Here is a 124660-nt window from a genome sequence, read left to right on the forward strand (position 1 = left end):
TCTGAAAACCTACCTGCTAACTTGCAAGAAAGTTTCGTGAGTCCTTCTTTGGGGCCTGCTACTAACTTTTCCCAGTCTTTCATGTCCTGTTATTTATGTACAAAATAAAATTCAAACTAGTTTCTCCACAAGGAGTGAGGTCAAGTGAAAAGACCTCTCTCCACAGAGGTATGCTAGGTTTCTAAAAATCATTCCTCTTGGCATCTACATTCCCACGATCACCTCCTCAAATTGGAATAGGAAATTAAAAAAAAAAAATAAGTTTTAAGTAAAATCATCAAATAGTTTCAAATTATACACACTGTATTAAAATTAAAAAAAAAAAAACAGACACAGATCACTTTCATCTTTCTATAAACTCCTCCTCTATGTAGTATTTTAAATAGAGGGAAAGGGGCACCTGGGTGGCTCAGTCAGTTAAGCATCAGAGTCTCGGTTTTGGCTCAGGTCATGATCTCATGGTTCATGGGTTCGAGCCCCACATCGGGCTCCACGCTGGCAGCATAGAGCCTGCTTGGGGTTCTCTGTCTCCCTCTCTGTCCCTCCCCTGCTTGAGCTTTCTCTCACTCTCTCAAAATAAATAAATAAACATTTTTTAAACAAATAAATAAGTAAATAAGTAAACAAAGGGAAAGCCCTCCCTGCCTGATGCTTTGGGTTTGTGTTTTCCTCCTTTAAATTCCAACCCAGCCACTTACTTGTCCCTTGGCATTTTATGTTCACAAACTCATACAAGATTCCCCAGAATGTCTTTCTCCTGCTAGGATTGTGGAAAAGTAGTGCTCACTCACTACCACCTCCCAGCATACTTTAATAATCAACATTTGAAAGTAAGAATTTTTTTTCCCTCCTGTAATTCTGTCATTGATGGCTTCATTTGGTTCAATGTAATTTCTGATTTCCCTTGATTTCCTTTTTGACTCAAGGATAATTAAAGTGTTTTTTTCTTAATGTTTTCTGTGTTTCTTAATGTTTTCTGTTATTTTTCTATTATTGATTTGTGTCTCATTCTATGTGATCAGGGAATATATCCTCTTTTTATGAGGTTTGTTTTATGCCAGGATATGGTTGATCTTGGTATATATTCCATAGGCGCTTGAAAAAAAAACCCATATTTTTTTTTTTGTATTTTGCTGTTATGAGGTGGCATGTCCTATACATATTAATTGGATCTTGTTGTTGGATAGTGTTGTTGAATTCTTCTATACTTGCTGATTTTCTGTTTCGTTGTTGACTTAGGCTTTTTTTATTTGTTTTTGTTGTCCTATCAATTTTTGAGACAGAGGGAGTTGAAGTCCTCAACTATAATTGTGGATGTGTCTATTTCTCCTTTCAGTTCTATCAGTTTTACTCAACATATTTTGCAGTACTGTTGTTTTGTGAATACACATTTAGGAATGTTATATCTTCTTAGTATATTGACCAATTCACCTTCATGTGTTTTCTCTTTCTGTCTCTGGTAAGTTATTTTGTTGTTGTTCTGAAGCATATTTAATACAGCTGATCCTGCTTCCTCTTAATTACTTTGCAGAGTATATCTTTTTCCCTAAGTTTATTCCAACCTACCTATATTTCTATAATTGAAGTGAGTCTCTTGTAGGTAGCATATAGCTGGGTCATTTTTTTTTTTTTTTAACCCGTTCTACCAATCTCAATCCTTTGGTATCTATAGATCATTTACATCTAATTTTTATATTTTTTAAGACTTAAGTTTGCCATTTTATTTTTTAATATTCTGTTTGTTCTGTTTCCCCCTCTATTTTGCTTTTCTGCCTTTTTGTAGGATACTTGAACACTTTTTATAATTTCATCTTAATTTATCTATGGTGCTTTGAGTATACCTTCTTTATAGCTTTATTAATAGTTATTCTAAATATTACATTATATATATGTATGTGTATATATGTATAATGTAATGCATGAGATGTATTTGGGTTTATGTGTGTGTGTGTTTGTGTGTGTGCACGCGTGTGTGTGTATGTACAGTTTGTCACTGTTTACAGGTGTCAACACTTTACCAATTCTAGTGAGGTGTAGAAAGCTTACCTCTCTTTGCATTCCTTTATCCTCCTCTATTAACGATGTTTTTTTTTTTTTTTTTTTACCCATTGCCTCTACATACATTGAGATCCACATTTGACAGTGTCACAGTTTTGCTTCAATCATCAAATGTAATTCATAAAACTCTCAAGGATAAAGAAAGTCTTTTGTATTTACCCATAAGTTTGCTTACATATTCTTTCTTACTTGCTGATGTTCCAAGATTTCTTATTTTATTATATTTTTTCTGCTTAGAGAACTTCCTGTAGTCATTCGTTTAGGGGTCGTTTAGGGTGACAAATTGTCGTTTTTCCTTCATCTGCTAGTCTTGATTTCTCTTTCATTTGTGGAGAATATTTTCCCCTGGAGATAGCTATAGGAGTCATAAGTTCATTATTTTTTAGCACTTGAAAATGATATGCAACTTCTTTCTGGCCTCCAAGGTTTATAATAAAAATTCTGCTATTATTTGACTAGTCTCCCCCGCCCCCCCCCATAAGTAATACATCACTTCTTTTTTTTTTCAACGTTTATTTTATTTTTGGGACAGAGAGAGACAGAGCATGAACGGGGGAGGGGCAGAGAGAGAAGGAGACACAGAATCGGAAACAGGCTCCAGGCTCTGAGCCATCAGCCCAGAGCCTGACGCGGGGCTCGAACTCACGGACTGCGAGATCGTGACCTGGCTGAAGTCGGATGCTTAACCGACTGCGCCACCCAGGCGCCCCAATACATCACTTCTCTACAACAGCTTTCAAGACTTTTTTCTTCATCTTTAGCTTTCTGAAGTTTAACTCGTGTCTTGGCATGGATTTATTTGTATTTATCCTGTTTGGAGTTAACTCTTCTTCTTGATCCTGTAGGTCTGTCTTTTTCCAAATTTGGGAAACTTTCAATCATTATTTCTTTTGAATATTTTTTCTGTACCACCCTCTTTATCCTCTCCTTATGGAATTCTAAAGACCCAAATGTTAGTTAGATCTTTTATTTTAGTCTGACATGTTCCTGAAGGTGTGTTCATTTTTTTTTCAGTGAATTTTTTTCTGTGTTTTTCAGAATTGGTCATTTCTATTGTTCTCTTCTCAAGTTCAATGACTCTTTCCCTTGTCTTCTCCATTCTGCTATTGAGCCCATTTGTTGCTTTTTAATTTTTTTCATTTGCTATATCTTATTTTTGAAATTCCCATTTAATTTTTCTTTATATCACCTTTTTGTTTTTCTGCAACTTTTTATTTGTTTGCCCAGAGTTCATATTTTTTTCATTAGTCTTAATTGTACTTATAACCACTCACTGAAGTATTTTTATAATGGTTATGTTAAATTCTATTCGGGTAATACTAAAATTTGTGTCGTGTTGGATTTGGCAACTGTTTATTGTCTAAGTTTGAATCCATCTTGAGTCTTGGAGCACAATGGATTTTTTTTTTAAATATAATTTATTGTCAAATTGGTTTCCATACAACACCCAGTGCTCATCCCAACAGGTCCCCTCCTCATTGCCCATCACCTACTTTCCCCTCTTCCCCACCCCCATCAACCCTCAGTTTGTTCTCAGTATCCAAGAGTCTTTTATAGTTTGCCTCCCTTCCTCTCCGTAACTTTTTTTCCCCTTCCCCTCCCCATGGTCTTCTTTTAAGTTTCTCAGGATCCACATATGAGTGAAAACAGATGGTATCTTTCTCTGACTGACTTATTTCACTTAGCATAATACCCTCCACGTTGCTGCAAATGGCCAGATTTCATTCTTTCTTGTTGCCAAGTATTATTCCATTGTGTACATAAACGACATCTTCTTTATCCATTTGTCAGTTGATAGACATTTAAGCTCTTTCCATAATTTGGCTATTGTTGAAAGTGCTGCTACAAACATTGGGGTACATGTGCCCCTATGCATCAGCACTCCTGTATCCCTTGGGTAAATTCCTAGCAGTGCTATTGCTGGGTCATAGGGTAGTTCTATTTTTAATTTTTTGAGGCACCTTCACACTGTTTTCCAGGGCAGCTGCACCAGTTTGCATTCCCACCAACAGTGCAAGAGGGTTCTTTTTTCTCCACATCCTCGCCAGCATCTATAGTCTCCTGATTTGTTCATTTTAACCACTCTGACCAGCATGAGGTGGTTGCTCAGTGTGGTTTTGATTTGTCACAATGGATAATTTTTAACTGACAACTGAACATTGTGAATATTATAAGACTAGACCATATTTAAATCCCATGTTTTAGCAGGCCTTCGCTAATACTGCTCTAGCAAAAGTGAGGATACTATCTTGTTACTGGCAGGGTAGAATGGAAGCTCAAGTTCTATACTCAGTCTTCATTAACACAGAGCTAGGGAAAATTGTCTTTTTATAGAGTGAAGGCAAAGTAAAGACAATATGACAACAAGCCACAGACTGCAAGAAAGTATTTGTAAAACACATACTTTGGCATAGTTCATTCAGGCTGTTAAAATTAAATACTACAGGGGCGCCTGGGTGGCGCAGTAGGTTAAGCGTCTGACTTCAGCCAGGTCACGATCTCGCGGTCCGTGAGTTCGAGCCCCGCGTCGGGCTCTGGGCTGATGGCTCAGAGCCTGGAGCCTGTTTCCGATTCTGTGTCTCCCTCTCTCTCTGCCCCTCCCCTGTTCATGCTCTGTCTCTCTCTGTCCCAAAAATAAATAAACTTTGAAAAAAAAATTTAAAAAAACAAACAAACAAACACAATTCATCAAGAATTAGAAGTAAACAGGTTTTAATACTGTCAAGGAAGAAGAATTCTCTCTCTGCCCTCCAAGGCCCTTCTAGCTGGAAAAAAATCAAATTGACATGAGACAGATTAAGGAGAAAATCAAACCTAATTTCATATGCATAAGGAATCCATGCAGACATAGACATTCAAAGACAGGCAAAACGAGATATCCTGTCATCTTGAACTAAGGAGAGGGGGGTAGTGGGACTTCACAGTGTAGGAATGCCAGCACCTGGGTAGTTCAGTCGGTTAAGTACGCCTGACTTTGGCCCAGGTCATGATCTCAGGGCTTGTGAGTTCGAGCCCCTCCCCCCCCCTCATCGGTCTCTATGCTGACAGCTCAGAGCCTGGAGCCTGCTTCAGATTCTGTATCTCCCTCTCTAATCTAGCAATCTGCCTCCTCTTACTTCAAAATCTCTACCACCCTGTTTTATCCAAGAAACCCACTTCTTCCAGAATTCTAGGAAAGCAGTGTCCATCGGCTCTTTGCCAGAAATCCATTGTTCCAAAGCATTACATTAATATAGCAATAAAATCCTTGGGGTTCCTTTTCACCTTTATTTATCTATTTATTATTATTTTAAAATAATCTTGACCTTAAAACTTCAAAGTTTGCCTTGGTAGTGCAGGGGAAGGGAAATGGTGCCGAGGAGCATCGGCTAGTGCAGGTCATCAGCCAATCAGGTCAGGAGCTATGACCTTGAAGCCAATGGGTGCAGACCAGGGGCGGGGCTTGGAACAAGTTAACTGCCACCGAGGTTGCGGTTGATTGTGGCTGTTCTGGAGTGAACGGAATATAGCTCGTCTCCACTTCTCATTTATCCCTCTGGGATACTCTTCCTGAGGCTCGGCACGGTGAGCTTCCCCTAATTTCCCTTTCTGGAAGCTGCCCTTTCCCTCTGGCCTTTCCCGCCTCAGCCTTACCTTAGGAGGGGAGCCAATGCTCCCGCGGTATTCCAGCTACCGGTTTCAGCCAGCCATTCCCTCCTCAAGTTTCCACCTTTCCCGTTTTCCCACGGCAGCGAAATCAAGGCCAACAAGCTTCTCAGTTGGAATGGTTGCCCCTTGGCCCCTGCCCATATCATCCTCCATTGCCCATCACTCCTCCCGTATCATCCCTCCAGACTATTTACCTGGCTTGTGCTCGTTCCCTTTGCCTTGCTGGGGCACTGAGCGGAAAGCACCCTGATGCCGTCCGCGGTCGCTCTCGGGTGCGTGGAGCTAAGCTGAGAGGGAGGAAGGACTCCCTGGGAGTGGGGAGGCATTAGGAGGGCGACAGAATGCCACCCCCCCCCCGAGTCCGTGAGTAAGAGGGCTGCTGTGTGGTGTGGCAGGACAGTTTACTGGAGCCAACCCCAGCGGTGCATCGCCTCTGTCGTGAACCATGGGGCCCGAGCTTGGCAGGTGTGAAGATAACTGGGATGCCACAGCGCCCTCTTCAGGATGCTCTTGTCAGCCAAGTCCTGGAAAGGGCGACTAAGAAGGAAGAAAGACTTCCCATTTTTGGGGGGGGGGGGGGGGGGAGTCTGACTTACACTTTTCCATGACAAAGGGAATCTCTTAAGGCTGACTGTTGAGGACAAAGCTACAGGCCAGTTTTGAGAGAGCCTTCGTTAATGACCTCCACACACAAAGGTTTTTGTCGAATCCGTTGAAAAATTAATGTAGGAGACCTAGCTGGTAATTTCAAGACAAACCAGTATTTCTTCCGTGATGAGACACGGACTCATAAACTTCTCCAAAGCTGTCAAAAGTCGGTTTCATTAAGCTGAAGAAGAGTTTTAATTACATGCAAAATCTGTCTAGTCTCACTGCTACTTCTTTACCGGTGTCTTTTAAAATATTAAAAACTACAGGCATATTAACATTTACATGTTAACATAAAATGAGATCTCCCCTTCGGTGAGAGGTTTGTTAGGAAAATTTGGAGTATAGGTTGAAAAATCCCAACTGAGTATTCACCACATATTTACAGCCAGATAGTGAAATTATGTTGAACTCGATCCCTGAATTTCAAGGATAATTAAGATTTGGAGTAATTTTATTCTTTCCTGAAAGGAATTGATTAAGGTTAAATGTGTAAGCGCTTACTAAAGTTTTCAAATAAACAATTTTAAAAATAAGAAAAATGCTTATGGGAACATGTATCCCTACTTTTAGTTTGAAAAATAGACTTCTTAACTGTTTTAAATTCTGCAAGCATGTAAGAATGTTTATGTTGCGAAAAATACTTTTCCTTTTTTGGTGAAGTTTGTTTGCTCCAAGATGTTTGGTTCTGGAGTAACAGTGGGCAAGTTAGTGGGTGACATTGATAACATTTCCTAAACAGTTTGATGTTAACTAAGAGCAAATATGATCCATCTATCACAGTGTTGTTCCCTAATGGCACGGACTTCTCCTAGGACAGTGCTTCTGAATAATGGCCACTCGTCAGAATCACTGGAAAGATTTTAAAGTTGCTAATACCTAGGCAAGACCTCATACCGATTAGATTAACCTCTGGGGGTGCCACCCATGCATCTGTATTTTTTTTTTTTTTTTTTAGAGAATTTATTCTTAAGTAATCTCTACACCCAATGTGGGACTCAAATTTATAACCCTGAGATCGAAAGTCTCATGCCTTACCAACTGAGCCAGCCGGGGACCCCTGCATCTGTATTTATAAAACTCTCTAAGTGATTCCAATGTGGAGCCAGGGTTAAGAATCTTTGTCTTAGAGGAACGGCTAACCTTGCTCTGCTCTAGCACTTATATGGTTATCAATATCCCCTGGTCTAAACTTCAGCTCTTGACATGTTAATGTAATGTTAGGGAATTTAGAAATTCTTTGAAGAAAAGCAAAAAATAGACAAATAAACAAAAAAGAAGTCCCTGACATCAGGGAACTAGTCTGATTTCAAAGCTAAGTGTCACTCAGTGTTACTACAAGCTGGCCTGTTGCTTTTACCCAGTCCATATTATTTGCCTGTTGGACACAAACAATCTCACAGAACATTAACATGATATGAGGTCATTCGAAACCATAATAAAGTGAAACAAAAAGTCACTGGGCAACCCATAGAATACCAAACATCCCCTCCCTTGGCTAAAATGAGTGCTGCTTCTTTACTTGTGACAGCTTTATCCTCATTCTATTCTGCCCTCCTCATAGAGATTTGTTAAGATACCCAGTCACAGAATTATCCTTGCTTTCTGACCCAATCAACCCCAAATCTATATAACACCCAATCCATAGTAAACTCTCACTTGCCTCCAGAATTACTCAACCACAGCCTAGATCCACAGTAATTTTAACATCCTTTTATTGAAACACCCCACATTTCCCCAGGCTGAATGTTATCCCAATTTGTCAATAATGAACCCAATTTGTCAATCCCACATGTGTTTCTGGTGGTCTTTGCCTGAAGGGCATTGATATTCTTTCTCACAAAACCCGACTCAAGAATATTAAAAAGAGAAGAGAGAGGAGGCCTAGATGGTGGGATAGCATGGAAATTCTCTGCTTTTTTCATCCCTGAAATTCAGCTAGATCAGCACCAAGCCATTTTTCACACCTAGAAAATTGATCTGAGGACTAACACGACAATCTGCATAACTTGAGTCACAGAACTTGGCTGGTACGTGGTGCAGAGAGGTGAACTGTAGGAGAGAGAAGCCATGGAGGGTATGGAGTTGGGTTTTTTTTGCAGAGAGAAGACAGATACAGCGGGAGAATACAGGAAAAGCACTATCCCAAAAGCATCTGCAGAGAAAGACAAAGGGTGGAAACACCCACAAGAAACTGAACAAGAAAGGGAGAAAGGAGAAGGGAGAGGGTTTCAATACCATTAGGACGCTAGAAACAGGGGAGCACAGAGTCAGAAACTCTGTAGTTCAATATGTAGTGGTGCTGTGATGGGAAAGGTGAATCCCCAAAAGCAGACAGCAAGGTCCAAGGGGTCCAAGAGCCACACAGGGAGAGAGAGTTCCCCTGCCAGGAGGACATTTGGTAGAAGCCGTGCAGCCTCCCCACAGGCAAAGAAGATCCCAGCAGAACCTGGATTACAGCCACATTTGCAGTGTTGGAACAAGGACACTAGGGTGCAGTGAAGCCTGGCACCAGATGTGTGTTATGATTTACCATAGTCCTAGAACTGTTACTGCTACACAATCACGAAAATTTTTTCTGGGGCAGGCTGGAACCCGGCCACAGTCTCTGAGTCTCTGCAGCAGTGAAGTCGCATGAGCATTTGGGGGGCAGGCCAGCATCCAGCCATTGCTCGGTGAGACCCTCCCCTGGAGGTCAAAGTGGGTTCAAGCCACCGGGCTGTCATATGTGAGATATAACATAAAGTGAGATAAAATTTGGGAGGGAGGTGCCACTTGGCAGGCTGATGTCTTGGTCATGAACAGTGTAGAAGCAGGGACTGGACAGAAGCTGGGGACAAAGGAGGGATGCTTGATTGCTGGTTGGCAAAAGCACAGAGTTCTGATGCTGCAGACTGGGAAGCTGGGTGATGCCATTTTCACCTGTCCTGCACATACACATATACATGTACACATGCCATACTGATCCACCCCAATAAGCTAAGCAGCACCACCTAGTGAAGAATGGAGCTGTTACACCAAGCCCCATCCAACTGAGCTGACCCAGCCCCAGAGGATGACCACAAGTCTCTCCCCCTGGTTAGTGTATGGATTATAAAGTGCTTCATAGTTTGACTTCTAGGGGAAACTGGATGTAATTTCATCTGGAACTCATTCTGTTCGCTGGTCCAACTATTCATTTTTTTTTCTTATTTTTGGATACAGAAACATAATGGCAATAAGTTCATATCTTTCAGTACTCAGTCTAAATATCAATGGACTAAATTCTCCAATCAAAAGACACAGAGTAACAGAATGGATAAGAAAACAAGATCCATCTATATGCTATTTACAGGAGACCCATTTTAGACTGAAAGACACCTTCAGATGGAAAGGGGATGGAGAACCATCTGTCATGTTAATGGTTGCCAAAAGAAAGCCTGAGTAGCCATACTATATCAGACAATCTATATTTTAAAATAAGGACTATAACAAGAGATGATGAAGGGCATTATAGCATATATAAGGAGCCTATCCACAAAGATCTAACAATTTTAAACACTTATGCCCCCAACATGGGGAACCCAAGTATATAAATCAATAATCACAAACATAAACTCATTAATAATAATATCATAATAGTAGGTGATTTCAACACCCCACTTATATCAATGGACAGACAATCTAAACAGAAAATCAACAAGGAAACAATGGCTTTGAATGACTCACTGGACCAGATGGAATTAACAGATATATTCAGAACATTTCATCCTAAAGCAGTGGAGTATACATTCTTCTCCAGTGCACATGGAATTTTCTCTAGAATAGCTCACATACTGGGTCACAAATCAGCCCTCAACAAGTACAAAAAAATCAAGATCATGCCATGCATATTTTCATACCACAACACTATGAAATTCTAAATCAATCATAAGGAAAAAAATTGGAAAGACAACAAATACTTGGAAACTAAAGAACATCCTACTAAAGAATCAATGGGTTAACCAAGAAGTTAAAGAGGAAATTAAGAAGTACGTGGAAGCCAATGAAAATGATAACACCACAGCGCAAAAACTCTGGGATCCAGAAAAGGGGGTCATAAGAGGGAAGTATATAGCAATCCAAGCCTTCCTACAGAAGGAAGAGAGGTCTCAGATACACAACCTAATCTTAAACCTTACAGGCTGAAAAAGAAAGGGAAATAAAATGCAAAACCAACAGAAGACAGGAAATAATAAAGATTAGAGCAGAAATCAATGCTATTGAAATGAAAAAAACAGTAAAACAGATCAATGAAACTAAGAGCTGGTTCTTTGAAAGAATTAATAAAATTGATAACCCCTAGCCAGTTTGATCAAAAAGAAAAAGGAAAAGGACCCAAATAATTAGAATCAAGAATGAAAAAGCAGAGATCACAATCAACCCTGAAGAAATACAAACAATAATAAGAGAATATTATGAGCAATTATATGCCAATAAAAAGGGCAATCTGGATGAAATGGACAAATTCCTACAAACATATAAACTACCAAAACTGAAACAGAAAATTTGAACAGGCCCATAACCAGTAAAGAGATTGGATCAGTAATCAAAAGTCTCCCAAGAAACAAAAGTCTAGGGCCAGATGACTTTCCAGGGGAATTCTATGAAACATTTAAAGAAGACTTAACACCTATTCTTTTGAAGCTATTCCAAAAAATAGAAGTGGAAGGAAAACATCTAAACTCATTCTACAAGGTTAGCATTACCTTGATTCCAAAACCAGACAAAGACCCCACTAAAAAGGAGAACTACAGACCAGTTTTCCTGATAAACGTGGATGCAAAAATTCTCAAAAAGAATGGAACCAGAAAAGACCTCAAATAGCCAAAGCAATCCTGAAACAGAAAACCAAAGCTAAAGGCATCACAATCCCGGAGTTCAAGCTATATTACAAAGCTGTAATCATGAAGACAGTATGGTACCGGCACAAAAACAGACACTCAGACCAATGGAACAGAATAGAGAACCCAGAAATGGACCCACAAACGTATGGCCAACCAATCTTTGACAAAGCAGGAAAGAATATCCAATGGAATAAAGACAGTCTCTTCAGCAAGTGGTGCTGGGAAAACTGGACATGCAGAAGAATGAACTTGGACCACTTTCTTACACCATACACAAAAATAAATTGAAAATGGATGAAAGACCTACATGTGAGTCAGGAAGCCATCAAAATCCTAGAGGAGAAAGCAGGGAAAAACCTCTTCGAACTTGGCCACAGCAACTTCTTACTCAACATGTCTCCAAAGGCAAGGGAAATAAAAGCAAAAATGAACTATTGGGACCTCATCAAGATAAAAAGCTTCTGCACAGTGAAGGAAACAGTCAGCCAAACTAAAGGCAACCATCAGAATGGGAGAAGATATTTGCAAATGACATATCAGATAAAGGGTTAGTATCCAAAATCTATAAAGACCTTATCAAACTCAACACTCAAAAAACAAATAATCCAGAGAAGCAATGGGCAAAAGACATGAATAGACACTTTTCCAAAGAAGATATCCAGATGGCTAACAGACTCGTGAAAAAATGCTCAACATCACTCATCATCAGGGAAATACAAATCAAAACCATGAAAAACCACCTCACCCAAGTCAGAATGGCTAACATTAACAACTCAGGCAAAAACAGATGTTGGTGAGGATGCAGAGAAAGGGGAAGAGTCTTGCACTGCTGGTGAGAATGCAAACTAGTGCAGCTACTCTGGAAAACAGTATGGAGATTCCTCAAAAGGTTAAAAGTAGAACTACCCGATGACGCAGCAATTATACTACTAGGTATTTATCCAAAGGATACCAAAATGCTCATTCAAAGAGACACATACACCAATGTTTATAGCAGCACTATCAACAATAGCCAAATTACAGACAGAGCCCAAATGTCCATCGACAGACGAATAGATAAAGAAGATGTGGTATATACACAATGGAGTGCCACTTGGCAATCAAAAAGAATAAATCTTGCCATTTGCAACAACATGGATGGAACTGGAGGCTGTTATTCTAAGCAAAATTAGTCAGAGAAAGACAAATATCATATGACTTCACTCATGTAAAATTTAAGATACAAAACAAATGGACATAAAAGAAGAGAAGCAAAAATAATATAAAAAAAGGAAGGGGACAAAACATAAGAGGCTTTTAAATATAGAGAACAAACTGAGGGTTGCTGGAGAGGTTCTGGGTGGGGGGATGGCTAAATGGGCAAGGGGCATGAAGGAAGATACTTGTTGGGATGAACACTGGGTGTTATACGTAGGGGATGAATCACTGGATTCTACACCTGAAATCATTATTGCACTATATGCTAACTAACTTGATGTAAATTTATATATATATATATATATATATATATATATATATAATATGCACACACTTTGATAATAAAAAATGAAAAGGAAAAAGAACTTCAAATGAAAGAAAAGAATATTAAAAAGAAACTGGCTTTGAGAAAAAAAGTTGAGAAATGTTGCCTTTGAATTGGGTGAATCACAGTGGTTGCTAACCTTCACCACACATTAAAATGGAAGAACCCAGGCTGCAATTTAGACTGACTTAAATAGAAATCTCTGAGGAGAGTATCCAAGCCCCGGTATCATTATAACTCTGCAGGTGATGTCACATAAAAATAATAAATACGGAGAGTAGTTACACAGACTAGGGACCTATACGGATTGGAAAACTGAGGCCAACAGCGTTGAAGTAAGCTGCCGCGTCTTTCACCCTACCAGCTGCAGCCCATCAGGCCTTTGCTCGCGGGCAGTCTGACTACAGCCAGAACTTTTACATTGGTGCTAATACGATATAACCTTTGAGAATGATGTTTACAAGGCTCTTTGATGCTAGTGATACAATACCAAGTGGAAAACAGCATAATAAATAAGAATGAACCCAACTGTGTAAATAAAACATACAAGAATCACTGGATCGCATGACTGTGGTTGATTTTTTGCTGATTTCTGAAATGTTTGTTTCCATATTTATTTCAAAAGCATTCATGATAAGCATGTATTCATTTATTTAGTTCCCCCCCCCCAAATATTGTTTTTAGAATCATAAAAGGGGATATAATAAAAATCAGAAAAGGGCGTATAATAAACATAACATAAAAATAAGAAAAGGGCAATTCTATTACAAGATAGAATTGGAAGAATTCCCTGCATGAACTTTAAGATGCCCACCTAAAACTTTCCTTAGCATGGGAAGCAGATGAGATTAGCAGACCTGTAGCTATTATCTATTTCTTCAAAACAACACACATTTCAAGACACATCCTGGCCCTTATGGGTCCTCTTCCATGAAGTAACAATGAGATAGAACATGTAACAACTTCCCTGTTTTAAATCCTTTTGGTTTCAACATTTTTCTTATGTACTTGTTGCTATATAAATATATAAAAGCAAGAGAAACCTGGCTTATCACTCCCAAATGAGTTAAAAGAAGGCTATAATGGAATATTATATGGTCTATTAATTTCTGTCTTGCTAGAACAACAAAAGAGATCAGAATATTCTATTTTTAAAAGTTATTTTTTTTTAATGTTTATTTATTTTTGAGACTGAGGGAGACAGATTGTGAGTGGGGAGGGGCAGAGAGAGAGGGAGACACAGAATCTGAAGCAAGCTCCAGGCTCTGAGCTGTCAGCACAGAGCCCGATGCGAGGCTCTAGCCCAGGAACCGTGAGATAATGACCTGAGCCGAAGTTGGACTCTTAACTGACTGAGCTACCCAGGCGCCCCTAAAAGTTATTTATTTAAACTCAAGTTAGTTAACATACAGTGTAGTGGAGACTCTGGATCTAGAGTTCTTTCTTGTTTAGCAAGAAAGCGGGACACAGGAATAAAATGCAAGAGATTGCTAATGTCCGGAAGAAGACAAGAGCCCCAGTTAAAGGTCCTTGCTCCATTTTTATTAGGGTCAGAAAGCTTACAAACATGGTGATGGACATACACAAAGAGACAATGAATCTGTGAACATTAACTCATGGATGTGAGGAAAAGGGGGGTTTGAAGATATTCAGTGTTAGGGGTTTGGGTCAATATAAAACAAAATCCTGGCGCAGGGCAGATGGTTGTTAACAGATGTGAGGCACCATATCTGTTTATCTTACCCAGACTAGGGGATAAGACAGAGCATGTAACCTCAAGGTCAACAAGGCACCATTCTTTTGTTAATTAGCTCCTCTCTGGGCAACTTCACCCTGCAGCGGCCTATAGCCCTATTTACCTGCTTATGTAATCCGTTCCTTCCTTCCGGTGAAAGCAGCTTTCTGCTATAATACTAAATTGGGGGGCGATTTCCACCCTGAATACCTAATCTTGTTTACTTCATATACCTTTGTTCTATATTGGGTATATTGGGGCCTTTGCCCCACCCTTTTTATACCTATTTACCTAATCTTGTTTACCCAAACTTGGGTGTGAGCATCCTGTGGCTTTGTAATTTTTTATGCCTTGTTAACCCATCAGTGTAGGCCCAGGGAATTCCTAAACTTATTCCCCACAGTGTAGTACTGGGTTCAAGAGTAGAATCCAGTGATACATCCCTTATATATAACACACAGTGCTCATCCCAACACGTGCCCTCAATGCCCATCTCCCAGTTAGCTCATCCCCCTGCCAACCTCCCATCTAGCAAACCTCAGCTTCTCAGTATTTAAGAGTCTCTTATGGTTTGCCTCCCTCTCTGTTTTTATCTTAGTTTTCCTTCCCTTCCCCCATGTTCATCTCATTTGTTTCTTAAATTCCACATATGAGTGAAGTCATATGATATTTGTCTTTCTCTGACTGACTTATTTCACTTAGCATAACACCCTCTGGTTCCATCCACATAGTTGCAAATGGCAAGATTTCATTCCCTTTGATTGCCAAGTAGTATTCTATTGTGCATATATACCACATCTTCTTTATCCATTCATCCATCGATGGACATTTGGGGTCTTTCCGTACTTTGGCTATGGTTGATAGTGCTGCTATAAACATGGGGGTGCATGTGTCTTTTCGAAATAGCATACCTGTATCCCTTGGATAAATACCTAATAGTGCAATTGCTGGGTTGTAGAGTAGCTCTATTTTTAACTTTTTGAGGAAACTTCATACTGTTTTCCAGAGTGGCTGCACCAGTTTGCATTCCCACCAACAGTGCAAAAGTGTTCCTCTTTCTCCACATCCTTGCCAACATCTTTGTTTCCTGTGTTGTTAATTTTATCCATTCAGACTGGTGTGAGGTGGTATCTTGTGGTTTTGATTTGTATTTCCCTGATGATGAGTGATGTTGAACATGTTTTCATCTGTATGTTAGCCATTTGGATGTCTTCTTTTGAAAAATGTCTATTCATGTCTTCTACACATTTCACTTGATTTTTATTTTGGGGTGTTGAGCTTGATAAGTTCTTTATAGATTTTGGGTACTAACCCTTTATCTGATACGTCATTTGCAAATATCTTCTCCCATTCTGCTGGTTGCCTTTTAGTTTTGCTGACTGTTTCCTTCACTGTGCAGAAGCTTTTTATCTTGATGAGGTCCCAAAAGTTTATTTTTGCTTTTATTTCCTTTGCCTCCAGAGTCATGTCTAGTAAAAAGTTGCTGCAGCTAAGGTCAAAGAGGTTGCTGCCTGTTTTCTTCTGTAGGATTTTGATTGTGTTTTGTCTCACATTTAGGTCTTTCATCTGTTTTGAATTTATTTTTGTGTATGGTGTATGAAAGTGGTCCCAGTTCATTCTTCTACATGTCACTGTCCAGTTTTCCCAATGCAATTTGCTAAAGAGACTATCTTTTTTCCATTGGATACTGTATCCTGCTTTGTCAAAGATTAGTTGGCTATATAATTGTGGGTCTATCTCTGCATTCTCAGTTCTGTTGCATTGATCTGAGTGTTTTTGTGCCAGTATCATACTGTCTTGATGATTACAGCTTTGTAAAAGAGCTTGAAGTCTGGAATTGTGATGCCTCTAGCTTTGGTTTTCTTTTTCAAGATTGCTTTGCCTATTTGGGGTCTTTCCTGCTTCCATACAAATTTTAGAATTGTTTGCTCTAGCTCTGTAAAGAATGCTGGTGTTATTTTGATAGGAATTGTATTGAATATGTAGATTGCTTTGGATAGTATTGATATTTTAACAATATTTGTTCTTCCAATCCATGAGCATGGAATGTTTTTCCATTTGTGTGTGTGTCCTCTTCAATTTCTTTCATGCATGTTCTATAGTTTTCAGTGTACAGATATTTTACCTCTTTGGTTAGGTTTATTCCTTGATATCTTACGGTTTTTGGTGTAATTGTAAATGAGATTGATTCCTTGATTTCTCTTTCTGATTCTTCATTGTTGGTGTATAGAAATGCAATTGGTTTCTGTACATTGATTTTATATCCTGTGATTTTGCCAAATTCACATATCAGTTGTAGCCATTTTTTGATGGAGTCTTTTGGGTTTTCCAAGTATAGTATCATGTCATCTGTGAGGAGTGAAAGTTTGACTTCTCCATTGCTAATTTGGATGTTTTATTTCTTTTTGTCTGATCACTGAAGCTAGGACTTCTAGTACTATGTTGAACAACAGTGGTGAGAGTGAACATCCCTGTCGTGCTCCTGACCTTAGTAGGAAAGCTCTCAGGTTTTCCTCATTGAGGATGAGATTAGCTGTGGGTATTTCATACATGGCCTTTATGATGTTGAGGTATGTTCCTTCTATCCCTACTTTCTTTAAGGTTTTTATAAAGAAAGGATGCTGTATTTTGTCAAATGCTCCTTTCTTTTATTAATGTGGTGTATCATGTTCATTGGTTTGTATATACTGAACAAGCCCTGCAGCCCAGGAATAAATCCCACTTGATCATGGTGAATAATTATTTTAGTGTACTATTGAATTCGATTTGCTAGTATCTTGTTGAGAATTTTTGCATCCAGGTTCATCAGGGATATTGACCTGTAATTCTTCTTTTTAGTGGGGTCTCTGTCTGGTTTTGAAATCTAGGTATTGCTGGCTTCATAAAACGTGTTTGGAAGCTTTCCTTACATTTCTACCTTTTGGAACAGTTTGAGAAGAATAGGTATTAATTCTTCTTTAAGTGTCTGGTAGAATTCCCCCATGGAAACCATCTGGCCCAGGACTCTTATTTGTTGGGAGATTTTTTGATAACTGATTCAATTTCTTTGTTGATTATGGGTCTGTTCAAATTTTGTATTTCTTCCTGTTTCAGTTTTGGTAGTGTGTGAGTTTCTAGGAATTTGTCTATTTCTTGCAGATTATCCAGTTTGTTGGCATATAATTTTTCATAGTACAGTAAAACCTTGGATTGCAAGTAACTTGTTCTGTGAGTGTTCCACAAGATGAGCAAATATTTCTAATAAATTTTAACTTGTTAAAAAAGCAATGTCGGGGCGCCTGGGTGGCGCAGTCGGTTAAGCGTCCGACTTCAGCCAGGTCACGATCTCGCGGTCCGTGAGTTCGAGCCCCGCGTCAGGCTCTGGGCTGATGGCTCAGAGCCTGGAGCCTGTTTCCGATTCTGTGTCTCCCTCTCTCTCTGCCCCTCCCCCATTCATGCTCTGTCTCTCTCTGTCCCAAAAATAAATAAAAACATTGAAGAAAAAAAAGAAAAAAAAAAAAAAAAGCAATGTCTTGCAATATGACTAGTATGTGATGCTGAACATCACATGATCACAGCTGAACCAATGTTTCTTTTCTCTCTTTCTCTGCGGGATTATGGATCGTCTCCTATGCTCAGAGGTTTGGTATCAGGCCGTGGTGTTTGGCAGCAGTCGGTGTTTTTTCAGAATATTGGAAGGTGCCCACAACTGGCACTGGTGTATTTTTTGTTACTTCAAAGCACCTATGGACAGTCCTTTGCTTTTTCTGTACAAGTTAAGCTTAGGAATGCATTGCTTCATTTTAGGTCAGGTTGCCCACAGATATATACCTTTTTGTCTGCTGCCTTATTGCCAACTACATTAAATACAGTATATGACAAGAATTTGTTAATACTGTACTGTAGTCAACATTTGTGCGAGCATATACAATGGCCCCCATGCAGAAAAATGTTGACAAGAAAGGCAGTAAGAAGAAGGAGATGATTACAGTGGAAGTTAAGGAGGGAATTGTTGAGAAGTATGAATGAGGTATGCAAGTGGCCATAATTGCAAGATTTTATAAGAAGTCTACGTCTGCATCTTGCCTACAGAGGAGAAGGAGAAAAAGGCAGAGGAATCCCCTCACTTCAAATGAGATTAGGAAGATATATAAAATATGGGAAACAGTGCAAAATTTTGCAGAAAAGCATCACCCAAATAAGGCTGTAGCAGTGTGAGCAATGAATCTGTTTAACAACAATGCAGTATCACATTTCCACGAAATTGTTAAAAGAAGGCAAAAGCAAGTGTTATTGGATAGGTTTCTTGTTAAAGTTGCACAAAAATAAAAAGATTCCATTGAGCCAATAGATAGCAGTGATTCCTTTAGTGATAGTGAAAGTCGTCCTACACACCATCCCTCCTCTCTCTTGTCTCTCACACCAGCCACGAAGGTTTTCAAAGGTAAGTGCAGGTTAATTTATTTGTCTTTCTATTTTTATTTTTTTATTATTTTGTATTACAGTATTTTAACCATTTTTATATGAATATTTTTGGATTGTGGAATGAAATCTGAGTTTCCATAATTTATTATGGGGAAATTCGCTTTGATATACAAGTGCTTTGGATTACAAACATGTTTCCAGAATGAATTCTGCTCGCAAACCAAGGTTTTACAATATTCTGTTATAATTGTATTTCTGTGGTGTTGGTTGTGATTTCTCCTCTTTCATTCGTGATTTTATCTATTTGAGTCCTCTCTCTCTCTCTCTCTCTTTTTTTTTTTGAGAAGTCTGGCTAGGGGGTTATCGATTTTGTTTATTCTTTCAATAAACAGTTCTTAGTTTCATTGATCTATTCTACTGTTTTTTTTAATTATTATTCTATATCGTTTATTTCTGCTCTAATCTTTATTATTTCCCTTCTGCTGGTTTTGGGCTTTATTTGTTGTTCATTTTCTAGCTCCTTTAGGTATAAGATTAGGTTGTGTATTTGGGACCTTTCTATCTTTCTTGCTCTTGAGATAGGCCTGAATTGCAATGTATTTTCCTCTCAAGACTGCTTTTTCTGCCTCCCAAAGGGTTCAGATTGTCGTGTTTTCATTTCATTTGCTTCCATGTATTTTTAAATTTCTTCTACAGTTTCCTGGTTAACCTATTCATTCTTTAGTAGGATGTTCTTTAATCTCCATGTATTGGAGGGTTTTCCACATTTTTTCTCCTGGTTCATTTCAAGTTTCATAGCATTGTGATCTGAAAATATACATGGTATGATCATGATTTTTTTGTACTTGTTTGGGGATGATTTGTGAACCAGTATGTGATCTATTCTGGAGAATGTTCCATGTGTACTCGAGAAGAATGTGTATTCCACTGCTTTAGGATGAAATGTTCTTTTTTTTTTTTTTTCCAACGTTTATTTATTTTTGGGACAGAGAGAGACAGAGCATGAACGGGTGAGGGGCAGAGAGAGAGGGAGACACAGAATCGGAAACAGGCTCCAGGCTCCGAGTCATCAGCCCAGAGCCCGACGCAGGGCTCGAACTCACGGACCGCGAGATCGTGACCTGGCTGAAGTCGGACGCTTAACCGACTGCGCCACCCAGGCGCCCCTAGGATGAAATGTTCTGAATAGATATGTTAAGTCCATCTGGTCCAGTGTGTCATTCAAAGCCATTGTTTCCTTGTTGACTTTCTGCTTACATGATCTTTCCATTGCTGTAAGTGGAGCATTTAAATCTCCTACCAGAGGCACCTGGTGGCTCAGTCAGTTGTGTCCAATTCGTGGTTTCAGCTCAGGTCATGATCTCACAGTTTATGACTTTGAGCCCGGTGTTGGGCTCCAAGCTGACAGTGCAGAGCCTGCTTGAGATTCTCTCTGTCTCCCTCTCTCCCTGCCCCTGCTTGTGCTCTCTCTCTCTCTCTCTCAAAATAAATCAATAAACTTTTTAAAAAAGTAAAATAAAGTCTCTTACTATTATGGTATTATTACCACTGAGTTTCTTTATGTTTGTTATTAATTAATTGATTCATATATTTGGGTTCTTCAAGTTAGGGCCATAAATATTTACAATTGTTAGATCTTTTTAATGGATAGGCTCTCTAATTATGACATAATGCCCTTCCTCATCTCTTATTAAAGTCTTTCTTTTAAAATCTAGTTTGTCTGATATGTATATGGCTACTCCAGCTTTCTTTTGACCTCCAAGAGCATGATAGTTTGCCCTCCATCCCCTCATTTTCAACCTACAGTTGTCTTTAGGTCTAAAATGAGTCTCTTGTAGACAGAACATAAATAGATCTTGTTTTTTTATCCACTCTGATACCCTATGTCTTTTGATTGGAGCATTTAATTCATTTACATTCAGAGTGGTTATTGAACAATATGAATTTATTGCCATTGTGTTACCTGTAGAGTTGATGTTTCTGGTGATGTTGTCTGATCCTTTGTAGTTTTTGTTGCCTTGGTCTTTGTTTTTTGGGTTTTTTTTTTTTTCCTTTACACTCAGAATCTCCCAGAAAATTTCTTATTTTAGTGGTTTAGTGGTCATGAACTCCTCCAGTTTTTGTTTGTCTGGGAAACTCTTTATTTCTCCTTCTATTCTGAATGACTGCATTGCTAGATAAAGAATTTTTGGCTGCATATTTTTCCCATTCAACACATTGAAAATTTCCTGCCACTCCTCTCTGGTCTGCCAAGTTTCAGTGGACAGGTTTGCTGCTAACCCTATGTGTCTACCCTTGTAAGGTTAAGAACGTTTTGTCCCTAGCAGCTTTCAGAATTCTCTTTATCTTTGTATTTTGCAAGTTTCACTATGATATGTTATGGTATTGAGCTGTTTTTGTTGGTTTTGGGGAGAGTTCTCTGTGCTTCTTGGACTTGTATGTATGTTTCCTTCCCCAGATTAGGGAAGTTCTCAGCTATAATTGGTTCAAATAAACCTTCTGCTCCTTTTTCTTGTTCTTCTTCTTCTGGGACTCCTATGATACAGATATTGTTTTATTTCATGGAATCACTTAGTTCTCTGATATAATAATTTCCTTTCCTTCTTTTTTTTCAGCTTAATATTTTCCATAATTTTATCTTCTCTTTTACCTATTCTCTCCTCTGCTTTTTCAATCCTTGTTGCCCCGTATCCAGTTTGTTTTGCATCTCAGTAATAGTATTTTTTATTTCATCTTGATGAGTTTGTAAGTCTTTGATCTCTGCAATAAGTGTTTCTCTGGTGTCTTCTATGCTTTTTTCAAGTCCAGCTAGTAGTCTTATGAATGTTGTTCTAAATTATTTTCAGATAAATTGCTTATATCTGTTTTGATCAAGTCCCTGTCTGTGATTTCTTCTTGACCTTTCTTTCTTTTTTATTTTTACTTTTTGCAGAGAGAGACAGAGACAGAGAGAGAGAGTGAACACTAGTGGGGGAGGAGCAGAGAAAGAGGGAGACAGATAATCCCAAGCAGGCTCTATGCTGTCATCAGGGTAGATCCCAATGCAGGGCTCCAAGTCATAAACCATGAGATCATGACCTGAGCCAAAATCAAGAGTCAGACACCCAACTGGCTGAGTCACACAGGCACCCCACTTCTTGACCTTTCTTTTGGGGAGAATTCTTCTGTCTTATCATTTTGGCTAAGTTTCTGTCTTTTCCATGTTTTAAAAGCTCATTGTGTCCTACACCTGAGAATACTGCTATATTAAAAAGGGCTTATACACTGTGCAAGGCCTGACACTTCAGGAAGTGTTTCTGGTGTATGCTGTGTGCATTGTGCTATTGTGTTTTGGCTGTTTTTTCCCTCTTGTCAGTCCTCTGCAGAACTCCTCCTTGCTTGAAATGGTTGTGTGTTTGGACCTTTAATTAGGTGTGCTTTGATTTGTTTGTTGAAGTAACCCTGGAAAAAGTGGAGGGGAGGGGAACCTGATCCAAAAAAAAAAAAGAGTAAAGAAAAGGAAACAAAAACCAAACAGAGAATAAAAAGACTATAAGGCTGTTTCCAAAGAAAAACAAAGGAGGGAAAAAATAAGAAAATAAAAAAATAAGGAAAAAGAAAAGAAAAAAAAAAAAGCCTGATCCAAAAAAAGAGAAAAGGAAATGAAACAAAACAAAACAAACAGAAAGGAACTATGAGCCTGATTCCAAAAGAAAAAAGAAGAAGAAAGAAATAAAAAAAGCCTGTAGGTGTCATTTTGATGCCCTGGATTTCCAGTGCACTTGGTGCATTGGGGATGTTGGCTGTGCTGGTCTTCTGGAGGAGAGGTCCACTACTTTGGCTTAGAGTCAGTCTTGCCCCAGTAAATAAGCAGTTGCCAGGAACGTAGGGTAGGGTTTGGTGTCAGCGGTCCTGCCTCCACTGGACACTGCTGTTGCTCTCTGAAGTCCCATTGTGTTGGTGTTGGGGGAGGAATGGTGCCACCCCAATCTCTCAGCCCCAGACCAGGAAGCTCACACACCCACCATTCAGACAGCTCTCACAGAATAATGAGGACAGTCAACTTGCCCTGCACCACAGCTCTCCTGAGTTTTATCTTTGGTGCGTGGCTGGGATTCAAAACCCAAGGTCCTAAAGGACCTGGTGCCACGTGGATCTGCTCCTCTCCTCCAGAGTAGAGCCTCTCCACACTAAGTGAAGTCCTCTGTCCCTGAGAAACAGTCCCACGCCTGCAGTGTATGGCATCTATGGTGTAGCACCACTAAAAGCAGCAAAGGCTATATTCCCTCTGGGTGCACCTCTGTCCCCCAGCAATGAAAGGCCTTTTGCTGGCACCTGTAGGGCCTTTTGTCCTTAGGTGGCAATAAATCCTCTTCCAAAAGTATTCCCAGTGTGCCCCATAGATCACTGCACCATAGTATGCACCCCGGGGCCAGCTCCCTCCTCCCCAGGAGTGAGAGCCACAGCTCCAGTCTGGAGAAAGTTGCACAACTCCAAAATCTTAGAGTTTGAGCTCCAAACATTGTTTGCAAAAAAAAAACAACAAAAAACAAACAAAAACAAAAACTGGGACAGTCAGTACTTCTCACTCCCCCAGTCCATGGTCCAGAGAGGTTTTCATTCTGTATGAACTCAGTGCAGCACTTTCTTAACCCCTCTCTCTTTCTCTCCCTTTTTTCTTTCCATAGAAAGGGTTTCATTCCCTCCAAGGCACCATCGTTTTTCTCTCCCCCAATTCACTTTCATGCACCTCACACCTGCCAAGCTGTCTCCCTCTCAACTGTGGACATCCTTCTGTCACTCTGAAGATCTATTTCCTTGGTTTTCAAAGTGATCTGATCTCAATACAGCTGTGTTTGAGAAAAAAGGAAAGCCTGGGGTCCCCCCTACTTCTCTGCCATCTTAACTTCTCCAGAGATCAGAATATTCTGACCCCATCCCACTTCCCACTTTGGAATAGCTGCCAGGACATGCTTCCAGAGGCTCAGATAAGTTGAGGGTAAACCCCTCAGTTGTCCATCCCCAGAACTAAGTAACCTGCACCATTTGGTAGTCCCATTGACTGATTAGATGAAAACTGCTTTTAGTCAGTTGGGTAGATTCAGGGTGAATAACAGCTGAATAGTGCTTTGCATTTGGAGTGAACACAGGATGACACTGGCTAGTCTCTATCACTTGGAGTTGTACCTTTTCTATCATCTTTAAAATGAAAGCATCATAGAAAGGGAAAGCTTTCTTAAATTTGGTGGACCCTAAGATATCACTAGAAATAATTAAGGAGAAATCTGAGCTTCTTTCTTCTTCTTCTTCCTCTTTTTTTTTCCTAAGAAAAACCAAGAAGGCCAATTGTACAATCCTATGATCCTGTGAAGGCTTTGCCAAGTCATAAGAGCTGAAATCAGATGGTTTGTGAGAAACAACAAAATGGATTTGTATTCCAATGTGTCTAATATCACTTTTCTTACCAAAACGGTTTCCAGCACATGGGTGGGTTTTCTCAGAATTACATTTATGACTAGTTCTGAAGATCTCCCTGAAATCATTCTAATACTGTCTTTGATCTGCACAGTTGGAGGTAGGTGTAACTATTTCTTTGAGTTTGTTCTATGGATATATCTTATAAATGTCGCCATATAGAATTGAGGACAGTAGCAGTAATAGAATATTAGAATTTTGTTCCTAAATTTATACTTTTAACCCAAGATTACCAACCAAATGAATCCAATGATAATCTGTCCCTGAGAAGAGACATGCAGAGTCTGATTCATTGTCTTCATCCTCTTTGGGTTCAAAGTATTCATGTCTTTTTACTTGGTAGGTCATGGTTAGATTTAAATGATTGAAAGAATTGAAGCAGATAATCAAAAACTCAAGGGTTGGTGTATTTTTCTTGTTATCTGCTTTATCATAAACTATTCACATATTAAAGCTAGTCGTGTACTGCTTTGTTCACTTGAACAAAGAATTTTTGGGTCTTCTGAATGTGTCAGTTACTTTTTAAGCACTTGGTAGGGTGTCCCATAGGTTTTGTTCAAATGATAAATTATGTTTAGCCTTTATGAGAAGAAAAGAATACTATAGAAATCAAAAGATTTCTTTTTTTTTTTGCATTCTTTGACTGATTAGAAATTATATTACAAAAAAGTGGAAAAAAGAAAACATTAAACTGAAGGAAATGCGAAGATATTGCTTATTGTACTTTGGTAGAAATTCATTATAGGCTGCCTAATGCATAGTAGATAACCAGTAATAGGAAGCTAGTTTTTCTCATTGGGCAAATTATTATACCTAGTTCCTCATTGTTATTTTGAAAATCATCCAGGAGATTTCATTAAACTTTAATTATTTATTAACCTCTTGCTGCAGGATTGCTGAAGAAACTAATATCTGATTTATAACATGTAAAAAAATTCTTATAAGTGTTTAGTAATAACCCAAGAGCCAGTGATTGCTAGCAATATTTACTAAAGATTCTAAGGAAATGAGATATTTCATACAAGAGGAAAATACAGAATCCAGCAGATTAGCAATTACACTGATTCAGTGTGCTTAAGTATGAGAGAGGCTTTTAATTACTGGAATTAAATAAGTAAAAAGTGGAACAGTATTTCATTGCCCTCAGCATTAAGAAATTATATCAAATTAAAGTTCTGTGTCATATTTCATTGCCTTTCAGTAAAAATGTATTTTTCTGCAGCATTTTTGAACCTGCACTTAAAAGACTTTCCAATTCCTCTCCCTGTGATACTATTTTTAATTGGATGCAGTTTTGAAATATTAAGTTTTACATCTGACAAGGTGTGTATAGTAAATATTTTGTGTTATGCCTCAAATTCATACAAATTCAAAGATGGAATTTTAAGGAAATTTGTAAAAAAATACTTGCCAATTCACTGTTCTGCCAGTTGATAGATGCTTGTGATATGGATACTATCAGATCAGATATGTGAAAAAAGGAACCAGGCATGGAAGAGCTGAGATCCAGCTAAACACAGTCAAAACAGAGCCACTGTCTGGAAGGGGGTGGGCAACTCAGAGAATGAGTACACATACAGCTACTGAGAGTGTGAGCAGCTAAGGAGAGTTTAAGCAGAATTCAAAAGTTTAGACAAGAATTGGTACATAAGATAGAAGCACAGAGAGAGGGGGTGCCTGGGTGGCTCAGTTGGTTAAGTGTCCGACTTTGGCTCAGGCTACAAATCTTGTGGCTTGTGGGTTCCAGCTCTGTGTTGGGCTCTGTGCTGACAGCTCAGAGCCTGGAGCCTGCTTTCGATTCTGTCTCCCTCTCTCTCTGCCCCTCCCCTGCTCATGCCCTGTCTCTGTCTCTGTCTCTCTCTCTCTCAAAAATAAATAAAAACATTAAAATTTTTTTTTAAAAAAGAAGAAGAAGAGGAAGAAGGAGAAGAAGAAGTCCAGAGAGATTAAGCTGCTAGTACAGGTCTCTTGTAGCAAGATAATTCTGACATTGAACCAATCTATTGCTTCAGTTAGGAATATTTTACAAGATTCCTATTACAATAGAGGCTAGTCTTTAAGTGTGTATGGCTTACAAGATTTCAAGAAACAGATGTTGGACCACTTACCTGGAGTTGGAAGTAAGGAGGAAGGCAAACTGTAGATATAGTCATGGCAGCTGCAGTGTTACAAAAAGTTGAGAACAACTGGAATCAGGTAGAGGAGAAAGACTATCTTACAATAAGGGACGTAGAATGCATTATTGACACATTAAATAGTTCTCTAGCCTCGGGGTTGGCAGCAAACTTTTTCTATAGAAGACCGTCTAGTAAATATTTTAGATTATACAGGCCATATGAGCTCTGTCACAATTACTCAACTCTGCCATTACAATTCGAAAGCAACCATAGACAATATGTAAGGAGTGGCATGGCTGTGCTCCAGTAAGACTTTACAAAAACAGGCATTGAGTCAGATTTGGCCCAGGGCCATAATTTTCCATCACCTGCTCTAGTCAATCAGAACATGAATGAGAACAAACAAACAGGAGATGTGATATTAACAAACATTATGGAAAACATGTATTCGTATAAGAGCCAGAAGTATTCTTACTTCATTTGTTATGAGCACATTATTGCTATGAACATGTTATGTAACCGTACGATTTTTGACTTATATGCAATATTAAGTACTTCTATAAACTTTTATATTTGTCAGTAACCTTTTAGAAGAAGAGAACATAAGAACTGTGAAGGGCCTAAGATTTTACTCTGCCTGCAAGTAATAAGTTAGCCTGTCACAGTTTCATGGTCCTGGCAAAAGACAAGGGACTTCTGGGCCCGAGACAAAGGACTTTAGTACTGACAGTAATAGCAGAAACCAGACTATCAGCATCTTCTTGTGCCTGTTCCATGAGCCCCGGGAGCCGCAGGGAGAAGCCAAGAGGGTCCATGAAACCCACATACACAATGGATTGCATTATAAGAGAAGAAACCTTAGTTTAAAGAACTTGAATATTTTGTGATGGGCAGTAAGCTCATCCCACCTCTTGCCCTAGAGAGAGACACTATCTTTATTGCACTGTACAGTATAGTAAACCAATTCTTTTCTCTAGAAGGAGACACTTGGCTCTCTCTTCCAAAGCTGTTAGCCATACAAATATTTTTGAAAGATAGTCTGGAAGAAAAGCAATCAATGCCTCCACTCATAAGATATGGGGAAACAAGAGAGACCCAAGCAGAATCATCTCCTAAAGGCAAAGATATCACCTCACACAGCAAGTAACCAGTGTTTCCTTAATAAACAAATGTTGAGTGGATGCCCATAAGAGGATTTATCAACTAAATATTTTATGACAAACTCCATTAATTAATCATTTCATTAACAGCATAACTTCTGAGTTTTTATTCCTACTATTCTTCCATGCACATTTTCCATATAAGCCATGGTTAATTATTTGTAGTTTCTGAAATGCGATATGATTGTTTATTCATTTGTACACATCGTGCATGATAATCCATCTACGTGAAACCTGTCTTCCTCTTGTATGCCTGAAAATCTCCTACACATTCTTTTGTACCCATATCAATGTACTTTCTATAGCCGCTATTTAAAAAATAAAATGGGCATGGAGATGTGCATTAACGTTCCTCTGTTACTGGTAATAATCTGATGGAAAATTATGAAAATGCAGTAGAGTTAAGACTTTAGCACCTATTACATTGTGATATATCTTTTTCTCTTTTGCTAGAGAGAGGGGTGTCTGGCATGTGTTGTATGCTAATAGGAGGATGGATAAGTGAGAAATGATGTACTTTTATATTATTAGGTGCAAAGATACACAGATGCCATACAATGGATGAGTCCAAAATTATTTTTTAATATATTTACACCAATAATTATCTTTAACGTTGCATTCGACATGGATGTTTACATGCTCCAAAAGTTATTTTGGCAGGTAAGAAGTAATCTTTTCCAATAATATCATTCACTCATAAACTACTATATGTTATCTATGCTCCGAATTTTTAAAATTTTGCTCTAAATTATAAAACAAAGAAGACAAGGGAAAAGCACGAAGTGTGGGAGAAGTAAATTTAGCTTTATATTTTAGTGAATAAACCATATCTTAGCGACTGACCAGCATATTGAGGGCTCAGGAAAAAAAAAATTACAGAGGAAAAAAAAGTAATTCTGAGAATCTGATTTGCAGGGCTTAATGCCAGTTATAATTTTAACTCTGAGATGCTATTAGAGAGCTATTAAGAAAACATTTGGTCCAGTTTTTTAAATTATTTTTAATAAAAGTCTTTTTTAAAATACCCACCTTCTAAAACTTCTCTTACTCACATCAACAAAAACAGAGAATACTCATAGAAACAGCTATAACTTTAAATCACAAACCATTATGTTATCCTAATCATGTGATATTTGAACCCCATCAAGGAAAGAGCTTGAAGAAAAAATACTCCAAATCTTAAGCAGGGTATACATTTCTTATAAAGTAATTAAAACAGCTTTGTAAATATAAGGCCATTACCTAAATTACATTAGAAGCAAAACTATTAAAATAAGCTGCACTTTCTATACATATACATATATATTGCTTTTTTCTTTTTTTTTTTCTTTTTTTTTATTTTTAAAAAAAATTTTTTTTCAACGTTTATTTATTTTTGGGACAGAGAGAGACAGAGCATGAACGGGGGAGGGGCAGAGAGAGAGGGAGACACAGAATCTGAAACAGGCTCCAGGCTCCGAGCCATCAGCCCAGAGCCTGACGCGGGGCTCGAACTCACGGACCGCGAGATCGTGACCTGGCTGAAGTCGGACGCTTAACCGACTGCGCCACCCAGGCGCCCCGCTTTTTTTCTTTAATATTGGTAGTAAGAGCATTTTTCCACATCATTACAAAATTTTTATAATTTTAAAAAATTTTTTAGTTGAGATATAATTGACATACAACATAATATTAGTTTCAGGTATACAACGTAATGATTTGATACTTGTTGTATTTTGAAATCATCACCGGGGTGCCTGGGTGGCTCAGTCAGTTAAGCGTCTGACTTCGGCTTAGGTCATGATCTCACGGTTCTTGAGTTCAGGCCCCACATCGGGCTCTGTGCTGATAGCCTGGAGCCTGGAGCCTGCTTCAGATTCTGTGTCTCCCTCTCTCTCTGGCCCTTCCCCTCTTGAGCTCTGTCTCTCTCTCTGTCTCTCAAAAATAAATAAACATTAAAAAAAATTTGAAATGATCACCAAAATAAATCTAGTTAACATCCATCACCACAGTATTATAAAAATTTTTTATCATAATTTTAAGATTTACTTTCTTAACAACTTTCAAATATACAGTACAGTATTATTCACTACAGTCACCATGCTGTACATTGAATCCCATGACTTATTTATTTTACAATTGGAAGATTGTACCTTTTGACCCCCTTCATCTCTTTTCCCAACCTCCTGAGTCCTCACTTCTGGCTATTGACAATCTGTTCTTTGTATCAATGAGCTCAGGGTTTGTTGTTGTTGTTGTTGTTGTTGTTGTTGTTGTTGTTGTTTTAAGATTCCACATATAAGTTAGGTCATATGACATTTGTCTTTTTCTATCTGACTTATCTCATGTAGCATAATGCCTTCAGGTTTCATCTATGCTGTCCCAAATAACAAGATTTCCTTCTATTTTATGGTTAAGTAATATTCCATTGCATATATAATACATTTTCTTTATCCACTCATCTATAGATAGACACTTAGGTTGCTTCCATGTCTTATTACTGTAAATAAGTATTGTAAATAGTGTAAATTCACATTATTGTAAATAATGTTACAATGAACACAGAGGTGCAGTTCTGAATTCTTATAGGTAGCTTCAGGCACAGTCACATTTCTCCAAGACCATCTGGCAATGAAATCTTACTACATAGCTGCCACTGATAGAATAAAAGAAAGTAGAAGGCAATGGTGGGAAGGCAGAAGGCCAGGTTCCAGTTCTAGAATAATAGAATTTTTCTTCCCATCTTTTCTATAGTCCTCTGCCAATTCTCTACATTCTTTCTATTTTATTTTCTCCTCCTTTTCCTCTTTTGTAACTTCTTTGTAAACTTGTGTTCTTTTTCTCTCTGTTAATAGGCTAGGTTTCAGTTTTATGCATAGTTAAATGTGTATATATAAGTGTGAGTATATATGGTGTGTATGCATACACCTTTACACATACATATTTATATACAATGACCTTATCAAGAAATTTAAAAGTTCCCTTTTAATTATATGCTATTTCTTACAAGTGCTGTGTCATAGGTCCTAAGAATCTCATTGCAATATTTGCCTCTTATTTCCAGACTTGCAAGCACATATTTGTTAAATAAGATAATTTAAAATTTCCCTTTGATGGATTCAGTGTGATTCTGTATCTCTAATAATCCTGATAATCTGCTTTTCAAAATAGGATAAAAAGGCAATCTGATTTTTCTATACATAAAATTTCTTTGCAGATAATTTTAATTACAATTCCTGGCTTTTTTATGAATTATACATTAATTCTTTGGTATCTGGCATCTGTGAACAAATTACTTTTGAAAACCACTCCATGGTTATTATTTGCAACTATCCTCATGAGTTCAGATCCCATGCTGACTGCAGCTGCTATAAGAGACCTTGGTAGGTATATGTTTTCCTCTTTTTCTACACTTAAAATATCATATTCTGCATTTAATGTGTCTAGTGTTAAGATTTTTTGCTCACTGTAGCTTCTCACTATATGAAATGAGGTTCTGGGCATTGGGAATTAAGCATAGAGATTCAGGTTGCTGATGCTTAGAACAAAATGAAATGCTAATGATGGGCTTACCTAGTATATATATTTTTAAAATCTTTCATCCCCTTGTGGAATAAGACAGGGGATTATTTGGAATCCTTGACTTTACACATGCTTCTACCTTAAACCAAAAGTTCTGAGGGTGAACAATTTGCATATACATTGTGATGACATTTCTATTGTCAAATACTGCTTTTCCTTTGAAAATACTTTAATTAGGATAATGCCATCTGTAAAAAAACAAAAAAATTTGGAGTCATCACCATTAAGACCAAAAAATGCAGAAAGTCAAAAACAGTAAAGTCACTAATCTTACAGTGTTTTCAGAGTGTAGTATTTTAGGAGAAATAAATCTATATTTAAAATTAAGTACCAAGTCAGGGTGCCTGGGTGGCTCAGCCGGTTAATCCTCCGACTGTGGCTTCAGTCATGATCTCGCTGTTCCCAAGTTCCAGCCCCATGTCAGGCTCTGTGCTGACAGCTCAGAGCCTGGAACCCTGTATCTCAGACTCTTTATCTACCTTTTTGCCCGTCCCCCACTCACACTCTGTCTCTCTCTCTCAAAAATAAATAAACATTAAAAATTTTTTAAACAAATAAAGTACCAAGTTGATGTAACACACACACACGCACACACACACACACACACACTTCTCATTTTATGACCATTATAGGGGGAGAAGCTACTAGAGGGAAGTAGAAATAGAATAGAGGAAACACATCAATCTACCTAAATGAATAAAGGAAAGCCAATTCTCAAATCAAAGAGATTAAGATTGTGAGGTAAGAGTTTTGGTGCCTGGGTGGCTTAGTCGGTTAAGCGTCAGACTTCGGCTCAGGTCATAATCTCAAAGTTGGCCAGGCTCTGTGCTGACAGTTCAGAGCCTGGAGCCTGCCTCGGATTCTGTGTCTCCCTCTTTTTCTCCCCCTCCCCCACTCATGCTCTGTTTCTGTCTCTCTCTCAAGAATAAACATTAAACAAAATGGTTTAATTAAAAAAGAAAAACAGAAAGGAGAGGAGGCCCCAGCGTCTATCCCCCAGCCCTGCCTCTATGGGACTCTGTCAGTGCCCGCCCCTTTTCCACTCACAGGACTTAGTGAAGTTTTGTGCTACCTGACAGCATTACATACTTCTTTCAACTTTATAATCTTATAATCTGGTTAGTAATCCAGTGATTGCCTGGCCTATCATTGTTGAATGTAAATTATTGGGTTATCTTCCAAAGTTATGCTCATACGTTTTGGCCATCTTGCCGTGACTTTTGGAATATTGTTTTTCTCCTCACTTTGTAGTTTTTAAAAAAATAAAAATAAAGTACTTTTCTCTTGGCAACATTTTTGCCTGAGTTGACAAAGCAAGATTTTTATATTTGTTTTCTTTTACTCCCACACACCTACAAAATCTGCCTATGCTTATGAGTGCATGAGTACCTTCACACCGTCTTGAGCTTTCGATGGTCTGTTGACTCTTATGCCCCCATGTCAGTTGTGTATTTTCACATATTTACAATTTGTTATAATTCTATTTTCCAAGTTGGAATAATTATATAACAGTACCAGTTAGTTTTTTCTCAGTTAAGAACAACTCTGAGTTTCAACAACTGAGTAAGAAAAAACACAGTGGCTTCAAACAACAGTTATTTATTCTTTTTCGTGAGTCTGGCAGTTGTGATGATACGGCCTGGGCTCACTAATGAATCTACAGTCAGATGGAAGATCATCCAGGGGCTAAGTGATCTAGGATGGACCCTTGGAGAAATCTACCTTTCTTCCACATATTTTCACAATCCTCCAGTAGCACAGCCAGGGGACATTATAGTGGTGGTGGCAGAGGTACCCGAGATAGGAAGCAAAAATGCTTCCCAAGCCTCTGCTTGCATCAAGTCTCATAACAGAACAGACTGGATCTCTTAGAGGAGAGAAACTGTAGTTTTACAGGAAAGGGCATGGATGCATAATGAGGTGAAGAATTAGACCATCAGTGCACTTCCCCTCCACAAGAACACACTGCCTTGACTTGACTTGTCTTGCAACAGCATACTTAGTGTGTTAGGTTGTGATCATAGAATGGTTGGGTCATGAAATAACATTTCCTTCCTACAGACATCTAGAAAGTCATTAAAGATGCTCAAAGTTACAGTTTTGCCGCTACAGGCATATTTAATAGAGAAAAATGATCATTGATCGCTAAACTTAGAGTATCACCACAAGTGGAGGGAAATTAGGATGGGAGTACATAATATGAGGGTGCTTTCCATTTCATAGAGCTTAATCTCTAAAACCTTTGACAGGAATGTATGGAAAAGTCAGAGAATTTCTAATCATAGTGAGATTATCTTGACAATTGCATGAATACTTTGCTTAGGCACCATGTTGTAAAGCTTGGCTTATGAATTTCCTTTATCCCTCTGTCATTGTTCCTTATCTTGCCTTAAATATATAATGTGTATTTATATTGACTAAATCACCAAATTAAAAAAATAATGAACTTCATGTTTTCATCTGGGCTTTAAAACAAGCAATAACAGCTCTAGCTTATTATTTTAGTTAAATAAACCATACTCAAACACAATAAATTTGGTTCCTAATTATGGAAGTCTAGACTTAACTTAAAGTTGATATATAATTAAATTTCCTTTAAGGGAGTTTTCAAATATGACCAAAGTCTATTTAAGTATATGGGAAAAGTATGTGATATAAATCTATAGATAAGAATATACTTCTACTTGCTAATAAAAGTTTAATCTTTAATATTGATGATTTTCTTTAGTGAAACAAAATATTTTCTTTTCCATAGGTCTTTCTAGAAGCCTCACCAATTTAATTAATGGAGAAAGTCTGATGACCTCTATAATGTCTTTGATTATGTTTAATAGTATTGAAGATATTAATGGCAACCTACAAAAGGGGAACAATTCATTAGGTAAGGACCTATTTTTTCCCTAAATTTCTTAAAATTAGAATCTTATATTTTCTAAAAGCTGATATGGATATTGTAATCTTTTACCATACTTTATGCTTGTACAAATATAATTGTGAGCATTAGTATAATGATTTACCCTTTACAAAGCACTACCACATATCTCTTATTTAATATTTGTTGTGGTTTTATTGTGAGACTTGGTTGAGACTTTTCATGAGGACTCTTATAGGGGAAGCATTCTACAGACCTAGGCTGAGTCCAAATGCTCAACAACAAGAACATGAGAGATGTTGTTTTCTATGAGTTGAAGATGAACTCGGAAGACAAGCTAGGCAGTGCACCTGCTGGTGGTGAGAGGCATACAGCCGTTGCCCTTGGCTTCACTGGGGCAACATGGAAAGCTGTCAGCTTAAAGAGCAAGTATGAGTGACATGGCCATCTTCAGGGCCTGAGAACAGGGCTTTAAGCAGAGAGATTGCAAGGCCTTCATGAGTTCATTTACCACATTCAGAAAACCCTGAACCTAAGTATCGTTGATTACTTTATCATATGTTTGTGTATTTTATATATATAATGAATGATACATGCACACTATGATGAATGATTATAAAATATATAGATGTGTAATTATCACTCAGGACAAGAAATATAGTGTCACCAGCAATCCCAGAACCATCTTATATGCCCCTCCCTGATCAAAACCCCATACCCTCTTCCTGCAACAGTGGTTCTCAGAGGATAGTCACTACCTTGGGCAGGGCGGCGGGAGAGGGTGTCCACAGGACCCTTTAAGGATGTCTATGAAGTCAAATATTTTCAAAGTAATATTAAGAAGTTATTTACTTTTTTTAGTGTGCTGCCATTTGCACCGATTTTGGAAAAGTGATGATTAGAGGCTCCTGGAGAAAATTCTTGACGTATACTATTCCACTCACTGGATGTCTTTTGTGCCCTAAGGCCTTCTGTGGCATTATCTCATTTCACCCTTCTATCGTCCTGAAAAAAGAGCATTTAAGGGGTGCTTCCAGACTACATTCTAGTGCATCAAAGGGGTCTTTAAGATGACAAATAATACGTTATATTGGAGCCAGATCCTTCTACTACCCCCTTTCCCCAGCAATTAAGTATATCTCAAATTACTTTTCTAATCACTCAGGAAGAGGAAGTTTTAGCTATATGTAGTGGCTTTCATGGTCCCTGGAAACTACCTCGCTGTTGGGCAGCCAATGTTCCTGTTTACCTCTCTTCTGACCCATCTTTGCCTTATATCTCTATAATCAATGCCTAAAACTAAGAATTAAAGATTATTTTTTCTGAAGAACACACATTCTAGGGATCATCACCCCTCTCATGTCTTCCTCAAGGGAGCTCATCCACATGGTGGACAGTTACCCTACTTGGGCATCAGGAGAACCCACCTTTAGCCTTGCTCTACATCCAGTTAGCTTACCTAGGCCATGGCAACTTGGAACATCTGTGGTGAACCTGGAAACCCAATTTAGCACAGGAAGGTATATCTTCTTTAAGTGCTTCATATATTCCATCTGTGGTATGTGAGAAAGTCTAACCACCATAGACATTCAACCTCTTCCAAAATCCAGACCACACAAGCAAGTGATATAATATGTCACTCAGAGAGTTTTTACCATAAGACCTCCTGCAGATAGGGCTTTCCTGAAGAAGACCAGGGTGAGCAACACAGAGAGGTCTATGTTCAGAAATATCTTAAAAACTCAAGGGCCACTCTTGGGGGAAACTGAAAAATGCAGAGAGGTATCATCATACACGCTGGTTGGAAGGATCCATGCCCAGGCCCAAACTTGGTCCAATATTCTACTAAGCTCCATTTAAGATAGTAAATATTGACCACAGAATGTCAGAGAACCTTATCAGAGTTGACATCTACAGTCTAATCGAGAGAACATTTTTTATATTCACTGGCAAGTCAAAAGAATATAGGGGGGTACTGATATGGAAATTCATTCATTAACCCATTCATTCATTCATTAATACAACAATTATTTATTGATATGTACTATGTGACAGTTACTATTCTAGGCCTTAGTGCTTCAACCATGAACATAATAGTCCCTGCTTTCACAGAGTTTGCTTCATAATTTTGATAATAATTAATGGAATAGAATTTTGTGTTTAGGTTTCAGAGGAGTAAATACTATAAGTAGTCACTCTACAATAATAAAAACTCTGCTGAAGGAGGAAGAGAACAGTGAACTTATCCCCTCAGCCCTTAGGAGTTTCTCTGAATTTTTTTTTTTTTTAATTTTTTTTTCTTTTTTTTTCAACGTTTATTTATTTTTGCGACAGAGAGAGACAGAGCATGAACGGGGGAGGGGCAGAGAGAGAGGGAGACACAGAATCGGAAACAGGCTCCAGGCTCTGAGCCATCAGGCTCTGAGCCATCAGCCCAGAGCCCGACGCGGGGCTCGAACTCACGGACCACGAGATCGTGACCTGGCTGAAGTCGGACGCTTAACCGACTGCGCCACCCAGGCGCCCCAGGAGTTTCTCTGAATTTTTAACAGCTTTGAAAGAAAACTTTCCTTTAAGAAAAAAGATGTATGACAAGATTTGCTGATATTTCATTTATACCAATTGACACAATAGTGAATCAATAATTTTTGGATAACTCAGATAATAATTATTACCTTTAAAAACTCATGCAATTATTTAAACAGTGTTGCTCTGTCTTTTGAAGTTAGCGCATATTTCATAAAGAGAAAAATTAAGAAGAGTTACTGTACTTAGAGGTCTGTCTTTTCCAATTTGCATGTTAGGAGTTTAAAAAAGTTGTAAGAAATATTGGATTTGCTTTGAGGTTTTTCCCAGTCTAATAATTCCATTCAGTAAATAGTTTCCTGATTAGAAACTACTTTCCTTTCTTAAAAAAGAAACTGGGGTGCTTGGGTGGCTCAGTCAGTTAGTCATCTGACTTCAATTCAGGTCATGATCTCACAGGTAGGTTCCTGAGTTCAAGCCATGCTTCAGGCTCTGTGCTGACAGCTCAGAGCCTAGAGCCTGCTTCAGATTCTGTGTCTCCATCTCTCTCTTCCCCTCCCCCACTCACACTCTGTCTGTCTCTCTTTCTCTCTCTCAGAAATAAACATTAAAAAGAGAAGAAGAAAGCAACTTTCTTCTTTTTTGTTTATTTATTTTATTTTGAGAGAGAGTGCGAGCATGTACCTGCATGCCTGTGGGTGCAAGTGGGGGAGGGGCAGAGAGAGAGGGAAACAAATAATCCCAAGCAGGATCCAAGCTGTCAGCGCAGAACCTGACATGGGGCTCGAACTCTTGAACCATGAGATCATGACCTGAGCCCAAATCAAAAGTCGGACACTTAACTGACCGAATCACCCAGGCACCTCAAAAAAGAAAGCAACCTTCAAATTGGGTCTTCTAACTCCCATTCCCTGCATCCTTCTGAAACCAGAGTCAACCTCCATTCTTTGTTTCAGTTGCAGGAGGTACTAGACTCCCCAGATTGCCATTACGGGTAACCCCATGCCTTGAACAGGTATGACCTAGAAGGCCACTCCTGAAACTCCCCTTCCATGTTCATACTATCCCTACAGATGCTACATCTTTCCACTTAGCAGACCTAGAAACATGGGCACAGGACTAGGTAAGAAGGAATCTAAATTGTCTCAGCACTCTGAGCAGTGTCCTCTCCCACAGTGGACGTTTATAAATGGGACTCATAAAAGATTTTTTTCTCTTTCATTTTGCCACCTCAGAACACAGTTCAAGATTTACTTATTCTCAAATTTAGTCTCACTTTTTGTTGTGGTTGCTCTGACTATTTTCTGTTGGCCATTCTTTGTTTTCATTTCGTTCTTGCTCTCCACCTATTCTGTTGCAGTTGACCCTTCTGCTTTCCTGACCCCAGAACCTGCTTTTATCTGTGATTCAAATTCTATTCCTCTGTTCCTCACCCTGTAAAAGTGGGGGGATTTCCTCACCCACTGGCATGCCTGATTCCAGCAACCAAGGCCATCAAGGGCTTAGGCTTCCTGTTTTCCTGGGAAGGACATCATAACGATTGTGGAAAGAAATTTGGCAAAATATGACAATATCAGTAAAGGAGCAACTATTCTTTAGTGCAAATTCCACTTCTGGAGCCTAAGGAAGTAATCAGAGAAGTACAAAAAACCATGTGCAGAAATATACACAATATACAATGCAGCATTTTATCAGGGAAAAAACTGGAAGCAAATGAAATACTCAACAATAAGGAACCAATCAGTTGCTTTGACAAGCCACAACAATACAGGAGATTCACTAAGCTGGGACCCAGAGGCATTCCTTTTCTGTATTTCCTGTGTGTATCATGTTAGATATAGAATATAAGTTCCAAAAGTTTGGGGACTTTCTACTTCTTATTCATTACTGTATCTCCAAAATTTATTACACTGTTTGGCACTGAATAAAAATGTATATTTCTTACCGGGGATCGGAAGAAGCTCTTTAATGAAACTGACTGAATTTTGCCAACTTGTATGGCTCTCAGCGTTTGAATAGAAACTCTTTCAATGTAGGAATAAGAAAATGCCATACATCTACCCCAATGGCTAGTTTTAAAGATAGGAACAAAAAGAAAAGTTGACCCAGATTATCACTTAAAATTAAGATCAAGTAAGCTCTATTAACTATTTTCTGTTTGTTCCCCTTTCTTTCAGTTTTTGACATCCTATTTGAACTTTGGTCTTATTTTCTAGCAAGTTTCTTGTTTGGAATTCTGAGTTCAAAACTGATCCAATTGTGGATGGCTACTGTTTTTGGTGATGATGTCAATCACATAAGTCTCAGCTTGTCAATTCTGTACCTCATCTTTTTTATTTGTAAGTCTGGGGCCTATGCCTAAAATTAAATGACACAAAAAAACTCAATACAAAGATATGGGAAGATACATACCAGGCAAAGTTGGTAAAATAAACCATTCAATTTATCTGGAGGAATGTTTTTTTAAAATAACCTATCAGAAGAGATAAAAATATTTGTATCTATACAACAGAAATCAATGTGTCAAGATATATAAAGTAAATGCCATTATAAAAGACAAAGGAATTTGACAAAATCACAATTTCAATGAGATACTTTATCATGCCTTTCCCAGATAATTTCATAACCAATTGAACAAAAAATAATTATGGCTATAAAAAGATATAAATAAACACTTAAGTGTTTGGTTTATAAGATATACAGTCTTATCTCCCCAAACCAAATACATACCCTTTACATATATACCTGTAGACCATTTAAGGAAATGAACTAGACTCAAAGAGCATTTTAATAAAATCCCAAATATTGTTCAATCACAATGCAATTATAATTTACTAATTACAAAAGGAGGGTCTTTAAAAATAGTCATTCTAACAGCCTGAAATTAAATATACTTTTCTGGACAGCTTTTAGATCAAAAAGGAAATCAAAATAGAAGTTTCATATCAAGTAAGTCTAAATATTAGAAAATCTATCAATATTATTAATCCCTTTGCCACCATTTCTTCCTCACAGGAGTATGGTAGTTATTAATCATTCATCATATTATTGTTTTCTGATGCAGCCTCAGAATCTCATTCAACCCTGCTCTTCAAGACAGCCCTGCAAAGGACTTGGAGTTAGCATGTGCAGTAAATATAGTAAAACCTTGGTTTGTGAACATAATTCTTTCCAGAAACGTGCTTGTAATCCACAGCACTTTGTTTATCAAAGTGAATTTCAAGAACCATTCGCCCAGTTGTGATCACATGGTGTTTGGTGTCACATACTACTTGTATGGAAAGACATCACTTGTTTATCAAGTTAAAATTTCTTAGAAATGTTTGCTCATTTTGTGGAACACTCACAGAACAAGTTATTCGCAATCCAAGGTTTTACTCTAATACCTAGTTATCTAGTTACCAACTTATACTGTGCACTTTCATTTACATTTAGGAGTAAAACAGTTGCCTATTCTCATATTGATGATTTAAAGTAGCTCTGGAAGCTTTAGCTAATGCAATAAGAAAAAAAAAAAAAGAAAGACATTTATCCATAATTTTAAAAGAGAAAATGATTTCATTAGTGACAACATTTTAAATTACATAGAAAACTCAAAAGAATTAATTAGTAAACTAAGCCCAAAAGGCTTTTTAATAGCTTGATATAAGATAAATATACAAAAAAATCGTGTTCTTATAAGCCAGCAGTAGTTAGTTAGAAAATATAATGAAAATTTGATACTCGTTACATTGGCAAAAAGTTATAAAATATAAAGGAATAAACTTAAGAAGTTTGAGTCTAAACATGGAAAATTATAAGAGTTTACTGAGAAATATAAAATTGGAATAAACTGAAACAGAGAAAATCTTTTTAGATTTGCTAGACTAACAAGAGTCATTATTTTCATGTCTGAGGAAGGAAAGGTAGAATATAGGATCTTGAGGCTTCCTAACTAATCAGGAGATTAAAGCCAATTATAACCAAGTGAGTTTATAGAATCAAGTTAATGAATTAATAGACATCTAGGGAACAGCCAGTACAGATACATTCATCATGTACTACTTTAATTGTGGATACCTAAATTTCTACAAAAATATATTCCAGAAAATATAATTTTTCTCTAACATTAATTAGTAAGTGAGCATAGCCTCAAGGTTAAGGGTTATACCCCCCAAAATAATTATAAACTTTTAGAGTTAAAATGTCTCTATAAATATTTTAGAAAGAAAACTTCTAGGACAGAATTTCCTGAAAACAAGGTACAGAGGAAATATAAATCTAATGTAAAAGGACTTTCACTCCGACCTGGCTTAATGTTCATATTATTAGTATCTTCAAGATATTCCCTATAAATATTTTTCAGGTGTCACTGTTACTTAATAAATTACAATGACTAGTCCAGGACTTGATCTCCTCAAAGTGCCTATGTCCACATTTTCCTCTTCTTTTATAATTCAAAACTGACTAACCAAAGTGTTAGTTCCTGGCTTAAGGTACCATTTCTAGCCAGGACTAAACTAAAGAATATAAAACTTGTAATTTTCCATCTCTGGAAGGGAAAGACTCGGTAGTGTGATAATGATACCAATTTCATAAAATTAAAATGTATTACAGTCCGAATTAAATAATAGAAATTTGAGGGAGGGGGTTGAAATTTTACAAAACAATTTGAAATATCATCTGGAAATACTAAATGTGAGAATAGACAAGATAGCTTAAAAAAAAAGTGGAGAACTTTCTCTACTAGGTAGGTATTAAATATTTAACAAGGCACCAGTAAATAAAATACAACTGTTGTAACAAAGCAATGTAAAGTAAGCCAAAGAGATGGAAGGGAAAATAACTGATCCAAATACACCTGGCAATTGACAAGTAATGACAATATGATAAAGGTAGAATATCCACAATACTCTTTACTATTAAAACAAATTTTTATTTTTATTTTTATTTTTATTTTTATTTATTAACTAGAACAGAGTCTGCTAAACAGTAAGTGGAAAAAAGAAACTAGTTACAGAACTCTACTACTGTACAATCTCATTATAGCTTTTTTTACTGTGTGACTTTGTGTGCATGTATGCTTGATGTATGCCATGGTGAGTGTTCACTGGGAACTCACTCCCCTGCTCTCAAAGATCTTGATCCAATTATCTTAAATTCCCAGTTCTTTAGCCTCTGAGCACCCAAAGATCTATCTCCTCATGATTTCTGAAAAATTTTGTAGGTTAGCTCCTCACGATCTCTGCTACCTCCTTTTAAATATATAGATGTTTTTGGTTCTTAGTAAATTTTACTGAAGATGGGGACAAGGAAGCTCATAAGGGAAGTTACATTATGTAATTCATGATTTCATAAAACCTGATAGCTACCTTTAATCTCACTTTTCCATGTTTCCTGCTTAATTTTTTACCACTTGTGTCCAGTATTGTAATTCAGCAAGTATCCTTTAATACTTGAAGCTCCTTTTTGGGTCTCATTCTCTATTCTCAACTAGCTTATCAAATTATTTCTTCTGAGAAAATGTAGTCCTCTCCATTATAGAAATTCCAATAAATTTTTTGTTAAAATTATACCTATCCTGCTTGACTTAGAGTGGGCCTATGTGTTAATAAACCCATCGTAAGTTGAAAATTTCTTAAGTCAAAAATGCACTTAGTATATCTAACCTACTGAACATCATAGCTTAGCCCAGTCTACCTTAAACCTGCTCAGAACATTTACATTAGTCTACAGTTGGGCAAATCATCTCACACAAAGTCTATTTTATGATAAAGTAGATCTCATGTAATTTATTGAGTGCTGACTCAAAGAGAAAACCAGAATGGTTGTAAGTGTATTGGTTGTTCACCTTCATGATCACCTGGCTGATTGGGAGCTGCGGCTCACTGCCACTGCCCAGCATCACAAGAGGTTATGTTCCCGCATATTGCTAGACTGAGAAAAAAAAAATCAACATTCAAAATTTGAAGTACCATTTCTACTGGATGCATACTGCTTTCACACCATTGTAAAGTCAAAAAACTAGAAGTCAAACTTGCATAAGTTGGGGATGATCTGGACCTGAAGCCTGGGTCGTTGAATTATGGGTCCTCTTTAAAAAAATAAAAATTAAAAAATTTATACACACACACACACACACACATATATATATATATAAAATCTCTATACTGTACCATATTATTTGGATTTTTTACATTGATAATATGCTACTTTCATATTGCAAGAGGGAATATAACTCTACTACAGCTACTTTTAAGAATATTCCAGTTTTTCATGCTTTTCGTTCTCACACAGTAAATGCACCCAAACAAAATTAAACTGGGGAAGTATATCCTTATTGGGTTTCTACCAGTTTGACTCCCTTAGTCCTGCCACAAAGTCAAACCATTTCTATCTCCTACTGTCTCCCAAGAAAGAAAGCATATGAAGTGGGCTAGTCCAAAGAACTCATTTGCTCACTTCCATTTTATCCCTCCAGAGCCCCTCTAAAAACATGACTCCTGTAGAGGGTGCTTTGGCTGCACGAGAACACAGTAAAAGAGTTTTATGAGCTTCAAATTGTTGGCAATGATCTGAAGCCAAAACTGTGCAAGAATGTTAGACGCCACCATACAGTTGGGTGTGAATCTGAGGAGGAAGAAGGACAATAGGTGGTGGTAATAACCTGCAATATAATCCAGTTGAAACCAAGTAGGGTAGCCTCTCTATAAAGTTACTATACTATCAAGATATCTGATATTTTCATCTTGAGCAAAATTTGTACCACTGTTGATCTTAAATTAATACTTTATATTTATTTCTTTTTAAAATAGGTGAACTAGTTGGAATGTCTGGAATATTTACCCTGGCCATTATGGGACTTTTTTTAAATTCTACCAGTTTTAAACCAGGAGTTGAAGCACTTCTTCTAGAGTGAGTAGCTAGCATATTTTCATATTTTTTCATGCATTGGCCGCTATAATATTGTAATAATAGCTATATCTACATATCTATCAAAGTAAGATATTGACTTGAAAACTACTCAATAAAAACCTTTCCTAGAAACTCTATTGCTTGTGTCTTCTAATCCTCTAATTTTAAGCAAAATTTGTAACCTCACCTGAGTTCATGTTGGCTCTATTTTCCCCCTAATTCTCTCAAGTCTCTGACCATCTACTCGGTAATTCCCAGTGTAATCCCACTAGACAAGGCGAGGACTAAGGTAAGGCAAGCGAGACACTCATCACAAGCACAAAATTTAAGAAGGTGCCAAAAGACTCAGTAATCAAGATAAATAATCTTTTAATGCAATACTTTTTGGGGGCGCCTGGGTGGCTCAGTCAGTTAAGCGTCTTTCTTCGGCTCAAGTCATGATCTCAAAGTTCATGGGTCCGAGCCCTGCGTCTGATCTGTGCTGACAGCTCAGAGCCTGGAGCCTGCTTCAGATTCTGTGTCCCCCTCTCTCTCTGCCCCTCCCCTGCTCACAATCTGTCTCTCTTTCTCAAAAATAAATAAACATTTTTTTTAAATTTTAATTAAATTTTAATGCATTATTTTTGAAAAAAAAAAAAGAAATTAATGCAAAAAACCCCTGGTGAAAATGTAAACATTTTAAAGAAATATTAGAACAAGACTACTGATAGTTCCTTTTGCTTCAAGCTCCAATATGGCTCAGCCTGGCGCTGCTGCTAGAAGACCAATATTTTAAGGACAATGAAGAGATGGCATGCAAAGCAAATTAAAAGATAAAGCTAGGGCATTTGAAGAGGATTGGCAGTGTTATAAAAGAAAATATGGCCATTTGTACAAATTTACAAATTGTGCCCTGCTCAAGGGCATCCAGCTTAGGGGAGAGTGGAATTTGTGCCAGCCTGCTAGAAGGGTGCTTTCTGTAATGATACAACACACAGGCTGAGAACTTGACTTAACTTGCACAATGACAACATAGAGTAACAGAGGCCCTGAACATAATCAATGATTTTTGGAGTTTTGCAGAAGGTTATAGAAGATAGAATAAACTCAGAAGTCAGAAATTTGAAAGTATAGAATCTTAATAGAATTTTGGAACTCTTTACTAAAATTTCATGTCAATTACAAAGGAAGCCAATTGTACCAACACCTAGGCAGAATTACTTGGGCCACAATTAATTATTGTAGGAAGAAATAAAAATGTTACATGTTTTAAATCTGATTTTGGGAAGTGATTCTGAAGTCTCCCTTCACCTTTTTGCTCTAACTAAATGCTGGATCTCCCCTGAAGGCATTTACTCCCTTGCTTTCTTTAGAAGTTGTTTTTCTCACCCACATCCTGGGTACTACTGAGCCTAGAGTTGAGGCTGGTGATCTTTCTATACCTTAAAGTCATTTCTAGATCATACTTTCTCATTCTTCCCGAGAAGAACCCAGTTTTGAAGCTCATGCCATCAGATTTTACTATCTGCCACTCTCTTGACTGTAGTTATGTCTAGATCCCTGAATCACACTCTCCATTTCGTGAAGATATTGACCATCCTCTCACTGTGACTCTCCAGCACCATTGCCCTATCACCATTCTCAGTGATTTCGGTTCATACCCACACAGTTGATCCTTCTATTCCACCTTTCAGTTCCTGGACCTCCTCTCTTCCTATGAACCTGTTCAGCCCCCCTACTTCAGCCACCCATGTACATGGTCATATAAATGAGCACATCATAATCTCAATGTTAAGAATGTTACTGTCAAAAATATGACATGTGTCAGGTCCTACTCTCCAAGACAGTAAAAACCTAAGATGACAATAGCAAATCCTCCTAGATTCTACAACAATCTGCTGCAGGGCCTTGCGACTCTCCAAGACAAGAGGATCATCATCTCCCATGTTTTCAGCTTACAGCCTCTAGGACCCAGATTTGAACAGTTCTGCAAATATGCTGACACTACACTGTGTCAATCTTATGACCTTTTACTGATCTTCATCCACCTCACTTCCTTCTTACCCAAATCATTTCTTTTGTTTAAAACCACCCAATAACTTCTCATCTTTTTTTTGGTAACAGGTAAAATCTTTTTAAAAATATTTTTATTTGTTTTTTTTACCTTTTTTAAATTAATTTTCAAAATTTAAATCCCAGTTAGTTAACATGTAGTGTAATAATGGTTTCAGGAGTAGAATTTAGTGATTCATCACTTACATATAACACCCAGTGCTCATCCCAACAAGTGCCCTTCTTAGTATCCATCACCCATTTAGCCCATTCCCCTACCCAACACTTGAGAGCAACCCTCAGTTTGTTCTCTGTACTTAAGAGTCTTTAATGCTTTGTCTCTCTCTCTGTTTTAATCTTATTTTTGCTTTTCTTCCCCTATGTTCATCTATTTTGTTTCTTAAATTCCCCATATGAATAAAATCATATTTTTATTTGTCTTTCTCTGACTGACTTCTTTCACTTAACATTATACACTCTAGTTCCATCCACATTGTTGCAAATGGCAAGATTTCATTATTTTTGATGGCTGAGTGATATTCCATTGTACATATATACCACTATTTCTTTGTCCGTTCATCAGTAGATGGACATTTGGGCTCTTTCTACAATTTGACTATTGTTGATAGTACTTCTGTAAACATTGGGGTGCATGTGCCCCTTTGAATAAGCATTTTTATATCCTTTGGATAAATACCTAGTAGTACAATTGTTGGTTTGTTGGATAGTTCTACTTTTAATTTTTGAGGAATCTCCATACTGTTTTCCAGGGTGGCTACACCAGTTTGCATTCCTGAACAGTGGTAGAATAGGTGGATAAAGGTGTCCTCTTTATCTGCATCCTTGCCAACATCTGTTGCTGCCTGAGTTAATTTTAGCCATTCTGACAGGTGTGAGGTAGTATCTCATCGTGGTTTTGATTTCTATTTGTCTGGTGATGAAGGATGAGCATTTTTTCATGTGTCTGTTAGCCATCTGGATGTCTTCTTTGGAAAAGTGTCTATTCATATCTTATGCCCATTTCTTCACTGGGTTATTTGGCTTTTTGGGTGTTGAGTTTGATAAGTTCTTTATAGATTTTGGATACTAACCCTTTATCTGATATGTCATTTGAAAATATCTTCTCTCATTCTCTTGGTTGCCTCTTAGTTTTGCTGATTGTTTCCTTCACTGTGCAAAAGCTTTTTATCTTGATGAGGTTCCAATAGTTCATTTTTGCTTTTGTTTCCCTTGCCTCCAGAGACACGTCAAGTAAGAAGTTGCTGCAGCTAAGGTCAAAAAGGTTCTTATCTGCTTTCTCCTCTAAGATTTTGATGGCTTCTTGTCCTATGTTTAGGTCTTTCATCCATTTTGAGTTTATTTTTGTGTCTGGTGTAAGAGAGTACTCCAGGTTCATTCTTCTGCATGGAGCTGTCCAGTTTTCACAACACTTTTTGCTGAAGAGATTGTCTTTTATCCATTGGATATTATTTCCAGCTTTGTCAAAGATTAGTTGGCAATACATCGGTGGGTCTATTTCTGGGTCCTCTATTCTGTTCCATTGATCTGAGTGTCTGTTTTTTAGCCAGTGCCATACTGTCTTGATGATTACAGTTTTGTAATACAGCTTGAGTCCAGAATTGTGATGCCTCCAGCTTTGGCTTTCTTTTTCAACATTACTTTGGCTATCTGGGGTCTTTTCTGGTTCCATACAAATTTTAGAATTGTTTGTTCTAGCTCTGTGAAGAATGCTGGTATTATTTTGATAGGGATTGCTTTGAATACATAAGTTGCTTTGGATAGTATTGATATTTTAACAATATTTGTTCTTCCAATCCATGAGCATTGAATATTTTTCCATTTCTTTGTGTCTTCTTCAATTTCTTTCATAAGCTTTCTATAGTTTCAGTGTATAGATTTTTTACCTCTTTGGTTGGATTTATTCCTAGGTATTTTATGGCTTTTGGTGCAATTGTAAATGGGATTGATCCCTGATTTCTCTTTCTGCTGTTTCATTAATTGGTGTATTGAAATGCAACCGATTTCTGTATGTTAATTTTATATCCTGTGACTTTGCTGAATTCAGGTATCAGTTCTAGCAGTTTCTTGATGGAGTCTTTTGGGTTTTCCACGTAAAGTATCATGTCATCTGCAAAGAGTGAAAATTTGACTTCCTCCTTGGTGATTTGGATGCTGGTCACAGCCTAGAGTAATTAGCCTAAATTCAGTCATAAAGAAAGTATTTTGAATGTTTTGACTTAACATTTCCTAATATAGGATGTTTTATATTGAATTTTTCTCTAATAATGCCTAGGTATTTGTGGTTCTTAAATATAGTTCAAAACTGAAAATTCTTATTTTTTTTAAGTTTATTTATTTATTTTGAGAGAGAAAGAGAGTAGAAGGGGCAGAGAGAGGGGGGGAGAGAGAGAGAAAATCCCAAGCAGGTTTTGCACCATCAGTGCAAAGCCCCACCAGTGTGGGGCTTGAATTCACAAACCGTGAGATCATGATCTGAGCTGAAGTCAGACGCTTAACTGACTGAGCCACCCAGGCACCCCTGAAAATTCTTATTAATGTAACAGGGAAAGATTTAATTTTTATACTGAATTTGTTTTTTGGCCAATCAGGAGTCCTGGAGAAAAAATAATCATTATCTTTAAAGGGTAGCATATGGTTAAACCAAGCTACCTTCATCTCATAAAATGGTATTCATGTACCCTTCTAATCTTTTCAATTTATTTTTTTATGAATATAATATTGTGACATTGAATACATAAAATTCATAGAATGTACACATGCTCACAAATCCCCAGTGGAAAATCTACAAAGAGCACTCATTAGAATAAAGGATTAATTTACATCTTCTAAGGACTAGCTAGATTTTAGGACAAGCCTTCATCCTATCATTGTGTAAAGCAGACTGGCAGTTTAGTATTCCTTTTAAAGATAAATGATTTTAGCTCTTTCCAATGATACAAGGAGTTCACAATCAGTATTCTCAAGCTACATGAACCATAATGCCCGAATAAATTCTGTCAAATAGTACAACTACAACCAAAACATGTTTTCAAAATCAATCCAAAAGAAAGACACTAATTTACCTGTAGTGTAAACTGATTAAAGTTGCTTTAGAATTATTTATTTACTTGTCTGAGTGCTCCTCTCTTCCCAGTTAAATTATAAGCCCCTTGAGTGTGTAGGTAAATGTGTTAATTACCTTTATTTTCTTCTTCTTTTTCTTCTTCTTCTTCTTCTTCTTCTTCTTCTTCTTATTATTATTATTATTATTTTAATGTTTCATTTATTTTTGAGGGGGTGCAGACAGAGGGGAGGGAGGATCTGAATCGGGCTCTGCACTGACAGCAGTGAGCCCAATAGAGGGCTCAAGCTCACAAGTCATGAGATCATGACTTGAACCAAAATTGGACGTTCAACTGACTGAGCCACCCAGGTGCCCTATCTTTATTTTTTTGACTAGACCTAGCACAATGCCTCACATAGATAAGCCTTATGATAAATGTGTTAGATTAGTTAACTATAATTAACTACATTTTTTTTTTCTGAAAATGCAGATTCTGGAATTGTCTATCATTTGTTGCTTTTCTTATGGTGTTTACCTTCACTGGACTTCTAATTCCTGCACATACATATTTATATATAACATTTTCTGATATATATTATTCATTAAATATCTATTTCACACTTATTGTTTTAAGGTAAGAATTTCATTTGAATTTTTCTATTTATAAGGCATTGACTAAACCCAAAGAGATTTTTTAAGTAGAAATGTTTCAGGGCGCCTGGGTGGTGCAGTCGGTTAAGCGTCCGACTTCAGCCAGGTCACGGATCTCACGGTCCGTGAGTTCGAGCCCCGCGTCGGGCTCTGGGCTGATGGCTCGGAGCCTGGAGCCTGTTTCCGATTCTGTGTCTCCCTCTCTCTCTGCCCCACCCCTGTTCATGCTCTGTCTCTCTCTGTCCCAAAAATAAATAAACGTTGAAAAAAAATGTAAATAAATAAATAAATAAATAAATAAATAAATAAATAGAAATGTTTCATTCCTTAGCATGAATATGAAGAATTGCCTTTTAAACTTGCCAAGGAATCACTAGCAAATTAGTGTTTTAGTGTTTTTTGTAACTGTATTAATTCCAGTTTTAACTGAATTTCAAAGCAATCTAAGCACTTTATAAAATTTTTGATAATTAGAAGGAAAAAAACCTTTCATAATTTTACTACCTAGAGACAACTGCTATTAACATTTGGTATATTTCATCCAATGTTATCTTTCCGATGAGGTTTCATAAAGTTCAACACTGATCTTAAATAAAAATTCTATGTTGCTTTAGTTTGCCTAATATTATATAACAAATAATTTCCTGTTGTGATTAAATTATAGTTAGAAATAGCTTTTTAACAATCATAAGAATATCTTCTTTGTAAATGTCCTTTTTGCCTAAATAATTTTTGTAGCTCTCTTTCAATGATAAGAGGTGGGAAAGAGTCTGCCCTTGCCCTTGTAAGGGAAGAGGAGGTGACACAGAGGAGGAACAACCACCATCACTGCAGTCTCAGGATTCTTCAATCTCCATCACTAGTGTTGTTAACATGCTGCTTCCATCTAGGAAAATTAATAGGGAGTTGACATCAGTTGGCTAGTGCCAAATAAATAGAAATGAGTCCGAAATTATGAGATACAACTAGTGTAAAATGTAGGAGATGTGTGATTAAAAGAAAAAAATAAAAATGAATTGGCCAATATTAGATAAATTCAGCAAGATTAAAATCTACAAAGGAAAAAAAAAGGAGGGAACTTTTTCCCTTCACTTCTCACTCATTAGATTTGCTTTTATTTCTTTTTGGGATCCAGAATAAAATATATCAACAAAGCATCTCTAACTTTTTCTTTCTACCTCAAGAAACGCCACTCAAGGGTGATGTGGAATTAACCTTCTACAAACCTAACAGAAATAAATGAAGAGAATAATGCCATACTCTTGTATCTCTCCATGAAATGCCCTTCTGCCTTTTTTTTTTTTTTTTTTTTTTTTTTTGGTGCCATGCTAACAGTGTGTGAAATATGGCTCATTTGTTTGAGAGTTGGTATTCCACAGGGAATATATTGGAGTAGAATAGAATGAAATGGGGGTAGTGGTGAAAATATCTATGGCAACGATAACTTTTAAAAATCTCTTTTGTCTTCTAGACTTCTGGTTTTTCTATTAATGAGCCCTCTTTTGTCTCGACTTGGTCATGGGTTCAACTGGCGTTGGGCGTTCATAATGATCTGGAGTGAAATGAAAGGAACACCTAATATAAACATGGCTCTTCTCCTTGCCTACTCTGACCTTTCTCTTGGAACTGAGAGGGAAAAATCTCAAGTAAAGATAAATGATTTGGTTTTTTTGAACATATTATGAATACTGTTGCTGTGTACTTAAAATATATTTTAGTAGTGAGGTAGCTCATGCCACTTGGACTGTGGGAGTGATTTAGCCATGATGCCAAGATTGGATAGAGGAAGAACACCTGGCAACATTCCTCTTCCTGGGGAACATTCTGGCTTAGGAATTCCTAAATCCTTTCATTACATTCTTAAAATAGGTTTATTACAAAGGTTAAAGGAATTAAAACTTATAAATAATTTAAGGAACACCTGGGGACTCAGTTGATAAAGCATCTAACACTTAATTTTGGTTCAGGTCATGATCTCATGGTCATGGGATCGAGCCCTGTGTACGGCTCTGTACTCACAGCATGGAGCTTGCTTGGGATTCTCTCTTCCTCTCTCTCTGCCCCTTCCCCATGTGCACAAGCACACGCGCTCTCTCTCGGTGTCTCTCCAATAAATAAATGAACCTAAAAAATACTTATAAATAATTTAAAATAGTACCTGAAACAGAGTATGTACCTAATAAGTGTTTTTATTTTTACTTACTCCTAATACCCATTTGAGAAAAGCAGAAACCTTCTTATTATTGGCTCTATTGCTTTCTGTAACTTTGTGAAGCCACATTTAGTAATGCTAGGAATCAGAACATTTTAATTGTCAAGTGAAGTTACCTTTTCACTTACAGTTACCCCAAACTCTACCTAACAGAACATAATGGGCTTGACTCTCCCTCTACCTTATTTCAAGGTAAGATCATTACAAGGAGCTCTGTAAGAAATTTCCTGTGCGGATATCACAAGCATCTAATACTTCCATTGTCGTGTATTTTGTTTTTGTTTTCTTTTACGCATAAATTCCAAATATAAAGGAAAGAGCATCCAGGGAATATTTGTGTGTCTAATTAGATAATAGTCCAAACATTAAAAAATTAAGCATTCAAACACTTCTTTTAATTTTTTTTTTTTAACGTTTATTTATTTTTGAGACAGAGAGAGACAGAGCATGAATGGGGGAGGGTCAGAGAGAGAGGGAGACACAGAATCTGAAACAGGCTCTAGGCTCTGAGCTGTCAGCCCAGAGCCCGACGCGGGGCTCGAACTCACGGACCGCGAGATCGTGACCTGAGCCGAAGTCGGCTGCCCAACCGACTGAGCCACCCAGGCGCCCCAAACACTTCTTTTAAAACCGAAACTATCTATTATCCCATGACCTTCTCTTCCTTTTTAACCTATATACACATGCCTAAAGAATCAAGGTCAGTTCCTTACCATACATATTGACCAGTTCAATGGTAGACATCACACACAGATCTGGGTTCTGAAATTTCTAGTTGACTGCTATTTGCTGTGTCACCATCACCAAGTTATTTAATTCCTACCTCATTGCACATGTCCGTTTCATCATTCTAAAAGGGACTTAATACCAATGGTTGAGGCACGTGGGTGGCTCAGTCAGTTGGGTGTCCAACTTCGGCTCAGGTCACGATCTCACAGCTTTGTGAGTTCAAGCCCCGTGTCAGGCTCTGTGCTGACAGCTCAGAGCCTGGAGCCTGCTTCGGATTCGATGTCCCTCTGTCACACTGCCCCCACCCCCCTCAAGAATAAATAAACATTAAAAAAATTAAAAGATAATAATATCAATGGTTGTTTTAGCAAATGTTTACAAATAACTTTTGTAGGGGTTAGAGGGAGTCCTAATTTGTAGTATTTGCCAATTTCCATTGTGTAATCACTCTCACTAAGAGAACATCAATCAGCTCAATAACTTCCTGAAAATTTAATGATCAGCTCTCATGAACTGGGAAAAACCAGCTCTAGCACACCACTATCTCAAAGGGTTAGTATGAGAAATAGAAAATGTACATAAAATGCTTAATACATTGTTTAGCATATAGTAAATGTACAATAAATATGAGCTATGTTGATGATTATAATGCTTTGAGATAAAACCTTAGTAAATAAATCATTTAGTGAGATGCCCTCACTAGAGTAGTAACTAGTTGAAAAGAAAGTAACACTTCATTTAATTTGGCTGAACCCTATAGCTAACCTTTTAATACTTTTTAATACTCACAAAGCAGCACTAGAGTAAAGGTTAAAAATAACTTAACCTTGTGTCTACTACTCACAAGTTTATTGACCTTGGCTAAGTGACAGTGCCTAAGTTTCCCATCTGTGCAATTGGACAATATTGGTATTCACTTCACAGAACTGTTGTGAGGATTAAATAAGCCTGATATATCGTGCTCTATGCTTACTATACAGAAGTTAACTTTTATTACTATTAAATTAACAAACTTAGTGATCCTCAATTTTGGACGCACTTTAGAGTGCTTTAGGAACTTTTAGAAAATTATCAGTGCGTGTGGAATTCTGGCCACGGCCATGATGAATAGTGGATATCAGACTTATATCCTATAGTAAACAACTATAAAACTGGTTAAAATATATGAAGCGATCGAATACAGTTTTCAAATTTTCTACAATTTTATAATAAATGAAAAACAGCCTAATTTTTTAAAACAGGCAAAAGAGATAAACAGATACTTCACAAAGAAAGATATATCTACCACTAAGCACATTAAAAATGCTCAACATCACTTCTTTAGGGAAGTGCAAATTAAAACTACAATGAGAAACATAATGTTCAATTTACATGAAGGTTTTAGAATTGGTAGTTTTTATCTATAGAAGTAGAAATCAGACCTCCTGTGGCGTAGGGGATTGATTGGCAAGGAGAACTAGAGATATTTGGGGGGGTGGGATATAAGAATATTTTACATCTTGATAGGATTGAGGGTTATGTGGGTGTATACAATGTAAAAATTTATCAAATGGTAAACAAGTACATTTCAATGTATATACATTATACCTCAGTTTTTCTAATTACTAATGTGTGGGCTCCACCCTCGTATAAATCAGAATATTCAGTGGAGCATCTTGGGCACCAGTATTTTAAAGTTTCCCCATGATTCTAATATGCCACCTGGAGAGTCTCTGGTGTGGTTTCACGCTCTGTCTCTAACCTCCATCTGTAGCCACAAAAAAAGGAAAGGCTGGGGGTATGACATAAGTTCTGGAAATTAGAGTTATGTAAGTCAACAGAAGTGTGCAGTCTTAGATTGAAAAGTATTGTTCCAACTGGGAGTATAAGCAGAGAAAAAAAATCAAGTGGCACCAGAGATATTAATTGCCCCTCCCTCCTGACAATGAAGGGATGGCAGAGAGGCAAAACATGAGGTAAGCAAACATAGCAAGACCCCCGAGCTCTTCTCTTACCCCAGATGAGGAGAATTATTTGAAACAGAGGTGCCTGGTATTGTTGAACACAGAACTTCATGGTTATGCCCATGGTGGTGTGTGTAGTGAATAAGAACCGATAAAGTGCAAGCATATTCCCAAGGCCCAAGAAGTGCAGCAGTGAAATTTAAGGACAAGCTTTTTATGTTCCCAATGTCTCCATAAGTATTTGTTTACTTGTCAGATCATGTGTCCTGAGTATTGATTTGGTTCCAAAAGCATGAATAAAATCTTTGCAGGGAGATAGAGAATACCCAGAGTACTTTCATCATGCCTGACATTCATATTCTTCTCTACTATGAGCATTTATTGACTTAATACAGCCTGGTTTAACTTACATTAGCAAATATAGAATATAGTGCATGAAATTGTCATGATTACTTACTTTGTATTTTTCTTTCTACTCTAGGTATTATTTCATGGAGTGTCAGTTTGCTTAGTTACCTTGATTGTCAATAGATTTATTTTGCCAATGGCAGTTAGTAAACTAGGTAAGCCCTACTAATTACTATTCTGAGTGAAGAGAAACATTTTCTAATAACATTTTTAAAAATGTTTATTTGTTTTGAAAGAGAGTTCAAGTAGGGGAAGGGAAGTCAGAGAGAGAGAGAGAGGGAGAGAGAAAGGAGGGGAGGGAGAGGGAGGGAGAGCGAATCCCAAGCAGGCTCCACACTGTCAGCAAAAGGAATTTCTTGGCTGGTTTTAAGCAAGTAAGTGTAATTATATGGTTAACTCTACTTCTGTGGATAACTGATTGTGGGATGAAGAGCATTAAAGCAGAAATAGCAATTTTAGGAAGCAACTGCATTATGCAATATGTCCGTTTTCATCCCTTACTTTTTAACAATTGAAAAGTCGAGATCTAGAGTTAAAAATTCATGTGGCAGTTGAAAACCTAGAAAAAAAAATGGCCCTGATGTTTTAATCCATTATATTCTCAACTGCTCTATCACCCTTCCCATTGCACACAGCGTTTTCACTCTAATGGCAATTCATTTTTTAATTTAAGAGAGAGAGAGGAAGGAAGAGAGGGAGAGGGAGAAGGAGAGGGAGAGGGAGAGGGAGACAGAGAGACAGAGAGACAGAGAGAGACAGAGAGAATGAGTGAGGGACAGGCAGACAGAGAGGGAGAGAGAGAATCCCAAGATGGTTCTGTGCTATCAGCACAGAGCCGGACACAGGACTCCAACTCATGAAACTGTGAGATCATGACCTAAGCCAAGGCTTAACTGACTGAGCCACCCAAGTGCCCCTCTAATGGCATTTTTAATCAATCTGAGAGTCCATCTTTATGAATGGTATTTCATTACCCAATCTGCATTCCTTCCTTGTATTTGTAACAAAATCTTTTCTCTTTACTTTTTTAAATTCTCTGAGCCTTAACATAGTAAATTGGGAAGAAAAGATTAAAGAGGGAAAGTTTTGCAAAGAGCATCATATGTTCTACTTAGTAGCTAAATAAACTTAAAATTCTTATTGTGGAGTATGTTTACTTGCACTAAGAGCAGTAACATTTGCTTACAGAACATCATTGCTTTCCAAGGAAATGTCTATGGCTCATAAAAAGGAATTTGTGCTTAATATTGAGAGTCCTTCAAACCTTAATGAGGTCTGGAGACAAATACATATCAAACACTTATCATATAAGTATATACAATATTATATTTAGTAGGGTAGATGTGTATATGTATATATACTCTGTATATATATGTATATATCTATATCAATACCTCCTACATGTGTATCTCTTGCATATATGTATATTTACATATATTCTGTATATTTGTACATATGTACATATATATGAGATGTATATGTCAGGATGTATATGTCAGAAGTACAGATATATGAATGTGTAGATATATATCTCCTATATCTCACATATATATGTATATGTCATCTATTCTGTATATGATATTATATGTATATATCATATATTTATAAAGAGATTTACAATAAGAAGTTGGCTCACATGATTATGGAAGCTGAGAAGCCCCAAGATCTACAGTCCAAAGGTCTGAGAACCAGGAAAACCAATAGTGTAAGTTCCTGTCCAAATTGTGAAGGCAGGAAAGGACTGAGTCCCAACTCAAAGACTATGAGGCAGAGAGAATGAATTTTCTTTTGTTCTGTTCAGGCCTCCAGTGGTTTTGATGAGGCCTGCCTGCATTGAAGAGGTCAATCGGCTTTGCTCAAGTCTACCAAGTTAAATATTATTCTTATCCAGAAACACCTTCACAGACACATCAAATATCTGGTTATCTTGTAACCCAATCAAGTTGACACATAAAATTAATCATCACACCTCTTTTCTTCTGTCTCCTCATCTATCAAACTGGGAAAAGGGACTTACCTTAAAAGGTGGGTAAGGTAATCAGAGACAATACATTCAAGGTGCTGAGATGTGTTTTTCAGCATATGTAAAGCACTTGATAATTATTAACTATTACTGTTACCATTATGTACCTCAGTGTTTTTGAGGAGTATGAAAGTAGAAAAGCTTAAAATTGTCAGGGTTCCCATTATTAAACAATATATGCTGAGTCTTTAACTTAAATCAAAAATACAAAGGGAAACTTATAATCCATATTCAAAATGGTGGCATCTTTATTATTGATAAAACATGTTCTTTGTATCAAAGGTCTTCATGACGTCACATCAACAAAATATAAATCTCTTTATTGTACATTTCAACACTTTCAAGAGCTAACCAAATCTGCAGCTTCTGCACTCAAATTTGACAAAGATCTTGCTAATGCAGATTGGAATATGGTTGAGAAAGCAATTGTCCTTCAAAACCCATATGCAGTAAGCAAATAGTATCTTTTGTTGATTCTTTCAAAGCAGATATAACTAATTATCTTAAGTAAGTATAAATGTTGTAAATATTAATTCACAATTTTTAATACTTGCAATACAGAAGTTGTACTGGGGGCTCACTGTCATAATAGTAAGAAGGGGATCTTAGGGAATTTTGTGATCATTGTGGGGCAGCATAGAAGTGACAACCTCTTTGAGTAGGTAGAAAATAAGTGGTGTAAAATTCAAAAGAAGGAGTGATGAATTGGAGCTCCCTTTAAAAGTTACCATAAGAAGAGGAGAGTGAGTCTTAGAAAATGGCTAGTTTTTTGCTAGATTGACGGTGGACAGGTGCCTTTGTTCAGCATTTATTTACACTACTGTATTTGCCAAGCACTTGCTAGCCCCTAACTTATGATTAATATTATTTTTTGATATAAAACAGAATTCAAAGCCAGTGTCATAAGTTTAGGTGTGAGTGAGATGTCACCTCCTGCTTCTGAGATATGCTTTAGAATATCTGTGGTTGAAGCATATGTAACTCACCAATCAGTAATGGTTGCCATGAGAAGAAATAATAAAAGTTGTTCTGGAATCTTCTCAATGTTACTGCTGTTTTGCTATCTCCTATGTCATGTCCAGTTCTCAATGCAGTGTTTTAATGCATATTGTATGATGCAGTTTTTGCAGTGTTTTTCTGCATCATACAATATGAGGAGCCAAATTCTAGGAGTATAGCCATAAGATAATTGGTTTCTATAAAGTAGGATTCCTCAAAATCCATTTCATATCCACTAACCAGTACTTGACGCTCTAGATGGGGATCCAGAACCAAACCCCCCATCTATAGGAATACTGCCAGGAATTTCCGGATAAGACAAGTACCAAATCAAATTCAATTATTTTCTGTAATAGCTCCCAATTTCTGATTGTGGCCTTTTGCTAACCTGGCTGCATCAGAATCTTCTAGAAAGTTTATTAAAATATGGCTTTATTTCCCAGCCCCTCCCCCGGAAATTCTGATGCAAGTGGCCTGAAGAGGGTCCTAAGAATATGTGTTTTTATTCCATTTACCCAGCTGATTCTACTTCAGAGTCAACGTTGAGGCCCCACTCTGATACCTTATCTGTTTCAGATAGCAGGTGACCAAACAACTGCTTTCTCCTCTTTACAGTGCAGACAAGGGGGACTATAACAGTATAACAGATAGAGCACTGGCCTTGGACTCAGAAAATCTGGGTTCGTATCCTAGCTTTGTCACTTTAATAAATAGCTTTGTGCTCTTGAGCAAATGTTTTATTTTCTCTAAGCTTCAGCTTTTCTCATATGTAAAATGAAATTATCCATAACTCCCATCTCTCAAGGCCAAGTTCATTTTCTATTCTACCTTAATCGATAAGGTTAAAGCAGTGATTGTCAAACTCTAACTGCAGCAAGAATCATGGGATGGGTTTGTAAAATCACAGATTTCTGCCCTGTTCCCCCAGACGTGAATTTGCATTTCTAACAATTTTCAGGTGATTCTGAGGCTGCTGGGGGACCACACTTTCAGAACCATTGGCTTAAAGTGGGATTATATACATGGTAGCTTTATAAACTCTCAGTAATGCCATGTAAAGGTAAAAATATGATATAACTCCTTTTCCCAAAAACTGGCAATTATTTTACCTTCTAGATAACTGTGAAATGATGAGGAAACTCATCTGAACATTTTTTCTGTATCTAGCAGATTTTCTATAATTTTCAAACCAAATTGTTATGTGAATTGCTTGAGGGTTATGCTAAACAATATATTAATATTCATGTATTACTTTTTTGTTATTTTTTTCTACTTAGTTGAGCCAAGGAGAAACAACAGAACATCAAAAGGTGAAATGTCTAGCTTGTAACAAGGAAATAGATGAGACCCTTAACATTGAAGCAATGGAGTTGGCCAACAGGCGTCTCTTGTCAGCACAAATAGTTAGTACTTGATTATACACTTTTAAAATGATATTTGTGGGGGCTTCTGGGTGGCTGAGTTGGCTGAGCGTCCAACTCTTGATTTTGACTCTGGTCTTGATCCTAGGGTCCTGAGATTGAGCCCTGCATCAGGCTCTGCACTGACAGCATGGGGCATGCTTGGGATTCTCTCTCTCTCTCTCTCTCTCTCTCTCTCTCTCTCTCTCTCTCTGCCTCTCTCCCCCTCTCCCTCTCTCTCCCACTTCAGCTCTATCTCTCTCTAAAATAAAAAAAATAAAATTGTATTTTGGCCTAAAATTATACTGAAAGCTTTCTCCCTTGCTAAAGACATCTAGATTTTGCTTACCTGCTGAACTGAATAGATTGTTATAAAGGCAAAGGGAAGTTTGGCATTGTCTTAGGAATCTGCTTGATTGCCAAAAGAGAGAAAAGAAAAATGGATCCATCCAAATTGGCCTAAGTAAAAGGTGTTTTATTAAGAGGATTTGGGAATCTCACAGATCCCAATGGCAGGAATTACAGTTGAATTCAACCTTCACATGTGTTATGCGGTCATTTCGATGACACCATCCACCTCCAGTTCCACGCCAGGTTTTCATGAAAGATACCACCAAGTCTGCTAATAACTGCAAATAGAGAGTAGTAGCTTCCAGATCAAATCTTGAATAAAAATTAGAGAAATTCTGTGACACAGCCACAGAGCAGATTCTGTGGGAAATTGCTAATAGCTTATTTACTATTGTTCATGTTGGGCCTTCCTCATTGCATATAGAACTGTCATGCATGTCTCATCTATTCTAGCCATACAGGATTCCAAGCATTCTATATGTTCAATCTAACTTGGGAAATGGAAGGTTTGTAGGGTATAATTGTTCTCTCTTCAGCAGTAGTCCTGGCAGACAGGTTGAATCTCAAAGGCAGCTTTTCCAAGGACCTGAATAAATTTCATTAAGCAATTGAGGCAGTGCCATTAAGGATGAACTTATGCCCATATGGTGCTTTGCTCTACCAGCAGATTTTATGACATCATGTCTTTGAGTCACTTCCAGATTTTTAATTTATTTCAGGAAAATATGTATTCAAGATCTCTCAAAATCAATACAGGACATTCCATTTTGGATCTTGCTTTTCATTAATAATATGATGTATGTCTTAGGATTTATTCTTTTTCAGTCTTTATTCTCTCCATTCATAAAATAGGAAAATTCTAACTACAGGAACTCTTAGATTCTTTCCATATATGATATTCTACATTTTCTGCAACATATCAACCATGAATCTTTTTGGTTTCTTTCCCTAAATGTTTGTTTTCTACCATTATATCTTTGTTGATTTTTGTGCTACGTGTTGGGTCTGAATCAGGAAATACTTTTGTTTGTTTTTGTTGTTGTTTATTTTTGAGAAAGAGCATGGGAGCACAAGTGAGGGGGGCAGAGACTGTGAGAGAGAGGAAGAGAGAGGCTCTATGCTAGCAGTGCAGAGCTCAATGCAGGTCTCAGTTCTAAGAACCATGGGATCACAACCTGAAACAAAAATCAAGAGTCAGATGCTCAGCCTACTGAGCCACCCAGGTGCCCCAGGAAATCCTTATTTTTTAAAGTAAGTTGGATCTTTCTGCTCTGTTCTCCAGCTCTTTATCTTGCCTCACATCTTTTTAGCCCTTCTTTGTTCTAGACATATTTTCACGCTTACCTTGGTTAGTTGATTTGGTTTCTACAATGTCAATTCTAATGCTCACTGCTCCAACCATAATATTAATTGGTCTATTACAGTTTTTAAAGCTTTGATAGTTTTTATTTAAATCTCAGTCACTGTGCTGACAGCACAACGCCTGCTTGGGATTCTCTCTCTCTCCTGCTCCCACTTGCACTCTCTCTCTCTATTATAAATAAATAAACATTAAAAAAATAAATCTCAGCCATTTACTGTTTTTTTGTTTTGTTTTAAGATTTTATTTATTTATTTTGAGAGAGAGAGAGAGAGAGAGGGAGAGGGGCAGAGAGAGACCGGGATGGGGGAGGGGGAGAGGAGAGAATCCCAAGCAGGCTATGGGCTCGACATTGGTCTCGATCCCACGAACTGTGATATCATGACCTGAACCAAAATCAAGAGCTGGACACTTAACTGACTGGGCAGCCCAGGCGCTCCTCAGTCAGGTATTGTTCACTGGGACAATATCTTCTCTACTATTGTACATTAGAAGAGGAAGCACAGCATGGTGAGACAGTGGTATAGAAGAGGCAACATCCCCCAACCATAATGGGGGGAAGAGGAGACAGGTTTTAAATTCAGAGAGAACTGGGTTTCTAATGTGATCTTGGGAAAATGACTTAATTCTCTGAGCCTCAGCTTTCTCATCTATGAAATACAGATTAAAATATCTTCCCCATAAGTTTCCTGCAAGAATTAAATAATTCTGCATAAAACATGTCAGTTAATGTAATAGTATGGTAGGGAGATCAATAAATGGTGGTTATTTTAAGGAATCAACCACTCTCTAAATTCTTCTTACATTTTGGTGTGAATGATCACTTAAGAATTAACATATTTCTAGTATCTTAACTGCGTTGTCATTTGTGTTGCTAAGCTTTCATGAGTTCCATATTACTTTCAGTTTCCTTAGTTTTCTACATACTATGGTGTTTACTTTTGAGGATATTGAAAATATGTTCATCTCACATTATTTTATAAATATTTTAATGAAGCTTAAGTAGACTGTTGAATTCCTGTATCATGGACAAACAACCTTTTGTTCCCTCATTCTTTAAATTAGTTCTATCCCTTTCTGGCATCCCCCAAGAACAAAAATGCATTTTGACATCCATATCCTGTACAGACAGGATATGTTCTATGAAAGCAGAAGTCTTTAGTTACATCATGCATTCCAATTTAGAAAGTTGGTTCATACAGAGATTTTTAACAGTGTCAGCACTCTGAGGCCAGGGCAGTGTCGGACAATGGTTTCTTCAGCATTAAAAGTAGTGCCTGAAGCAAAGTGGTCTCTCAGTATACAGACTGAATAAACAAATGAATAGTTTCTGTACACAGTGGCAATTCACTTAATACTTATAATAGACTGGAGAAAACAAGAGTTCTGTTGTCAAAACATTTGGAAAAATTAAAGATATAAACCAGGATCCTCTACTACAGGATTTCTCAGAGCCTTTAAATTTCTAAGATGCATTATAAGCTTTTAAGATAGGGATATACTTGCAGCAGGAACTTCCCACATTTATTGGGCCCCAGAACTCCACTTATTCTTGAAAGTCTAGTTCACATCTAGCAGGAACCTAGTTTCCCATAGAACCAGTTTGATTCCACCCAAAGCACAGACAGAACTCCTACACTGATCTCAAGATCTGGACTTTACAGAAACATTCTTTTTATAACGATACTAGATTATTTAGGGATTTTGACTTTTTTTCTCACAGACTGTTTTTCCATAAAGGGAATACTAATTTGTTATCATTAACCATGCTACATAACAATTGGACTGCATGTTTCTTTTAGGCAAGCTACCAGAGACAGTACACGAATGAGACTCTGTCCCAGAGTGCGGCCCAGGTGCTGGTGGGTGCAGTGGGAAGCTTCGGTGAAAAGAAGGGAGAGTAAGTATATTGGCAAGAGAACACCGCCATCCTCAGCCACTGCATTTAGGGAATCGGGCAAATGAGTTTTCTCGCTCTTTCTGAGACTTTGGGATCATCCCATATTATGTGTGAAAGCCACTGACTGCTCTACACCCCCAAATCAGGCCAAATGACCCACTTTTAATTTCCCAACTTGCTCTACTTTTTCACACTTCTGTAAATTTGAACAAGGCGCTTCTTCTGACTGAGATTCTCTTCCCTTTCTCCTTTTGCCTGCAAAGCTGAGCTGTGGTAAAAGACTCTTGTAGACTACTTGAATGCCTCAGTAAGGTCAAAGACTTCCTTAATTCCTCCAGGCACATCTTTTAATGAGTATTCTCTCTTTTTTTAATTTTAATTTTTGTTTTTAAAGTAGGCTCCATGCCTTACTGTGGAGCCCAATGCAGGGCTTGAACTCATGACCCTGAGATCAAGACCTGAGCTGAAACCAAGAGTCAGATGCTCAACTGACTGAGCCATCCAGGTGCCCCTATATGTTCTCTCTTAATCCTCAGCATGTTCTTGTAATAGTTACATTTGCTGTAAGCCTCTGTAGTACACAGCAAGTTCCTTAAAGTCAGCACATTAAGAATAGCCTCAGATCTCCTTGGAAGGACGCAAGATATTTGAGCGGGCAAAGGGACGAGTTAAACTGTCATGCAGGTACATGATGGCCACCCAAAGCTCGGACATACCTTCTTATTCTAGACCACACCCCTGGTGCTAAGGACCCCAATAATCTGCTCAGATGGTCCTCAGCTCATTTGTAAGGCCCTCTTGAGCCTTTCCCCTGGGCCATTATCTCACAAGCAAACTGGGCCTTTGGTGTGCACCCCCTGAGAGCCAAGAGAAGTGCCACCATGGTGTCCACTCACATGTACTGGCCTGTGGCACAGAGAGGGATAAAGCCGTGTGTTGGAAGAGAAGCAGCCGGACTGGAGTCTCATTGCAGCAGTCTCATTGCAGTTCAAGTACAGATGTTGAAGAGTATAAGAGATTCCATTTCAAGCCTAGCCATACAAATAATTATAACATTATATTGTCAAGGTAGGAAGATAAAATATATCTTACTTAAAATTTTGTTTTCTTGATTAATGAGTATAAGTACAAGGCCTCCATTCCCCACCCCGCCAGCTCGAGGCCGTTCAAATGCTTATGGGACCTCAGTGGTGTTAGGGGACTGGGGAAGAGGGCTGGGCAAATGTGATCACTTTAAAACAATATGATGAACACTTTTTTTTTTTAGTTTTTTTAAAAACAGCTTTATTGGTGTATAATTGATATACAAAGAAATGTGCATATTTAGTGAATACAATTTGATGAGTTTCCCCATATGCAAACACCCATGATGCCATTACCACAGTCAAGGTAATAGGCATATCCAACACATCCCAAATTTCTTTATGTCCTCCCCCGACCCTCCTTTTTCATGATAAGAACCCTTAACATGAGATCTACCCTCTTTATTTTTATTTTTTTATTTGTAAAAGTGATATTCTTTACTCAGTTTTTTTTTTTTTTATCAGACTGACACGCTGCCTGCTGAGCTAAGACGGCACCTATTCAGTTTTTTTTTAATTTAATTTACTTTTTTTAATTTACATCCAAGTTAGTTAGCATATAGTGCAACAATGATTTCAGGAATAGATTCCTTAATGCCCCTTACCCATTTAGCCCATCCCCCCTCCCACAGCCCCTCCAGTAACCCTCAGTTTGTTCTCCATATTTAAGAGTCTCTTCTGTTTTGTTCCCCTCCCTGTCTTTATATTCTTTTTGCTTACCTTCCCTTATGTTCATCTGTTTTGTATCTTAAAGTCCTCATATGAGTGAAGTCATATGATATTTGTCTTTCTCTGACTGACTAATTTCACTAGAGGTAGTATAATACCCTCTAGTTCCATCCACATAGTTGCAAATGGCAAGATTTCATTCTTTCTGATTGCCAATTAATACTCCATTGTATATATATATATACCACATCTTCTTTATCCATTCATAGTGCTGCTATAAACATGGGGGTGCATGTGCCCCTTTGAAACAGCACTCCTGTATCCTTTGGATAAATACCTAGTGGTGCAATTGCTGGGTCGTAGGGTAGTTCTATTTTTAATTTTTTGAGGAACCTCCATACTGTTTTCCAGAGTGGCTGCACCAGTTTGCATTCCCACCAGCATTGCAAAAGAGATCCTCTTTCTCCACATCCTTGCCAACATCTGTTGTTGCCTGAGTTGTTAATGTTAGCCATTCTGACAGATATGAGGTGGTATCTCATTGTGGTTTTGATTTGTATTTCCCTGATGATGAGTGATGTTGAGCATTTTTTCATGTGTCGGTTGGTCATCTGGATGTCTTCTTTGGAGAAGTGTCTATTCATGTCTTTTGCCCATTTCTTCACTGGATTATTTGTTTTTTGAGTGTTGAGTTTGATAAATTCGTTACAGATTTTGGATACTAACCCTTTATCTGATATGTCATTTGCCAATATCTTCTCCCATTCCATCGGTTGCCTTTAGTGTTGCTGATTGTTTCCTTCGCTGTGCAGAAGCTTTTTATTTTGATGAGGTCCCAGTAGTTCATTTTTGCTTTTTTTTTTTTTTCCCTTGCCTCCAGAGACGTGTTGAGTAAGAAGTTGCTGCGGCCAAGGTTAAAGAGGTTTTTGCCTGCTTTCTCCTTGAGGATTTTGATGGCTTTCTGTCTTACCTTGAGGTCTTTCATCCATTTTGAGTTTATTTCTGTGTATGGTGTAAGAAAGTGGTTGAGGTTCATTTTTCTGCATGTCACTGTCCAGTTTTCCCAGCACCACTTGCTGAAGAGACTGTCTTTATTCCATTGGATATTCTTCCCTGCTTTGTCAAAGATTAGTTGGCTATACATTTGTGGGTCCATTTCTGGGTTCTCTATTCTGTTCCATTGATCTGAGTATCTGTCTTTGTGCCAGTACCATACTGTCTTGATGATTACACCTTTGTAATACAACTCAAAGTCCGGGATTGTGATACCTCCTACTTTAGTTTTCTTTTTCAATATTGCTTTGGCCATTTGGGGTCTTTTCTGGTTCCATACAAATTTTAGGATTGTTTGTTTTCACTCTGTGAAGAATGCTGATGTTATTTTGATAGGTATTGCATTGAATATGTAGATCGCTTTGGGTAGTATTGACATTTTAACAATATTGTTCTTCCTATCCAGGAGCATGGAATATTTTTCCATTTTGTGCGTGTGTGTGTCTTCTTCAATTTCTTTCATAAGCTTTCTATAGTTTTCAGTGTACAGATGTTTCACTTCTTTGGTTAGATTTATTCCTAGCTGTTTTATGGGTTTTGGTGCAATTGGAAATGGGATCGATTCCTTGATATCTCTTTCTGTTGCTTAATTATTGGTGTATAGGAATGCAACCGATTTCAGTGCATTGATTTTATATCCTGTAACTTTGCTGAAATCATGGATCAGTTCTAGCAGGTTTTTGGTGGAACCTTTTGGATTTTCCATATAGAGTATCCAATATAATGAACACTTAAAGAAGACATGTACAGTGGAAGTTTATAAAAGAATGAATATAACATGCTGAAAAGCATTATTGCTGCATTGTTCAGGCAAGGTTAATATAAAAAAAAGCAACATTGAGCAATTCAACCCAATGCCTGGATTTTTCCTCTTTAAATCCTCCAGGAAGGCAGAAACAATATATGCCTATGATGACCCAAAACCAGGAGGCCAACAGTGGGAGAAGGGGGTCAAAGTGTTGAACGGACTCATAGTGGACAACAAAGGCAAATTTTAGAATATATAATTTTTTAGTCACACATGAAGGAGATAAATATGAAATACTAATATGTGCAAAGGTGTATGCCAAGTACTGTGGGGAATAGCAAGATAAGTGGAATGGTGTTCCAATCCCCAGAGAGCTTCCTGTTAATTACACTTATATTCAGTACTTGCTTCTTTGCTGGGCTGCCTTGGCATTTACTTTGCCATTTGCTGGTCGTTCCTACCAGTAGCCTGTGTGTTGGTGTGTCCTGTGGCAAGAAAACAAGTCTAAGGAGATAAAGAGTTGGGGATTTAAACAGGTCCTGTGCTAACTGCCTGTGTCATTGCCTAAGAAAGAATTCTTTGAATAGAGAGCTTCTATTTATTAAGTGCTGTGCCAAGCATAGGTTTAAACATGTTACATGTACTACCAATTTAATGTTCTAAGAGTCCTGTGAGGTAAGTGCTATTATCTTCATTTTGCAGATGAGAAACGAAGAGGCACTAAGAGATTATAAACAGTTTACCCCATGTCACTTGAATAATAGATTACAGAGCTCCCATTCAAAGTTTAAGCTGCCTCACCATCCAACCAAAGAGATATAACTGTTTTCCTAAATCAGGTCTAAGCAGTGAATGTGTTGGTAAAAAATAAGAATTCAGGAGCTTGAATTACTTAGTTGTTTGGGCTGTAAAATACCACAGAATTACTGGTATCACAGAATTCTAGGATTGGTAGGAACTAATCAAATGACCAGATCTTAGTTGAGTCATTAATTCCTTCAGGAGGGTTTCCTGATTCCCCAAGACTATATTAAATGCCCCCCATTTGATGGATCCACAGTGCCCTACTGTTTATCATCTCCCCAGCAACACTTACTGCCCTTCACTACAATTGTTATTTTCATGTTTTACTCCACTTATCTGCTGGATCCTTGCGGGCAGAGATCCATATTCGTTTATGGTTTCTCCCCAGCTTTTAGCAAACATAATACGTTCAATAAATATTTTTAAGATTAGGAACAAATCAAGTCCTATATATGTTGGTGATTTTCCATGTAATTGCTACATTATTTTATTGAATCACAAAGAATTCAGTGACTTTCTTCTTTTCAATTATGCCTGTATCCTTGCAGCAGAGAAATTGTTCAAATTTCAGAGTAAGAACAGTATAATCAAGAGGAAGGACAAGGTACACCTTTGAATGCAAGTCACCAATGCCCTTCTATTTAAGGCATATTTTAAAGTGGGGCTTCAGACCCAAAGACAAAACCCTATCCTCTTTCTGGTGAAGATAATGAAAACCAAGGGACTTGCCTAAGCAAGACCAAATCACAGCATATAGATCTGAGCTGCCTCAATAAAAAGCCAGAAGAAACCTGGAGACAATGGGATACATGCTACCAAATTGTCTTTTGGGGTTTTATGACCACTGATTTTCCTAAGTACCCATAACTCTTTACCCACCACGTGTATATTCCCCCTAAGTTTCCCAACTACCTGCCCAGAAGGTAAAATCAAAGGAATAAGAGGATGTGTGAGACAGGCTGGATGTTTCATATCTACTTTCTCATTTAATTATCCCCGACTGGCATAAATATTTTTACATCTATTTTATAGAGCAAACAGGTTAGTGAGGTAATTTGTTTATTGCTTCACTAGGTAATGGGGGATCCAACATGAAAGCCTGGATGTATTTGAATTCCAAATATTTAAATCGTGTTATTCTTTCCTTCCCCAAACCTTGACCTCTCCATTATAAACCATGTTTCTCTGGGTTTTTTATACTCTAATGAGTGAGCCCCACAATCCAAATTCATAATTATATATCTACTTGTATCTACAACTTTGTGACTTGGACCTATGCTCATGAGAGTGCCCTAATCCCAGTTATCGATGGACAAAATTGTCTTGGTACTTTCTGATAATACTACATTATATCTATCCCCCAAATTTTAAAGCATATTTAATGATTGTTTCCCCCCCCCAGATATATGAGTCCTGAGACAATAAAGACTTATTCTGAAAGCAAAAAACTTCTTGCCTTTATTAGAAAAGTATTGCTCAATTGGGTGTACAATACTAAAAAGGAAAAAGGGATCCCATCAAGGTAAGTGATTTTAAATCTTACTAGAAGTGCTATTATATTGATTTTAAATTCCCTTTTAATTTTTTAAATTTATATCCTGGGAGCGCCTGGCTGACTCAGTCCATAGAGCATGTGACTCTTGATCTCAGGGTTGTAAGTTCAAGACCCACATTGGGTATGGAGATTACTTAAAAATAAAATATTTTACAAACTTTTTTTAATTATATCCTGAATAAATTGGAAAATATTTGGGGGTAGTTTATAAATAAATTACTTATATACATACAAAAAATTACTTGAAGAAAAAAAGAAACAGTATAACAACTTTTTTTATTATGGAAGTAAACTTCACATAACAAGATTAACCATTTTTAAGTGTATCATTCAGTGTTACTTAGTACATTCACAATGTTTGGCAACCATCATCTCTATCAAATTCCATGACATTTTTATTGCATCCAGTGTAAATTCAGCACTCATTAGTTACTCCCCAATCTCCCTGCTCCCCAGCTCCTGCATAGCACAAGTCTGCTTTGTCTCTATGAATTTACCTGTTCTGAATGTTTCATATAATTATAATCATACAATACATAGATTTTTGTTTCTGGCTTCTTTCACTCAGCACAATGTTTTCATCCACATGGTAGAATGTATCAGTAACATGAGTTTCATCCACTTTGTAGCATGTGTCAAGACTTTATTCCTTCCTATGGCTTAATTGTACAGATATATCATTTTCTTTATCTACTCATCATTGATGAACATTTGGGTTGTTTTCACCTTTCGGTTATTGTGAACAGTGCTGCTACGAACATTTATGTACAAGTATTTGAATACCTGCTTTCCGTCTTTTGGGTGTGCACCTAGGAATGAAATTGCTGGAGCATATCATAATTTTATGTTTAATTTATTGAGGAACCACCAAATTGCTCCATAGCTGTTATACAATTTCGAGATCAGGAAATATAAATCTATCAAATTTACTCTCTTTTTCAAGATTGGCATAATGATGTAGGTAGTTCCATATAAATTTTACGATGTGCTTAGTTCTGCAAAAAACAAAACCAAATGGCATTGAGACTTTCATAGGGATTTTGCACTGAATCTGCAGTATTGCCATCTAAACAATATGAAGGTTTCCAAATCATGAACTTGAGGTGACTTTTCATTTATTTAGGTCTTTAATTTCTTTCAGGAATATCCTGTAGTTTTTGGCAAATAAATCTTTGGTTAAAATTAATCCTACATATTTTTTTTTCTTTTTGATGCTATTATAAATGAAACTTTTCTCTTTTTTTAAATTTTAAGTTATTCATTTACTTTATTTATTTATTTTGAGAGAGAGAAAGAGGGCATGAGCAGGGGAGGAGCAGAGAGAGGGAGAGAGAGAGAATACCAAGCACATTCCACACTGTCAGCGCAGAGCCCTATGTGGGGCTCAGACTCACAAACTGCAATATTATGACCTGAGCCAAAGCCAGGAGCTGGATGCTTAACTGACTAAGCCACCCAGGTGCCCTGAAACTGTTAATTTCATTTTTGGATTGTCCATTCCTAGTATATGATTTTTGTATATTAACTTTGCATCCTGAGGCTTTGCTGAATTCATTGATTAGCTCTTCTGCTTTTTTGTGAATTTGCTAGCATTTTCTATATACGAGACTATGTCATCTATGAATAGAGATCATTTTGCTTCCTCTTTTCCAATTTGGATGCCTTTTATTTCTTTTCTTAGATGTAACTGGAAGAAATATAGACCCCTCTTCTCAATAAGAGTATCAAAGGTTATATGGCTCTCTTTAATCTACCATACTCAATAAATACTAGAAAGATATTTTCATATTATAGTTTTTTAAGCCTCCAATACTGACTAAAGCTACAACTTTCTGAGTAATTATTTTTGATGATGAAACTTGAAAGAGAGATTTTAAAAACTATAATTGATAGTGTACCCTGTAGGCTGTCTCTAAATATCATTCATCTCAAAGAAGTGCAGATTCTGGAGTCCCAATGGCTTGGTTTAGAATCTCAGTCTCTGCCATTTATTATCTGAATGAGCTTTTCAGTTCTCAACATCTGTGTCATATTCTAGAGGCTGATATGTAAGGCCTCTGACAAGGTAACTGACCCACAATGGGTACCAAAGTATGCCAGTTGGGTTCTCCTCTGTTCCTCCTGGGACTGTGGGAAAGAATGTATAGTGTGTTTATAAGCACCTAGTCCAGGGACTAGCACTGGGTAAGTACTTACCAGATAGGAGCATTTATTACTAAGTGCTGAATAACATTCCAATAATGTAAATATGTAAAAAATATGTGATGGAATCACAAACGTGAACAAGTCCAATCACCGAAAGAAACTGGATACAAAAACACACATAATTCTTAAAATTAAAAATTCAACTTAAATGATTCCGAATCGAACGAAAAGTGGGTATAGTGTATCTGTTTTAAGGGGACGCAACTAGAGCTGCACGAAGAAGAAGAAATGCCTAGAGCAATGACAAGGCTTCTGTGTCAGTATGAGGGCTCTGAGAGAAAAAGGTCAGGACACTGAGATCTAAAGTGGTAACACTTGGATGGATAGAGCTGAGCATCTTGAACCCCCACATGCTTGTGTATACGCTAACCTGGCAGAGGAGCCATCTTTTTTCCTGCTAGAGAATAGTAGCCTTCTGTCACCTTCAGTGCCCACAAATATATCACAAGGTAAAGCTTTTCTTTGTTTCCAGGTTATTCTCTACCACCTTTCATTGCTTCTAAGGTAATTTCCCGGGTCAGATCTCAACACGGTCAGAGGGGAAAATATAGTGCCTTCTTTAGGAGACTACAACTCATCTACTGAAGGAATTACAGGGCCTGACTAATACTACCAACTACTAGTAGAACATATAAGAGAATGGGTCTTGAGGGTATTGGACCACAAGGTTACAACATAAGGCCAGATTGGGGAGGATTTATTGGCATAGTGGTCTTATCCATGATGATTCAGGGTTCAACATTCTGCCAAGGACACTTGGAGCCGGTACTATTATACTCTTGGGATGGTTCTTTGAAGCTTGACCAGGCCAATAAATTACAGTAAATGAAGTGCAGATGATAAAAAATGGAATATTTAACTAGATCATTATATGAGAATGAAGGACCCACCACATGACTTTGCTCCCTGGAAAGGACCAGAGGACATTTAGTTTCACGAGGCAACACTGAGAAACTCAATGATAGATGTCTTCTGCAAGGCACGGTTGACAGTAGTGGGGGCTGCCATGGAATTCATCTTACCAGTATCGAAAGGATTTGGGAATAGCAGAAGACAGATGGCAGCACTTAAGTGTCAGAAGCAAGGTGAGCATACTTTCTTTTGTGGACAGCAAACCTGGAGTAGCGGTCAGAGTACCTTGACCTGGGAATGGTTAACAAATAATGTGTGTCAAAGGGCAATATAGACAAACAGTTAACTACATTTTACTTGACTTTTCTAAAGATAGAGAACTGGTGAGCAAAGGGATCAGATCAACTACTACAAAGGAAGATCATGATTCCCCACCCTTTCCTTCTGAGTCAGTTCTCAGAACCAGAGCCCTTGAGAAAGATCTACAGCAATACCACAAATACATGGGATAAATACTGCCTCAATCTTTTCTCAGATCGACCTTTAAGTCACTTTACCAGAGTTACTTTGCATTGAGAAAAAGAAAATACCCTGGGGAGCCTGGGTGGCTCAGTCGATTAAGTGTTCAACTTCGACTCAGGTCATGATCTCTCGGTCCATGAGTTCGAGCCCTGCATCGGGCTCTGTGCTGACAGCTCAGAGCCTGGAGCCTGTTTCAGATTCTGTGTCTCCCTCTCTGTCTGACCCTGCCCCGTTCATGCTCTGTCTCTCTCTGTCTCGAAAATAAATAAACGTTAAAAAAATTAAAAAAAAAAAAAAAAAAGAATACCCAGACTTTTTTAAAGACCATGGGATATGGCATTAGAAATGGTACTGACACCAAAGGCTTGAAATGTTGTTATAGCTCTCAAGTTAGACAGGAAGCTTTTAGGCCAGATAATATATGGGAGTCTCTGACCCAGTCTGTTTCATAATAATCCAGCAAGTCCACTGTGTGGTTATTTCCCTGAATCCCCGAATGTACAGATGGGATGAGTATATCAATGATATACAATGAGGGAATTACAGTCTTTTCAGTAAATGACATTGGGAAAACTGGACAGCTACATGCAAAATAATGAAACTAGACCACTATCTGACACCATACACAAAAATAATCTTGAAATGGACTAAAGTCTTGAATGTAAGACATGAAACCATAAAACTCCCAGAGGAAAACATGGGAGATACACTCCATGATAGCAGTCTTGGCAATGAGTTTTTGGATTTGACACCAAAAACAAAGTCAACAAAACCAAAAGTAAACAAGTGGTACTAGATCAAACTAAAAATTTTCTGCACATGGTCTCCTGGGTGGCTCAGTTGGGTAAGCATCTGACTCTTGATTTTGGCTCAGGCCACAATGATCTCACAGTCAGGGGATAGGCGTGGAGTCTGCTTAAGATTCTCCCTCTCTCTCCCTCTCTCTCTACCCCTCTGCCACTCATGTGTGTGCACGTGCTCGCTCTCTCTCTCTCTCTCTCTCTCAAAAATAAATAAATAGGGACACCTGGGTAGCTCAGTCAGTTGAGCATCCAACTTTGGCTTAGGTCATGATCTCATGGCTCATGGATTTGAGCCCCATGTCAGGCTCTGTGCTGACAGCTTAGAGCCTGGAATCCACTTTGGATTCTGTGTCTCCCTCTCTATCTACTCCCTTGCCCCTGCTCATACTCTGTCTCTCCTTCAAAAATAAATGAACATTAAAAAATATTTTTTAATTAAAAAATAAATAAAACAAGTGATCTTAAAATTAAAATAAATAAAAAATAAAAACCTTCTGCACAGAAAAAAAACAAAATTAAAAGCTATGGAGTGGGAGAAAATATTTGCAAATCATATATCTGATAAGGGGTTAGTAACTGATAGGTGTAAAGAACTCATACAATTCAATAACAACAACAATAAAAAAGCAAAACAACACCCTATTAAATAATGCTCAGAGGAAATAAATAGATACTTTTCCAAAGAAGACATACAAATGGTAAAAAAAAAGTACCTGAAAATGTGCTTAATATCACTACTCCTCAGGGGAATGCAAATCAAAATGCAATGAAATATCACCTCACACCTGTTAGAATGCCTATCATCAAAAAGACAAGAGATAGTACCTGTTGGCAAAGATGTGGAAAAAAAGGAACCCTTGTACACTGTTGATAAGTATGTAAACTGATGCAGCCACTATGGAAAGCAGCTTGGAGATTCCTCAAAATAATCAAAATAGAACTACCATATGATCTAGCAATCCAGTGAAAACTCCTTTCATATCCAAGGGAAATAAAAACAAGATATCAAAGAGATCTGTTCAATGCAACATTAATCACAGTAGCCAAGATATGAAAATAACCTAATTGTCCATCAGTGTATGATTGATTGAAGAAAATAAGGTATATGAGAATATTATTTGCCATGAGAAAGAAGGAAATCCTTCCCTTTGCAACAATTACAGATGGACGTCAAGGGCATTATGATAAGTGAAAATAAGCCCGAAAAAGACAACTGATATCACTAATGTGTTGAGTATACAAAAGAAAAAAATGAAAAAATCAACTCATAGAAATAGAGAATAGCAAAGTGGTTACCTGGTTACCAGCTGAGGGGTTGAAGAAATAAAGAAAGGATGGTAAAAGGTTACAAACTTTCAGCTAGAAGATGAATCGGGTCTGAGAATCTGATATAAGACACGGTGACTCTAGCTGAAAACCCTCAATAGTATAGTTGAAATTTGTTAAAGGAGTAGAACCTGAAAGGTCTCATCCCCCACAGAAGGTAATCATAGGACATGATGGATATGTTAATTCATTAGTGTGGGGACTCTTTTCACAATGTATACATTAAATCACCACGATGTACACTTTAAATATCTACAATTTTATATCTAATTATACCTCAATACAGCTGAAAGTTTAAAAAAGGTAAAAATAGCATTCTGGAGATAGAACTGAGATGGGAAGAATTTACAAGGCTTCGCTTATACTCTGGTTTCTCTTCAAATCATATAAATAGTACGCCTTTTAACAAGGCTTCACTCTATGGCTTCTCCCTCACACAGTCACTGCCAAAGGCTTTAGAGGTCCCTGGGAATGTGAAGACAGGATCATAATTTATTCCTAATGTCATCTTCAGGGTCTCAAATTGTAAAAGTTTCAGGTCCTGAGTAATACAGATCCACCTCTGAGAGTAGGGAGACCCACTACTTACCTAATCTGAATTCAGCAGCTGATTAATCACGTCACTTGAGTTTTAACAATATAATGCATTATTATATTACTTGAAAAATGAAAAAATAAAAATACATAAGTAAATCCTTGTATCCACAGTTCCACTCCCTGGCATACTTGGTACAGAAACTATTCTTCAAAACATATGCATGAATTTACATTTTTTGGTGAAGTGTGGATGTATACTATTCCACTACCACACCTCCTGGGATTTTTTTCCCTCAGATTTTATGCCTTGACAAAGAAAGATGCTCATGACACATTGTTAAGAGAAAAGAAAAAAAAATTACAGAACAAAACGTATAATTTCTTTTGTGTTTATAGATAATGATTACATTTAGAACAGTATTCAAACTATTAATCATAGTCATCTCCGGAAGGTGGAAGGGATTGACTTTGTTTTATGATTTTTTTTAATGTTTGTTTACTTATTTGTCTGTTTATTTTTAATGTTTATTTCTTTTTAAGAGAAAGAGACAGAGCACGAGTGGGGGAGGGGCAGAGACAGGAGGAGACAATCCAAGCAGGCTCCAGATTCCAAGCTGTCAGCACAGAGCCCTATGCAGGGCTGGAACCCACACACCATGAGATCATGACCTGAGCCGAAGTGGGGGGCTTCACTGACTGAGCCCCCCAGGCGCCCCAATGTTTATTTATTTTTGACAGAGAGACAGGGGCGGGGGGGGGGAGGGGAGGGCACTGAGAGAGGGAGACACAGAATCTGGAGCAGGGTCCAGGCTCTGAGCTGTCAGCACAGAGCCCAATGCAGGACTCGAATTCACAAACTATGAGATCATGACCGGATCTGAAGTCGGAAGCTTGACTGACTGAGCCACCCAGGTGCCCCTGTTTTATGATTTTTTAAAATACTTTCAGTTTGCATTATTCCCCATCTGTGACCAAAAGTATTTCTATTAAAAGTAAAAGTGAATGAAAGTTGACGAAGGTGGGGGAAAAAGAAAGGAAATCAGCCTGAAGACATTTAGCAGAGGAGGAAATTAAAAGGACAGCATCTGAAGTGGGATGCCAGAAAGTGTTAGGGAGTGACTGTTCCTACCCAGAACTAAGCTGGCTTCTGTGCTATAGATGATTAGAACATAGCTGAGCATATAATGAAAATAATTCCGTATAATTATTTTATCAGATAAAACTTATTTTTTTTTTTTGCAGACATTGCTTTCTTCAGTCATGCCATAAAATCGTATTTACTAATGAATTTGAGTATGTTGGATATCTTGTGATAATGATGAATATGTTTCCGATTACAATTTCTTGGATACCTGAATTAAATGATATCTATGAGCATGAATTAAAATATTCTAACTACCTTTTTCTTACGTTTTATATCATGGAGGCCCTACTTAAGGTAATCCAAAATTGTGTGTGTATGTGTGTGTGTATGTGCATGAACATGCTATATGTCTCACAGAGAGATTCCCTAACTTCATTTTTCAGCATTAGCTACACACAATTTTCTAAAGGAGTATGTGAAATTCTCTTTCACTTCTCAAACAAATAAACTTTAATTTTTAAAGGTAAATTTTTGGGGCGCCTGGGTGGTTCAGTTGGTTTAGCATCCGACTTCAGCTCAGGTCACAATCTCACCGTCCATGGGTGTGAGTCCCGCATCAGGCTCTGTGCTGACAGCTCAGAGCCTGGAGCTTGCTTCAGATTCTGTGTCTCCCTCTCTCTCTGCCCCTCCCCTGCTCGCGCTCTATCTCTCAAAAATAAATAAAACGTTAAAGGTAAGTAAATTTTTAAGGCAACTCAATAGCCAACATCCATACTTTAAGAACTGATTTTGTATTTGCAAAAATAAATTTCAAAATGGTGTGTGTTGAAGGGAGTTTCAAAGATGTTGGCAGTGTTCTTAAACTTAGCAGGGTAGTAGTGTTCATTTTATTTTTTTAATACTAGATAGATAAACAGATAGGTAGAGTGATACATATCTCTGTAAACTTGAAAAACATTTCATGATTTGATTTTTAAATCAAATATAAAGGTAGTTGTAAAATGAGGAAATAAACCCCCACAAATTGATTATAGTATTGTGTCATATGGATCGAAAAGTGGAGGTTGAGTATGTGAGTACATAGCTTGATGAACAAAAATAAGGGAAAAGTCAGAAGCAACACTAGGACACCCACAAGAAACATCACTCCCAGTGACTGGAGCTTAGGGATGGGTTGGTCAGCATGGTGATTGGAAAGGTGTTAGATTTGCATGAAGGATATGGAATATGAGATAGGAGATGTGGACGTAAAGAATAAAGAGCTTCACACACCATGCCTATCTCATTCACTTCCCTGGCATCAACTACCATTTATAGTCTAATGACTTCCCAATTCAGTTCCCTGCTCAGATTTCATCAAGAACCTCAGATCATATAGACAACTGATGACTGGATCTCCCCAACAAAATACTGTGCAAACATCTCAAACAGCATATTCTTAACAAACTTATCTTCTGTAAGCCTACTCTCCCTTCAAAATTCCACTGGAAATCCAATTTCCCAGGCTTGAATCCAGTCATTTTTAATACTTCCCATTCTTTTAGCTATAGTAGGTTTTCTGAAACAAAGAGGGAATGAAAGAATGAACTGTCATAAAATAGTAAGGAATTTTGAATATTTTCCCCCTTGGAATGGATGCTTCAATATTCCAACCATTTTAATTTCAAGTTAATATGATTATTTACTAGTATTTCAGACAAGTAGTCTTAAGGTAGATCAGAGAAAAAAATCTAATGAGTGATATTTCAGTTATTGTAGAAAATGTTGCAGTAAAAGCAAAAACAAACAAGATAATGTGTTGTTGTTTTTTTTAAATCAACAGATGGCTGCAATGAGGAAGGAATATTTTTCACATACCTGGAATCTATTTGAGTTGACAATTACATTAGTTGGCATCATAGATGTAATTCTTATTGAGACAAATTACATTACTTATACTTTTGAATTTATTCAAACTCTAATCTTTTTTAAAATTGTTCGATTTTTTCGCATACTACGTATTTTAAAGGTAAAGAACTATAAAATCATTCATTTTCAAATTCTAATGACTGCTTCATGAAATATGGACTAAAGTTTACTAGTTTTATGGCTTCCACTTTCTATTGGAATGATGTTTATATTTCAAATGTTATATCCCTTTCACAAATTAAATTTTGTAACAGTGTTTTATGAGTATCCAAATTATATTTGTAGTTTACTTAGCATATGAAAGTATAGAAATGTTCATCACAGCTTTTCCTTGAATAGAGAGTACATGACAAATTCCGTATTAATGTAAATATAAACTAACCCCAAAATTATGTATATTTTTATAGATACCTGGTATAGATACCTGGTATAAAATCAACAAAACAACCATGCAAACCATTCACAGTGACAAAACAAATAGTATAAATTCATACACATCACAAAACCAAAAAATGCACATTTCATGTTATATAAATTCATAGTAATATAAAATCACAGCATCAAAATGACCTTTGATTGTCTAATACACCTTTCTATGACAAGTATGATATTTTTTCTATACAGTTATTTCAATGACATGAAACTCACTCATCACAAAGCATATGAAGTGTGTATATGGATACAGATATACTCTCCCTCTCTCTCACCACCTCTCTCTCTCTTCATCCACAAATAAGGTACATACACATACAAGCACTGTGAGAGATACAAGGCTAAGTAAAACATAGGTCATCTAGAAATAAAACTAATAGGTTAGAATCTTTACATTTAAAGTTTTCTTACATAATGCTTAAAAAATAATTATGCTACCAAGAGAAATAACTAGGTCTAAAAGTATGCAACTCGTAGCTTTTCCAGTTTTACTACTAAATGAGACCGTAAGTAATGCTAGTGTGCAATTTGACCTAAGGAAGGCAAGTAAAGTGTATTCAGTGACTACTTAAGTCTTTCTGATGGGAAGATACGCAGAGTCTACCAAATATTTTAAATGAAAAAAACTGGTAAACAACTTAAGAAAAGTTTGTATATATATTCAGGAAACTCTGAACTCTTATCTTATGTCAGATGATAGTCCTTGCAACATGAAGACAAATTATCTGTACTCTCTACCCCCAGAGAACTCATTGTAGAAGGGAAATGATATGTCATCTAGATGTTCCAATGTTATATTGTAGAATATACAAGTGAAAAACAGAGTCTGTACACAACGCTAATGAGATTTAAAAAAAAAAAAGACTTCCTTTATTAGGTGATACTTGTGATACTTGAACTGAATCTTGAAAGATGAACATAAACTAGCTCTTCTAGGATTAATGGCAGGTGGTTGGAAGGCAGACTATGGAGGTTATGGAGCATAGACAGGGCACCAGAAATAGCCAACTCTACTGAAGTGAGGGGATTGCTCAGTGGTAAGAGATAATCTGGAAATGTAAACTTCAGCAAAGAAACAATGAGAAGTTAATGGTGGGGTCACACAAGAAGCATAATTGTGGTGGGTTCTAACCCCCAAATAAACCTTCTAGCAAGAAGATTAGTAGGAGATTTTGCAGGTAAAATAGCAATACTTTATAGACATTTTTTGACTTAAGCCCAAAAGATTAATTGCTTTGTTTTCCAAGAAGTTAAGCCAGTTGAAAATAACATCCAGTTCTCTATAAGGGACATAAGTAAAGAGGAAAGTCATCACTTCACATAGGTGCCCAATGTTATTAGTTACTAGGAAATAGCTGTAGTCATGAAGTTATAAAGTTATCATGAATAAAATAACTAAGAACCTCGACAGGTTACTATAGTTACCGTTGAAAGAATGTTATTTCTTAGCATTATCTACTTTAGGTAAACTAATAGACATATAATTAACTAAATGTATACAATTTATACTAAATAGTAGTTCTGCTTTTTTCAGCTCATAACCCCCAAGTTGCTGCAAATAATAGATAAAAAGATGAGTCATCAGCTATCCTTTAAATATGCTATACTAAAAGGTTATATCCAAGGTGAAGCAGACATAATGACTATAATTGATCAAATTTCAAGTTCTAAGCAAGTTAAACAGGTGAGAAAAACTTTAAATACTAAGGAGAGGGTTTATTCCTCCAGTCCCTCTGTTGCCCCACCCATTATGTTCTCTGTCTCTATGTGTAGGTGTGGTCCCTGACTCCTGATTCCCTGAGTGATTTCTGTAAAAACTTAAACTAGTCTACACCTGTATTACTCAAATGCCTCCTTACTGAAATGTCTGTGCCACAGTAGCAAGTCATGAGACTTTTGCAACCCACCTTTTCATTCTTGTGGAAGCTCTTGTGAAGCCTGTGTGCAGTGGGTAGTTCCCTCCTGATCCAAGTTGCAGGATCTTTCAGCTATAGCTGTGCTCAACAGGAAACACTAGAGGATGAGACGTGATGGCAGTGTTGATCAACCAGAACTTCCTCATAGTTCCCAAAGGCTCCCCTCCTGTCTATATGCCTCATTTCCCCACGGTAAATAGTAATAGAAGCAAAGGTTGGGGATCTGGAAACTGGGAAGAGTAATAATAACTCATCTAGAAGGAAACCTTGTCTAATTCTTTCATTACACAGTTAAGGGGGGGGGGGAGCCAAGAGAGGTTGAATGATTATGCTCAAAGTCACATAGGTAGTAAACAGCAAAGAGAATTCTAGGGCCTAAGTTCTAGATTTTAGTTTTCTTTTTTCTTTCTTTTCTTTTTCCTTTTCTTTTTTCTTTCTTTTTTTTTTTTTTTTTTTTTTTTTTTTTTTTTTTTTAGTGAGCTCTACACCCAATGTGTGGTTCCAACAGTTGCATGCTCTACTGACTGAGCCAGCCAGACACCCCCTAGATTTTGTTTTTTACTGTTTTGACTGAGGCAGACTAACACTACATTCTCACAAGTTTGTCAGCTATGTGAAACATTTACCTTTCAAGGCAATTTAGAACATCTAAATTCTGTGTAATGTACCCAAATCTTGATAGTCAGGAAAATTGAACTGATGATATGTAGTAGAACACAAAAGTATCTTTCCTTTCTTTATCACCTGGAACTTTAAAACTGTTTTCTTGGCGGTGCCTGGGTGGTTCAGTCGGTTGAACATCCGACTCTTGGTTTCTACTCAGGTCATGATCTCACGGTTCATGGCTTCAAGACCCACATCAGGCTCTGAGCTGACAATGAGGAGCTTGCTTGGGATTCTCTCTCTCCCTCTCTCTCTGACCCTCCCCTGCTCATGCTGTCTCTGTCTCTCTCAAAATAAATAAGCATAAAAAAATAAATAAATCAAACTGTTTTCCTGAATTTTGTTACCTTTTCTAACCTGGAAAAGGATATTTAGCCCTGGAATTTGAGAATACACAGTAGGAAATATAAAAGGACCTGAATCTCTAAGATGTTGTCTGGTTTTAGTCCCTACTGCTCTCACACAGCTTGGCCAAACATTTTACCTCACTTAAGATTGAAAGCTTCCCCTGTATCCCCAACTTAGAGGCTTTAATAACATTGAAGAGGAAAATATCTACCATGTGTGTGTGTTTCAGAATCAATAGTAACCTAAAGCAAGTTACTTTTAGAGAAAAAAAATATGACTTGCCTTCAGGCTTCTCAAAATCAACCTGTTATGCCACTTTTTACTCTCTCTACCACTCTTCCTGGAGCAAATTAAGGTTATTGCACAAAACTCAGTTCTAATCCCTAAAAAGCTCCCCATCATATTTTTCTTTCAAGTTATTAGGTTAAAAATCCATCAGCTGCAAATGTAAAGACATTTTATAACAGCTTGTTTTCCAATGGGGATAATGCTTCTTTTATTTCGTAGATATTATTAAGGAGGATAATGAAGAATACAGGACATGCTCTGAAAGAGCTAGGTAGGTAACCCTCGTTCTAAAGATTAAGCACAACCATCTCTTATTATCATTACTTCTGAAAGGCAGTTGTTTTGACAACTAAACCGATTGTTAAGGCAACATATTTATTACTAATAATAAAGTGAGTAACTTCAACAATCAACATGATCATATCTTTGGCTGCATGGGTTTAGTGTAATATTACCTCTCCACGCTTGTTCTTTCTGCCTTATACCCCAATGAAGACCTTTTAATTCCTCTTTAAAGGAAACACATTAGCACTGCATGTTTATACACACTATTATCACCTTATAAATTCTATTTTCTTACAAACCAAAAGTACATATACCTCCCTGAGCAATACAGGGGAAAAAGTTACTTTTTCTCTCCACTTGCCATAGAGTTGTCATGTGAAGATTTAGTTTTATAAGTTGAAATCACAACCGAGCTTCACAGATCTCTGATATGTCTCCTGGAAGGCTCTATGCCTAAACATGGCACCAGCTTATTCCCTGAGTCATGCCACATCATGCTACTAGTAGAGGATTAATACTGGAAGTGGGACAGACACACTCCTATAGTATTGTGTTCATGTGTGAGGAGAAGGAGGGGGGTTGATACCAGATGGTGGGCAGTAAAAGGGTACAGCAAGCATGAGAATGGAACTGGACTTGAGAGATCTTGCACGGCAGATAGTCATCAAGCCAGACAAGAAGTCATCACCAAGGAAAAGCCCAAATGTAGAATCTAAGTGAATGAAACTCTGTGGGCATTTAGGAATCCAGATAAGACAGGCAGAAGAGCATAGATGGATGAGTCATCTAGACGCACAGGCATGCTGGGTGGGCAATGAGCCAGGATGAATGAGAGGACTTAATCAGAAGCCATATCTAAGTGCACAGTTTGTAGTCAAAAATCCTAATTCAAACAGAATGGAAAAGCGGGACATAAATCCCAGACCTAGAAACCAGAAGAGCCTCTCAGTGTTCCATGCAAGTGGATCAGTGTAATTGCTAATCCTACGACTGGGGCTGTCTGTCCTTCCTCGTGGGCATAGGTGTAAGTACAAGCCGACAAGAAAATGGTAAACAGAACTATGCTGCTGCTGGTGAATTATGATTGATTGCAGAGGACTCATCAGGGAGATATATATTTCTCTGTGTTGAGGGTTGTACTCCATGGATTTAGAGCAAAAATATTGAGCTTATTGTCCACATGAAATATTTAAATAATGTTCTTATTTTTTCTGAAAATATTGTGTTATTTTTCAGGCTACTTAGAGTATGATCACCCAGAAATTGCTATTACTATGAAAACAAAGGAGGAGATTAATGTCATGCTCAATTTGGCTAGAGAAATTGTTAAGGTTTTTAGGTCAAAAGGGATTATTCATAAAATCGAAGGTTCTGAAATTAATAAGGTAAGGTAGCATATTTTAAAAACAAATATACTTTCTTGATATATAGTCATCCATGATCTTCAAATCTACTTTTGATTTTCCATTACAGACCATCTCTGGTATATGAATATCCACATTAAAATAATTGTCTAAAGAAAAGCACATACCATAAAGCATTTCCTTCTTGAATTCCAGTGGTCAGCTTTTCTTTCCATTTCTTGCCAAAGTGAGGGACCATCTCTTTCTATGCTTTGCTCCCAAATCAAGGGTATGATAAAACTACTCCTCACTAGGCTAGAGTGGGTATCAATATTTTCCTGGGAATTATCTGTGCCACCGAAACAGCTTTTCCCATAGAATTCCATGATTTATAAGAACACCCAACTATAGGGTGAAAAATAACTACATTTCCTTTCTCTAAGTTATTTATTAGTACCATGACATATAAAAATATAGAGGGTCCCACTAATTCCATAAGTAGAAAATTTATTCCCCAATTGGGAACCGTATAAAAAAAATCCAAAAGCTATTATGCTTGTGAATACATATACAAAACTTTTAAACATAATAGTAGCTAATTGAATCTTGTAACATATTAAAAGTTTAGTAAGTATATATTATTAGTAAGTAATATATATTATATATTAAATATATATTAGTAAGTAATATACTATGACTAAGAAGGTTTTAGCTCATAAAATAGCTATAGAACTTATTCAAAGATTTAAAAAGAAGAAAAAACATTTGATAAAATTCATTGTTCAAAATATTTTTAAAAATTCTTACAGGGGCGCCTGGGTGGCGCAGTCGGTTAAGCGTCCGACTTCAGCCAGGTCACGATCTCGCGGTCCGTGAGTTCGAGCCCCGCGTTGGGCTCTGGGCTGATGGCTCAGAGCCTGGAGCCTGCTTCCGATTCTGTGTCTCCCTCTCTCTCTGCCCCTCCCCCGTTCATGCTCTGTCTCTCTCTGTCCCAAAAATAAATAAACGTTGAAAAAAAAAAAATTCTTACAAGACTAATAAATAGCATCTTTAATCCAATAAAGAGTTTCTATTAAAAATTTAAAACGAACATAGTATTAGATGTCAAAACACTTATAAGTATACCATTTAAAGTCAGGAAAAAGAAGTCTTAGCCAGGTCAAGAAAAAAAAAAGGAAATTGAGAGATAAAATTTTGGGGAAAAGGAAAAGACAGTTATTATATCTTGATGGTTTAATTTAAAATCCTAGAGAATTAATAGGCTTAATAAGATATATTAAGCCTAATAATATAGGCTTAATAAGATAAATTATAGAATATTCAGAAATACTATCAACATTCAAAATTCTTCCCCAACTAAAGAAAATATAGAAAAATATTCTATTCACAGTATTAATTAAAAACTAAATCCTTAAGTGTGAACCTAACATTAAATATATAACACTTATGTGGCAAGAACTGAAAGGCATATTTGAACATGTAGAAAAAAAATCAGTCACATTGAAGACAAAACAATGGGAATTATCATATTTGAGGAACAGAAAGAAAAAGACTGAAGAAAAGTGAACAAAATCTAAGGGACTTGTGCGATCCAACATATGCACTGTGGGAATCTCACAAGGAGAGAGAGAGATAGGGACAGAGGGAATATTTGAAGAAATAATGGCTGAAAACTTCCCAAATTAGATGAAAGACATAAATATTAACATTCAAGAAGGTCAATACATTCCAAGTTGGATGAACTCAAAAAAACCCACACCAAGACACATTGTAATCAAGCTGTCAAAAGACAAAGTGAAAATTTTTAAATCAGCCACAGAGAAGCAACTCATCACACATGAGCAATCCTCAATACAATTATTATCAGATTTCTCATCAGAAACTTCAGAGATCAGAAAGAAGCAGGCTGATATATTCAAAGTGCTAAAAGAAAAAAAACACTATCAACCAAAAATCCTATATCCAGCAAAACTGTCCTGCAGAAGTGAGGGAGAAATTAAGACATTCCCAGGTGAACAAAAGTGGAGGGAGTTTATTATGACTAGATCTTCCCTGAAAGAAATGTTAAAAGGAGCCCTACAAATTGAAAGAGCAGAAGACAATAACTGGAACCCATATGAAGAAATAAAGATCTTAGTAAAGATAACTACATGGGCAATGATAAAAGATAATATTATTGTAATAATTTTTTTGCAACTCCACTTTTTTTTTTGTTTTCTACATGATTAAGAGACTAGAACATTTGAAACAATTATTAGTCTAAAAGCTAACATTATGATAATGTTGGCTTGTAAGTCTATATGTTGTTTCCTACATCATATAAGAGACTACGCATTTAAAAACATATATATTTTGGACACACAACGTATAAAGATATAAATTTGTAACAACAGAAAGGAGTGTGGATGGAACTATTGAAGGGGCAGAGTTTTATATGTCATGAAAGTTAAGCTGATATACATTTAAATTAGAGTACTACACTCTAGGGTGTTAAATGTAATCATCATGGAAATTAAAAGGTAAATAACAAAGAATATACCCAAAAAATAAATGAGAAAGGAATTTAATTGTTTCACTCCAAAAAAAAAAAAAAAAAACAAAAAAAAACAAAAACAAACAAACAAAACAAAACAAAACAAAAAAACCCTACGTGCAAAAGAAGCCAGTATGTAGGAAATAAAGGACAAAAAGCTGTATGTAGGAAAAATAGTAAAATAATGGAAGTAACTGTTCCCTTATAAGTACTTTAAATATAAATGGATTTGACTCTCCAAACAAAACACAAAGATTGGCAAAATAGACAAAAAACATGATCCAACTATATGACGTTCCTGGGAAACCTTGATATCCTCATGCAAAAGAATGAAGTTGCACCGCTACCTGACACCATTTACAAAAATTAACTCAAAATGAATCCATGACCTAATGTAAGACCTAACACTGTAAAACTCTTAGAAGAAAATAGAGGGCAAAATTTCATGATACTGTATTTGACAATAAGTTATTAAAATAACATCAAAGGCACGGGCAACAAAAGAAAAAAATAGAAAACGTGGACTTCATCAAAATTAGAAAATTAAAAAAAAAAGGTACATTATGACCTTCATGTGCATCAAAAGGCACTATCCCCAAAATAAAAATGCAACAAACAGAATAGGAGAAAATATTTGCAAATCATGTATTGGATAAGGAATTAATATACAGAATATATAGAGAACTCTTGAAAGTCAACAACAAAAACCAAGCAGCTCAATTCAAAAATAGGCAAAGGACTTGGATAGATATTTTTTTCAAAAAAGATACACAAATAACCAATAAACACACGAAAAGATGCTCAACATTTCCTTAATTATTAAGGAAATGCAAATCAAAACTACAATGAAATCTTCATACCAATTAAGATGAGTATCATCAAAGAAACCAAAACCAAAAACCCTGTACATCATTGGTGGGGATGTAAAATGGTACAGCCACTGTGAAAAACAGTATGGCACTTAAGAAGAATTTCCCTAAGTTTTAGCAATTCCACTTCTGAGAATATACTTTAAAAAACTGAGAGTAGGATCTCAAAGAGATCCCAGGGGCATTCCTTTGTTTTTGTTTTTGTTTTTATTCTCAAGTTAGTTAACATACAGTGTAGTCTTGGCTTCAAGAGTAGAACCCAATGATTCATCTCTTACATAAGACACCCAGTGCTCATCCCAAAAAGTGCTCCTTAATGCCTGTCACCCACTTAACCCACCCCCTACCCACATCCTCCCCATCAACCCTCAGTTTGTTCTCTGTATTTAAGAGTCTCTTATGGCTTGTCTCCCTCTTTGTTTTTATCTTATTTTTCCTTCCCTTGCCCTATGTTCATCTGTTAAGTTTCTCAAATTCCACATATGAGTTAAATCATATATCTCTCTGATTTATTTCACTTAGCATAATACCCTCTAGTTCCATCCACGTTGTTGCAAATGGCAAGATTTCATTCTTTTTCATACCAAGTAGTATTCCATTGTATATGTATATACCACATCTTCTCAACCAATTCATCAATTGATGGACATTTGGGCTCTCTCCATAATTTGGCTATTGTTGATAGCACTCCAGCAGCATTGTTTACACTAGCTAAGAAAAAGAAGCAATCGAAGTGTCCACTGATGGATGAATGGGTAAGCAAAATGTGGTATATACTCAGAATGGAATACTATTCAGCCTTTTAAAAAAGAAGAAAATTCTGGGGCGCCTGGGTGGCGCAGTCGGTTAAGCGTCCGACTTCAGCCAGGTCACTATCTCGCGGTCTGTGAGTTCGAGCCCCGCGTCAGGCTCTGGGCTGATAGCTCAGAGCCTGGAGCCTGTTTCCGATTCTGTGTCTCCCTCTCTCTGCCCCTCCCCCGTTCGTGCTCTGTCTCTCTCTGTCCCAAAAATAAATAAACATTGAAAAAAAAAAATTTTTTAAAAAAGAAGAAAATTCTGGGGCGCCTGGGTGGCTCAGTCCGTTAAGCGTCCGACTTCAGCTCAGGTCACGATCTTGCGGTCTGTGAGTTCGAGCCCCGCGTCGGGCTCGGCTGATGGCTCAGAGCCTGGAGCCTGCTTCTGATTCTGTGTCTCCCTTTCTCTCTGCTCCTCCCCCGTTCATGCTCTGTCTCTCTCTGTCTCAAAAATAAATAAACGTTAAAAAAAATTTAAAAAGAAAAAAAAAAGAAGAAAATTCTGACATGTGCCACAACATGGATGAACCTCAAGGACAGTCTAAATGATATAAGATAGTCACAAAAACACAAATACAATATGATTCCACTTCTGTATAGAGTCAAAATCTTAACAGACAGAAAGTAGAATGGTGGTGGCACTGGGCTGGCTCAGTCAGAAAAGCATGTGATTCTTGATCTTGGGGTCATGAGTTCAAGCCCACATTGGGTGTAGAGATTACTTAAATGAATGAATAAATAAAAAGTTAAAAAAAAAAAAGAAAGAAAGAAAGAAAGTAGAATGGTGATTTCCAGGAGCTGAGGAGAGAGAAGAATAAGGAATTATTGTTTGATGGGCATAGAACTTCAGTTTTGCTAGATGAAAAGAGTTCTGAAAATGAATAGTGCTATGATTCCACAGTATGAATGTACACTTAAAATAGAACTGTACACTTAAAAATACTCAAGACAGGGGTGCCTGGGTGGCTCAGTTGGTTAAGCAACTGACTTCAGCTCAGGTCATGATCTTGCAGTCTGTGGGTTCAAGCCCCACACCGGGCTCTGTGCTGATGGCTCAGAGCCTACAGCCTGCTTCGGATTCTGTGTCTCCCTCTGTCTCTGCCCCTCCCCAGCTGGCACTCTGTCTCTGTCTCTCTCAAAAATAAATAAACATTAAAAAAAATTTTTTTAATTACACACAAAGTAGTGATAGCAATAATGCCTAAAAAGTTCCCACAAATCAATGACAAAGAATCCTATAGAAAGTGAGAGAAGAATATGAAACAGGCATTTCACAGGCAAAAAGAAAAGTTGTTAATGAATGTTTGAAAAGATATTTGACATCTCTAGTAACTAAGGAAATAGAAACTGAATTATTAATACATACCACATTTTGCCCATTAAATCAGCAATAATGGGGTGGGGGGGGGAGTCAGTGTTCAATGCTAATGAGGTTATGAGAAAATGGATTTAAATAGAGCAGAATGATGAGGCACCTGGGTGTCTCCGTCAGTTAAGCATTTGACTTTAGCTCAGGTAATGATTTCATTACAGGTTTGTGAGTTTGTGAGTTCAAGCTCCGAATTGGGTGAGCTCAAACTCCACTTCTGGTGAGCATGAGCCCCGCTTTGAGTGAGCCCTGTCTCTCTCTCTCTCTCTCTCTCTCTCTCTCTCTTTCTCTCTCTCTCTCTCTCTCTCACTATCCCTCTCTCTCTGTCTCTCTATCTCTCTCTGCCCCTCATGGGATTCTCTCCCCACCTCTCTCTGCTTCTCACTCACACCCTTTATCTCTCTAAAAAAAACAACTAAGACTGGGGTCACCTGGGTAGCTCAGTCAGTTAAGTGTCAGACTCTTGATTTCGGCTCAGGGAATGATCTCATCATCCTTAGTCCAAGACCCGCATCAGGCTCTCTCTCTCTCCCTCTCTCTCTCAAAATAAATAAATAAACAAGAAAAAAAAAAAAAAACACTAAGACCAATATACCTGATTATGGGAAAAGTTTACTCTGTAGAAAATAGAAATAATAACCCAAACCAATGTTATTGATTGATTGCGCAAAAAATCATACCAGTTTATTAATTAGGGGATTTTAACATTAAGGGTTTTCTCTCTCTCTCTTTCAAATTTTTTTTTTAAAAAATTTTTTAACATGTATTTATTTTTGAGAGAGAGAGAAAGAGCACGCGAGCGAGAGCATGAGTGGGGGAGGAGCAAAGAGATGGAAACAGAATCTGAAGCAGGCTCCAGCCTCTGAGCTGTCAGCACAGAGCCTGATGCAGGACTTGAACCCACGAACTGTAAGATCATGACCTAAGCCGAAGTTGGATGCTTAACCCACTGAGCCACCCAGACACCCCTCAAATTTTTATTTAAATTCAGTTCGTTAACCTATCATGTAACATTGGTTTCAGGAGTAGAATTTAGTGATTCATCACTTACATATAACACCCAGTGCTCAACACAAGTGCCCTCCTTAATACCTATCACCCATTTAGCCCATCACCCCACCCACATCCCTCCATCAACCCTCAGTTTGTTCTCTACTGTTAAGGGTCTCTAGAATGCCTTACATAACAATGCTAGGTTAAAATTAACATTTTTTTCCAGGGTGCCTGGGTGGCTCAGTTGGTTGAGCATCCAACTTCAGCTCAGGTCATGATCTCACAGTGCGTGAGTTCAAGCCCCATGTCAGGCTCTGTGCTGACAGCTCAGAGCCTGGAGCCTGCTTCTGATTCTGTGTCTCCCTCTCTCTCTAGCCCTCCCCCACTCACACTCCTCTCTTTCTCTTAAAAAAAATAATTAACATTTTGTTCCTATATGGGTAATCAATTGACTCAACCTCATTTATAGAAATGATTATCATACCCTATTAAACTTCAGTGGAGTATTTCATGAATTAAATGACTGTGTATGTGTTGATGAGTTTCTGGATTCTTGTTTCATCGTTTTATTTATCTGCCATTGAATCTTTCTCAATGTATATCACACCATCTTATACTGGAACTTAATAATAAATCTTCATATCTGATTTTATGTATTTTCCAGCTTTTGCTCTTTTCTTCAAGATTATTTTGACTAGTTTTGGCATTTTGTATTTTCAAATAAACATTAGAATCAACTTGTCAATTTCCATTAAATAATCTAATGAACTTTCCATTGGGATTCCAAGAAGCCTGTATGTCAATTTAGAGACAACTGACATCTTAGTAATATTGACAATCTATTAACGTATCTCTCCACTTTAGTTTTAACTTTGGCTCAGTAGTTCTTGTGTTTTTCTGTTCTTCAACCTATTTCATTCATGAACCTGAACTCTTATCTCACACCACACACGAAAAAATCAATTTTAGATGGATTGTACATAACTGTAAGAGGTAAAACAATAAACTTCTAGAAGATAATATAAGATAATTTGTATGATATTGGTATAGGCAAAGATTTCTTAAACAGGATAGAAAATTGGATTTCAATAACATAAAAATTGAGAACTTCTCTTTATTAAGAAAACAAGAGAATTAAAAGACAAGCCACAAAAAGGTAGGGGATATTTTCAAAACAAATATATCCAACAAAGGGCTTATGTCCAGAATACCTGATGGTTTTTAACTGGCAATACCAACTGTAGGCCATCATGTGGAACAACTGGAACATCAGAGTGAGAGTGTAAAGTAATGAATCACTTTGGAAAATTGGTAGGCAGAAGCTTCTAAATTTGAACATATATATATGACACACCAATTGGATTACAGAACCATATAGTCACAGAACTGTGCACATATGTACAGCAAGCAAATACAGCAGCATTACAAAAGCCCAGAATTGGAGCACCCCAAATGTTGATGAATAGTAGATCAATAGTAGACAAACCAGACACAAACAAGTACATACTCATTGATTTCATGCAGATAAAGCTCAAAACCAAACAAAGGTAAACTCTGGTGATAGAAGAGTGGTTGTCTTTGGATACAAGAAATGACTGGAAGAGAATATAAGAGAGGATTTTAGAGTGCAGTAAATGTTTTATTTCTTAATCTGGGTGCTGGTTACCCAGATCTTTTCATATTGTAAATGTTCTTTCTGTGGACATTTATAATTTGTGCACTTTTGAGGTCAACACTAAACCATCCTGCACACCTAGAAAACTGATTTGAGGATTAACACAACAATGTGCACAACCTGAACCACAGAATTCAGCAGGTACACAGTGCAGAGAGGTGAACTGGGGGAGAGAGAAACCACGGAGGGCAGGGAGCTGTTTTTGCTTGCAGAGAGAGGACAGAGACTGGGGTTGGGGGGGGCGGGTACGGGAAAAGCACTCCTCCCCAAAAGCAGCTGGAGAGAAAGTGGAAAAGTGGAAACAGCCGCAGGGACTGAACAAAAAAGGGAGAAAGGAGAAAGGAGAGGGTTTAAGTCCCATTTAAACTCCATTAGACTCTATAATTTGTGTGTTTTTTGTTTATCTGCTATAGTTCAGTAAAAAGGTTTAGTTTTAAGTGTTTAATCTATGATTTCAGAATAATGATACCAGAAAAAGGATATCAGTGGGGAGAGGTTGAAGGGTTCCATAGAAGAACAAAATCTCAGAAGAGCAAGAAAAGGAAATAGTACAAAGTCATATTTTTTAAACATTCTGTGAACACAATTTTATTCATCCTTTTTCTTAAATTTTATGGTTTTAGTTAATAATGGCAAAAAAAAGAGAGATACTTGATTTTCAACCTGTTATCAAACCACTTACTGTTGAAGAAGCACTCTACAATATTCCATGGCTAGATAAAGAAAAAGATCATATAAGCTTCATTCAGGTAATATTTTTATTTCCTGGTAATACCATTTTTAATGTACCAACAAATGATTTTCTAAAAAGAGACTATGATACTCTCCAGCTTAAAAGTCTTTAAATGTCATTGATCGCCTGTAGGATAAAATCCCCAAATCCCTTTAAATGACATGCAAAGTCTATCCACAGTCTGTCTCTTGCCTCCCTTTCCATTTTAATCTTCTGTTGCCTATTCATCATATACCTCATACTGAACCTTGCATGGTGCCCCAAGCCCTTTAACACTGTTTTCTAATTCCATTCTTCTGGGGGTGCTACTTTGCTTGAAATGCCCTTTGTTTTTACTTTTTTTTTTTTTTCCAAATCTTGCTTCTCTGGAAACATCCTTACAAAATACTCAGAAAAGTAAGCTTTGGAGGCAAATATCCCACCAATAGAAGATCAACCTGTGATCCTTTCTGAGTTTGGAGGACCAAAGGTGTCAGCGTTGTATCCATTATATACTTTCATTATAGCATTAAGTACATTGCATTACAATTACCTTTACATCTCTCTTCTGTACTATACTCTTTTTTTAATGTTTATTTAGAGAGAGAGAGAGACAGAGTGTGAGTGGGGAGGGGGAGGGGGGCAAAGAGAGAGGGAGACACAGAATCTGAAGCAGGCTCCAGGCTCTGAGCTGTCAGCACAGAGCCCGACGCGGGGCTCAAACACATGAACTGTGAGATCATGACCTGAGCCAAAGTCGGATGCTTAACCAACGGAGCCACCCAGGCGCCCCTGTACTATACTCTCTAGCTCATCCATATTTTGTATACCCAAACCCTAGCACTCTGCATATTACACAGAGAGTGCTCAAAGAGTGTTTGTTGAATACGGAAATAAATAGGTCTAACTTGTTCTAATAACATTCTCTTTTTGTATCTACTTGGTGCCAAAGGACCAATTATATTTATCCACCTGCTTAATATATTTTGAATGAATGAATTTTTTATTTCTTTATCTGTTGTTTACAGTATAACTATGTAAGAGACATATATATGACATTAGCCTGCATCCGTTCTCATTATTGTCCATCCAGATTAAATATTTTTTATCTTTCCCTTACATTCTTATTCTTACATTAAATTATTTCTGTTCTAATCCATGTATAAATACCCCATTTATGAAGTTATATAGATCTATGAATATCCACTTTCTTTCTTTGATATTCGTAATTCCTATCTTCTCTTACAAATTTACTAACACAACATGTCAGATCTTATTGAGTGGTATTTTAAAATGCAAAAAATTTATTAAAATATAAATTTCAACATCACCAACTACTGCTAAAATAGTATTTATATCTTATATATTTGGTGATATTTTTAAGGAAAGAGCCAGAGTGGTAACATTTGATTGCGGAAATGATATATTTGAAGAAGGTGATGAGCCCAAAGGAATTTATATAATAATATCAGGTATGGTGAAGGTAAGTCAGAGTTATTCACAAATGTATTTGTGAACATTAGTTAAAAACTCTATAAAATTGAGAATTCATAGTTTTCCATGTTAAGAACTGCATTATTCCTTTATTTAGGGCAATAGCTTCCATTCAATTTTCTTATTCAAACATAATGGTTAGCATTATGTATCACCTTTTAAGTGATACTTTCCCATAGATAGTAAGAAACCATCCAAAGGATCATCTTTATGATGGAATATTATCGTATAAGTTGTTTTCTTCTTATGTTTATCTGAATCAGGTATTTAGCCATCCTAAAACAGGTATAGGTTAGTTGAGTAGTAGAAGAAATCAGAAAGACTGCAGTATCTAAGAATTCTTTTCTTTCTAAGTTATTGCTAATTTAATAAATTTGATTTAAAAGGTACAAGTAATAAATATCCTCAAAATAATATGTACATATTAAAATTGTTAAAACCAAAAGAAAAAAGTCAAAATTTAGACAGTTTGGGTAATTGGCATATGTTTCTTTATCTTTCTTTGTTCTGAACAGCTTCAAAGATCAAAGCCTGGCTTGGGAATTGACCAAATGCTCTGGGAGTCAGAGGAGAATGATGATCAGATAACTTACACAGACTTTGTGATCAGTGGGGAAATAATAGGAGAGTTAAACTGCTTAACGAATAAACCCATGATATGTTCTGCTACCTGCAAAACTGTAGTGGAGGTCAGAAAACATCACATTGTGTCTTACTGTTGTATCTCATTCAATATCTAGTATCAAATTTAAGGTTGTTTCTATACCTAGCATATGTTTGCTGTCTGATGATAATTTTAAAAAATATAGGAATAGTAAGGGAGCAAACCTTGTTACCAAATTATACTTACCCAGTATAATGCCCTGGCAAAATGGCTTATAAATATTGCTCTGCCATGTTGAAAAAAAGATTTTAACCAGAAAAACTGATTAAATGAGGTCTCTCATGGGGAAATTAGAGGAGATATTTTAACTGTAAACACCATAATTTGGGGGACTAAGTAAGGAAAAAAGAGAACTAATAGCTATTAATAAAAAAGTTGAACAAAGTAGATGGAAGTTTCCCTAGACACAATGAGGACAAAATTCTCAAAAAAACAGGGGATCTCACTGGCCTAATTTGAACTCTAAAAGAACAATGACTGCAAACAATTGACCCCACAATATATAAAAATCCATAAGTTGATAATGATACCAAAATTCATTTAATTTCCAATAAGGTTTTTGGAATATCAACTTACTACTCTAAACATGGATTGTTCTTTTAAAAAATAGAAAGAATTAAACATTTATCCTGCCTTTCCTCTATGAACTTTTTCAACGTAACAACAACAAAAAATGAAGTAATATTCTTCTATACAGAATTTCAGCTAACAAATATAGAAGCAGAGATCTAGCATATTTCATTTTGCCATCTGAAATGAAATAATGTAAATAGGCAACAACTATCAACCGATGCTGAAACAACTAAGTGTAATGTTAATGGGAAACATCATAATGAAAGGACCAGGCTTGCACCACCTAAAAACAATTGTAGCATCACTAAAAGTTGGACAATTGGACATCACGTACCTCATGATATGATGCAGCAGAAGTACTGGCACCACCATGAAGTCTTCTTGAATGAGAAAAAACTAAAAGCCTATATATGTGTGTGTGTGTGTGTGTGTGTGTGTGTGTGTATACACACACACACACACATATATATATATATATATATATATACATATATACATATTTGTGGATTTTTTTTTTTGAGAGAGAGAGAGAGAGAGCATGCCTGTGGGAGTCAGGGAAAGTCAGAGAGAGGGAGAGAGATAATCCCAAACAGACTCCATGATGTCAGCACGGAGTCTGACACAGGGCTCAAACTCATGAACCATGAGATCATCACCTGAACCAAAACCAAGAGATGGATGTTAACCAACTGAGTCACCTAGGTGCCCCCTTTCTTTAATTAAAAAAAAATTGAAAGAGTAAAAACATATAGATCTAACCAGTTTATAAAAAACTCAGGAAGGAGAGAAACAAGTTAATTGACATCAGAAGGGAATAACTAGCTAAATCCAAAGATGTGGGAGGTCCACAGAATGAATGATCCATTTTTTTTTCTCAACGCACCAATGACATATAAAGAGGAATGGGAGAAGGAAGAGGGTAAGGGAAAACTTTATGTGTCTATTATTCAGTGATGGATATTAGAATATTTACAAGTAAAATTATATGATACCTGAGATTTTCATAAACATATTATAGCCTTCTGTTTCTGGTTACAGAATAACAATGAATTACTAAACAAACAAACATGATAATGTGGTCTATAGTGTGAAAAAAAGTGCACAATGGATAGAAAACAACATTGAAATTGCCCAAAATATGGATTAGGCACTAAATAATTATTAATAATAGATTTGAAGAACTATGTTCTTTGAAATATGTTCAAAAAATTAAAGGAAAATATATCCTTAATGAGAAACAAGATAGAAAATATCAGGATATTGTGGAAATATAGAAAAGAGTCAAATGGAAATTTTAGAGCTAAAAACACCTAATTGGAGATAGCAGTAAAAAAGAGTCAAGGGTGCCTGGGTGGCTCAGTTGGTTGAGTGTCAGACAGCTTGGGGCTTGTGAGTTCAAGCTCCAAGTGGGGCTCTGTGCTGACAGCTCGGAGCCTGGAGCCTGCTTCGGATTCTGTGTCCCTCTCTCACTCTGCCCCTCCCTCACTCATGCTCTGTCTTTCTCTCTCTCAAGAATAAATAAAACATTACAGAAAACATTTTAAGAGTCAAAGAACTAGAAGACAAATAATAGAAATAATAAGGAAAGAATAGGTGAAATAGAAGATAAAATAATTGGGGCACTTGGGTGACTCAGTCAGTTGAGCATCCGACTTCAGCTCAGGTCATGATCTCACAGCTCGTGGGTTCGAGCCCCTGTGTTGGACTCTGTGCTGACAGCTCAGAGCCTGGAGCCTGCTTTGGATTCTGTGCCTCCCTCTCTCTCTGCCCCAACCCACTTGCATTCTGTCTCTGTCTCTCTCAAAAATAAATAAACATAAAAAAAAATTAGAAGATAAAATTATTGAAAATGATGAAACTGAAAAAAGGAGGGAACAGAAATTACTAGATCACCAGGGAGAATTAGAGAGCTAAGTGATTCCATAAAACGAAACAATATCTGGGAGCATCTGGGTGGCCCAGTCAGGGAGGCATCCAACTTCTGCCACTTAGGTCATGATCTCACAGTTCATGTGTTCGGGCCTTGCCCTGGGTCTAGCTCCCCTCCCTGCCAGGTGCACACAATGGCCAGCTCTGGTCTGGAGAAAGCTGTGCGTTTTTGAAACCTCCAAGTTTCAAACGGCTGTTACAAAATAGAAACTGGTTCTCTTCATATTTCTCATTTGCTAGTCCATGGTCTGGAGAGGTTTTCCTCTTGTGCTAACTCAATACCGCAATTTCACAGCCCCTCTTTTCTTTTTCTCCTTTTGTCTCTCCACAGAAGGGGTTCCATACCCTCTGTGCCTATGCCATTTTATCTCCCCAATTCACATACATGCACCTCAATCCCACCAAGCTGTCTCCCTCCACCTGTGGAGATCCTTCTGCCACTCCACAGATTGATTTTCTGGGTGTTCCAAGTGATTTGACTTCAATTCAGATGTGTTTGAGGGACAAGGAAAATCCTGGTCCCCCTACTTTTCTGCCGTCTTCACTCCTCTCCCCTCCCCCCAGCCTAATCTGATGAAAGAAATTAAGATGTTCCATGCTCTTAGCTTGGAGCAACAAATATTGTTACAGTGTCTGTACTACCCAAAGTAATCTACAGATTTAATGTAACCCCTATCAAAATACCAACAGCATTTTTTCACAGAACTAGAACAAACAATCCTAAAATATGAATGAAACCACAAAATAATCCAAACAGTGAAAGCAATCTTGAAAAACAAAGCTGTAGGTATTGCAATTCCAGATTTCACATTATAATACAAAGTTGTAGTAATCAAAACAGTATGGTACTGGCACAAAAAGAAACACATAGATCAATGGAATAGAATAAAAAATCCAGAAATAAACCCACAATTATATGGTCATTTGACAAAGGAGACAAGAATAATAAATGGGGGGAAAACAACAGTATCTTCAAAAAATGGTGTTGGGAAAACAGGACAGCTACATGCAAAAAAGTAAAGTAGACCACTTTTTTACACCATACAGAAAAGTAAACTCAAAATGGATTAAGGACCTAAATGTGAGACCTGAAACTATAAAAATCCTAGAATAGAGGTGCCTGACTGTCTCAGTCAGTAGAGCATGTGACTCTTGATCTCACGGTCATGAGTTTAAACCCCATGTTGGGCATAGAGTTGACTTAAATAAATAAATAAATAAATAAATAAATAAATAATAAAATTTTAGAACAGAGAACAGGTGGTAATTTCTCTGACATTGGCTGTAACAGTATCTTTCTAATTATGTCTCCTGAAGCAAGGGAAATAAAAACAAAAATTAACTAGTTGAGACTACATGACAATAAAAACCTTCTGCACAGTGAAGGAAACAACCAACAAAACTAAAAGATAACTAGGTTTCTGGGTGGCTCAGTCAGTTAAACATCTAAATTTGGCTCAGGTTATGATCTCGTAGTTCATGAGTTCAAGTCCCACTTTGGGTGAGCTCAAACCCCACTTTGGGTCCCCATGAGCCCCACTTCAGGTGAGCCTCACTTTTCTCTCTCTTTCCCTCTCTCTCTCTCTCTCTCTCTCTCTCTGCCCCTCATGGAATTCTCTCTCCCTCTCCCTCCCTCTCACTTTCTTCCCTTCACTCACTTGTACCCTTTCTCTCTACCTCTCTCTCAAAACAAAACAAAACAAAACACTAAAAGATAACCTACTGAATGGGAGAAGATATTTGCAAATGACATATTTGATAAAGAGTTAGTATCCAAAATATATAAAGAACTTATACAACCCAACACCAGAAAATAAATAATAATCCAATTTTAAAATGGGCAAAACATATAAATAGACATTTCTTAAGAAGACATACAGATGGCCAACAGACACAACATCACTCATTATAAGAGAAATGCAAATCAAAACGACAATGAGATATCTTCTCACACCTGTCAGAATGGCTAAAATCAAAAACTCAAGGAAAAAAAAGTGTTCACAAAGATGTGGAGAAAAAGGACCCCTTGTGCACTATTGGTGGGAATGCAAATTAATGCAGCCATGGTGGAAACAGTATGGAGTTTCCTCAAAGAAATTAAGAATAAAACTACCCTAAGATACACTAATTGCACTGGGTATTTACCCAAAGAATTTGAAAACACTAATTTGAAGGGATATATAGTCAATGCTCAAATTGCAATAGCCAATTTATGGAAGCAGCCCAAGCATCCATCAATAGATGAATGGATAAACTGAATGGGTAAACAAGATCTAGTATATATGTATATACAATGGAATATTATACAATGGAATATTATTCAGCCATTAAAAAAGAATGAAATCTTGCCATTTGCATCAACATGGATGGATCTAGAGAGTATAATGCTAAATGAAATAAGTCAGTCAGAGAAAGACAAATGCCATATGATTTCATTGGAATTTAAAAAACAACAAACAAACAAACAAAGGGGGGAAAGAGAGAGAGAGAGAGAAACTGAAAAACAGACTCTTAACTTTAGAGAATAAACAAGTGGTCACCAGAGGGGAGGAAGATGGGGGGATGGGTGAAATAGGTGAAGAGAATTTAGAGTACACTTACCTTTTTTTTTAAATGTGTTTATTTATTTTTGAGAGAGAGAGACAGAGACAGATAGCGAGCAGGGGAGGAGCAAAGGGAAAGGAAGACACAGAATCTGAAGCAGCTCCAGGCTCCAAGCTGCTAGCACAGAGCCCGATGAGGGGCTCAAACTTATGGACCATGAGATCATGACCTGAGCTAAAGTTGGATGCTTAACCAACTGAGCCACCCAGGAGCCCCAGGAGTACACTTATCTTGATGAGCACTGACTAATATACGGAATTGTTGAGTTACTTTATTATACACCTGAAATTAATATAACACTGTATATTACATACATGTCAATTAAAACTTATAAAAGAATAATGTTAGACAAACTATACTATCTAACTTAAAGCCTTATTATAAAACCTTATAATCAAAACTGTGTGGAATGAGCTTAAGATTAAGACAATATAGATCAGTGGAATAAGGAAGAAAATCCAGAAACAGATTCATATATACACAGTCAATCGATCTTTGACAATAATATCATTTTCAACAAACGATCCTGAAAATTCCAAATATCCACATGGAAGCTATGAGCCTTGGCCCCACACACTATGCACAAAAATTGATTTGGAATGATTGTAGACTTAAACATAAAAATTAGAGCTATAAAAATTCTAAAGGGACACAAAGATCTTGATGTAGGCAAAGATTTCTTAGCAGGACACAAAAAACACTAACCATAAAAGGAAATACTGATAAATGGAATGTCACTAGTATTAAAATCTTCTTCTGTTTTAAAGGACACCATAAAGAATATGGAACACAGACGGTGGGGAATTTTTCACAATATCTATCTGAAAAATTACTTGACAATGGAACTTATAAAGAATTCTTACAACTCAAAAATGAGAAGACAAACCACCAAATTAAAAATTGGGCAAAATGGGGTGCCTGTGTGGCTCAGTTGGCTAAGTGTCCTCCAACTCTTGGTTTCAGCTCAGGTCAGGATCTTGAGTTCGAGCCCTGCATCAGTCTCTGCGCTGGCAGCACAAAACCGGCTTTGGATTCTCTCTCTCCGTCTTTCTCTCTGCCCTTCCCTTACTCAAGCTGTCTCTGTCTCTCTCAAAATAAATAAATAAACTTAAAAAAATTGTTTTTAATTACACAAAGGATTTGAACAAACATTTCACAAAAGAAGCACATAGAGAAGATGTTTGATATCATTAGCTCTCAGAGAAATTCAGATTAAAAGTCGTGATGAGGTATCACTACATACCCACTACTTCGGCTAAAAATAAAGATAATGAGTACCACGTATTGGCAAGGACGTAAAGCAACTAAAATTCCCACCCGTGGCTGATGAGACTGTAAAATGTCTCAACCCTTTCTTATAAAGTTAAACACACAATTACCGTATTACCCAGCAATACCACTCATACATACTTACCCATGAGAAATAAAAAGCAACATACACAGTGTCTGGTATATTCTTAATAGCTTATTCCTGATAGCCAATATTCTGATCATTGCTAGCATTGGCATTTTACTGTTAGTTAAAAAGTTTACTTCTCTAAAATAATGTATTTTTAGAAATATTCATATCTTTAGTTAAAGTTTAAATAATTTTTTATACTTTATTTTCTTTTTTTTTCAGAATCTATAACAATAATAAAGAACATCTCATTGGAGCATGTAGCCTTTTAATATTTAATTTATGACAAGATCACACCAATATTTACTACTGTACACATCTTATCAGATTTCCAGGCAACAACATGAATGTTACATCATTTAAATTCTTAGTTTTAATGTTATACATAAATGAGAAAACCTTATCTCCTTAAACTATAGGTGTACAGAATGAAATATTAAATTTGTATCCTCCTTTTTTCAGACATGTTTTATTCCCAAAAGTCACTTGTATGAAGCTTTTGAGCAATGTTGTCCTCACATTGAATATAAAATGTGGCTAAAACTTGGTCTTTCTATTACTGCCAAAAAAATCAGGGAACGTTTATCTTATAAGGTAAGAAGTGTTTGTATAAACTCACTCTTCTCTCTGAATGGAGTTTTATTAAAGTACTGTTATTAACTATTTAGGAATTTATATTAAACCTTATAAACCATAGGTTATGAAACTGTTTTCCTTGTAGGATTGGAACTACAAGATGCAATTAAAACTCTGTAACGTCTGCATAAAAGACATACCAAAGAACACCAAAACTGATATCTATGATGAAACTGTAATCTATGTCATCCTCATACATGGAGCTGTAGAAGATTGTCAGTTACGGAAAGCTTATAAGGCACCTTCTTTAATTCCTATAACATGCTATCAGGTAGGGAAATGTTGATTCATGTCTTCGGGTCAATATGCCATATGTCCAACAATGTGTTAACATTACAAAAATTGCCACTTTTCCACCTTTCCATCCTCTCCCTTTCCCTTACCACTCCAGAAGCACACATACACAGCACACACACCCCAAGTTCGCTGATACCTTTGGCAATGGGTAGCCCAAACACCAAGATATCCCTGTTCAATGTTAATGAGGCTGGCCAAGTTGTACCTCTTGGCTATAGTTAGATTTTGGTGCTGTTGTAAATAACAAAAGAGGGTCTATTAAGTTCATTTACACAATGCAGAAGGACCACTTTCTCTGGACTGCATCAACAGTACTCTAGAAAGGCTCTGCCAGGCCCATGCTGAACTGAGTATCAGTGGTATTTCCTCAGCTACTTTTCAAGTGAATATAGAAGTGAAAGACTCCTCATATTTAAGCTCTGTGTGTGTGTGTGTGTGTGTGTGTGTGTGTGTGTGTGTTGGGTAGCATAAGAGAGGCACATGTCAGGAGGAATCAGGGGACATACAAAATATAGCTATAGAAAGTAAATTGAAAGAGGTACCCAGAGTCAATTAAATTAGGCATATATTTTTAAGCAATTAATATATGACAGAAACAGTGCTAGACGCTAAAGTGATCAAGACAAATGAGATCTGCAGCTTGCCCTCAAAAAATCTGCCAACTAAGTGAAAAGAAAAACATATAAATTTATTAAGAAAACGTGTGCAGCTATGATAGAAGTACTTACAGGGTAGATTTGAGACACAAGAAAAACATGAGGTGGGGATAAGAGGAATCCCAAGGTGAGAAGGGGTCACAAGAAAAAATTTTCTGAGTGGACACCACCAGCACCAACGTGATAGCCACATGAGAGGAAGTAAGACATTACTCTTAACTGTGGTGCTCCCTACCTCTATGCTTGAATACATAATAACAGAGCTTGGGTGTGGGTGCTGGTTGGGAATTTAGATGGCCAACTAAGAGATTCTCAAGGGAGCCTAAAACCTACCCAAGTCTGTCTACTCTCCTAGACAGAAAGCCCCACTTACTGTAGATTTGAGTACCAATGTGATTCAAAAAATACCAAAACCACCCACAGGTTGAAGGATTTCTTGAAATCCACTATTTTAAAAAAAATTGTTTAATGGTTATTTAGTTTTGAAAGAAAGAGAGACAAAGCGTGCGCAGGGAGGGGCAGAGAGAGAGGGAGACACAGAATCAGAAGCAGGCTCCACGCTCTGAGCTGCAGCACAGAGCTGTGAGATCATGACCTGAGCCCCATTAGGACACTTAAGTAGGACACGACTAAGCCACACAGGCACCCTGAAATCCACTATTTTTTAAACTTTCTTTTCGCCACATAGAAAATCTCTCTGGGTGATGTTTTAAAGGACCATTAATGATTAACTCTCAATCATTTTTCTCATTTGTAAGAGAAATGAGCGAAACTTTAAAAATCAGTGAAAGTATATGGAATATTGAATTTCAAAAAGCCAACACATCCAGGTACTTTAAGGTAGCTGTCTCATATTTATGTTTACTTTTCAGCCCAGATATTTAGAGAGGTCTTGAGATAGTTAGGAGCTTACCAGAGAAACATTTAATTGTATGACATATACTCATTTATTACCTTATATTCTGTCAAACTTCAGGTGCAAGGCACTGAAGATTTCACAAAGGTAATGATTGTTCAAACTTTCGTTGATGTGAAAAAATTCAGATGGAACACTAGAAAGTATGTACCTTCACATAAAGCATCTCTTCCAACAACACCAACATGTGAGTTAGATTTCTTTGAGTAACTGAGAACTTACTTTCCATTTATAAAATACCCATAGATGTATTTGGGAACTATTGTATGAATTCTATCTAGAGCATTGAGAAATAATTTTAATTGCCATATTTGATATCCAATGGGTGAATTCAGACTGAGAATATCCATGTTATGGTAGAAATTATTCTATATTTCAACTATAAGAATAAACATGTATAATCATGTAATCAAAATAATATGGGGAAAAAGTTTAATGAGAGAATTTTAGCTCTTCCCCCAAATTAAAATATTTTATATAGTAGTAATAATGACAGTAGTGTTGCACTGCATGACTGTTCCAATTACCAGTGGGCCCGGCATTCATTCTCAACACACATTAACATAAATGTGTTTGAGACAATAGAACAACAGGTAATTTTTTCTCTTTCCAAACTTTGTTTGTTACATAATCTTTTTTAAAATGTACTTATTTATCTATTTTCAGAGAAAGAGAGAGAGAGCAAGCAGGGGAGGGGCAGGGAGAGAGAGAGAGAGAGAGACAATCTCAAGCAAGCTCTGTGCTATCAGCACAGAGCCAGATGCAGGGCTTGAACTCATGAACCGTGAGAGCATGACCTGAGCCAAAATCAAGAGTGGGACACTTAACCAACTGACTCACCCAGGTGTCACTACATAATGTTTATAATAAAAGACTTTTAAGCCTTTTTTGGAAAAAGTGACCCTTCTTCCCACCAATTGAGTTTACCACCAATTTCAAATCACAGGCCCTGAGTGTGAATGATTAAACCTGGTCTAATGTGATAGTTGGATTAATTGAAATAGTCCTTTGTTTCAGTGCTTGAACTAACACAGTCTTTTTTGAACCAGCTACAAGCAGACTATATAAAGATCTTCAATGTGAAACAAAGAGTGAGGTAAGTTAAAACAGTACTTTTAAAAGCTTTATTTTGGGGGAAAAGAGTGTCTGGAATTTAAACTCTTAATTGGGAGGAGTTTACCTGCTAATCATTTTACAGATTTCGATATGAGCACTGTCTCTTAGACTAGGGTACAGTGGCAATTGTATTTATATTTTTAGCTAAATATTAAATGACAAAGAGAAAGAAAGTTCAGAAGATACCAGAATGTTCCTTTTGAATCACATTAGCAACCACGTACTACTGGGGTGGCAAGGGTTGTCATGTACATAAGCTCCTCCCATGTTTCCACCTGGGGCTGAAATTTTGACTGGTCTGAAGCCTTCATTGCTACCTTGGCTTTGCATCCAGGAGCTCCCAACCTGAAGACAGTTTGCCCGATTATCCACAAGGCCTGTCACAAAGCAGGAGCTCAGTAATAAATGCACTAATTTAATCTACCCCAGGCTAACCTAAGTTCTTCAGAAAATCCCCTAAATATTAATTTTACACTCTGCTATGAACTTGGATAGGTCATTTGGGGATCTTGGGATCTTCAAAATCCTGGGCCAACTTTACAGCAAGATCCCAAGTTATGAAACACTGTAGGGCCCTGGAAATGAAACTGGGGCAGAGGAATAAAATGGAAGTACCTCACTACATCTACACCAGCATGCCTATAGACTGAATCTTTGAGAGTTCCAGATAGGGTAGAGAATTTATTTTTAAATCTAGTTTGTGCCAAGCTGTTTGTATTACTCCAGGAGATGCTGATTATAATACCCAGAATCTGAGAGATGTCTGCTAAAAATATACAAGCCAGAAAATTGTGTATTTGGTTATTAGAAATAGGTTTTACATCAAGTCCATTTTGCCCATTAGCACTGCATATGTAACTCTGAGAATGCATGCTCCTTCTCCCCTGAATCTCTACTCACAAATGTATGTTGAATGAAAGGTGATTACAGGTTCTGTGGGGGAGGCTGAAGGTGTTTCTCTTGTGTCTCTCTGATCTTCAAGAGGCCAACACTTCTTTTAAATACTCATTGCCCATCCCCTGCATAAAAGCAGGAAGTTCACTCCCTCCCTTAATATTTTGGGGTCTTTCTGGGGCACCTGGGTGGGTCAGTCAGATAAGCATCTGACTTTGGCTCAGGTCATGATCTCGTGGTTGAGAGTTTGAGCCCCGCGTGGGGCTCTGTGCTGACAGCTCAGAGCCTAGAGCCTGCTTCAGATTCTTTGTCTCCCTCTGTCTCTGACCCTAGCCCGTTCAATGCTCTGTCTCACTCTGTCTCGAAAATAAATATATCATCTAATCAAAAATCAACAAGAAAACAATGGCTTTGAATGACACATTGGACCAGATGGACTTAACAGATATATTCAGAACATTCCATCCTAAAGCAGCATAATATACAGTCTTCTCCAGTGTAAATGGAACATTCTCCAGAATAGACCATATACTGTCACACAAATCAGCCCTAAGTAAGTACAAAAAGATCGAGATCATACCGTGCATATTTTCAGACCACAACGCTATGAAACTCAAAATCAACCACAAGAAAAAATTTGGAAAGGTAACAAATACTTGGAAACTGAAGAACATCCTACTACAGAATTAATGGGCTAACCAAGCACTTAAAAAGGAAATTAAAAAGTATATGGAAGTCAATCAAAATGATAACACCAAAACTGAAAACCTTTGGGATGCAGCAAAGGCAGTCATAAGAGGAAAGTATATAGCAATCCAGGCCATCCTAAAGAAGGAAGAAAGATCTCAGATACACAACCTAACTTACACCTTAAGAAGTTGGGGAAAGAACAGCAAATAAAACCCAAAACCAGCAGAAGACAGGAAATAATAAAGACTAGAGCAGAAATTAATGCTATTGAAACCAAAACAAACAAACAAACAAAAAACAGTAGAACAGATCAATGAAACTAGAAGCTGGTTCTCTAAAAGAATTTAAAAAATTGATAAACCACTAGCCAGTTTGATCAAAAAGAAACAGGAAAGGATCCAAATAAATAAAATCAAGAATGAAAGAGGAGATATCACAACCAACACAACAGAAATAAAGACAATAATAAGAGAATATTATAAGCAACTATATGCCAATAAAATGGGCAATCTGGAAGAAATGGATAAATTCATAGAAACATATACACTAGCAAAACTGAAACAGGAAGAAATAGAAAATTTGAACAGACCCATAACCAGTAAGGAAATGGAGGTAGTAATCAAAACTCTCCCAAAAAACAAGAGTCCAGGGCCAGATGACATTCCAGGGAATTCTACCAAACATTTAAGGAAGAGTTAACACCTATTCTCTTGAAACTATTCCAAAAAATAGAAATGGAAGAAAGACTTCCAAACTATTTCTATGAAGCCGGCATTACCTTCATTCCAAAACCAGAGACCCCACTAAAAAGGAAAACTATGGACCAGTTTCCCTGATGAACATGGATGCAAAAATCCTCAACAAGATATTAGCCACCCAATCCAAAAAACCATTGAAAAAATTATTCACCACGACCAAGTGGGATTTGTACCTGGGATGCAGGGCTGGTTCAATATCCACAAAACAATTAACATGATTCATCTCATCAATAAAGGAAAGGACAAGAACCATATGATCCTCTCAACAGATGCAGAGAAAGCATTTGACAAAATACAGCATCCTTTCTGGATAAAAACTCTCAAGAAAGTAGGGATAGAAGGAGCGTACCTTGAGATCATTAAAACCATATACGAATGACCCAACGCTAATATCATCCTCAATGGGGAAAAACTGAGAGCTTTCCCCCTAAGGTCAGGAACAAGACAGGGATGTCCACTCTCGCCACTGTTATTCAACATAGTACTGGAAGTCTTAGCCTCTGCAATCAGGCAACACAAAGAAATAAAAGGCATCCAAATCAGCCAGGAGGAGGTCAAACTTCCACTCTTCTCAGATGACATGATACTTTATATGGAAAACCCAAAAGATTCCACCAAAAAACTGCTAGAACTGAATCATCAATTCAGCAAAGTTGCAGGATATAAAATCAATGCACAGAAGTCGGTTGCATTCCTATACACCAACAATGAAGTGACAGAAAGAGAAATCAAGGAATCGATCCCATTTACAGTTACACCAAAAACCATAAAATACCTAGGAATAAATCTAACCAAAGAGGTGAAAAATCTATACACTGAAAACTGTAGAAAGCTTATGAAAGAAATTGAAGAAGACACAAAAAAATAGAAAAAGATTCCATGCTCCTGGATAGGAAGAACAAATATTGTTAAAATGTCAATACTACCCAAAGCAATCTACATATTCAATGCAATACCTATCAAAATAACATCAGCATTCTTCACAGAGTGAAAACAAACAATCCTAAAATTTGTATGGAACCAGAAAAGACCCCAAATGGCCAAAGCAATATCGAAAAAGAAAACTAAAGTAGGAGGTATCACAATCCCGGACTTTGAGTTGTATTACAAAGGTGTAATCATCAAGACAGTATGGTACTGGCACAAGAACAGACATTCAGATCAATGGAACAAAATAGAGAACCCAGAAATGGACCCACAAACGTATGGCCAGCTAATCTTTGACAAAGCAGGAAAGAATATCCAATGGAATAAAGACACTCTCTTCAGCAAGTGGTGCTGAGAAAACTGGACAGCAACATGCAGAAGAATGAACCTGGACCACTTTCTTACACCATACACAAAAATAAACTCAAAATGGATGAAAGACCTAAATGTAGGACAGGAAGCCATCAAAATCCTCGAGGAGAAAGCTGGCAAAAATCTCTTTGATCTTGGCTGCAGCAACTTCTTATTCAACACATCTCCAGAGGCAAGGGAAACAAAAGCAAAAATGAACTACTGGGACCTCATCAAAATAAAAATCTTCTGCACAGCGAAGGAAAAAATCAGCAAAACTCAAAGGCAACCAAAAGAATGGGAGAAGAGGGGCGCCTGGGTGGCGCAGTCGGTTAAGCGTCCGACTTCAGCCAGGTCACGATCTCGCGGTCCGTGAGTTCGAGCCCCGCGTCGGGCTCTGGGCTGATGGCTCAGAGCCTGGAGCCTGTTTCCGATTCTGTGTCTCCCTCTCTCTCTGCCCCTCCCCCGTTCATGCTCTGTCTCTCTCTGTCCCAAAAATAAATAAACGTTGAAAAAAAAAAAATTTAAAAAAAAAAAAAAAGAATGGGAGAAGATATTTGCAAATGACATATCAGATAAAGGGTTAGTACCCAAAATCTACAAAGAACTTATCAAACTCAACACCCAAAAAACAAAGAATCCAGTGAAGAAATGGGCACAAGACATGAACAGACACTTCTCCAAAGAAGACATCCAGATGGCCAACTGACACATGAAAAAATGCTCAACATCACTCATCATCAGGGAAATACAAATCAAAACCACCTCACACCTGTCAGAATTGCTAACATTAACAACTCAGGCAACAACAGATGTTGGCCAGGGTGCAGAAAAAGAGGATCTCTTTGGCATTGTTGGTGGAGATGAAAGCTGGTGCAGCCACTCTGGAAAACAGTATGGAGGTTCCTCAAAAAACTAAAAATAGAACTACCCTACCACTCAGCAATTGCACTACTAGGCATTTATCCAAGGGATACCAGTGTGCTGTTTCGAAGGGACACATGCACCCCCATGTTTATAGCAGCACCATCAACAATAGCCAAAGTATGGAGAGAGCCCAAATGTCCATCGATGGATGAATGGAAAAAATGGATAAAATATGACTCGGCAATCAAAAAGAATGAAATCTTGCCATTTGCAACTATGTGGATGGAACTGGAGGGTATTATGCTAAGTGAAATCAGTCAGTCAGAGAAAGACAAAAATCGTATGACTTCACTCATATGAGGACTTTAAGAGACAAAACAGATGAACATAAGGGAAGGGAAACAAAAAGAATATAAAAACGAGGAGGGGGACAAAACAGAAGAGACTCATAAATATGAAGAATAAACAGGGTTACTGGAAGGGTTGTGAGAGGGGGGATGGGCTAAATGGGTAAGGGGCACTAAGGAATTTACTCCTGAAATCATTGTAGCACTATATGCTAACTAATTTGGATGCAAATTTAAAAAAATAAAAAGTAAAATTAAAAAAAATTTTAATAAAAAAATAAATACAAACATTAAAATTTTTTTTTAATATTTTGGGGTCTTTCTGGGGAATCTTTTCCTCAAACATTTCCTGGTTGTTGCTCAGTGCCTGGAACTGTAGACCGAATAACATAGGAGCTGAGAATATAGGCTTTGGCATGAGATTCCTGGTTTGCTTCCTGGTTCCATCACTTATTAGCCACGTGATCTCGGACAGTTTTCTTAACCTGTTTAAGCATCACTTCCTGCATCTATACAACAGGAATGATAACCATACGCACCTCGTGTAGTGCTGCCATGCAGATTAAAGAAATGGAAAGTACACTGCATAGCGTTTGGCACATAACAAGCAATCTGTACCCATTAATTTCTGTTACTCTCTGCTAACCCCTTCTTAACATGGTAGACTACTCCAAACTTCTTGTGCCCTCCAGGTACTAAATTTCTAAAACAATAGGGATACAGTCATCTCCTCTAATTCTCCCAAACATGGCTGCTGCTGAAGACTAGGAAATAACAAAGGGAAATTACAATTTCAAAAATGAAGAAGATGAGGAGAACACTTAAGACAAAATGTTAGATTGCCGGAGTCCAACTCCAGCAGGTCCAGGGGCTCCCGAAGGATGAATGACATCGGTGAAAAAGTGAAAAAAATAAAATAAAATAAAAATAAAAATGGACTGGCTGCTTTATTATGTTGAACTGGCTGCTTTATTGTGGCAAACGTGGCATTATATATTTGTTAGCAATTTCCTTGTAGCATTCGTCATCTATGTTTTCTAGCATTACCTAATTCTAAAAATGTTCCTATGGGTAATCACCCTTTAAGGAATAACATGGTTATTTTCTCCTAACGTTCCTTCCTGCCCTTTGCTTATTGATTAATTTCTTACGTTATTTTCATTATGTATCTACATTGATCTATAATCTATAGAGCATTTGCTTTGCTGTTTTCATGAAAGGTCATCTATCTCTCAACACCTGAAGTGGAACAGTTACAGGGACATGGCCTCTTAGTTGTTTCCCTGAACCATTAGTGGCTTGAGGAACAAAAATGTTCCCCTTGGTGTGAGATGCCAGGAGGGGGCCAGGAGGGCTTTAGGAACCACACCTCATACATTCTCAGAGAGGCAATGCACCTAGGAACTAATGGACCATTCTGTACTTTAACCGACTAGGTTCAGTCATCATCTAGAATGCCTCCTGGGGGCCAAGTGGGCCTAGGAGTTGGAGTAACTTGTGCCCATAGATACACTCCTCTGTTGCTGGTGTGGGGCTTTCAAATCCATTTGCCCCTCCTTGGCTGGGAAATATATGGGGCTATCCTTCCTTCAGGTAGAGGAGTCTTTATAGGGGGTGGCAAGAACTAAATGTAGGGCCGCACAATTTCCTTGCGGAACCTTATTTCTTTCCCCAATAGTTCTTTTCCCAGGGGGCCTGTCTAGGGCAATTCCCCAACAGACAATTCCCCAGGTACTTTTATTAAGGCCAAATTACATAAAAGTGGGAGTACAAGAAGCTTCACTGTCTATGGGCCGCCCTGCAGTCCCGATCCATCCACTGCCTGGGGCCCTGCCATCAGGCTGGTTGGATAGCTCGGCTTCCAGCATTAGATGATACCTGGAGGCCACTGGTTAGCCTTTCTTTCTCCTTAGCCTGGGCAGGCTGCCTCACTCGTAGGAGTCAGCTTAATAGTAGATATTGAAGAACTGAGTGAGAAGCCAGGGAAGCTAATGATCTCCCTGTACAGATTCCCCCAAAGTGCTCCATTTTCATAATTAAAAAAAAAAAAAAACTGATTGCGTGAGGCGGTTAATATAGAGAAAATAGTGTGGAAGTGAGAGACAGTTTATCAAATGGTAAAAACATCACCGAGTGAGTCTTATGGAGACAATTGTCAACTTGTGTTATTTAGTAAATGCTTTTTCTCCCTGATGTTAGATCCTGGTTATGGGTGTTTCTGGGCCAGTTCCCTTCCTCCTCCCCCAACCCCTCCTCCCACTACACCCTAGAACTGTGGCTATACCTTTACATAATAAAAAGTCCCATGCCCCAAATCCAGCAGCTCCTTACAAAGTGTTCTGGCGTCCAGGATGGAGCACACAGCGCTGCCAATGCCAGAAGTTCTAATTCTCAGTCCCCTGCTCTGTAGACCAGATTTGACATCTGTCCTGCTTTATAAATCTGACTCTTATTAATAGTCTCAGAATTTGACTTCTATCTCCTATCTCCATTTCTAGATTCAAGAATCTACAGGGCTATTGGATAGTATCAAGGAGGAAATGGACGTCTATGAGGTCATCTAGAATAAAACTAAATGAAAATCTGGTAAGCTGCCTCAGTTTCCTCAATGTGATCCAGATAATGCCTGTCTCTGGAGATACAGGCTAAAGCCATGTTCGTGTGGCTCTTTGGTGACAGTGTGAATTATATCACTTTCCACTAGCCATTATTTGCAATATGGTCACTTTCCAATAGCCAGTTCATTCTTCTAATGACACTATTTCCAAATTCTAACTTGGAAAATTAACTTTAAAATAAGATTCCTTGATCTAGATTTCTGACAACTTTATAGACTCATGGCCTCCTCTCTACATTCTACTACTTAATTGTACATGCAAAACTGGCTGCCCCCCAATCCAGGAGGTCATTTTTCAGGCTGCCAGGTATGATGGAAGATATAAACAGGTAATTCGTGATGACTTTAATTTTCAAGTTTCTGTTCTAGTTAAGGAAGCAAAACTGATTAGAAGGCAGTTATATAACAACACAAGATACACTGTGGAGAGTGGCAGCTTAAACTCAAAGGAATCCAAAGAGAAACAACTCCTGTTTTACATAAACACAGCCTTTGTTGAGAAGGGAAGAGGATGTTTAGAAAAGGGACACAAGACAGCAAGACGTTTAGGGAGTAGACCAGTCTGGCTGTTGGTTGTTCAAAATGCAGCACCAATGGGGAAATATATATATATATATACATATATATATATATATATATATATACACACACACACATATGTATATATGTGTGTATATATATACATATGTATATATATGTATATATGTATACACATATGTATATGTAATGCCTGAAGTTCCGAAACCTCCCACAAAAGTCCACCAGAGTCGTAAGTCAAAGCCAAGCGGCAAGGGTCGTTTATTGCAGGTTCGAACCTGGACCTCTGCGCACTCGTTGCCGGTGACGCTAAGAGGTCCTGATCAGGGTTGGTACAGCGTTTTTATAGACAGAGACAAATAGCACAGGGGAGGTTTCAAATTATGAGGGGCCTGATTAGTTGATTTTAAAGTAAGGACATTTGTTGTTTTCTGATTGGGCGTCCTTTGTCTGTCCTTTGGCGGGAAGGCTTTGTCCGTTGTTACTTGTGGCGGGAGGAAAAAGGGGGAAGGGGGAAGGGGGTAGGTGAGGAATGTGCTAAGCAAGCAGGTTTACAGAAGCGAGAAATGCCGGTTAGTTTATGTACGATCACTCATTCCATTACATATCAGACTACATTTAGGAAGTTTCACAACCCATTCTACTACACAGCGGGTTACATTCAGGAAAGGTCTCACAATGCTCGTAGCAAACAGCAAGCAAAACAGACTTCTCAGCAATTGTATTTCTTATCAAAGATCCATAATGAGCAGAAAAGAGAACCTAGCTTTAAACTAAGGCAGGGCTGTCATTTGGATTGTTCCTTTCAGTATACACATATGTATATATGTATATATGTACATATGTATACATATATATACATATAGTGTGTGTGTGTGTGCGCGCGCGCGTGTGTGCATGCTTTATATGATTCTAATCTACATAAAGCATATCTCTGGGTTAAAAAATGACCTTCAGATAAATCTTTGTATCTCCATTTAAAAACTTCTAATTCTTAGATGCTACTTCCTGTGACAAAGACCGTTTTAAAAATAGATTAAGGGCACCTGGGTGACTCGGTTGGTTGAATGTCTGACTCTTGATTTTGACTCAGGTCATGATCCCACAGTTGTGGGATCAAACTCCATGTCTGGCTCTGAGCTGAGCCTAGAGCGCACTGCGTGTTGTATGTCAACCAATTTGACAATAAATTATATTCATGAAAAACTATTTGCAAGAATTATTTGTATTATGATCAATATCTTTACCTGGGAAAAGTATATGCAAAATTATCAGGAAAACACCATGACTCCAATAGGCAAATTTAAGGAAATTTGCCTTCAGGAAATTTTTCTTCAGGAAAAAGACAATACCTAGACTATAGAGAAAATAAGAAGTACGAAATAAAATAATGAAGTATCAACATTTGCTTTTTCAAATTAACAAATTTTATTCCATGGTAACATCTGTTTCCTTTGAAATAGAGTTGATGAAACAGAAATGAAAATACTTGTTTTCTTATATTTTGCTGGTAGATGAGTAAAAGGAATTTGAAACAAAAGTCATAAAAATGTTCATATACTTTGACTCCATGAATTTGCTTTTGGGAACCAATCAAAAGAGAATAATCCAAAGTAGTGAAGTAGACATATGTACAAACTGTCCAGTGCACCAGTATTTCTAATGCCAAAAAATTAAAAAGAGTCCCAAGTGTCCAATAGTAAGAAATTATTTAATTTCGCTACAGAACATCCATTAGAGGAAATATCATCCAACCATTAAAAAGATTGGTTGTATACAGTACAATGTAAAATATGAAAAGGAAGACAAACCCATACATACAGCTTTTTTAACATGAAAAGAATCCAGAAGAGATATACCCAAATGTTTCAATTAGGTGTTAGAAAGGTAAGAGTAGGGATGGGTGTGCTCACTTCTCTTATTTTACATAGTTTTATCGGCCTTGTAATGAACAACATGATTGTAAAACTACTAAGCATCATTCCAATATTCATGATCTGAAAGTTGTCACCCTTTACACTTGGCACTGGGGGCGATCCCAGTGCTGTGACAAGGAGTGGTAAGAGCCAGAGCTAAGACTCAGTGTTTCCCACAATGACACATCATGCTCCTGACAGTCCATAAACTGTCTCTGTCCAGTTCAGCAAGCCCTAGTGGCTTCCTGGACTCTGACTCCCAGTTTATACCACACTACCACCACTTTGTGAATCAGGAGTAACTCACATTTCACCCAACGTCCTTCCTCACGTTTAGCAATAATGACCAGGAGGTATTTCCTGCGGGAATGAAACTGACCCTCTAGTATATCCTGTTTGGGGTTGTAAGTCAACGTTGAAAGACTGAAAGTTCTTTTACATGTGTTTTTTTTTTCCCTTCCTACCTCTGTTAGGAATGGTTGACAATACTATTTTGAAAACTGACGCACGTAACGGCGCTGTTGTCACAAGATGCCTCCTATTTTGAATGTGTTTTGAAACACATTTCCCTGCATCAGAAGGGAGTAAGTTCAAGCTGGATCCTGTGTGGATGATCCTGGTGCCACATGGAAAGATGTATGCACCTTGCAACCGTTCCATCTAAAACATATTTCCTGGAAAATTTTCTTCATTTAAAATATCTATTAATTTAAGTATCTAGAACATCTCAGAAAATCATAGAACAAGTTTTAGTTTTAGAGCCAAAAAATAAGTTTAGGCCACCTAGATAGTTTGCATAATGCTCTTAGAGTAAAAATGGTTTGACTCACTTTGTGAAAAACAGAACACTATTAAAATGCAGTTTAAATGTTGATCTTAAACCAAGTATTGATTTCTGTCATTCATTGTACTTCACTTATTTGGGGAGCACTCAGTGAATTAAAATAGTAAAGAATGGAAACTGATTTAGACTTACACAATGTAACTCAGTCCTAAATGAAACTTCCAGTGTCCATTTTGTTCATCGTTTTCACTACAACAATGAGCCCGATGCCTGGCATCCTTTTAAAAAATAATCCCAACCAGTTAAGAGCTGTTGCATGCTTTCTATATGCTAGGTGTTTAACAAATGCTTATATAATCCTCACAACAAGCATTACAAAAAATAATTTGTAAATTATTTCCAATTTACAAATGTGTAAACTGAAAGGGTGAGTGTAATTTGCCAAAAATCTCACAGATTTGAAAATGAGCCCGTGATTAGCTCTTATACCACATGTGCCTCCAGTACAGTACATCCTAAAATAAATATCTGAAGAATTAATAAGCATTTAAATCTATGTCTCCAGGACCATGCTTCTACCCGGGGTTGGAAACCTGAATGCTAAATGCTATCTTCTACAGCTGGTGGTAGACACATTTTCAGAGGCCAAGAGTAAAGACTCCATTCATAAAACGTCCTTGCAGAGAAGACAGTTTGGTTTGTTTCTGTTGGGAAAGTCAAATCAAACTACTATCACTTCTCTATAAAACTGAACTCAACAGCTTTTTCCCCCCAATGATAGTTAACTAGCAGCTCTGATAGTGTTTGCAGGAACCCTGTTAATGAGTGCCCTTCTTCTGCTGAGTGTTGAACCAAATGAAACTTAAAAGAAAAGATTAAGGCCGTTAGAGACTAAACCACACACACACACACACACACACGTGCATACACCTTCATTAGCGATGGAACTGACATGAAGAACATGGTTGCCTTCTGACCCCCAAAACTGGTGGATTGACCATTGTAGGTAGATATCATTAAGCTTACTGCCTAGCTGAGAACAATAGAAAATGTAAGATTCGTAAGGTCAAATTCATTCTCAAATCAGAAAGAAGGGGCTGGACAAAGAGATTCTGCTTCCAGATTCATCAACCTGATAAGCCACTCCACCTCAGCAGAATGAATGAGATGGTTGGTGACAGGCCATGAGTGTCAGGGCAACAGAGAGTAAAGCCCTCCATCCTGAACAAGACGCCAGGTGGGGAAGGAGCTCTCCAGCAGTAGAAGCTTGTCACAGCAAGCTCAGTAAGCCCCGGACTCTCAGGCAATCCTCACAGAAACTGTAGGAAGTGGGTTCTATCATTGCCTCATTTTACAGAGAAAATAATGGAACTTAGGGAATTCAGGCAAATTGCTCAGTCACACAGATGTAATGACACTGGGCCTTAAATCCTGCAAGCACATTCAGTATAATTTGTGACGCTTTTTAAATTCCCTAGACTTTATCTTGGATATCTGAGCCATTGCAGAAGAGGATACACTCCATAAATATCAGTCGTGGTCAGTGTCTGATCATGTTTGTGTCCTGGGGTGTAAACATTTTCACGTGGGGAAAAAACCCTGAACAAGGCACTGAGATATGAAATAATCCCAGCACCATGTATGACAGATACCCACCCCCTATCAACAGGATATTGGTGTCTGTGTGCCCAGGACTGTCCCCTCATCTGAAAGAACGCAATACACAGACTTTGACCTGAGAAGGGTGCTTAGAGTTCACTTCCATTTGACTCTTCAGAGGAAACCCACTTATTTGCTTACAAAGCCCAGAACGTCTGCTTTTAACTTTCTTAGATAAAAGGCTTTCCTTGGTCCCTTGGTTCTTGGATTTTTTAATTTAGTTTTTAACGTTCACAGTGCTAAAACCTAGTTTGTCATTTTTTCCCCCAGACACTTCATTTTAATCTTCTGTGTTCTATATTAGTGTTACTAATGAGAAACAGGAAACTTTGCAAATGAACATTCTTCCCAAGGGTCGTTTGTGGCTCGAACAGTGACAGGGAAGTGCTATACCATCCACCTGTCATTAGATTTATAAGAGCCCTTTCAGTAAGCTGGACAAATTCCCATTTTGTCGCCAAATGGTCCTCTTACCATCAAAAATTACCCTCTGTGTTACGGTTCTTGGCAAGTCAGTGGAGCTATATGAGAATATCCCAGCCCCAAAGTTCACTTAGGGAGGTACTGAAACTCCTGTTTCAAACCAAATGCACATTAATGGGGAATACCAGCAACAAATAGCCACAATTTCAAATACATAACTAACTCTCCGACATTAGCCAAGACTCCTAATCAGCTCATACTCTGCACCACAAAGTAAGCAGTTGGAAAATTATCCTCAGGAATACCTCTCAATACCATCACACCATGCAGTCTTGACCCTCCTTTTAAGACCTTTGGGAAGGAAGCAGACCAGGGAAATCTTAGCTAAGCTGTTAGATTCCTGACTGTACAAGAATTCCTAAATTAACCAGGTCTTTTCCTAGCATACAATGATCCATAAGGGTTTTCCTTACAGATAAATATCTCTCCCAGCTCCCTTCTCTAACCACAAGAGTCTACAAAGGAGTAGGCTAGAGCTAGATCTATCGCATCCAATTCTTTGAGACTGAAGAAGCTTAAAGAATCACTCTTCACTGAAAGGTCTCTAACCTGCCTTGGCAGTTGAACCAGCCAGGCGTTTGAAAGCTACCCAGGAACTGGGAAGCACAACACACTCCAAATATCTGGCATGTTTCAGTCTTTCCAAACACATCGGAATGATACAGACCAGAATTCAAAGCCAAGTTCCTCTTTTCACAAGTACTAATTGAATAGGACAGTGAATAGATAAGGTCCACACTCTTTTTTTGGACTTCTTTCCAGCTCTCTTGTTTATTATGGGGTGTCCTTGAGCAAGCCACTTTAATGTGGGAAACAAAGGCAGAAGGAAATGGCAGATATAATTAAATTTCCTTAGAACCTGCAGCCCGTTGACAAATACTTGAGGCAGGCAGAGTATCACATTTCTCCAGGAACTCCCTACTGTCTTAATGTTAATGCTTTGCTAGAGGGGAAAACAACCTTCACTTGATAATAGCTAGGCCTCCAGGATCCTGTGAGTCTTCTTTAGCATATGAAAATCCCTTTGGGAAAGCTTTCTTTTGACATTATCTCCCCCAACTCCCAAGTATATCAGTCTATCCATCCTGTACTGGGGCAGCTCTTTCTGCCTATGAGTCCTTTTCCCGCGCTTTTACACCTTTTTGCACCAAAGACATCTCAGGAATTCTTTCTTGGCCATCGGCTCTAGACCCCACTGATGAGGGAACATAAGGCAAGCCGAGGGCAAAACACAAGCTAGCACATCCTGCCCACTCCCCGCCCCGCCCCAGGGGAGATACATGTAATATTCCTCAGCACTTCTGGCTACCCAAGAACAAAGGAAATGTCAGAAAACAAATGGTTAAACTGATAAGTGTCCATCAGTTTGCAAATACCTTAGTACAATTAAAAAAAAAAAAAAAAAGGCAATCTTATCAATAGCCTAAAGTCCAGGAACTCCCTACTGTCTTAATGTTAGTGCTTTGCTATAAAGAAAAACAACCTTAGCTTGACAATGGCTAGGCCTCCAGTAATCTCTGAGTCTTCTTTAGCATATGGAAATCACTTTAAGAAATTTCTTCTTGACTTTACCTCCCCCAACTCCACTGTATATAACCAGTCACTCTTCACAACCCCAGTACAGCTTTTTCTGCCCACAGGTCCTGTCCCCTTGCTTTTAATAAAATCACCTTTTTGCACCAATGATGTCTTCAAGAATTCTTTCTTGGCCGTCGGCTCCAAACCCCTATCACCCCAGAACTTCATCACCACCACCACTCCAAAAATCCCATTAACTTTCTTCTATGAGCCTGGGTGTCCTCATCTATAAAATAGAGGAAATAGTATTTACTCATAGAATGCTCGCATGAGCAAATGAGAAGTTATATCTAAAAACATTTAAGTTTTATTTATTTATTTTGAGAGAGAGAGAGAGGAGGAGGAGGAGGGGCAGAGAGAGAGGAATCCTAAATAGGCTCCAACACCGTCAGTGCAGAGCTCCATGTGGAGCTCGATCTCACCAACCACAAGATCATGACCTGAGCCAAAATCAAGAGCCAGGCGTTTAACCGACTGAGCCACCCAGATGCTTCTATATTTAAAAACATATAACACGGTGCATGGATCATAGGAAGCTCTCAACAAATAGCTATTTTTATTATATTAGCCTATGATCTTGAGATACAGCAAAACAGTCTTTGCATGGGTCACCAATTGTCTACAGTAATGCCAAAGGATAGAAGAGTAAATTTGAAGATTTCAACTCAACTTTCCTCTGATTTCACCATCATCTGCTTAACAAGACCCAGGCTTTTATTTCCAACTCAATTCCTATAGTTCTCATGTAGTAGGCACTGGGGTCAGAACGGAGAAGGATAAAGGGAATGGTCTGATTCTAAGTTTCGTTATTTTGGCTTCTTTTTGTGGGATGTGGGCTGCTCTACTTTCATTTGTGAAGTGGGGGTAGATTATCCAGTCCAGAGTCGTTTTCTTTGCAATAAATGTGTGTATTATAAATGTCCCGCTCTTTCCTGCTACCTCACACAACCATAGGAAATTTTTGCGAGCGTGGCTAACACGTTCACTCAGCTCAACTTCTCCATCTAGTGGCCTGAGTAAAAGTGAAACTGAAAAGTTAAGGAGTGATTCCCAGCAATGGCAGATTGATTTCCAGCCCTCATCCCTGTGACGTTGGCTGCACTCAAGGAAGCCTTTGTTCTACATTGGAATGAATCTAGCAATCCATGGGGCAATGTCCAGCCTGTTTGCTCAAACCGCTCTATCCCAAATCTGGGATATCTTAATTCATACTGATGAGTCAGTAATAGTCTTACTCACTGGCTAAACGTCCTGGGCCATTTTGTCTTCGTGATGCTGAAAATTTCTGGTTCTCTGCTGCTGACCTCTAGGCAGTGTGAAAGATACAGAAACCATTGAGGAGAGGGACTTTTAGATTGCATTGAATTTTTTTTCATTGTTTCCTGAAGGTAATGGGGAAGAGAAAGGTTAATTCTAAGTTATAACAATGTGTCAAGACTACTTCATATCCTCTTTCTCTCTCTCTCTCTCTCACACACACACACACTCACAAACACCCACCACTTTTTTCATACACAGAATGGCAGACCGTTGGCTGTTATCCCAGATTTCCTATACCTAAAAAAGAAGGCTTTAGATAACTTGGAAGATATTTCCTAAAATTTATTGTAGTTATCCAGCCTGGACAAGGAAGTGGTTTTCACAGAAGAGAATGGGAGAAACAGATTAGTGCAGCTCTAGATTTCTTTGACCTGTATTCAGTGGACACAGCTAATTTTTAATATATGCTTTGTTAAGAATTTTCTTTCTTAGGGGCACCTGGGTGGCTCAGTCAGTTAAGCGCCTGACTCTTGGTTTCCACTTAGGTTATGATCTGGCTGTTCTGTGAGTTTGAGGCCCACGTCAGGCTCTGCGTTGGCAGCATGGAGCTTGCTTCAGATTCTCTCTCTCCCTCTCTCTGTCCCCCCCCCCACCCCACACACACACACATCTGTGCTGTCTTCAAATTAAAAAAAAAAAAGACTTTTCTTTTTTGCTTCATTGTTTCATTTAATTTACTGAGGACAGCATTTCTTGAATTTCAGATATTTCCAAGATAAGAAAATCTGCCACCTAACATCTTTCCTAGAGTTGATTACCTGAAGGTTAATGATAATTTGAATGGAGGTACTGTTAGAGAAATACAATGAAAAACAAAATCCCCTGCTGCCCCAGAAAATCTTTCTACAAAAGTAGAAAGTTTCTTTATTGAATAAGCACTAAACTGGGATGTGAGGCAAACCACAGGTAATTCACTAAGGAGACTGCAAAAACAGAAGAATCTTGCCCTTTTATGGAACCAAGCAGATACAATCCATTGTATACATTTTCTCAAGACTAACGATGACTAGTCCTCAAACAAGAGAATTAACTGTACCACTTGCCACACATAATCCATCCTAAATTAATTTGGTAATGTATTTGCCAAATGTCCTTCAAAGAGAACATTTCCTCTTTTTAACTGGAAGTAGGCTTGCAATTTGGAGCCAGGTGCCCACTCAATTTCTGTGGCTATTCCCCAGGGGGAAACTGGGAGATTGCGTGTATATTCCTTGCTGATTACATTTCAAAGAGATAGCCTGCAGATCCTGATGGAAACATTCCTCGGCTGTTTACTCAGCCTTTCCAGAATTTATGTGCCTTTCAAATACATTAAGAACTTAAAAGTTTTCTAATGTAAAAGCTCTAAAAAGGGGGGGGGGGCGGAGAATGTCTGCCCCCTCATTTTTAATGGAGAGAATTAGGCTTCTTATTTTTTAATTTATATTTGCCCTTATAGTACTAAGATGTTGGAAATAATCATGTATTTTGCTTTGTGCATCAAGCCCCCCTAGATTGGCATTGCTCTCCTTTCGCTTACAGACCCTCCTCCCTTCAGAATGTTTTCTCCTCCTAGGCAAGGATTATTGTCTTTCTTCCAGTTGGTAGTAATGCCATCCTGGAAACGCTCCACGGAGTCCCACTGAAGCCTGGGGAGCAGCTACAAGGGCACAGTGATGTGTGGTGGCTCTGGTGTCACACAACTAGTCCCCTCCTTGTGCTGCTCCTGACTATTGCAAGTGCGACCTCTGCATTACCAAGGATGAGCAATAAAGCATTTTGCTTTATTTCATTTCAAGGAGCTCCACGAGGGCAAGCCTGTATCTGCTTTGCTCGACATTGAACCTGCCTAGCATAGGTGCTTAACACACACTTGTTGAAAAAATGAAGAAACAAATGAGTGCCCAAGCTGGAACCGACCATCAAATATAAGCATAATACCAAATATCCAAGTTCATTTCTCTCTTTTTTTAACCTCTTGATTTTTTCTATTGAGACATAACTTACATACAGTAAAATGCACCCTTTTTGGTATAGAGCTATTTTAATTATGAGAAATGCACGCAGTCTGTTGCCACCACCACAAGACACAGAAGAACAACAGAAAAATTCCCTCCTACCCCTTGAAGGTCAATCCCTCCCCCACCCCTTGCTCCTGGCCACTGCTGAAGTGTTTTCTGTCCCTACCATTTTGCCTTGTGCTGAATGTCATTAAAGGTAGGCTTTAAGTCTGGCTTCTCTCACTTCGTATAACACACTCAAGATTCCTTCGTGTTGTTGTATAGATTTGTAGTCTATTCCTTTTTATTGCTGGGCAGTATTGGATGGTTGTGACAATGTTTGTCTCGCCATTCACCCCTTGAGGATCATTTGGGTTATTTCCAGGGTTTGAGGGGCAATTCTGAGTAAAGCTGCTATAAACATTTGCAAACACGTTCTTAGAAATCTTATTTTTTATTTCACTTAGGTTACTGCCTATGAGTGGGATTGCTAGGCTGTATAATGCTGCTATGCTTATGTTTATAAGAAAGTACCATGCTGTTTTCCAAAAAGGCTGAATCATTTGGCGTTCCCATCAGCAATACGTGAGACCTCTCAAAGCCCTGCATCCCTTGTCAGCACTTGGTATTATCAATTTTTCTGGGTTTTTTTCAAAGGTAGAAATTCTAATAGGTGTTAGCAAGAAAACCACAGACCCAAAATGTCATTACCTGAGTAATTACCAAGTCACCAAACAGAGACTTAATACCTAACTGCAGGTTCAACCTCCTCCAGAAATGTACATCTTAACTGGTAAATCAGGAATTTTCTGATCAACATCAGTAAAGTAATCTCTCACTCGGGCCCTCTTTATCCCCGAAAAAATGAGATAATCCACCTAATGAGACTCCCTGTCTTCCCCCTAAGGGATAGTGATCTTGCCTGAAACACTTCCTTCTCCTCTTTTGCTAATAACGTGCCTGCCCCACCCTCCTTCTATAAAAACCTTCCATTTTGCACAGCTCCTCAGAGCGTCTCTCTACTCTCTGGATGGGATTCTGCCCAATTTATGAATTGCTTATAAAGCCAATTAAATCTTCAGACTCACTTGTTTGAGCCTCTCTCTTTTTTTTTTTTTTTAAAGTTTATGTATTTTGAGAGAGAGAGAGCAGGGGAGGGGCAGAGAGAGGGAGAGGGAGACAAAGAATCCGAAGCAGTGTTAGTGGGGAGCACTGTTAGCACAGAGGCCAACACGGGGCTCAAACTCACAAACCATGAGATCATGACCTGAGCCAAAAATCAAGACTGTTAACCGACTGAGCCTCCCAGGTGCCCCAATTGACTTCCGTTTTTTAACATAAGTGTGTAAAAGTACCGCGTTGTGGTTTGATTTACAGTTCCCTAGTGACTATGGTATTGAGCATTTTTTCATGTATGTATTTGCCATCTGTGTATTTTCTTTGGTGAAATGTCTGTTCAAGTATTTTGGCCATTTTGTTATTGGGTGTTTGTTTTCTTAGTGAATTTTGAGAGTTCTGTGTAAGTTCTGGATAAATTCTTTTTATCAGATATATGTTTTGTTAATATTTTCCATTGGTCCATAGGGTGACTTAGTTTGTCTTAAACTTTTCTTGCTTTAAAACAAAGTTCCCTTTGATTTTTTTTCCAAGACTACAAAGTGGTTTAATAAATTTAGGAATCTGAAGTGAAAAATTCCCATGGCCTGACCGTAATTGCAGACAGGGCTTCCACAGAGCTCAGTGCTCTCATTGACCAACGGCTTCTGGAGAAGGCCAGTAGCCCAATTCCTTCAGAAGAATTTATCCTCGATTCTGACTGGCTTAAGAATTAAATTGACATGAGACAAATTAACGGGAGAAAAACAAAATTGAACAACATGTATATCTCCCATATACAAGGGAGAGACCCAGAGAAACTAAGTAACTTCCCCAAATGACTGGAGCCATAACCTTAAATACCATTTTCAGATAAAGACAAAAGAAAATGTTGGGGTAGAGAGTCCAAGCAGGAGGAAAATGCACAGTAAACTAGGGTAATGCTGCTATGCAGATTTAATTGCTTTCTGCCTTAGTTACAGTTTCTGGAGATTTAGCATTCCCCCCCCCCCCCCACCTGACACCCTTACACCTGGAGATTTCCCTTGTAAATGTAAATGTCTGTTGCAGTTGGGTAATTTCCACTTGATTTTCAGAGCTTGTTTTATGTCTGAAGTTTCTTTTTTTTTTTTTTTTAATTTATTTATTTGGGGGGGGGAGCAAGACACAGAGAGAAGAGAGAGAGAGAGAGAGAGAGAGAGAGAGAGAGAGAAACCCAAGCAGACTCCAAGCTGTCAGCACAGAGCCCGATGTGGGACTTGAACTTACAAACTGCAAGACCATGACCTGAGCTGAAATCAAGAGTCAGGTGCTTCACCGACTGAGCCACCCAGGTGTCCCTGTGTCTGAAGCTTCTTAAAAATAACTGATGTGATTTTGGAGTTGCAGGGGGTGTGGGTCCAGAGCCAACAGCCAAGAAAGGATTCTTAAGACGTCTTTGGTGCAAAAAGGTGATTTTCTTAAAACGTGGGGAAAAGACCCACGGGCAGGAAGATCTGCCCCAGGATTGTGAGGAGGGACTGATTATATACTTTGGAGCTGGGGAAGGTAAAGGCAAGGGGAAGTTTCCAAAGGATTTTCGTATGCTGAAGAAGACTCAAGGGATACTGGAGGCCTCGCTTTTGTCAGTCAAGCTAAGGTTGTTTTTCCCTCTAGCAAAGCCTTAACATT

At 37.6% G+C, this 124660-nt stretch overlaps 1 protein-coding gene across 1 annotated transcript; it reads left to right on the forward strand.

Moving 5' to 3' along the window:
- Positions 1-24283: 24283 nt before the first annotated feature.
- SLC9C1 (solute carrier family 9 member C1) lies at positions 24284-111585 on the forward strand. The gene is made up of 27 exons (XM_030330087.1): positions 24284-24434; positions 25557-25657; positions 28143-28271; positions 30808-30973; positions 33928-34053; positions 38748-38909; positions 43365-43464; positions 49050-49193; positions 50682-50856; positions 54576-54657; positions 56808-56974; positions 58802-58927; positions 62438-62535; positions 68294-68413; positions 75934-76129; positions 77598-77783; positions 79650-79799; positions 81550-81601; positions 82852-83000; positions 91815-91940; positions 93288-93386; positions 93913-94086; positions 101029-101160; positions 101288-101473; positions 103132-103258; positions 104121-104167; positions 111520-111585. The coding sequence occupies exons 1-27, from the start codon at positions 24284-24286 to the stop codon at positions 111583-111585; spliced, it is 3537 nt and encodes a 1178-aa protein (XP_030185947.1).
- The last annotated feature ends 13075 nt before the right edge of the window (positions 111586-124660 follow it).

Source organism: Lynx canadensis, chromosome C2 (genome assembly GCF_007474595.2).
Source record: "Lynx canadensis isolate LIC74 chromosome C2, mLynCan4.pri.v2, whole genome shotgun sequence".
Taxonomy (NCBI): Eukaryota; Metazoa; Chordata; class Mammalia; order Carnivora; family Felidae; genus Lynx; species Lynx canadensis.

Bases quoted from the DNA above. Each gene is read 5' to 3' on its own strand.
- SLC9C1 (XM_030330087.1), top strand. From the start codon at position 24,284: ATGGATTTGTATTCCAATGTGTCTAATATCACTTTTCTTACCAAAACG. The intron at 34,054-38,747 runs GTAAGGACCTAT...CCTTTCTTTCAG, and splicing joins AAAGGGGAACAATTCATTAG to TTTTTGACATCCTATTTGAA. The intron at 83,001-91,814 runs GTAAGGTAGCAT...TTATGGTTTTAG, and splicing joins AAGGTTCTGAAATTAATAAG to TTAATAATGGCAAAAAAAAG.